The sequence below is a fragment of the Ovis canadensis genome, chromosome 7 (assembly GCF_042477335.2).
Source record: "Ovis canadensis isolate MfBH-ARS-UI-01 breed Bighorn chromosome 7, ARS-UI_OviCan_v2, whole genome shotgun sequence".
In the NCBI taxonomy this organism is placed as follows: Eukaryota; Metazoa; Chordata; class Mammalia; order Artiodactyla; family Bovidae; genus Ovis; species Ovis canadensis.
Genome location: NC_091251.1, coordinates 37184538 through 37326490, shown reverse-complemented (window position 1 = coordinate 37326490; position 141953 = coordinate 37184538). Strand labels below are relative to the sequence as shown.

The 141953-nt window shown below is 43.2% G+C and overlaps 5 protein-coding genes, 2 long non-coding RNA genes and 1 other non-coding gene across 27 annotated transcripts; 2 read left to right on the top strand and 6 right to left on the bottom strand.

Moving 5' to 3' along the window:
• Window positions 1-9805: 9805 nt before the first annotated feature.
• On the bottom strand, window positions 9806-26424 carry TTC5 (tetratricopeptide repeat domain 5). Of its 2 annotated transcripts, XM_069597777.1 has the most exons (10): window positions 26355-26423; window positions 23071-23203; window positions 21948-22159; window positions 21442-21592; window positions 20164-20255; window positions 18042-18098; window positions 17308-17454; window positions 16923-17137; window positions 13447-13591; window positions 9806-10412 (listed from the first exon to the last, which is right to left on the bottom strand). In XM_069597777.1, the coding sequence occupies exons 1-10, from the start codon at window positions 26403-26405 to the stop codon at window positions 10293-10295; spliced, it is 1323 nt and encodes a 440-aa protein (XP_069453878.1). In that variant the 5' UTR covers window positions 26406-26423; the 3' UTR covers window positions 9806-10292. The 2 variants fall into 2 exon arrangements, with proteins under 2 accessions (XP_069453878.1, XP_069453879.1); XM_069597778.1 differs by lacking the exon at window positions 18042-18098 and having other exon boundaries at window positions 26355-26424.
• A 3362-nt stretch (window positions 26425-29786) lies between these two features.
• On the bottom strand, window positions 29787-38413 carry CCNB1IP1 (cyclin B1 interacting protein 1). 4 transcript variants are annotated; one of them, XM_069595839.1, is made up of 5 exons: window positions 37115-38413; window positions 35608-35693; window positions 35174-35506; window positions 32779-33112; window positions 29787-30793 (listed from the first exon to the last, which is right to left on the bottom strand). In XM_069595839.1, the coding sequence occupies exons 3-5, from the start codon at window positions 35468-35470 to the stop codon at window positions 30591-30593; spliced, it is 834 nt and encodes a 277-aa protein (XP_069451940.1). In that variant the 5' UTR covers window positions 35471-35506; window positions 35608-35693; window positions 37115-38413; the 3' UTR covers window positions 29787-30590. The 4 variants fall into 4 exon arrangements, with proteins under 4 accessions (XP_069451940.1, XP_069451937.1, XP_069451939.1 ...); XM_069595836.1 differs by lacking the exon at window positions 35608-35693 and having other exon boundaries at window positions 37115-37226; XM_069595838.1 differs by lacking the exon at window positions 37115-38413 and having other exon boundaries at window positions 35608-36481.
• A 908-nt stretch (window positions 38414-39321) lies between these two features.
• Window positions 39322-51826, bottom strand: LOC138443449 (uncharacterized). The gene is made up of 5 exons (XR_011258161.1): window positions 51767-51826; window positions 46945-47117; window positions 43794-43866; window positions 42495-42605; window positions 39322-40967 (listed from the first exon to the last, which is right to left on the bottom strand). It is a non-coding gene; the product is annotated as an uncharacterized lncRNA (long non-coding RNA).
• LOC138444482 (small nucleolar RNA SNORA79) lies at window positions 41253-41400 on the bottom strand. The gene has a single exon (XR_011258506.1). It is a non-coding gene; the product is annotated as a small nucleolar RNA SNORA79 (small nucleolar RNA).
• Window positions 51827-53888: 2062 nt separating the features above from the next.
• PARP2 (poly(ADP-ribose) polymerase 2) lies at window positions 53889-68836 on the top strand. Its single transcript, XM_069595834.1, has 16 exons — window positions 53889-54066; window positions 54937-55071; window positions 55397-55467; window positions 56001-56051; window positions 62237-62333; window positions 62753-62828; window positions 63844-63946; window positions 65445-65607; window positions 65866-66004; window positions 66759-66822; window positions 66904-67038; window positions 67290-67417; window positions 67580-67679; window positions 67994-68092; window positions 68320-68444; window positions 68562-68836. The coding sequence occupies exons 1-16, from the start codon at window positions 54024-54026 to the stop codon at window positions 68719-68721; spliced, it is 1689 nt and encodes a 562-aa protein (XP_069451935.1). The 5' UTR covers window positions 53889-54023; the 3' UTR covers window positions 68722-68836.
• A 5059-nt stretch (window positions 68837-73895) lies between these two features.
• Window positions 73896-114778, bottom strand: TEP1 (telomerase associated protein 1). Of its 10 annotated transcripts, none has more exons than XR_011258157.1 (55): window positions 114526-114716; window positions 107168-107848; window positions 105902-106084; window positions 105484-105618; window positions 103699-103860; window positions 103155-103316; window positions 102754-102828; window positions 101218-101342; window positions 100880-101037; window positions 98336-98445; window positions 97889-97979; window positions 97476-97662; window positions 95547-95715; window positions 94995-95153; window positions 94745-94822; window positions 93352-93479; window positions 92960-93019; window positions 91903-92061; window positions 90756-90932; window positions 90462-90582; window positions 89775-89899; window positions 89411-89524; window positions 89197-89314; window positions 88854-89048; window positions 88556-88731; window positions 88313-88469; window positions 88024-88203; window positions 87517-87609; window positions 87107-87239; window positions 86816-86966; window positions 86435-86562; window positions 86154-86248; window positions 85763-85877; window positions 84770-85010; window positions 84471-84594; window positions 83434-83558; window positions 83227-83326; window positions 82865-83020; window positions 82508-82720; window positions 82123-82276; window positions 81794-82006; window positions 80920-81080; window positions 80532-80645; window positions 79452-79559; window positions 78938-79174; window positions 78778-78854; window positions 78540-78672; window positions 78259-78395; window positions 77698-77822; window positions 76495-76638; window positions 76249-76345; window positions 74914-75019; window positions 74602-74807; window positions 74369-74473; window positions 73896-74128 (listed from the first exon to the last, which is right to left on the bottom strand). XR_011258157.1 is itself a non-coding variant. In XM_069595833.1 (55 exons), the coding sequence occupies exons 2-55, from the start codon at window positions 107822-107824 to the stop codon at window positions 74006-74008; spliced, it is 7971 nt and encodes a 2656-aa protein (XP_069451934.1). In that variant the 5' UTR covers window positions 107825-107848; window positions 114526-114778; the 3' UTR covers window positions 73896-74005. The 10 variants fall into 10 exon arrangements, 4 of the variants coding, with proteins under 4 accessions (XP_069451934.1, XP_069451930.1, XP_069451933.1 ...); XR_011258159.1 differs by having other exon boundaries at window positions 74602-74785; XR_011258158.1 differs by having other exon boundaries at window positions 78778-78851.
• A 5891-nt stretch (window positions 114779-120669) lies between these two features.
• KLHL33 (kelch like family member 33) lies at window positions 120670-130181 on the bottom strand. Its single transcript, XM_069595828.1, has 5 exons — window positions 130117-130181; window positions 129065-129841; window positions 123580-124504; window positions 123294-123461; window positions 120670-123199 (listed from the first exon to the last, which is right to left on the bottom strand). Exons 2-5 carry the CDS (start codon window positions 129819-129821, stop codon window positions 122647-122649), a joined length of 2403 nt encoding a protein of 800 aa, XP_069451929.1. The 5' UTR covers window positions 129822-129841; window positions 130117-130181; the 3' UTR covers window positions 120670-122646.
• LOC138443446 (uncharacterized) lies at window positions 129597-132246 on the top strand. 7 transcript variants are annotated; one of them, XR_011258150.1, is made up of 7 exons: window positions 129741-129872; window positions 130300-130453; window positions 130807-131006; window positions 131199-131307; window positions 131470-131541; window positions 131632-131715; window positions 131803-132246. It is a non-coding gene; the product is annotated as an uncharacterized lncRNA (long non-coding RNA). The 7 variants fall into 7 exon arrangements; XR_011258149.1 differs by lacking the exon at window positions 131470-131541 and having other exon boundaries at window positions 129788-129872; XR_011258151.1 differs by lacking the exon at window positions 131470-131541 and having other exon boundaries at window positions 129831-129872; window positions 130211-130453; window positions 130907-131006.
• The last annotated feature ends 9707 nt before the right edge of the window (window positions 132247-141953 follow it).

The window sequence follows — 141953 nt, the reverse complement described above, 5'->3', positions numbered from 1 at the left end:
GGGGCAAAATTGCATTTAGAATCAAACCCCATACCTGCCAGAGATGCTCGGAGGGTTCAAACATACCTTGTGCACACCAGGACCCAGAGACCCCACAGAGACTGAGCCAGAACTGCGTTTGAGTGTCTCCTGAGAAGGTACGGGTCAGCAGTGGACTGCTGCAGGGGCAGGAGCTCTGGGTGCAGTAGATCTGGGTATGGCATAAGCCCTCTTGGAGGAGGTGGCCATTAACCCCACCATAGAGCCACCAGAACTTACACAGGACTGGGGAAAGATGCTTGGAGGGCACAAACAAAAGCTTGTGCACACGAGGACCCAGGAGAAAGGAGCAGAGACCCCACAAGAGACTGACCCCAAATTGCCCATGAGAGTCCAGGAGTCTCCAGGGGAGGTGTGGGTCGGCAGTGGCCGGCTGCAGGGCTGGGGGCACTGAGAGCAGCAGTGCATGCATGGGACCTCTTGAAGGAGGTCGCCAATATCATCATCACCTCCACCATAGCTTGGCAGAGGTCAAACAACAGGGAGGGAACACAGCCTCCTCCATCAACAGAACATTGGATTAAAGATTTACTGAGCATGCCCCATCCATTAGAACAGACCTAGTTTCCTCCACAGTCAGTCTCTGCCATCAGGAAGCTTCCATAAGCCTCTTATCCTTCTCCATCAGAGGGCAGACAGAACAAAAACCACAATCATAGAAAACTAACCAATCTGATCACATGGACCACAGCCTTGTCTAACTCAATGAAACTATGAGCCATGCCATGTAGGGCCACCCAAGATGGACAGGTCATGGTGGAGAGTTCTGACAAAATGTGGTCCACTGGAGAAGGGAATGGCAAACCACTTCAGTATTCTTGCCTTGAGAACCCCATGAACGGCGTGAAAAGGAAAAAAGACAGGACACTGAAAGAGGAACTCCCCAGGTCAGTAGGTGCCCAATATGCTACTGGAGATCAGTGGAGAAATAACTCCAGAAAGAATGAAGAGACAGAGCCAAAGCAAAAACAACACCCAGTTGTGGATGTGACTGGTTATGGAAGTAAACTTCAAAGCTGTAAAGAGCAATTGCATAGGAACCTGGAACATTAGGTCCATTAACCAAGGCAAATTGGAAGTGGTCAAACAGGAGATGGCAAGAGTGAACATCAACATTTTAGGAACCAGTGAACTAAAATGGACTGGAATGGGTGAATTTAACTCAGATGACCATTATATCTACTACTGTAGGCAAGAATGCCTTAGGAGAAACGGAGCAGGCATCATAGTCAACAAGAGTCCAAAATGCAGTACTTGGATGCAATCTCAAAAACGACAAAATGATCTCCGTTTGTTTCCAAGGCAAACCATTCAATATTACAGTAATCCAAGTCTATGCTCCAATTAGTAATGCTGAAAAAGCTGAAGTTGAATGGTTCTATGAAGACCTACAAGGCCTAGAACTAACACCCAAAAAGATTTCCTTTTCACTATGGGGGACTGGAATGCAAAAGTGGGAAGTCAAGGAACAGGCATATTTGGCCTTGAAGTACAAAACAAAACAGGGCAGAAGCTAATAGAGTTTTGCCAAGAGAACCCAGTGGTCATAGCAAACACCGTCTTCCAACAACACAAGAGAAGACTCTATACATGGACATCAGCAGATGGTCAATACTGAAATCAGATTGATTATATTCTTTGCACCCAATAATGGAGAAGCTCTATACAGTCAGCAAAAACAAGACCGGGAGCTGACTATGGCTCAGATCATGAACTCCCTATTGCTGAATTCAGATTTAAGTTGAAGAAAGTAGGGAAAACCACTAGACCATTCAGATACGACCTAAATCAAATCCCTTATGATTGTACAACGGAAGTAACAAATAGATTTAAGGATTTATCTATGACAGAGTGCCTGAAGAACTAGGGACAGAGGTTCATGACATTGTACAGGAGGCAGGGATCAAGATCATCCCCAAGAAAAAGAAATGCAAAAAGGCAAAATGGTTGTCTGAGGAGGCCTTACAAACATCTGAGAAAAGAAAAGAAGCAAAAGGCGAAGAAAAAAAGGAAAGAAATGCCCATGTGGATGTAGAGTTCCAAGGTATGGCAAGGAGAGATAAGAAAGACTTCCTCAGTGATCAATGCAAAGAAATAGAGGAAAACAACAGAATGGGAAAGACTAGAGATCTCTTCAAGAAAATGAGAGACACCAAAGGAATATTTCATGCAAAGATGGGCACAATAAAGGACAGATATGGTATGGAACTAACAGAAGCAGAAAATATTAAGAAGAGGTGGCAAGAATACACAGAAGAACTATACAAAAAAAGATCTTCATGAGCCAGATAACCACAATGGTGTGATCACTCACCGAGAGCCAGACATCCTGGAATGAGAAGTCAAGTGGGCTTTAGGAAGCATCACTATGAACAAAGGTAATACAGGTGATGCAATTCCAGTTAAGCTACTTCAAATCCTAAAAGATGATGCTATGAAAGTGCTGCACTCAATATGAGAGCAAATTTGGAAGATATAGCAGTGGCCATAGGACTGGAAACTGTCAGTTTTCGTTGCAATCCCAAAGAATGCTCCAACTATTGCACAACTGCACTCATCTCACACACTAGTAAAGTAATGCTCAAAATTCTCCAAGCCAGGCTTCAACAGTACGTGAACTGTGAACTTCCAGATGTTCAAGCTGGATTTAGGAAAGGCAGAGGAACCAGAGATCAAATTGCCAACATCTGCTGGATCATTGAAAAAGCAAGAGAGTTCCAGAAAAACATCTACTTCTACTTTATTGACTATGCCAAAGCCTTTAACTGTGTGGATCACAACAAACTGGAAAAGTCTTAAAGAGATGGGAATACCATACCTGACCTGCCTCCTGAGAAATCTGTATGTAGGTCAAGAAGCAAGTTAGAACTGGACATGGAACAACAGACTGGTTCCAAATCAGGAAATGAGTACGTCAAGGCTGTATATTGTCACCCTGCTTATTTAACTTATATTCAGAGTACATCATGCAAAATGCCAGGCTGTATGAAGCACAAGGTGGAATCAAGATTGCCAGGAGAAATATCAATAACCTCAGATATGCAGATGACACCACCCTTATGGCAGAAAGTGAAGAACTAAAGAGCCTCTTGATGACAGTGAAAGAGGAGAGTGGAAAAGTTGGCTTAAAACTCAACATTCAGAAAACGAAGATCATGGCATCTGGTCCCATCACTTCATGGCAAATAGATGGGGAAACAGTACAAACAGTGACAGACTTTATTTTGAGGGGCTCCAAAATCACTGTAGATGGGGACCGCAGCCATGAAATTAAAAGATGCTTGCTCCTTGGAAGAAAAGCTATGAGCAACCTAGACAGCATATGAAAAAGCAGAGACATTACTTTGCCAACAAAGGTCTAGCTATTCAAAGCTATGGTTTTTCCAGTAGTCATATATGGATGTGAGAGCTGGACTATAAAGAAAGCTGAGTGCTGAAAAATTGATGCTTTTGAACTGTGGTGTTGGAGAAGACTCTTGAGAGTCCCTTGGACTGCAAGGAGATCCCACCAGTCCATCAAAAGAAAATCAGTCCTGAATATTCACTGGAAGGACTGATGTTGAAGCTGAAACTCCAATATTTGGCCACCTGACGCAAAGAACTGACTCACTGGAAAAGACTCTGATGCTGGGAAAGACTGAAGGCAGAAGAGGATGACAGAGGATGAGATGGTTACATGGCATCACCGACTCGATGGACATGAGTTTGAGTAAGCTCCGGGAGTTGGTTATGGACAGGGAAGCCTGGTGTGCTGCAGTCCATGAGGTCAGAGTTGGAAACAACTGAGCGACTGAACTGATTTTTTAAATGTGAAAAAAATTAGAGAAAGTAAGATTTCAACTATAGGGAAAAAACTACTGCCACAGTCAAGCAAGAAATGCAGAATTACTGAACTAAGACAATATGAACAGAAAGAAAATAAAGACATGTTAAAGAGATATGATCAACACAATACCCATATGACAGGCTGGAAATTACAAAGAATCAGAAGTGACTTCCCAAGTTTCTAGCCTGGATAATTGAATACATGGCGATGTCAGCTGCTCATACAGAGATAACAGGTGGCTGCTAGAGACAATGAGTTCTCCTTTAGATATGTTGGATTTTAAACATCTGTGCACATATTGCCTGGTAATCTGATGTAACTTGATCACTAGTTCTAAGGAAAGAGATCTGGAAATACAGATTTAGGAAAATTAGTAGTTTGGTAAGTGAATAACACATGGGTATGAGTGAAATGGTTCAATGAAAATGTTTTGAGGGAGGTAAGCAGCAAGCCATAAGTAGAACTCTTAAGGCCAGCATCATTTAAAGAGAAGATGAGAAGTGTCCCTAGTAGGTCTCAATAAGATTTTGACTTCACCAGGGCTATGCTCATCGTATCCACAGTTAGAAACAGTTTGTGCTTTGGCACTTACCTGGATTCACTATGTTAACGGTTACCTTCTCAGATTCGACACTCTGGGTGTTTTTCCCTCCAGTTCTTCCCCTAATCACTGTAATTAGGCCTCTTTTCCTCCCCTGTAGAAACTAGTTATTCATCTTCAACTTCTGCTCTATTCTTGGGAGTAGCTTCCTACAAGTCCTACATGCTGGTTTGTACTTTGCCAACCTGCTAAGCTGAACTGCACAAGGTCTTTTTTATATAATAAACATATTATTACATTTGTTGTTCAGTTGCCCAGTAATGTCCAAATCTCTGCGACACTGTGGATGGCAGCAATCCAGGCCTCCTTGCCCCTCACCATCTCCCAAAGTTTACCCAAGTTCATGTTCATTGCATCAGAGATGCCACCCAACCATCTCATTCTCTGACGCCCTCTTCTTCTACCCTCAATCTTTCCCAACATCAGGAACTTCTCCAATGATTTAGCTTTTCACATCAGGTGACCAAAATACTGGCGCTTCAGTTTCAGCATCAGCCCTTCCAGTGAGTATTCAGGGTTTATTACTACATAAAACGTATGTAAAATATTGTTACATAAGACTTTGCATAAGGTCTAATTTACATAATAAACCCCTTGTCCCATAACTCATAAAGGTTCTGCTCCCCTGACTGAACCATAACTGATACATTCCATCCTCCTATTTCCTAATTCTGACCTCCATACCCCTCATTTTCTGATAAAGAATAGCACAATTTCCACTGTCTCTCTGAATGGCTAGAGACCTATGGGAACTACAAGAAGACAATTACCAGAGCAGGAGCCCTGTTTCAAAGGCTCTTCAAGCCAAAAGAATAGTTTCAAAATCATTGTTATTCTGCATACAAGGCATTATCACCCTCTATATTAATCTTATTTGCCTAACCCACCATTAAATCATTATTATTCTGATACAAGGTGTTAACACCCTTTATATTAATCTTATTTGCCTAACCCACCATCCAGTCAGCCAGCCATTTGTTAATGAGTCAGGTAATGTCTAACACTCAGAATTGTATATAGTTATGTCTAGAACTTAAAGGTAAGTGTAAGTTAGTGGCTTTCCTTTTAAAAGTTCAACTCATATAATCAAGAAATCATAATACAATAAAATATGTGCCATATAATTATAGTTTGCACAAAGTGCTATATCATTTCCTAAACATATCTAAAATTTTTTAATACATTTTCTTCAGTCTTGGATGCTCTCTTTTACATTTTATATCAAATTTATAAGTAGCTAACAGTATTTTATTATAAGATGTTCAACATCACAAATAAAGGAATGCAAATTTAAAACAATGAAATGCCATGTTGCCTACTGAATATAAAAACTATATCCCAGCTCATGAATAGGCACTCTTGGGAGAAAAAAGGATATTATGAAGATAAAAATAAAAACTAATGAAACAGAAAAAATATACAAAAAATGACGATAAACAAAATCAAGTTCTTTGAAGACCTGTAAGAGACAAAAGGCTGAAGGAGAAATAAGTTAAAAATAAACAATACCAGTAGAGGAAGAGGAAATAAAATGACAGATACCATGGAGAATAAACAAATAAGGAACATATTACAAATATTTGGGAGAGTAGATTTGGAAACTTAAATAAAATAAACTACTAAAAAATATATCAAGACTAAATCAAGAGAAAGTTTGAATAATTCAAACATTAAAGAATTTAAATCAGAAGCTAATCTTTCCATGAAGAAAATGCCAGGTGCTGATGTCTTTACAGGCAAGCTCTACAAAGAAAAAGATAAACTGATTTTATATAAACTTTTCACATACAGGAGAAATATTCTTTACTCATTACATGAGGCTAGAGTAAATTTCATACCAAAACGAGACTAGAACAGATTAAGAACTAGTGTACTTATAAACTAATAACACTTGTGACCCTAAATATTACCCATGTGAATCCAGCAATGTTAAAAAAAAAAAAAACAACATATCCTTACCAACTAAGGTTTGTACCAAGAAGGCAAGTTTGGTTCATTAATCAAAAGCAGAGAATGCTAATTCACCACACTAAGGGATTAAAAGAAAAAAAATCATTTGCTATCTCAATAAATGCAGAAAAAGTATTAGATAAAATATAATCTGGCATGCTGCAGTCCATGGGGTTGCAGTCAGACACAACTTAGCAACCAAACAGTAATAAAAATATAATACCTTTTCATGATAAAAACTCAAAATGATACCTTTTCATGATAGGCTCGAAATCTAAGATCAAGTATATGTAAAAACCATATAACAAACATTTAATATTGAAATTTTGAAAATATTCCCATTAAGTATAAGACTGCTTGCAATCATCACTTGTATTCAACACAGAGATCCTAACTACTGCAGAAAACGGAACAAAATAAAAGGTAAAGGGACTGAAAAGGAAGACACAAAACAGGTGTTATTTATAGGAAAACCAAAGGAATCAACAAATTATTAGAATGAGAGAGTTCTCATATGTATATGAGAACCACAAACATATGTATATATAATATATATATAATAGTCAATTGTACATCTCTTCTCAAGTACAGTTAGAAAATGTCATTTTACAAATTATACCATTTATAATAGCATAAAAAACTATGAAGTATCTAGGAAAAAAATTCTAATAAAAGATATACAGGGCTTTCCCAGAGAAAGTATATAATTATATTGAAAGACACTGAAGAAGACTTAAATAAATGAACAAAATCATGGAAAAGAAGATTCAGTGTTTAAACATGTCTATTCTTCCTAAATTGATCTATAAATTCAATGCAATCCCAAGCAAAATCCCAGAGGAATTTTTCATGAAAATTTAGATCCTAAAATATAAATAGGCTCATTCGTTAAGGATAACATGGCTGTTACTCTGATTGGATACTGACTTTTCATAAAACTTTAACACAATATGGTACTGGTATAGAAATAAAGAAACAGATCAGAAAAGATAGAAAGAGAAAGCTCAGAAACAGACCTACATGCTATATATGAAACTTTAAGACAGACTGGGCTTTAAAGATCAGTGGGTAAAGGATTGATCTTTAATAAAAGGTGCTGGACCAATCAATTACTCATTGGGAAAAAAATTATATACTTACATCACAACATAAGGAAAGGTCATAATAAAAGAAAGGGACAAAATGTTAAAATTTCATAAAAACAATAGAGAGGAAATGTTTTGATGACTTCAGGATAGGGAAGCACTTATTAAAACACAAATAGCGCTAATCATAAAAGAAAATATTGAGGAATTCAATAATGCTGAAATTAAAAATTCTGTTCAACAAAAGATCCAACATAGACTTAAAAAAAAAAAAAGCTAAAAACTCTTAGATGTTTGCAGCATATTAAATGACAAAAGGTCAGTACAGGAGATAAGTAAATCCTACAAATCAATTTGAAATCCAATGCACAAGTGGGCAAAGACACAAATAGGCATTTTACCTTGAAAAAGTATATGAAAGGATGCTCAAAGCCATTAATAGTGAGAGAAATGCACATTAAGGCCACAGGGAAATATTCAAATTTCCTATATTTGTGAACCCTAAAACATAATGAGGGAGCCAAACAGAAATGGGGATACAGAAGACTCATTAGGAAGACTCATCCACTGATAGCAGAGATATAAACTGGTATATAACCACTCTGAAAACATTTAATATCTCTCAAAAAAGCTGAGTATATGTAACTCCATGACCCAGCAATTCTACCCTTGTGCCAGTACTCTGAAACAATGGTTCTCACATATTGGTATGCATCAGAACTCTTTGAGAACCACCGTTATAAAAGAAAGTCTTGTACTTACTCATCAGGACACATAAAGAATACTAATAATGTACTGCCTTAATAGCAAAAAAAAAAAAGAAATCCAATATCCTTTAACAACAGAATGAATGTATTGTGGCATAATCAAACAATGAGATATTTATCTGTAAAAACAAGATGAGATCATGAGTGGACATTTCTAGTTACTCTTTAAACTGTACATGTATATTTTGTATACTCAACTGTACATATATTTTGTCATTAAATCTTTTAAGTTCCACTGCTATCACCTACTGCCCATCTTTCTATTGTCTGGCCCAACCTTGTCTCAGGACTTGAATAAAAGGGGTAGTTACTGGATCTCCTCTCTTCCCAGATGGCTCAGCAGGTAAAGAATACACCTGCAATGCAGGAGACGCAGGAGACACAGGTTCAATCCTTGGGTCGGGAAGATCCCCTGGAGAAGGAAATGGCAACCCACTCCAGTATTCTTGCCTGGCAGATACCATAGACAGAGGAGCAGAGTGGCTATAGTCCATGGGATCGCAGAAGAGTCAGACACAACCTAGCAACTAAACAACAATTGGATCTCCTCTACTGACTTTAACATACACATCTTACCACCCTCCTCCTTCCCAATCGTTCAACCATTTCTCCAGATATTTTACATTCCCTCAAGTTCCTGATCACTGTTTCATGACTATACACCTCACAATCAACAATCAGAACTGGATACAAGACTTCACATGTGGTCTGCCAGACAATATATTAAAAACTCTCTCTGGCTTGCAGAGAAAGTACAGTATAGCATCGTCTAAATAAAAGTGTTTTGCAACTATATCATACTAGTTACTCCTACTGACTTTATCTTATCTACTAAAATTCTGAGTAATTTTTCATATATGATGTCAAAGATACACCTTAGAAAACTGCCCTTTTGGGACAAAATGAATGGACTTCAAATTTTTATTTTAGATTCAGCCCTTATAACTTCTTTAGAGTGACGTTTATTCTATCATCCATTCTCTAAGGACTTCTCCATATTTTACATTCTTCATAAACTGAATGAGTCATCGACAATATTCAGGAAGCAAGGACAAAGACCAGAGGCACAGCACTAGAAGTCTTCCAAATTAATCTGTATCCATTAATGGGCTCTCTGGATGTAACCATTCAGCTGGTTAATAATCCTCCCACATATTTCCCTATTTTCCCACAAGGATATTAAATAAAACTATTGTAAAACATATCACTAGAACCTAAAGGAACTGAATATCTAACTCTGTATTGTCTTTCAGCCTAATAACACTGTTAGAATAGTACTGCTGTCCTGTTGGACATAAGGACCCCTCCCGAGGATGACATAATAGGGAAATGGAAGAAAGTTGGTTCACAATGACTTCATGGAACTGTCATTCCTGCCCCGAGCTGCTTATTGCCAGATTTCTTTTAACTGAAAGAAAAATAAACTATTTTGAATAAAGAAAAAAGTGGGGGAGGGGTACTGCGCCAATGGATTGACGTGATCCTAAAACCAAGAATTCAAGCCTGGAGAGAATCAAACAAGCCAAACTACACAGTATTTTTCTTCCAAACAAATTTAATTCTGTTCCAGCCCCAAAGAAGGGGAAGAATCTAAATTTTAAAATAAAAATAAAATAAAAATTGCTTAAAAACTAAGTCATTAAAAAATTAAGCCCCCTCCCTTACCAATAAATACTGAAATGATATATACACATGAGGCTCAGGAAGGAGGCATGAAGGGGAACCTTGGGGACTCTATCCCATGGCAAGGTCCCAACCCTTCTACCAATTCCACACTCTTTGCCAAAACATAGAAGAGCAAGCAAAGAGGCAGAAGAGATAGACCACAAACATGTGTGGCCCCAGAGAGAGCTGAAACATAATACAAGACACAAGCGTCTTACAGGGCAGAGGAAGGAAAGCTGTAATCTAAAACATCCTCCCAATTCCAGTTGCATTACTAGAAGTGGCTGATGGCGCTGCCAAGTGCCCTTGAGCTTATCTCCTTGCCTCCACTCTCTCTTCAGCATGCCATCCAAGGAGGGTCATTCACACTGTGGCCTCGATGCCACCGTGGCAGCAGCCTGGCTGCTGGAGCCCTGAGGCTTCCCGTTCACCACCAGCAGGAGGGGCGTCTCCACACGAACACTGGAAAAGGAATAGTCCTGGAAAAGACAGATATACAGAGACTAATTACAGGTCCTAGGATGGAAGAAACTCCTGCACAGGGATATACCATATTGACTTTCTTCCCCTCCTTTCTACCTTCTTCAGTAGATACACCCCTTACCTCCATCTCACATTAAACAAACCTGAGCTTACATAAGGAATGCAATTTTCCCAAAGTTTTCAATCTTCAAAAGGAATATCTGGGGCAGGTAGATTGCCAGTACTGTTATTACAAGAAAGGGACAACTGGATATATGTACATATATAACTGACAACACTTTGCTGTACACCCAAAACTAACATAACATTGTAAATCAACTGTACGCCAATAAAAATTTTTTTTTAAAAAGGGACAATTCTCTAATTCAAAAAGGACAGGATCCTGGCAATGCCCAACAAAAAGAGTCCCACTGGCTCTACAAAATCTGCCCTTCCCACAGTGTTTATCAACAATTATAACTAAATACACACAGTGGGCAATCCAGAGCCAATGGAAAGTCTGAGGAACTCTTAGATCAAGTGTTTGTTAGGCTATAAATTAATCTGCCAAATATAGATTGACTTCCCTGGTGGCTCAGACGGTAAAGTGTCTGTCTACAATGCCGGAGACCAGGGTTCAATCCCTGGTTTGGGAAGATCCCCTGGAGAAGGAAATGGCAATCCACTCCAGTACTATTGCCTGGAAAATCCCATGGACAGAGGAGCCTGGTAGGGTGCAGTCCATGGGGTCGCAAAGAGTCGGACACAACTGAGCGACTTCACTTTCACTTTCTCCTTTTATATAGGGAGGAATTAACAGAAGGTAGGTTTTAAACATTCTCCTAATAACAGAAAATACCAGCTCACTTTATCAGTTCAAATGTACTTTAAGTTGTAAAACATGTTGCTAAAAGATCTTTATCCAAAATATACTGTTCCACTTGGAGTGTAAAGGAGGTTCTTTTTAAGTCAAAGTAAAGAGATTCTCATAAAGCAATTTTTTGAAACATCCTGACAGGAACATGAGTAAGTGACCCCAAAAAAAACAATTATAAAGGATTATAGTCAATAAACATAATTTTCAACCTCACCAATAATCAAGAAACCAAAGCCAAAGAATACTGATGCTATCCTTTTCATGAAAAATCAGCAAATAGTTCAAAGATTTCTACACAGAATTGCAAAGAAATACAACTACATTCACTGTTGGTTAACTGGTAGAACCTTCCAAAAACTAGTTTGGCAGTATATATCAAAAGCCATAGACTGCATAAGCTTAGAAACTAAGATTTTACCTTAGAAACTCACTTTATTTCTTTAGTCAATTAATTAAACTTAAGTAATAATCATGGATATGGGCAGATAAAAATATTTACTACGGAACTTTCAGAATAAAGAAAAATTGTAAATAATCTAGATCTGGGATCAGCAATTGTTTTGTAAAAAGTCAAACAGTAAATATTTTAGGCTTTGTGGGTCATATGGTCTGTCCCAAACCGTTCAACACTGACACTATAGTGTAAAAGCAGCCACATGCATGCTCAGTCGTGTCTGACTCTGTGACCCCTCGGACTGGAGCCAGGCTCCTCTGTCCAAGGGATTTCCCTAGCAAGAATACTGGAGTGGGTTGCCATGCCCTCCTCAAGGGAATCTTCCAAACTCAGGGATCAAACTGAAACTCCTCCACCTCCTGCATTGGCAGGAAAGTTCTTTACCACTGAGACACTTGGGAAACCCCCAAAGTAGCCACAGATAACAGTAAACAAATGAGCATACTTTGTTTCAAAAGAATTTAATTACAAACACTGAAATTTTAATTTCCTGTAATTTTCACATACCATAAATTATTAGTCTTTCCACTGTTTTTATTTAAACATATAGAAACCATTTTGGGCTCACAAGTCATATAGAAACAGGCAACGAGCCAGATTTGGTCAGTCAGCCATAATTTGCTGACCCTAGATCTAAATGGTTTGAAAAAGTGGTTAAACACCTGCTCTTTAGAGTTTTATGAGGATTAAATGAGCCAGTGCCGGCAGTAAAACTCTAAATACAGCGTCTAGAGTCAGTTAAGTGTTCAATAAATTTTTACTATCCTCATCATCATCAGCTCCTCGGTCTTAACTCAAAACAAAGTTGTAGAATATGGAAAGCCAAAGGAAATGTTCACAAACATCTGCATATAATATTCCACTCATAATTTAAAATATACATACAAATGTGTATATATTTTTCTGAAAAGAAGAGACTACAGGTTTACATTTCAAACTGTTAACAGCAATAACATGTGAATGAGAATATTTCAGTCTATTTTTAGAATTTTATTTTTATTGAAATAATTGGCATATAACATTATGTAAGTTGAAGGTATACAATACAATGTGTTTATATGATATATTGATATATTGCAATGTGATTGCCACCACTGTGTTAGCTAACACTTCTATTACATCACATAATTACCATTTCTTTTTTATGGTAGGAACAATTAAGATCTAGTCTCTTGGTAACTTTGAAGTTTATAATGCCATATTGTTGTCTAAAATCACTATGCTGTGCATTAGGTCTCCAGGACTTATTTATCTACTGGTTGCAAGTTTGTATCCTTAAACAAAACCTCCCTAATTCCACCATCTACTGTTTTCACAAGTTCAGTTTTCTTAGATTCCACATGTGATATCACATGTATTTTTCTTTGCTCTGTTCAGTCCATTTTTTAAATTCTCTTTGTTTACCAGTAGTTTTTAGTAAAGAAAAAAACAAAATAATAATCATAATCATCTAGCTTTTAGTAAAAAATAATTATATATATGTGTGTAGATATAGGATATCATACAACACATACACACATATATATGCATTACCTTACATATATACTCCAGGAGTTGGTGATGGACAGGGAGGCCTGGCGTGCTGCGATTCATGGGATCACAAAGAGTTGGACATAACTGAGCAACTGAACTGAACTGAACATATATATTTTTATAAGAGGTAAACTTGGTCCCACTTTGAGAGCCTATGAGCTGAGAAAGAATCCTAGCCATCACTCACCTTTCCCTTGTGCTGAATTCGGTGAAGACGAAGGTTAGGCTCAGGGATGGCTACAGAGTCCCCAATGAGCACTCCCCAGCTCTGCACCATATTATACACCATAACTGCATAGCAAGGTCCATCTGAATCTACCAGGCCAAATGTACTGCCAGGTTAAGAGGGACGGGGGAAAAAAAAGTGAGCAGCAAAGAAAAGCAGAAACAGTGATTTTAATAATACCAGCAAAATAAACAAATGCTTTCATAGTTACTTCCTTATAAATCCTATGGCAGGTACCATCATTCACTATGTACACCTGAGGGCTCATTTGTCTTAGATATGTATCTTTAAAAAACATCCCTAAGACTCATCAATCTCTCACTTTCCCAAGAACCTGGGAAACATGCACACTGAAGCCTTCAATGAATATTAATAATGAATTAGCTCAAAATGTTACAGCAGAACAGTATTCCTGCTCTACCAGTTTAACTATCACAATATCAAACTCTCTAACCATCACTGCCAATTTACTTAATTCCACAAACTTTCACTGAATACCTATCAGGTGTCAGCCACTGTGCAGTGAGACATCAATCCAGCTATGACTGACTTTATTAGTTTAGTGGATGTCAGACAATTAAACCATCACTTACAATACAACTGCAAAAGGTTCCAGACTAGCTCTTTCCTTGTGCTGAATTCAGTGAAGCCAAAGGTTGGGCTGTGGAGGCCCAGAGAAATGTCTAAATCAATGGAAAGCCAGGAAGGCGGCCGTTTAGACAAGACCCGCAAACTGAATCTTAAGGAATGAAAAACTACTTGGGTTAAAACAGGAAAATTAATCCTCAGTGGAAATTAAAAAAACCTCTGCAGGGAAGGGAATAGGGCTTGACAAGAAAGGAACATGAGAAAACTTCCTGAGGTGGTGGTACTGTTCTCTAAAGGCATCTGGGTTATATGAGAATATCCATTTGTCCACTAAGATTTTCACATTTCATTGTATGTAAATTTTACATAAAAAAGAAGAAAACTATGAACAAATACTGAACTCTAGTTAATGATTACATGCTGAATACATACTAATGTCTGCAATTACTTTGAAATGCACCAAAAATAAGAGATCAACAGATGAATAAGGGAATAGACAGATGTGATAAACTAAGTATAATAAAATATGAATAGTAGAATATATAAGTACACAAATTTCACTGTAAAATTCTTTCAATTTTGCTGTACGTTTGAAAAATTTTATAATACAATGTTGGAGGAAAAAATGTAATCTATATCAAGAAGCAGCAAAAAGATTATCCAGGTACAATAATTGTGTGTAAAGACAGGCATGAAAATAGCTGTTCTAAAACCTACAAAATAATCCTAAGGTTGGAATAAAATGTACAAGAGGAAAAATGACAGAAGACAGTAGACAGGGGAAAAATCATAAAGGGCTTTGTGTATTAAACTAAGGAGTTAAAACTTCATCCTAAAAGTTACACAATACCAGTAAGACGTTTTAAATACGAAATAGCAATGGTCAAATCTGTATCTGGGGCATATTTCTTCACACTGTGGAACACTGGAGGAAAAACAGGGAATAAGGAGGCTTGTCTGGAGAAGTGCTGAGGCTGAATTAAATTAGTAGACACAAAGAAGTAGGGACTGAAAGATATATCTATTGATCTTGGTGAATGCTTCAAGGCAAGAGAATGGAGAAGTTAGAACCTAGAAGTCTTAAGTGACTGACTATAGCTGATACCATTGATTGACAAAGAATTCAGGGAGGTGAAGGAAACTGACAAGAGAAAGATGACATAAGTAATTTTGAACATAATGAGTTAGAGATTTTATCAAAGCCCAGAGGCAGCTGAATACAGGAATCCAAAACTTGGAATTGAGGCTTGGGCTGGAGCTAGACCTGTGAGCATACAGGAGGCAGCCAAAGCCTTGGGTTTATATGACATCACCAAATGAGATGACCTACAAATGAGATGGTGAGGAATCAGTGCTCACGCTCACTTGGCACACTCGAATTCACAGCGAACACTGCAATCAAGCACAGCATCCTCTCCTGGTGAAAAAGCCTCAGAATCCTTCTAACCAGTAAGTCATGCAGCCACTGCCAAGTGATCAAAGTTGGCACTTATTTGCCATCCTGGTAGAGAAAGGAACAGAGAAGGCAATGGCACCCCACCCCAGTACTCCTGCCTGGGAAATCCCATGGACGGAGGAGCCTGGTGGGCTGCAGAGTTGGACACAACTGAGCAACTTCACTTTCACTTTTCACTTTCATGAATTGGAGAAGGAAATGGCAACCCAACTCCAGTGTTCTTGCCTGGATAATCTCAGGGACGGGGGCGCCTGGTGGGCTGCTGTCTATGGGGTCACACAGAGTTGGACACAACTGAAGCGACTTAGCAGCAGCAGCAGCAAAGAAAGAAAAGAAACGAAAACAGAATCTACCTCGAACTTAACATTTAGAAATTAGGCAGAAAAAGAGAAACCAAAGAGTAGCAAAATATGTGTTCCGGAGCCCCTAAACCTATCTTTGTTTATACTTCCTCATTCCTCTTAACTCTGAGGTCTGCTCTAGTAACTGAACTTTTCTCAACTGTCTTCCTGTTCTTCAATTCTTCAAATACATACACCACGAAAAAGCCATGGAGGAAAATCAGGTACATAGTAGGAGCTATATTTTAGTTTGAATGAAGCAGAAGGAATTTGAAAGGCAATAGTGAGAGAGAAGTCAGAACGCTGTGGAGCCATGTAGCAGAAGCTACTGGGTCAAACACTGGTGACCCAGAAACAAGAAAGTTTCAACAGAAAAAGGAAACCAGTCAATGAGGGATTGGGAAGTGAGCAAAGGACCAAGGAATGATGGCACTGACTGAACCCTCATTTTTCAAAAGTTAGAATTTTCTAAATGAATATTATTAACTCATTTCCTCTGCTCAACTATTAGAACCGTTCACTTGGGTGTGTTATATTTTTTTTTAACTCCCTACAACACATATAGCAGATGCTCAATGAATATTTGTTGAATAACATCTGAGAGAATCTCTCCAACAGGCCTTAAATTCAAACTCAAAGCTCACCTCCCAGAACTGCTTAGGCATACCTAAGTCCAAACAGGATTTAGAATTCTTTCTCCTTTTACTTCTATGATCATGAAAACACAAAGAGGTAGGAGAATTTTAAGGTTTCCATCTTATAAAAATACTTCCTATCTTATAAAAAAAAAACGTAGCTGTCAAATTTCAGCTTCAGATGTAAGAGTCGACAGAACACCAAACTCAGAGAAAAACTGGGTGGTAACAGAATCTACAGAGAGACTGTCAGACATGACTTAGACAATACAGTGTCTCTTGGGACAGTCACAGGAGGGAAAGAGAACTCACTGATCTCTGACCACTAACAATTATCTTCACGTTTCAGAGAAAGGCCAGCAAATGAGAGCAACTAGTTTAAAAGGATGAAAAAGAGAAAAGGCAAGAGAAACTCACAAGGGGACTTTCTCCTCCGTGGTGAGGCTGAACACCACCTTTCCCAGGACCACAGCTCCACTATTTACACCAGGGTGCAGAGCACTCAGGGGCTTGCGCTCCAGAGACACCTTCTGCCCCGAGGCTGACTGATAGCGCCCATCACCACAAGGGCCCAGGTGGGCTGGGCGCAAGTTTCCCAGCATGCTCTGTAACTTTTTGGCCTTCACCTTTCCCTGCAAAGAAAAAGGAAACAGGTAAGAAGCTGGAAACCAATCACTCTCCTTGAGAGTCTAGTCCTCCCCACCACCTACCCACTTCTGTAGGGTCACTACTACCGAGGCCTACTATTTTATTGACCTACAGCAGAATAAAAAAGCAGGATTCAGTCTTCAGACATCTTTACCTTGCTCTCAAGGAGGCTGGTTAATCTAGTCAGGAAATCCAGGAGCTGTTGCTCTCGTTGCCGGGGCTCTGGCCAGGCAGGGTCCAGTGCTGCAGCCCGAGAGAAGCCCTCCAAAGCCTCACCATAATTCTCCTCATATTTATGTAACTGCACAAGAAGTAACAAAAACCCTCCCAATTAAAGTATGTTTAACACAACCTATGCAGAAGTGAGCTAGCACAGTGGGCTAGGAATCTTGAGAAATAAACTGTTTTCCTATTCCCAATTGTTTTCCTACTCTACAAACATTCCCAGTTTTTTTCCTGTTCTACAAATGAACTGCATGAAGAGCTGGTAATACCTTATATCCTTTTTCCTGGCCAAGGTGATCACAACCTCAAAGGTGAAATCATTTCAAAGAAGCTAACTTCCAAACTCTAAAACAGTTAAGCTGCATATATTGGGTGATTCCATTTTTATGTTTATAATGAAGATTTTAGGAAAGTCTTATAAACTGTGCCCCCATCCTCTATTCACCCTCACACCAACTCAGCCCCCTTTCCTTTCCCTTTGGATACTTTAGTCAAACTAAGCAAGCTTTTCCCAGAAATAATTTAGCTTTCCTCTAGCAGTTAGTACCTAACTTTGTCCCTGTGAGTACTGTTATCCCCACAGGCTAAGACCTAGATAGCTTATGTATTTGACTTTCAGGTGACCACTCCCCAATATAAATGATAATTTCTTTTTGTTTTTACCGTTGCCCTGTTCAGATGAAGATCAGGATTGCTGGAAGCTGTCCTGTCAACCTTCTCCTATAGTGGAATAAGAAGACCATCAGTGGCTCTTGTCTCAGTCTTAAGGATGGCCATATACAACATGTCCTAAACCTCGTCCGTCTCCTTGGAAAAATTTAAGTTTTTGCTTGTCAAATTGTTTCCTGTACCCACACTATTATACAGTAAATGCTTGTATGGAACATATTACACAGTCCCTGAAACCTCAAGGATGTAAGGGCTTTGTATGTACATGGAACTTTGAAATATGATTATAATCTACCCAAGTAATAGTATAAAGATTGAAGTAATATGTGACTAATATCTGATAAAAAATTTTAATTAATGAGATGCTAATATAAATGAAGAAAATCTAGAAAACAAGTGATGCTGATTTAACACATTTCCTCTGCCCCTGAGTCCAGCTTCAGACACAAACGGAATCATGTTACTACATCTAAGCCCCCTTAAAACACACAGAGAGAGCCAAATCTGATTCACTAATTTAAATAGCTGGCCAGGAACCATACAACAGTATAGACAAACATATCTGCAGCTATCTTCGTGGCTATGATCACTTTATTTTTTAATTCTATTCACTGCCTGGCACACTGCAAAAGCACAAACAACATGAATTAAAATTATTTAAATGACTGGCTGAAATATGTTTAAAAACGCAGGTCTGATGAAGAAATTAAGAGTTAAAAGCAATTATTTAGCAGAAGCCAAACATAAAATTTTAAACGAGTACATCATATTATACCTTAAAATGTAAGCAGTTACCAGATTAAGAAATCAGAGTAAAACAAAATACTTCTCCCTAAAAAGTTCCCTGATTGAATAAAAACCAAACCTGCTGACTACACAGGTTGGGTTGAGTTAAATGCCACTGTTAAGGCTACAGTGAGAAGCACAGTGTGTGAGGAAGTCGTCTCTGTCATTTTTTAAAAAGCCATCTTATTACTGCATGTTCCTCTGTCGTGAGTGTGAGTCCTACCAGGTGAGCTGCAGTCATCAGCACAGAGGCAAGAGAAAGAGCCTGGTATACACATCTGTCCCCACAGCTTCGGGGTATGGCTGCACCAGAGTATACCAGGGTAAAGCCAAACAAATAGTATGAGAAATGTACTTTTTAAGAAACTAACTTATTTGAGTTAAGATATGTTTGAAATACAAAAATTGGTTGTATATTTTAAAGCAATAATTCTTGGAGACATTCTGTGATTAAAAATTTGACTGTGCTTATTAAAAATGGTTATCTATGTTTCAGAATTCAGTTTTGTGAAAAATAAAGTTTCTGTGGGATGGTAAAAAAAGAAAAGAAAAAAGAACAGTCCCTAAACTGCAAACATGAATATAAGGTAGCTATATTCCTTATTCTGCCACTCAGAGCAAAATAAATTGAAAAGTGAGTCTCTATGTCAAGAGAAAACAAAAGAAGGTGAATACGAAGTCTAAATAAAAAGTACTCAGGAGGCCAAAGTAAACTTTGTTAACAATGAGCAGCCATGGACTCAAAGCCTGAAGGAAACCCCCCTACAAGTGGATATTAATATAAACAGCCTGAAAACCTAAAGCAAAGCATAAGCTCCAGTGAATTGATCCCTCGGATATAATGTAGAATGGACTACATGCTATTTTCTATTTTAGCCTGTGGGAAATCCAGATTCATACTATTTAATGATTAATCTGGGGATACTGCTTAATTTATACTTAAGTAGCAGAGTTTTAATTTTTTTAAAAACTGTGTACATATATATATATATTAATAAACATTATTTTTAACATATACTTTTTTCCCCATTCAAAAAGATGAACATATTGGGATGGGTTCTGTGATTTGGTTACACAAGCCTATATAAGAACTCTAGACAGCTCAAATAGCTACCTCGCACTGAAGCGCACACTGCAAGCAACTGCTAATACTCAAGTTATAGGAAGAAATACCTCACCTCTGCAGGACTTGCTTCATAAAACCACACCCATCAGATGCCAGCAAACACTCCCCATGCTCCTTGCTAAAACGTTACAAAGAAGACTGAACAACATTTTTGCTTCTGTTGCTGCCTCTACATATCCAGCCTGGGTGACCATAAATACTTACTGCTTGGGCATAAGCACTGAGGGCTTGCTGGGAGATCTTAGGGTTCTGGCCAGTATTGAAGTAAAGAGAAAGGTAGGCATTCCCCAGAATATCTGAAAGAAAAACACAGATTTCTGGTTCTGCATGTAAGGAGCTTAAAGTCACCACTCTATCCTAACAAGTAAAAAGCTGAACAAACTGAAAAATCCACAACTCCTCTTGGATGCATAATAAAGGGGACAATAGGGGTAAACCACTGCTCCAAAATTACACAGACAGAGCTGAATATAGGGAGTTATCACTTAGCAGAAACTCAGGAGCTACCACAGCAACAGTGCTGGGCTAGGAAAACCTAAACTGAAACTGATGAATTCTGGAGCCTCACTGTGGACAAACCTGGGAGTTAAAAACTTCAGGGGTACCAGTCATAAGGGACCCCCAACAATATTGTAAGATTTACCTCCAAGAGCTCAACCAGATTCCCATAGCAAATATCGAAGAATACCCTTGTACTTCTAGCAGAGGGAGGGGACAAAGAAACTTTTTTGAAATATGCCAAAGCACGCCATTCTTGTTGTTTGCGTGGGTTTTTTTGGCCACACTACGTGGCTTGAGGGCTCTCAGTTCCCCAACGAGGGACTGAACCTGGGCTACAGCAGTAAAAGCCTGGGATCCTAACCACTAGGCCACCAGGGAACTCCTGAACATTCCATTCTTAACAAGTACCCCCAGGAGAAACTAGTTAACCAGAGCCTAACCTGCTAAGGTATTATCAGAAGGTAACTGACCTAAGGAAGGGAAATATCCAACTCCAACCAACTCTAGCCATCCTGTGCCTCCTAAGTGGGGGTGGAAGGGCAGAGAAAAAACTAAGAAACACAGTGATGGACCATCTCAGAGCCCAAGTGCTAAGTACAACTATTTTGGTCACCCTCAAAAGTCTGTATGAAAGGCCCCACATCTGAAACAAACCAGTAATGACACTATACTCAGGGTATACCCAAAATTCCTCTGGGATAAAGAGGCAAACATGAACCCAAAGGAAACAACAGGAGACTGCACAAAAGCCCCACTTTGCTTATAGGGAAACATAAGCCTCCTCTCTTCAATGAAAAGGTCCAAGAGGTACTAGAATAGTGGTTCATCAAAATACCTTTTGGGCTCCTTCAAAGCAAAGATGCCCTGGCTTCACACTTAAGAGTCAGACTCAACAGATGGGCTCCAGATGATCCTGGTGTGCAGCCACGGTTGAGAACCACTGCTCTAGAAACCTGCTGGAGATCTTTTGAAAGCACTCACACCAGGAGCGGCCATCAAGGATGTCCATCTGCACAGCCAACTTAGCCTGTCGGACACTGTCCATGACATGGCGAGAATGTTCATCTCCGGAGTCAGTCCGCAGCTGGCGAAGCACCATTGACAGGTTTTGAAGGGAGACTTTGTTCTTGCACTACAAATGGAGAAGCCACATACTTAACCTTCATGGTTCTCTTTCTCCTTTCCAGATCTATTTTATTTCAGGCTTCTAATTTTTCATCTTAACTCTTACTGCCATCTGTATCTAAGACTCCCATCTACAAGGATCAACTTGGTTACTTTTCACTTCTCATCTACCTCTGAACCTGGTCCCATCATCTTCTTCTTCATCCACCTCTGCTCCCCTATCCTTTCTCCCCTCTTCTGATTCTGTTCTCTTAGTTCCCATGCAGTTCTACTCTGGTATTCATGGCCTAGGGAAACTCACAAAACCAGAGAAATCCCATCCTCCCCATCTGTGTTTTCTGGGGGCACAGTGGGCAGCTCACATGGGTGAGGGCTCCTGAGAAGCAGGTGTGGGCAGCTGCAATATCCCCTTTCTTCCAGTACACCTCACCCAGCTGGTTCCAGGCTTCTACCAGCTTGGGCTCCAGCTTCACAGCCTTTGACAGAAGCTCCTCAGCCTTGGGGCTATAGTCAGGAGTCACATTCAGTGCCTTCCCGGTCAGCATCAGAACCTGGGCATTGCCCTGGACAGAACCTAGGAGGAGGGGAAAAGATAAAGGAAACCCAGACAGTTTTACAGGTGAGACCAGGGTACTTTCAAGGAATCATGCTATGCAAGTTCTAGCAATCAAATAATTAAGGAAAATCTTCATGAACAAACAATTTATTGAAAACCTATTATGTTAGAAAACAAGGTAACAAAGAAAGCATTATCTCTACCTTTGAGGGGCTTACAATCTAGTGGAGAGGACAATGTCTATCCATGGAAAATTAAAACACAATGAAAAAGAGCATACCGCATACACCCAATAAATGGACTTTACAAAGTGAAAGGGAGAAAAGACAAGACACTCCAGGGAGAAAAATGATGTAAACAAAGACAAAGTAGCAGAAAGCAGAAATACATGTGGCATGTTCATGGGAGGATGGATGGTTCAACCTGAATGAAACAAAAGGCTCCTCTGTAAGTAGGTAGTCAGACATAAGGGTAGAGGGAAAAAAGTCAGACAATGAAGACTTGAATAACAAAGGGCTGGTTTAGACCTCAACCAGTCAAGAGTAGGAATCTTTGAAAATACTTGAGCAAAGAGGCAGACAAGAGATGAGATTAAATTCATGAAGCAATTATTTAGAAAGATTATGGCCACGGTCATTATTTCAGTAGATTTGAAAGTAAAAGAAATTAAGAGACAGAAAGGTCAGTTAAGAAGATTACTGCAACAGTAATCAAGCAATGAGCATGCTCTTTTTCATTTCACAGCATTTGGAAATGGAGTTTAGGGAACGGAAAGGCTGCCATCCTGCACAGGCACCCTTAGAAGAAACATTCGGTTGTACTAACTTGTAGCAGCCACAAACAGGATACCAAAGAGTCTACAGAGAGAGCAAAGCTCCATCACATTTCAATGAGGAACAGCGGGTTGTGTGTTCTTTTGGGACTCATACCCACTACTTCCTCCATCTGCTGCAGGGTCTTCTCCATCTCTTCCCGCACATCTTGCTGCTTCCTCCCAGCATGCTCAACACTATGTGTCTCAAAATAGCACTCGCGAAATGAATACAGCTGATCCACCAGTTCCTAGGAAGATAAGAATGAGACCATTATAAGAACGGTCTCCATTAAGTGGAGAGGATACCAGACAAGTAAACTTTGAGACTGGCTAGCCATACCAACTTTTGGCCTAGAAATGCTGATCCTCTACCTCACCTAGGAATGACACAAGAGGCAGGTTGCAGACAGGGAAGGAAAGTTGTTCAGCCCCCTCTCACACTGTCCCAAGTCAATCTGTACCATGATGACAGTCTCTCCTCTTAGACCCAGCGGAGCTTCCAGTATGATTAAGCACTTCACATACCTTAGTCAGGAGAGAGGAAATGCTTTGCACCTTGAGATAAAGTTAATAAGATCATCCTATCTAGTACTGGTCCCTAAGTATAAAATTTTGAAATTTACCCTTAAAACTGGACTTCCTAACAATAAAAATCCCTTATCCCTGATATTTCCTATGCCAATATCTGAAAACATGTGACATTTGTGAGTATGACAAACGTGAGAGCCATTCTCTACGACAAACAGGCCAATTTAAGCTTGATAAATTTTGTATTTTTGCAGTTTTGTTTCTTTAGATATTTGTGTTGTTTGTTTGTTTAGTTTTTATCAAGTCATCCTTTGGCTCGCCTGCATTCTTTCCAAGTAAATGTTCTCCTTCCTCTTTAAATATCTCTGTTTGAGTCTTCCTGGGACATCAGTCAAAGCTTTTCCATTATCTATTCTTTCCTAAAACAAAACAGCAGTAGAAAGGTATAATCCAATCCCACCAAGTCTTACCAACTACCTCTGCATCACATCCCAAATCCATCCACCAGTCTCCATGTCACTATAAGGACCCTCAACTAAATCAGCATCGTTACTTGCCTGAACTATTTCAACAGCTTCTTAACTGGTCGCTCTGCTTCTACTCTTTCCCATTCTCCTCATATAGCTGGAGTGGTCTTACAGAAATGTAGGTCATGTCACAAACACTCAGATAGTTTCCCACTGCAGACAGAATAAAATCCAACTCCTTATTATGACCTAGAAGACTGTGAGATCTGACCTCCCACCATTCATCCTGCCACAAACTTCACTTCTTATCACTCTCCTACACTATTCAAGCCACACTGGCTTTCATCCAGGTCCTCAAATCCACTCTCAATCCTGCCTACACACATGCTGTTCCCTCTGCCTGGACGTTCCTTTTCCAGACCTTTGCATGGCTCATTCCTCTTCATTATTTAGGTCTCAGTTCAAACACCAATTTCTCAGAGAGGCTTTCCCTGACTACCCAAACGAAAGTAATTCCTTCCTCCTCCACCCTACTGTTAAATCACACTCCTACTTTTCTTCACAGTATTTGAAATTAAAATTCTACCCAGAATGATGAAATTAGATTATCTCCTTCTATAACAGTGCTTTTTCAAGTTTTATTGTATTATTTCCAGGACCCAGCCTACAGAGATTCTGATGTTAGTGGTTTTAGCAGAACTCAAAATTCTGCATTTTAACAAGCACCCTGCATGACTTTAATAGAAATGACCTGTAAAATACACTTTGAGAAAAATCCTTAATATATTCCTTCTAGCCTAAAATGTCTATAACAATGAAATAAAGTTTACCACCATTCCCATGAATAGCAACATCACCATCCTTTTCCTCTCTCTACTCCATTCTCCCATTCCATCCTTGCGCCTTCCCCACCCACCCCCAAGATACCCCAGTATCCTCTACCTCGCTGCTTAGGGCATCTACCACAAATAAGAGCAGGAAAAGACAACTCTCAGCAAATATTACAACCCATTTCCTTTCATCATGCAGTCAGCAACAGCTACATATTAAGAATTATAGAGAAGGTCTTGGAGAAGGCAGTGGTACCCCACTCCAGTGTTCTTGCCTGGAAAATCCCATGGACAGAGGAGCCTGGTGGGCTGCTGTCTATGGGGTCGCCCAGAGTCGGACACGACTGAAGCAACTTAGCAGCAGAGGTCTTACTGTTTGCTTCTACTTGTAATAGAAAACATACAAGAAATTGTTTGGCTTTGTTGGTTTGTTTTGCTACAGTGAACATTTCTAGTAACTTTTGTCCTGGCAAAAATCAATATATATATGTTGTTAAAATTCAAATAGGTACATGTAAAATAAGCAGGGTAAAAAATTCTTCATGATCATCCCAATAACCCCAGAGATAACCATGGCTTAGTTTACCTTTTCAGGTTTTTTCTATACATATACAAACATACATACACAATGTTTGTAAATACAGTGCTAGATTTGAGAATCTCTGATTTCAGACAGTCACACTAGGGAAAAGAATTACATCCAAGTCAACCGGATGTGAGGTAAAGCTCACACTCTAAAAAGTGTTATTAGTCTAATCTACTAAAGAAACAAAGAAATCTCATCAATGTTTAAACTTTTGCTGTAGAAGCCTTTAAGAAAGTTACAAACCTGTCATAAGTCTAACATTTACGTTTCAGGCTGCCTTAGAATACAAAAAACTCAGTTTCTGATATTTAAGAAAAGTCTTGGATTATTAAAAGAAAAGAGTCAAGCAATTAGTTAGCTCCTATCTACCAAGTACAAGACTGTCCCAGTTACCACAGTCAACTGTGGACTGAGTGCAGTCTGGAGCCTTCTGCATTAGACCCCAAACTGGAATTGTGGAGTACACAAAAAAATCAAAACTGTTAAATTCTAAGGAGAGTAACCAGAATGCAAGCGGTGCAAGCCATTACTGTGATTGTTGCCAATTTGAAAGCATGAAAGTACTGAAGAAGGGGTCTTATCAAAACTACAAGCAATAGGTAATAGCTCCTGCAGATGTGCCAAACTCACGTGTATACTATTTGTTATGGGTGAATCGGGAGGGGGGGGGCGCGGGGGAAGGAATACAACCTCCCAACAATGTACAGGAATAAAGTTAGGAGCAATAAATCCTCTTCCCTACAGGACTGAAATTGACTGCAGTCGGGTCAGCACCACGGGATCCCAACAAACTGGCTGCGCCTGTCGCTTGGCCCCGAGGGGGTCCTCTAGCCCGTTGCGGCTGCACCTTTGGGAGTTGTTATAGTAACCACGGGGACACAAGTAGCGTCGGGTATGTGTCAAGAAATTCGCAGGCAGTGTATAAACTGGGCTCTCTACTTCTTCCCAAGTAACAAAAGCAGATATGTATTTTAATCTATGACCCCACCTGCAATTTCTGCAAGACCTCCTTGACTTCTTCCTCTTCAACAGCCATCATTTCCCAGCTTCTCCGCCCCCGACCTAAAACCACAGAGACGCATACCCGTCCCCAAGATAGAGCCACAGCGACATCTAGAGCTCTGGAGGCTTATGGCACCTGAGTGAAAGAGCTGGTTTTCTAGGAAGCGCGCCGCTCCAAACTTAACTGCTAAGTGGATTTACCTGGTGGCTCAGACTGTAAAGAATCCGCCTGCAATGCCTACAGCCCAGAGAAAACGGTCTGCAATCACTTTCAAATTCATAAATTTGTCTTTTCCAAGTCCTGCAAACAAAATATTCTCAGATTAAGTACCTGCGTATTATTGTTTTGTCTATTCCTATTTGTTTATACCAAGATTATAATACCCCAGGAGAAAAGCACTAAGAAAGTGGGTGCCTGTGTTATAACCTTAAAATTTTGAAGGAAGTGTAGTAGTGGTAAGGTAACTTGCCTGAATGTTTTCCAAACTTTACAGTGATTTTCTATATAGGAGGAATTTTATAATTTTTAAAACACTATCCTAATAAATTGACTACACTTGGAATGGTATTAAGAAAGCCACCACTAATACACTAACAGTGTGTGTGTGCTATGTGCGGGCACACTGGATCCCTGGGTAGAGTGTGTGTGTGTGTTCATGCACGCTGGATCCCTGGGTAGTGTGTGTGTGTGCACATGCGTGTATGAAGAGCCTGGTAGGCTAGTCCAAGGGGTCACAAAGAGTTGGACACAGCACACACACATATGTATCAGTACACTAATAATGTTTATATATTGAAAACTATATCCCAAAGGGTATTTAACAAACAATTGACTGTGTCTGAAGAGGGAAATAGGGGGACTGAGAGCTGTCTAGGAAAATAACTTTCTTCTCATTGTGTACACTGTTGAATGTTTGTCATGTAAATGTATTACTTATTCAAAAACAACATAATTTTTAAAAAAAAAAGGATTTGCTTCCACCAAGACTATCTCTGTTGGAGAAGGAAATAGCAACCCACTCCAGTGTTCTTGCCTGGAGAATCCCAGGGATGGCAGAGCCTGTTGGGCTGCCGTCTATGGGGTCGCACAAAGTCGGCCATGACTGAAGTGACTTAGCAGCAGCAGCAGTAGACTATCCCTGCATGAGAAACAAGACACTACAAGACTAACTGCTTCCAGAAAGGAAAAGTGAGCAGTTCAGGAATAGGAGTGAAAGGCAAGAGTTTTCACTCTATGAATTTTTTGTACCTTTGGAATTTGTACCATGTGAATGTATTAAACTCTTATATTTTTTTAAAAGTAGAATGCAACCCAGCAATCCCACTGGGCATACACACCGAGGAAACCAGAATTGAGAGAGACACGTGTACCCCAATGTTCATAGCAGCACTGTTTATAATAGCCAGGACATGGAAGCAACCTAGATGCCCATCAGCAGACTAATGGATAAGAAACCTGTGGTACATATACACAACGGAGTATTCAGTTCAGTTCAGTCGCTCAGTCGTGTCCGACTCTTTGCGACCCCATGAATCGCAGCAGGCCAGGCCTCCCTGTCCATCACCAACTCCCGGAGTTCACTCAAACTCATGTCCATCGAGTCAGTGATGCCATCCAGCCATCTCATCCTGGGTCGTCCCCTTCTCCTCCTGCCCCCAATCCCTCCCAGCATCAGAGTCTTTTCCAATGAGTCAACTCTTCACAATGGAGTATTACTCAGCCATTAAGAATACATTTGAATCAGTTCTAATGAGGCAGATGAAACTGGAGCCAATTATACAGAGTGAAGTAAGCCAGAAAGAAAAACACCAATACAGTATACTAATGCATATATATGGAATTTAGAAAGATGGTAACGATAACCCTGTATGCAAGACAGCAAAAGAGACACAGATATATACAAGTCTTTTGGACTCTGTGGGAGAGGGAGAGGGTGGGATGATTTGGGAGAAAGGCATTGAAACATGTATAATATCATATAAGAAGCAAATCGCCAGTCCAGGTTCAATGCAGGATACAGGATGCTTGGGGCTGGTGCACTGGGATAACCCAGAGAGATGGTACAGGGAGGGATGAGGAAGGGGGGTTCAGGACGGGGAACATGTGTACACCCATCGGATTCACACTGATGTATGGCAAAACCAATACAATACTGTAAAGTAATTAGCCTCCAATTAAAATAAATAATTTTTTTAAAAAAATAAAGTAGAATGCAATCTTTTAAAAGTAGCATGTAATAGGGAGAAGGCAATGGCACCCCACTCCAGTACTCTTGCCTGGAAAATCCCATGGATGGAGGAGCCTGATAGGCTGCAGTCCATGGGGTCGCTAAGAGTCAGACACGACTGGGCGACTTCACTTTCACTTTTCACTTTCATGCATTGGAGAAGGAAATGGCAACCCATTCCAGTGTTCTTGCCTGGAGAATCCCAGGGATGGGGGAGCCTGGTGGGCTGCCGTCTATGGGGTTGCACCGAGTCAGACACGACTGAAGCGATTTAGCAGCAGCAGCAGCATGTAATAGTCCACCAGAGTTTTTCTTTAGTTTTAATTATAGCTTACTTATACTTCAAATTGATTCTGTGAATCTAACAAAGGAAGCAAAGGTTCAGGACAGAAATCATGAATGTACAAAAATTATTTCTTCACATCACTTTTCAACAAATTTTAAAACTTCATAGGGAAGAAAAAACCCTTCAACCTATAAAATCTGTGTAATTAGCAATGAAATAGAAAGGGGTGTTTTTGAGCTTTTAAGTAAAGATTTTTTCATCCTCTTTCTCAGATACCATTTTAACTTTGGGGTACTATAGTTGGCGATGGACAGGGAGACCTGGCGTGCTGCGATTCATGGGGTCGCAAAGAGTCGGACACGACTGAGCGACTGAACTGAACTATAAAATTTATTTTTTAAGAGATTTGATATTCTATACCCTTAAAGAAGAAAATGTTACTTGGTTGCTATTAAATTAGGTAAAGCAAGGGTATTTACTTGCCTTTCTACAATGACTAAATATAAAATACACTCAAATGATTTTATTATGACTTTTACTACCTAAAAAACAATGGAACTTGGAATTTAGGTAATTCCATGGCAGTTCTTCCCAAGCCAGTAACAATAAATCACAAAATCTAAGAATTAGAAAAGGCTGTAAGGATAATTTAATTCAACCCCTTACATCACAGACATAGAAACAAAGGCACCAAAAGTTTAAACTTAAACTTGTACAACTAATATATGGGGAAAAAAAATAACTAGAACCTTGATGTTCTGGCTCCTCAACCAGTATGATTTCAAGTCTTACCTCTAATAGGATGTAAAGTTACTGAAAGTATCCTAAAATTTCTTTATTGGTTCTATATTTTACTGTGATAGTAGTCATAAATGACCACTATTTAATAAAGAAAAACAAGGAATAAATCATTATAAGTATTTTAATTACTATAATCTTGAGATCAACAACATATTGGCAAGTTTTCTGCAGTAGAAGTGCATTCCTAAATAAGTAGATCCAGGGAAACAGCTAGCAAAAAAGAAGTAATTTTATCTTAAATGCCAAAAAGTTAGCTTTCAACATAGCTTTATCAATGTGAATTACTCTTAAACAGAAATAGGAACTAAACATACATGCATCAAACTGTACCTTCATTCAATGATATGATACCTCCAAACAAGTTCATACATGGGCAAATACATTAAGTATATACAAATAAATGTATGCTCCCAAATAACAAGCTACAGGCTCACTCACTAGTTCCTGAAACCAAAATTTTCACATAAACATACTGTCAAATGTGACAACAACAAAAAAAAATGTAAAGAAACATATATACACCAGAACCCAAACTGACATGTAACATAAAACAGAGGTGCTTATACAGTATACTTAAACATATGGCTCAGCCAGAAATGGCTCAAACATAAACAAACGGTGATCTACAAATACCCCAAAATATTGCAAGCTTTTTGCTACCAGTGAAAACTCAACAGTTCACCCTAAAATTGAGTTTAAAATGCTTATGCCTCAAATAAAAGAAAATGAAAAGGAAACCTGAAGCCACCCCCCACCCACTGCCACTTAATCTCCTGTAAGTTGGAAATGTGAAGACACTTTTGAAGACTCAGTACAAACACAAAAGGCTGGTGACTCCTATATAAAACAAAGATTATTTACTAAGTGAAATCACTGAAAGAGAACAGAGAAAACTGTGTGAGGTCAACTAAATTCTTTTTACTTTAAAGGCCCTGCTAGAGACTGGCTGCTGCTCTAATTCATTATTTGGGGAGGCAAAACTAAAAAAGCTGTTGGCAGGTTCAGGTGCTGTGGGAGAACCCACAAAAAATGGTCTGAACTGAAAATCTCCATCTCCAACACCCCGATTTCGAACTGGTGTACTGTCCAAAGGAAACCTGGAGTTGTTCCCTAGAAGAAAAATACGGGAAGAACTTAAGTATCTATTTCCTTGGATCAAAAAACAAAGTCATTCAATAATATTTTAACAGAACTCAACACTTACGACATGCGTAAAACATAAACCTTGGATAAAGAAAAGATGGCCCCCTCCCCTTACCACAGTATATACACATATAACCTTCTTCTGTGTGCAGTTTCCAGTGATAGCCATTACCTCACCACCAAAAGTAATTTAACACAGTGAAATACTTTTGTCGAGCTAGAATCTACAGTATCATGATTTTATTCATTATCTATTAATCTACATCCAAGAAATAGCATATATATTCATGTGTGTGTGTATGCGTGTGTATGTCTTTTGTCCCAGCTTCTTTAAGAACAAATTTCTTTTTTACAATTTCCGTAAGCACTCTGGAAAATATATGACTACCATGAAAACCTGGCACATATTCATGTCCCAAGATTAATTAGCACACCCTCAAGAAAAATTATACAATAGATCTGATATAATAAACATTTAACAGCTTCCACTGGGGCTTCCCTTGAGGCTTAGCTGGTAAAGAATCCGCCCGCAATGCAGGAGACCTGGATTCAATCCCTGGATTGGGAAGACCCCCTGGAGAAGGGAAAGGCTGGCTACCCACTCCAGTATTCTAGCCTAGATAATTCCATGAACTGTATAGTCCATGGAGTTGCCAAGAGTCGGACACAACTGAGCGACTTTCACTTTCACTGAACCCATCCTTGGCTTTAGTTATATAACTAAAGGAGAATGCTGACTATATCTACTTCAAGCCAACAATGGTGGCAAGAGGTGAAAGGAAAAGATATGTGTGTGCAAAAAAAGGAACAGGTAAGAACTGGTAAAAATGGAAGAAACTGAAATAAATGTGGATAGTCACAAGGAAAAAATAAGAATATATATAATGCCCATATACAATAATATTTTGATTGACTAAATCATATGATTAACTGAAAGCTAAGTTGAAACTTATTTTTGTTTCAGTTCTATCTGATATTCTTCATCTCACTACTTCATGCCTTTTCTAGGATATCATCTTCTCCTCAACAATAAAATTCAAAAAAAAGAGGTTTTATAAAAATCCAGCTCAAATAAAAGTTCATCTCAAGAATTTTCACTTTTTTGTGTGTCAAAAAAGTATATTAATAGCATAGTAAAAACTATTAGATTCTGTCATATCAAGAGTGGTATAAAGGAGAGAACTCAGGAAGAGATTCACTGCCATCTGCCAAGTAGAAAAAGCTAAACTGTATATTTCCAGGAGGCAGAAATCCTATCTGGATAATCCTTACATCCCCATTGCCCAAAATTTTTTCCAGCAGTCTGGCACATGAAACATGCTTGATAAATATTTGATAAATTTATGGATGAATAAACAGAAGAACAACCAATAATAACTTAAGAACTGTGCAATCAGTATTGTCATGTGAAAGAAACTAAAACATGGTCTTCTCACAGGATAGTATATAATTAAAAGAGTATGGCTCTGAAGATAGCTCTGTGACCTTGACCAAATTACTTAACCTCTCTGTTCCTCAGCTTTCTCATCTGTAATATAGGCATGAAAATAAACACCTACCTCATAAAGTTTTATAAATGACACAAATACATGTGAAATTATAATAGTTTCTAATACTTAGTAAGGAATTAATAATTGGCAGCTAATATTATTATTATTACTGCAACTAAATAGCTTTTCATTTGAAGTGGAAATTTGCCAGCTTTAATTTTGGAATTATTTACTCTGTTCAAATAAATTGAAGATGTAAATAAAAATGTAAGCAAATAAAACAGATAAAAGTAAGGATGTGCTAATCGAGACACAGATGAAGAACCTAGAGCCTACCACTAATACTACCACTCTAGGCCTCTGGAGTCTCCACTAACTGCATGGAACTATGCAGGGCACAGTGTGAAACATCACTAATTTAATTTAAAGAACTGATACTGGATATTACATGTCCTTTCTTACCTAATGGGAAGCCAAAAACACCAGACTGTGCAATCATAGATGGTTCAAGAGTACTATCTTGGTTAGCAATAGTAATATTTCGTAGCCTAAGGCTATCATAGAGGCCTTGGAGCTTTTGATACTGGCGATTTCGCTCCATAAGTTTCTCAGAAATGTCACTGAACTTTTTCTTATATTCTTCTAGCACTTTCTTCATGGAGGTGACCTCCCCTTTCATAGAGGTCAATTCTACATCCTTGCTCTGTATTTGCTGAGTATATATCTTCTCCATCTGTTTCAGATGGCCCTCTGCCTTGCTGAAATTGTATTCTTGATAGAGACGCTCCTGGTGTACCTGTCCCAAGAGAGAAAAGATTTAAGGTAATAAATGCAAAGTTGTTTATTTTAACTGTTTACAAACACAGAAAGAAAAGAAAGACACACATACCGGAATATTATTACTTTAAATTTTAGAACCAGATTAAGAAGAAATTAGGATGTACAAAAGAATAATTATGTCACTAAATGCAAAGAAAAAAAACTGGAGGAATACTCTCAAAGCATGACCATTACACCAACAAAAAATGTGAATATTTGTTTAACCTCAACAAGTGACATGTAGACCAAAGGTTTCCAAGAAATCTAACACTATGTTTCAAGTAATCCATAATGTGGAGAACATATTATAAAACAGTCCCCAATTATCCCTGCCTTCTGACACTTATATCCTCCTCTTGATCTAAACAGGACCTGTGACTAGATTACAGGAAAAAGGACAGGATATCGCTTCATCAGTACATTACATAAGAATATAGTTTCTCTTACTAGCATACTCTCTCTCTCTTGCTGGATTTGTGGAAGCAAGAGACCAAGTTGGAAAGCCCAACAGGCAAATGACTAAGAGCAGTCTCTGGGCAACAGCCAGCAAAATACTAAGGTCACAATGACTTTAAGGATAGACTTTACAATAATACCACATGTTCATGTTCAATCAATACTACCCCCCAAACTGGGATCTACTTTAAGATATACTGTCTATTCATTTCAGTCAGTAAGTATTTACTGACACTTAAGACCAATAACTATGATGGCCACTGAGGACCCAAAGATACACAGGAATCAAACATGACCTAAAGAACTCTCCTAACTAGAAAAGATGAGCAAATATATAAGTAATTATAATATAGTATAAATAATACAACAAAGTAAGCATAAGATGATATAGGAGCATATAAAAGGAATATTTTACCTAGAAAAATATAATGAAAATATTTACATGACAGATGACAGACATTCTAGAAGCATTATTATAATTGCATATATAACACTATTATACTCAAGGACCTGATTAAAGTTCTCCACAGATAAGCCTTTCTAAAAAGAAGCCAAAGGCAAAAATCAAAAAAGGAAATAAGGATATGAATTTGAAGATAAGAATGCTCATTATAGCATTTTTTTAAATAACCTACAATTTATGATATAATTCAATCATTAAAATTATGATTTCATCAAACACAAAAATTTTAAACCTCTGTATGTCAAAAAAACTAATGAAGTCTAACAAAAGTGAAAAAAAATTCTCGCAACATCTGAGTTAAGTATATGTATAGAGAGAATTCTTATAAATCAGTGGGGGGAAAACTACAGCAACTGACATAAAACAGACAATAAAAGAAAAATATACTTAAAATACAGGAAAATGTATTCATCTAAAGGTCATCCAACAAATGCATATTTAGAGAGCAATGAGATTCTACTGTAACCATATCTAATTGGCAAGCAGAAAGTATGGTGAACAAGCACTCTCCTCCATTTCTTAAGGGAACACAAACTGACATAATCTAACTGGAAGGCAACTTTTAATACTACAATTTTTAAAACTTTGAAATGTTTCACTTTCAGGTATTTAAAGTTAGCAAAAAATTAGGATATGAATTTAATGAAAATAGTACTCATCCCAGCATTTTAATAACTTGGAAATAAATTATGATACATTATAACCATTAAAATTATGATTATAGAATGGCTAATTTTTAAATATTTAATAAAATAGTCATAACAGGCATAATCTATTGTCAATTTACCTGGCCACAAAAATGGTATCTGTGGTATTATCCTATGTTTGTATAGACAAAAATATATATAAGCATATATTTATACACAGGAAAATCTAGTAATATACAAACAAGTATCAAGAGTGGTTATCTCTGAGTGATGAAATTATGGATTATTTGTATTTTCTTCCTTTTGGATTTTCAACACTAAACATATTACTTTTGCAAAAAAGAAAATTAAAAAGAACATTTTTCCATACATTTATTAAAAAACAAATACAAACACAGTGAAGGAAAAATTTTAGGAGCACTCACATACACCTCAAAACATACTCTCCAGAAAAACTAGCCTAAGCACTAACCTGGTATGTCCAGAAGGCCAGCGCTCGGGAGCTGATGTCCAACACAATCTCTGGTCGAAGTCCCGCTAATACCATGGCTTTATATTCTTCTGATGGACTGAGTTCTGTGCGGACAATATCTAGCTTTCCAGAAAGAGTACTGTTGCAGGCAGGGCAGATAGCTGGTGAACGACTAAACTCACCACTACCATGCTGATCACAGAATATATGAGAGCAGGCAGTGACCCATGCATAACCAGAGAGTTTGACACGACACTTGCGATAATTACAAAGCAGCATGTCTTCACACAAAGACATAATAGATAATAAAGTCTCCAGATACTGAAAATAATCCTAAAAAAGGATAAATGAAAAAGTCAATTTGCAGTAAAATTAAATAAATAAATTAAAATAAACGAAACATGTTTTTATTTTACTAAGGCAAAATAATATACCTTTTATTATGCTTTCGTATTACAATCAATATATAATATTGATTTCAGCCACCCAACAATATTGTGCTCCTTCTTTTTGCAAACCACTGCTAAGGCCATGAAAAAAATTTTTAAGGAAAAAGTTAAAGACAAAGGTAGTTCCACATCTCACTTATAAGTTAAAAATAATATGTTCATGCAAAAAAAAAAAGGTTTAGGAATATTTACAAAGTACAGATAAAAATTAAATTCGTGCTTTTTGCCACTTCTCAATACCTAAACAAAAATCCAAATGTATTACCCTCATAGTTTGCTAGAATATTTTAGTATCACTTCCACACTTGGCAGATATAAAAAGTCCAGGCACTAATTTTAGCCATTTTTTAATGCAAAGTATTTTAAGTTACATTTTTAGGTTTTCATATATTCTGAGATTCCTCAGATTGTTTAACTGTGTTGCCTTGACTAAAAGACTAGTAGTAACCTATACTATTAAATAGAAACTAATTTAATTCATTCAAGTAGTTGACATTATAAAGCCTGAAAAATGTATATAAAAGCAAACTTTATCACCAATTAAACAACTCACCTATTAATGTAAATACTATTCAATGCTATGCTTCTATTCCATTATTTTTCAATATAGTGTCTACTGTCACTGGAGTTTAATCCAAACTAGGCAACAATATCCTGAACACATCAAAATTAGTCATTATTGTATAAAATTGGTCTTCTCTTGTGCCTCAGACAGTAAAGAATCTGCCTGCAATGCAGGAGACCTGCGTTTGACCCTGGGTGGGGAAGATCCCCTGGAAAAGGGAATGGCTACCCACTCCAGCATTCTTGCCTGGGGAATTCCACAGACACAGGAGCCGGGTGGGCTACTGTCCAAGGGGTTGCAGAGTCAGACACGACTGAGCGGCTAACATATAAAATTATAGTGTCACTAATAAAATAACAGTGACACACCAATTACACACCAAGGGAAGATGGTCACATTTAGAAACAGATAAATTCTGTCAAGACAGTTGCCTGGGTCACAGGGGTAGGACAAGGATGCTCCGACACTTTTTACCCCAAATGTCCCTGCTGAAGGAGTCTCCACAGGTACCCGGCGGCCGCAGTTACAAGGCCTGTGTCCCTCCGGCAGGATAGAGTGCAGACGGGAAGCAGAAGAGCTGGGAACAGTTTGGAATCTGAGTCCCTTACCAGGCAGAGCCAATGTTAGTTGCTCAGTCTTGTCCGACTCTTTGCAACCGCCAAGCTCCTCTGTCCACGGGATTTCCCAGACAAGAATACTTGAGTGGGTGGCCATTCCTTTCTCCAGGAGATCTGCACCAGGCAGAGCGGAGAGGTACAGCTAGTTCAAAATTTTCCACAAGGTCGGGGAAAGAGTCAATTTAGTGAGCTGTCCAATTTAGCGAGGACCAAGTTTTGAAGATTAGACTCACGGAAACTTCAAACTAGCAGCGCTCTCAAAAGAAAATACTAACAAGATTAATACAAATTAAAAAAAAAAAAATCTAACCTGAGACTCCCAAGAAAAGCGCGGGAAAACACCGTTGCTTCCTTAACTCCACCACGACGACGACGACGACAAGCGAGGATTCTCCACTGGCGTCGCCACTACGTCTTGGGGCGCATGCGCGGGGTCGCCCCAGAGCCTGCCGGGTGGTGGGCGCCGAGTCACGCGGCTCAGGATCCTGGGACCCGAGGCCTTTGGCACCTAGACTATGGGCGTTGCACCCCCAGGCGCGCGAATCTTTGAGCGAATCTGACTGAGCCTGGTCTAGGTGTCCCACTTGGGAGCCTCGCAGATACTGTCATTGTGTGCCGTTTTCAGCCCTCGACTGGCTCAAGCTGTTAGTTACATGCTAGTCGTGTCTCTTTGTAACCCGCATGGACTGTAGCCCACCAAGCCCGTCTCTCCTAGCTGTCCTCAGCCTAACATTTGAGGTCAGAACAGAGTGGGGACAGTTGAGAAGCTAACAACAGGAGTGAGTCCATGCAGGTGTTTGTCCTGGGAAATTTTAGGGAGTACTGGCTGGTCAACAAGACTTTGTATTTCAGGAAAGTCCCCCAAATTGTGTGATATCTATAATTTGACACCTACCATCTCTGTTATATTTTCTGCCGTTTTTTAATCCGTCTTGAGATAGACATCTTTCCAGTTTTTCACATCCTCTATATAAAGAACTCGATTTAGAATCTGCATATGAAAGTTCATTACAGCTCTTAAGCAATAGGGTTAGGTGTCACAGCTTTTCTGAGATCATCTGCCTGCGTACATTCCTGGGCCTGCTTGGATTATTAATTGTTTAAATGTTTGCACCCATTTTATCCTAATACTTTTACCTATTACATTTTCTCTTCTGTACTTACAGTATGACTTTCTGCTCAATCTATGAGTCTATTAGAATTCATATTAGAAATTAAGCTGAGAGCTCCAGGGGTCCTCAGAATATAAGCCTATTTTGTAGCCACCTTTCCTGAAGATGTGACACTAGTATGAATTAGAAACAAACAATCCAATAATTCAGCAACACAACGAAGACACTAAGCCCTGAAAACCCCTTATAGGTTGTGAATCTAGATACTAAACCTTTCTCCTTCAGACAAAAACCTACCCTGATTAAACAACTTTCTCTAGTTTTTTGTCTATCTGTAACTGGTTCACAGTAATCAAGGTCATCTTGGCCTTTGTATACACTTCCTAAAATGTCTTCTGAGAGTTCAAAATGGAAATTCAATCTAGAGTTACAAAATGGGTTTGAAGAAAATAAGGGCTTCATATGTAAACCATGTAATCCCTAACATGTTTTGGTTATCTGAGCCTTTTGTGCATTTTCTGGTTTTAACTATGCCAAATGTAGAAAATATTAGAGTACAATAAAAAGGTACACTCTCATGTCAAGTTATAAAACACAAAACATTTACATTTGACCAGTACCTAACTTTGTGATTCTAGCCAAGTCACCTTTGTGCTACAATATGATCCCTTCCTGCTTCTTCAGCTTCACTGTTTCCCCAAAGCTTGGTGTAACTCACGCCATTTTTAAAGTCAGTTTCCAATTTCCAACCCATTTGACTAAAAACCTATATGAATTGTGTGTGTGTGTGTATATGTATATATACAGATAGATATACCTACACACACATACATTTGGTGCAGGGGGTCGGGGGCGACAGGGAACAACAGGGATATGTTTTGCCAGATAGGAAAAAGTGGGGGGAGCTACAAAGTCTTAATATAATATCCCACTAGTCTGGAATACCAGGAATTGACTTAACCTGTTTCTTGGTGGATTGCGTCCTGTTCTCTCATGGCATAGAAAAACCCTTCCGTGGCTCATTTCTAAGGTGCTCCTGAGGATGAAACCACTGAAATCAATCAAGGCTAGGATACAGAGACCTAACCACCAAAAAGAGCATTTTAAAATATTGGTTTTTCAAACTTATGGTTCCTGGGAGGAAGGGATAGTTATGGACTTTAGGAAGATCATGCACACAGTGCTACATTTTAAATGGATAACCAACAAAGATCAATTGTATAGCACATGGAACTCTGTTTAATGTTATGTGCCAGTCTGTATGGGAGGGAGTTTGGGGGAGAATGGATACATGTATATTTATGGCTGAGTCCCTTCACTGTTCACCTGAAACTACCACAACATTGTTAATCGGCTGTACCCCAATACAAAATGTTTTTGATGTTAAATGAATAAATAAACAAAATGCTAAAAAAGACAGGTTTTTATTATTAAATATTAAACATAAAAAATGTGGAGAATGACCATCACTCAATCTAATAAACCCAAACTTTTCTCAAGTTTGATGTTTTTTAATGAGGTAACAAGTTAACAGATATTCAATCCATTTTTCTTTTACCTCTCCAGAGGTAAACAAGCCAGGATTTGGGGGTTTATCATTCTCATACAGGTTTTTAACATGTATATATATCAAACTTTGTTTTCATATTCTCAAACTACTAAATCTTACACAATACATATCAGTTGGCCATTTTTAAGTCTTTTTTTTTTTTTAGGTGTAAAGTTAATACACATACCTTATATTAATTCATTTTTAACAGCCAAATTCTACAAACCACAATTTATTTATTCATTCCTCTAATGGACATTGGTTCCAGGCTTTTACAACTAAAAATATTTTACTGCAATAAACTTTCTGTGCCCATTTCCTTGAGTACACATGTCAAGAACTCCTTAAGAATGCCCAAAGATTGGGTATAATCATCTTCCAAAAAAATGATGTTGCCAAACCGTCTCCAAAGTAATAAATTAATTTCACTGCAACCAGCAACTCCAGCCTTGACAACATGTTTAAGTGTCAGAGTTCGTCTGTTCTGTTTCAATTTTTGCCCATCTGATGGCAGTGAAATGGAATCTCAGTGTTGTTTTAATGTACAGTTATTTTATTAGTAGTTAGATTAAGCATCTTTTCATGTGACTACTCAGGGATCCTCATCTATGAATTGCCCATTCATATCCTTTGATCATCTTCTTAATTTAAATGGAGCCTTTGTCAGTTACATGGCATGCAAACAAAGTTTGAATTTTAGTGTATACAAAGTTATCAGTCTTTTCTTTTGCCTTATGGCTAATCCAATGTCACAGTGCCATATTCTTTGCTTTTATATAGGCTTGAAGTTTTGCTTTCAATTTACAGATCTTTAATCCATTCTTCCTAACATAAAAAGTCTGGATAAACTCTGACAGCACAATTTGTGCATTCATTATCATATACCATTTAACTGGAATTTTACCATGAAATTTGATTTTGATCTTGTTTAGATATTATAAGTACTTACTGGCTATATTATATGCCACATTTCTCTAAGAGCTTCAGAAATAATAATCTTCCTATTATGTTTGAATCTAAGACAGCATCATCTACTCTAAATCTAATTTGATATTTATATTTGCTTTAACAGAAGAATAGGTTTCATATTATAGGTTTCTAAAGAATAGGTTTCATATTATAAGAGAAGTTATTATTCAGACTCATTGCTATCCAGGTAGTTTATCAAGTCAAAATTTAAGTCCCAAGTATTCCATGTAGTCTTGTTGAAATGCCATTAAAATGGTTATCATTTCCAGAGATTCAAAAAAAAAAAAAATTCTCCAGAGATTTTCATTAACTTCAAGTATTTCTTGAGTATCTATTCTGGGTCAGGCATTGTAGATAAGCAAGTTATCCTGCTTTCATGGAGTTTACAATCTAGCAAAGAATCAAACAATGATAGAAGAAAATATTTTACTCTTTTACTGCTTGTTAAATTTTTGCAAGTTGATTCTTATAAACCATTTCTGGTGAGAAAAGTCAGTGTCCACGTTTAATTTGAAGAATCATCCACCTTCATGCTGCAGAGAAAAAGATATTTTTAACATTTCCCTGAAAAGTGAATAACTACTCAATAGAAAATTGAGTAAACCACTTAAAATTTAAACATGAATGACTTCAGGTTATGTTTTAATAACTCCTAGAATCAACTAACTAGAGTGCTTCCTCTCATAGTGTTAGATCAGTGCTATTCAAATCTGTTGCAATCAGGGTGTTCTCTATATATTAGATCCTCATGTTTTAGAATTAATGGAGTTTTTTAATCCCAAGTATAATTCTTAATCTAGAGTCACCACCTGCTTCACAATTGTTTGACTCCGCAAAAATCAGAAGGCACTAACGGACAGCCAACCCATCCCCATAGTGCCCTGAGTGAAGACAAGTCAGTTTAGCTATATGATGGACTAAAATCCCACTACTTAAGGCTCCAAGCAGTGAGAGGAACAGCCATCAAAGATTATCTCCAGTCACTTCAATAAATGTTTTAAGAAATATCACTATCACTTCTAAATTTTTTAAGGGTCAGTCGAGAACTATAAGAACCATTAAATATCAACTGGTCCAGCTAGTAGACAGACAAAAAGAGGAATTAGATGATAAATAAATTAGTGTCAAAAAGAAGATTAATTAAGAAAATGCTATTGAAACAATGATATTGGGATATACACTATAGGCCTTATTACCGTACTTTGCCTAACTCTAGAACCAAACTGGAGAAGGCAATGGCAACCCACTCCAGTACTCTCGCCATGGACAGAGGAGCCTGGTAGACTGCAGTTCATGGGGTCGCTAAGAGTGGACACAGCTAAGCGACTTCACTTTCACTTTTCCTTTCATGCATTGGAGAAGGAAATGGCAACCCACTCCAGTGTTCTTGCCTGGAGAATCCCAGGGACGGAGGAGCCTGGTGGGCTGCCGTCTCTGGGGTCGCACAGAGTCGGACACAACTGAAGCGACTTAGTAGTAGTAGTAGTAGTAGCAGAACCAAATTAGACTCTGTGTGCTAAGGATAAAGATAATGAGGCATAGCCCAACTGCCAGAAAGATGCACATAAGCAATAAAAACAAGGAATTGCTCATAACTATTATGCATGTCAGAAATTGCTAGGTAGTACAAAGTCTAATATAAATATACACATGGACTCCAGTGATAAAATAGCTAACATCTATTTAGCACTTAGCATATGTTAATAATGTTCTAAGCCCCACACATTTGTTATCTAATTTAATCTTCTAAGTCAAGTATTATTCCTTTGAGTTAGGTACTATTATTATCACCTTCTAAGATATAAAGACCCTAAGACATTGAAATATTAAGAAACTTGCCAGGGTTACATAGCTGCTTAAGTGATAGAGAGTGGGTTTGTACCAAGTCTGACTTCAGAGGCATGTATAGCTACTATGCTATGCCACCTTTCAACATTTTCAGTTGGCTTTTTAAAAAATAAAATTTGTAGCACCTTAAAAGCTAGCCATGAAGTCACTAAGCTGAGTTTTCACAGATTCATATGTATGTCAAAGCTTCTCAATTTCAACATAAGCCTTACCATAAAACAAAAACACCATTATTATCTACTGTATATCCAGGATTACAGCTCCCAAGAGTTCCGGGCTGGGAAAGAAGTGAGACTCCAGTCTAGTTTCCTGAAATTTCATTTCTACAAAAGATAAAACCGAAAGTTAAAAAGTTATTTCAAGTGCTGATGTTACTTTGAACATTGCTTTTAAATATTTGTATTTCCTATATTTCAAACTCATATGTTGCCCCATTCTCTGTTGAAACTTGCAAGTACAAGAATACAAGCCTGTCCTATCTAGACTGCTTTAAATAACTTAAAATTATAGACGAATGTAATAAAGTCAGAAAATATTGGTTAACAAGATCATCCACAGAACCCAATCTAAAGACAATAATCCCTGGTATTGGAATATATCCTTTCAAATGATTCCTCAAGTAAACATAAGCACATAAAACTGTTTAAACAGAAAAAGGATTATGCATGTTGCTCTGTAACTTGTTTTAAATTAATATATCATAAATACTCTTCCATTTCAAGAAAGATAAACTGGTATCATAATTTTTAGTGATTACATAGTATTGCATTTTATTATCTTGATTTTTAAATTGATTTAACTAACTCTGGGGTTCTCCTAATCTTATGTATAAACTAACAAAATAGTGACTCGTTTAATACTGTCAAGTCAAGTGGTTAACAGAATTATACCAGTCATCAGCGTTTTTTCTGTAGTGTTTGAATTTTTAGATTAAGGATTCTTGACCCAAGTTCTATCTCAAAGAGATACAACAAAAGATCAAAGCTCAACCAGGTATTGTAGTAGCAAACTCATAGTTCAAAGATTTAAGAATTACCTAACATCATGGGCTAGATCCCAGTAAGAATTTCAAGAAATAGAATTCAATTCCAAGTGTTTGCGCTAGCTATAGTCTGCTTAGAGCATGTGTTCAGTCAGGGCAAGCAGGACTTCTCTGCAGGCCAATGGTTAAGCCTCCACTCTACCAATGCAGGCAGCATGGGCTCAACCCCTGGTCTGGGAACTAAGACCCCACATGCCACATGTGCAGTCAAATGAAAAATAAATAAATGAAACAATCAGGGCAGCCAGCTGAAACATAGGCTCAGGATGTGTTTCATCACAGCAAACTGCAAATGACTGACTGCTGAAGAACAAACCATCACCAGGTCCTTATCCCCAAACCAGGGAAACTCTCAGCACTGAGCCCCTTCAACTACCAAATTTCAACCACTAAGAAAACTCAATCTCGAAACTTGCGAGGTGGTTAGAAACTCAAATGAGGTAAAAATGAAGGTTTTGTTTACACTTACTTCTGGTATCATATGAACAGCTTCTCTCTAGGAATCAAGTTGAACTACAGGATCTATCAAGCATCTGGCATCTCTGGAGAATAAAAAATTAAATAATAAACAAATACACAAAGGTTATGACTATAAGACTTGAATGTACACCAGCCTACTCCACACCAAGTCACACCCATAAAGCCTCAAGGAAAATTAACTCAAACAAAGCTATTCATTCTTTATTTGAATCTCCATTCAGCAATATAAATGGACCCATCTACTTGGAGAATGTCGTCAAATGCCCAAACTCATTATCAGACTAGGACAAGACTTCTATACAAGCTCTGCTATTTGTATAAATTTAAAAGTTTGGGTAAAACTATACAGTAAGTCTAACCAATCTCTGAAAGATTACATTAATAAAAGTCAACAGTCTAAACAGAGAATAGGTATGCAAAGAGAAGAAGCTCCTTGATGGCTGCAACCAAAGTATGGCAGCCATGGGAACAAATTCAGGGAGATGGGGCATAAATGGTATGAGTTACTGCCATCTCTCCGAGTTCACAGGGTATGTGATGACGGAAAACACTTGTAACCACAGGGTGACCACAATCATTAAGTTCACAAAATCCTTTAAAGAAAAAATAAATAAATAAATGGAAGGAGCTAAGAACTGATAGGGCTTCCCTGATAGCTCAGTTCGTAAAGAATCCACCTGCAATGCGGGAGACCTGGGTTTGATCCCTGGGTTGGGAAGATCCCCTGGAGAAGGGAAAGGCTACCCATTCCAATATTCTGGCCTGGAAAACTCACAGTCCATGGGGTCGCAGACTCAGACACAACTGACCGACTTTTCACTTTCAAGAACTGGTTAAGTGTCAGATAAATGAGAAGGCAATCTAAAATAGTTTTTTTTTTTTTTCAAAGTATGTTTCACTTTCATTTGAGCCAGTGTCAGTTATATTTAACCTCTACTTCTGTTAAAGTGTTTATCACAATAAACTAAAGAAAACCTTCCCTTGATGTAGCAAAATTGAATTAGCATCATTTGGAGCACAAGTTGGCCAAGAGATGGCAGTATAAGAAAGAAGCTTCAATTTGTTCTTCCAGAGGTTGAGTGTAATCTGAATGTTTAGTTGAAACAGACTAGACACAAAGCTCATCTGGAAAGCAATCTTTATATTATTCCCTACTCTTCACTTAATTACTAAGTAAAATTTCTTTCTATTATATTTAATGATCATATAAAATCATTAACTACAATATTACAATTATATTTTTTTCACGTTCCTTTTCATGAAGCAATGGGGAAATTTAAAACTCCATAATCTCAAATACAACCTAGCTAGAAAGACAACACACGAGAGAATTAATGTCCATGGTAAGTACCAAACAAGTCGGAGAGAGAGCCAAGTTATATTTAGAAGAATCATTGGTCAAGGAAGGCTTCATGAAGAAAAACTAGGTCTTGAATGAGTCTCAAAACTGCACTTAGAAGAGTATTTGCTATGTATCTGAAGGTTGCTAAGAGAGTAATCTTGAAAGTTCTCATTACAAGAAGAAAAAATTTTTAACTAGATGTGATGATGGATCTTAACTAGATGTATTGTAGTAATCATGTCCTAATATCAATATATACAAATACTGAATCATTATGTTATACACCTGAGACTAATATAACACATGAATTATATCTCTAAAAGAATAACTGCATTGTCCAATAGTTAACACCTATTACAGCCTAAACTTAAATTAAACTAAACTAAAAGTTAAATTCCTCAGTTACATTTTAATTGCTCAGTAACCTCATATGGCTGGCTATCGAACTGGACAGTACAAATATTCAACATTCAAGTTCTGTTGAAGAGCAGTGCCTTTAACAGTGGGTATGACTAAAAGTAAGCTGACAAAAAAGGAAGCAGTAGTTATCATTCTTAAAGTCCTACCTATAATCTGTCAAGAACTACTGAAATCATTTCAAACTTTACAACAGAAGTTTTCTCCCATATTTATAAGGAAATTTTGTGGCTCAGAGAAGTTAAATAAGTTTTCTAAGTTCACTTAGCTAATAAGACCCGGGATATGAGCCCAGTTCTGTCAAAATTCCATATTTTCACTTCACTATGCCCCTTACTACCTGAACTAAGAAGCAGAACTGCAAACGACAATTTGCTTTAAAACATATTAAGAATGGCATACTGGGGGGAAAAAAAAGAATGGCATACTGGTTCAGTAGGCCAGAAAGAAACAGACCCACTCATTTTGTTTCCAAAGGCCATAACTTCTTCAAAAAACAAAAGGTACATTTTATATGTGAACAGATGATTCATAAGGCTTGATATAAACCACAAATTTTTAAGTAACTCAGAGATATAATCGAAGTGTTATTTTACTTGTTCTTGCCCTATACTTGAATAGTGCTTTAATTATTCCTAATGTTTTGGATATCAGCAACATGTGAGATTAACTAAGGGAACATAGGAAGCATTCAGACACTGCAAAATTTTACCATTTCTTATTGTAAGAGTTTTAACATTATCCACCTCAAAAGTCCACATCCAAGTACTTCTTATGGGAAAAATAATTATAGATTTAAAGGTATACCTTGCCTATTTGGCTTATCTCACAAAAATAAAACCCAGATTGCAAAGGGCCTGGTCTTTGTTTCCGTGGCACATAGCACAAAGCCTGCCTGGTATAGCACATGATGCCTTTCCCAATGTGTGATGCTCCGTGCAGGATTTTAGTTATGCTTCATAAAGTGTCATTTCACCACATGAAGACCACTGTACATTTACTGAGTTGCTTAGGGAGCTAAAGTAAATATTTTGTAAATATCCCATAGGCAATCAATGACCCACTCATTTTGCTTCCTGTGGAAATAAGTTCTTCAAAGGACAAAAGCTACATTTTACATGTGAACAGATGATTCATGAGGCTGGATACAAAACACAAATTGATCATGCTGATGAGCTGAGGCTTCCATTTTAAGATCATACTATCACTCAGTTTTGCTCAGTCCCATTCCAATTTACTCAGTGCCTGCTGTGTACCCCACACTACGGGATACAATGATAACTCAAGGAACCTCCTGTCTCTTTTGGATAGAAAAGACACTTACACATGTAAAACAGAACACTTTAAGGCGTCATATCTTAGTCAAAGTTCAAGTACTTGCCTCTATGATCCCATTAGCCTTTAACCATTCCTACTAAGAATGTCCAAATCAAAGTCTTCTTCATTTTTAGGGGTCTGCAGATGTTATCGAGGTTTTCACACTGCCACTTCTGGGCTGGCACATGTGGTACTGAAGACCTAGGCTTTCCTTCCTCAGTAGATTCCATCTTCAACCTGAAGCAAAAGGAAAACAATACAAAACTTTGTATATGAAGTAAATGCTAAACTAATTGCTTGGCAGAGTCATCTTTTAGCGACAGCTCTCTAAGGCTGAACAGACCCTCAAGTTTTATTTCCCACTTAGTGTCAGTTATTTTAGCTAAAAATTCCGATTGTTTTAAACTCTCAGGGCGGGAGGAATCTCTAATTTTCCCGAAGAGACCTCTAATCTTTCCCATTCTATTGTTTTCCTCTATTTATTTGCATTCATCACTGAGGAAGGCTTTCTTATCTCTTCTTGCTATTCTTTGGAACTCTGCATTCAGATACATCTATCTTTCCTTTTCTCCTTTGCCTTTGAGCTATTTCAAAACCTAAAAGGTGATGCTGTTAAAGTGCTGCACTCCATATGCCAGCAAATTCGGAAAACTCAGCAGTGGCCACAGGACTGGAAAAGGTCAGTTTTCATTCCAATCCCTAAGAAAGGCAATACCAAAGAATGCTCAAACTATTGTACAATTGCACTCATCTCACACACTAGCAAAGTAATGCTCAAAATTCTCCAAGCCAGGCTTCAACAGTACATGAACTGTGAGCTTCCAGATGTTCAAGCTGGTTTTAGAAAAGGCAGAGGAACCAGAGATCAAATTGCCAACATCCGTTGGATCATCAAATTAGCAAGAGAGTTACAGAAAAATATCTACTTCTGCTTTATTGACTATGCCAAAGCCTTTGACTGTGTGGATCACAACAAACTGGAAAATTCTTAAAAAGATTAGAATACCAGACCACCTGATCTGCCTCCTGACAAATCTGTATGCAAGTCAAGAAGCTACAGTTAGAACTGGACATGGAACAGAGTGGTTCCAAATAGGAAAAGGAGTACATCAAGGCTGTATATTGTAACCCTGCTTATTTAACTTATATGCAGAGTACCTCATGTGAAATGCCAGGCTGGGTGACACACAAGCTGGAATCAAGATTCTCAGGAGAAATATCTATAGCCTCAGATACGCAGATGACAGAAAGAGAGGAAGAACTAAAGGGCCTCTTGATGAAAGTGAAAGAAGAGAGTGAAAAAGTTGGCTTAAACTCAACATTCAGAAAACTAAGATCATGGCATCTGGTCCCATCACTTCATGGCAAATAGATGGGGAAACAGTGGAAACAGTTAGAGACTTTATTTTTTGGGACTCCAAAATCAATGCAGATGGTTACTGCAGCCATGAAATTAAAAGATGCTTGATCCTTGGAAGAAAAGCTATGATCAACCTAGACAACATATTAAAAAGCAGAGACATTACTTTGCCAACAAAGGTCCGTCTAGTTAAAGCTATGGTTTTTCCAGTGTCATGTATGGATGTGGTAGTTTGACTATAAAGAAAGCTGAGCGCCAAAGAACTGATGCTTTTGAACTGTGGTATTGGAGGAGACTCTTGAGAGTCCCTTGGACTTCATGGAGATCCAACCAGTCTGTCCTAAAGGAAATCAGTCCTGAATATTCATTGGAAGGGCTGATACTGAAGCTGAAGCTCCAATACTTTGGCCACCTGATGCGAAGAACTGACTCATTAGAAAAGACCCTGATGCTGGGCAAGATCGAAGGCAGGAGAAAGGGACGACAGAGGATGAGATGGTTGGATGGCATCTCCAATTCGATGGCCAAGAGTTTGAGCAAGCTCTGGGAGTTGGTGATGGATAGGGAAACCTGGCATGCTGCAATCCAGGGGATCACAGAGAGTGGGACACAACTGAGTGACTGAACTGAACTCCAAGAGGAATCCACTCAGAGCATATATGAAATAAAAGTAGGAAGATCAGAAACAGTGAATAATCATGCAGTTCATCCCAAGAGAATACTATTTTACCCAATCCTAGTCCTATCACTGGTGGAGCAAAATAAAAATGAAATTAAAAAATACAGTACCTGAGGGCTTTGGGTCAAAACAGCAGTAAGGAATAACTTCATATTTTATCTATTTCATAATAACTCTGCCTTAAAATTTATAAAGCACTGTCCTTAGAGTAAATCATTTCGCAAGTACTATGTTATCTTTTCCATTTTATAGGTATACAGTTCAGTTCAGTTCAGTTGCTCAGTCATGTCCAACTCTTTGTGACCCCATGAATTGCAGCACGCCAGGCCTCCCTGTCCATCACCAACTCCCGGAGTTCACTCAGACTCATGTCCATTGAGTCGATGATACCACCCAGCCATCTCATCCTCTGTCATCCCCTTCTCCTCCTTCCCTCAATCCCTCCCAGCATCAGAGTCTTTTCCAATGAGTCAACTCTTCACATGAGGTGGCCAAAATACTGGAGTTTCAGCTTTAGCATCATTCCTTTCAAAGAACACCAAGGACTGATCTCCTTTAGGATGGACTGGTTGGATCTCCTTGCAATCCAAGGGACTCTCAGAAAGTCTTCTCCAACACCACAGGTCAAAAGCATTAATTCTCTGACGCTCAGCTTTCTTCACAGTCCAACTCTCACATCCATACATGACTACTGGAAAAACCATAGCCTTGACTAGACAGAACTTTGTTGGCAAAGTAATGTCTCTGCTTTTGAATATGCTATCTAGGTTGGTCATACTTTCCTTTCAAGGAGTAAGCGTTTTTTAATTTCATGGCTGCAATCACCATCTGCAGTGATTTTGGAGCCCAAAAAAGTAAAGTCTGACACTGTTTCCACTGTTTCCCCATCTATTTCCCATGAAGTGATGGGACCAGATGCCATGATCTTCGTTTCCTGAATGTTGAGCTTTAAGCCAACTTTTTCACTCTCTTCTTTCACTTTCATCAAGAGGATTTTTAGTTCCTCTTCACTTTCTGCCATAAGGGTGGTGTCATCTGCATATCTGAGGTTATTGATATTTCTCCCGGCAATCTTGATTCTAGCTTGTGCTTCTGCCAGCCCAGCCTTTCTCATGATGTACTCTGCCTATAAGTTAAATAAGCAGGGTGACAATATGCAGCCTTGACGTACTCCTTTTCCTATTTGGAACCAGTCTGTTGTTCCATGTCCAGTCCTAACTGTTGCTTCCTGACCTGCATATAGGTTTCTCAAGAGGCAGATCAGGTGGTCTGGTATTCCCATCTCTTTCAGAATTTTCCATTGTTTATTATGATCCAAGCAAGGTTTAAATAAGTGGCAGGCAACTTAGCTTAATGGTTAAGATAATGAAGTTGGACAGAGCTAGATTTGACTCCTAGCTCCATTGTTGTGACCTGGGGCAAGTTATGCAGCTTCTCTAAGCTTCAGATTTCCTTTCCTTTCCTTTCCTTAACTCTGTTAAGATTAAATTATGTAAAATAGATATAAAATAAGATAAAGCATATCTCCATAGAAAACTAATTTTTCTCCCTCAACGAAACCTCTAACTGAAAAACTAGTTGTTTCACAAGACACGATCTGGGACTTTTAAGACTTTTTAAAATAAATAGCTTTGGAGGAATTCAGTCTTCCTCTTTTATTTTGCATGTTTACAGTCCCCAGTACATTTCCTTTTTTCCTAACAATGTAAAATACAAGTTTACTTGCTCAACACCCTCTACCTGTAAAGATAACTCATATATTAACGTGTAATACTCAAGGTCACTGGGCAAAACTTTTTAGGAGAAAAATAATACACAAAATATATTTATTGCTTATTTTCTAGAAGGTATGTAACATTTATTATACATCCACTAGTGCTTGGACTTCATATACTTTGATCTTCAAAAGCTAAGCCTCAGAATCGTTCACTGACTCACCTAAGATCACTGGAGGAGTAAACTGTGGTGATGGAATTTCATTTAGGCTTGCACTAAGCTCAGGCCCTCATCTTTTTCAGTACATCCTAAGCTTTTGAGGGTACCATCACCACAGTGCTGACATTAAAACTGGGAGCTCCTCCTGAAGCTTGTTAAAACCATGTGACTTCAGAGTTTGTAGTGTCTTTCCCAACAAGAAAGATGAACTGCTCTGAGCAAAGTGAAGTGAAGTGAAATGAAGTCGCTCAGTCATGTTCGACTCTTTGCAACCCTGTGGACTGTAGCCTACCAGGCTCCTCCATCCATGGGATTCTCCAGGAAAGAATAGTGGAGTGGAACGCCATTTCCTTCTCCAGGGGATCTTCCCAACCCAGGGATCGAACCCAGGTCTCCCGCATTGGAGGCAGACGCTTTAAACTCTGAGCCACCAGGGAAGCAGACCGGGGCAAAAACAACATCCAATGCAGCTCCCACACGCCCAGTAAATACCTGAGCCCTGCAGACCCAGGAGAATTAAAGCTGACTGGTCTAAACTTCTCTTCCAAGATCTACCCTCTCACTAAAAGACACAAGTCAAAACAGCATTGAGAAAATAACAGTACCTTTTCTTCCAAGCAAAATGAATCCAGGTATTTTGCAGAAACACTATGCACATGAAGCAGAGTCTATTGTTCCCAGGTCACCCTGTCTCAGAAAAGGCAGACTGGGTCCTGCAGAGGCCCACGTGGAAAGAAGCCAGGCAGATCATTTCACTGCCTTCCTCCAATTTCCACACAGCCGAAATTAATCTCTTAGTAGCTCACAAACACTCCAAGGCTAGCTGGAAATTAAGGCTGTCACAAGGATACAGTGGCTCAAACTGACGAGAAATTCAAAACAATTAGGAATCAAGATTAAATGCACACTCACCAGCCCACCAACAAAATGAAAAGAGAGAAAGTGGAGAGACGGGAAGTGACTTTGAGAAGTGACCTCAGGGCCTGATTGGCTAATGATGATTCCCTCCCTCCTTTACCTTAAAAGGCTGGAAAGATGCAACCTGCCCCACCCCCACACCCTTCAGGTACCTGTCTCTTTAAGGACCAAAGATGCTACTTTCACTGTTTTTAAACTTTTTAAACCAAGCTTCCTTTTGAGTTAATACACTTAGCACGGACTAATTCAAGGTATTTACACACATTCTAGTTTAGATGGACTACTTCAATTTTCATTCTTTTGGGTTAGTATTCTAGATCTACTCAAGTTAGAACTTACCATCAGGGAAATATTCAAGTTAACAAGCTTAGTAAGAAAGATACCGGAAAAAGACAGTCACCTGCAATCCAAGAAGAAAGGCCTTAGGGAAACCAATGCTGCCATCACCTTTATCTTGGGCTTCTAGCCTTCAAAATTTTGAGGAAATAAATTTTTCTTGTTTGAGGAATCCAGTCTGTAGTTTTTAGTGATGGTAGCCCTAGCAAACCAATACACTGCGACTTTGAATAAATTACTCTTATTTTTCTAGAGTTCAATTTTCTCAACTGTAAAATACAGCCAATAATACCTACCTAACAACAGGGTTGTTGTGAGAATTAAATATGTGTAAAGCTCATAGCATTGTTGATACACGGCCCCGCCCCGCCCCCGCCCCGCCCCCGCCCCGCCATGGACTGTAGCCTACCAGGCTCCTCTTGGCTTTCTGCCATTAGAGTGGTATCTTCTGCATATCTGAGGTTGTTGGTATTTCTCCCAGCAATCTTGATTCCAGGTTGTGAATCATCCAGCCCGACATTTCCTATGATGTACTCTGCATATAAGTTAAATAAGCAAGGTGACAATATAAAGTCCTGAAGTACTACTTTCCAATGGGTTCAACCGCTGGGTGCGGATTCCTTGGAGAAGGGAATTGCAACCCAGTCCAGTATTCTTCAGAGAAGGCGATGGCACCCCACTCCAGTACTCTTGCCTGGAAAATCCCATGGACGGAGGAGCTTGGTAGGGTGCAGTCCATGGGGTCGCGAAGAGTCGAACACGACTGAGCGACTTCACTTTCACTTTTCACTTTCATGCATTGGAGAAGGAAATGGCACCCCACTCCAGTGTTCTTGCCTGGAGAATCCCAAGGACGGGGGAGCCTGGTGGGCTGCCGCCGTCTATGGGGTCGCACAGAGTCGGACACGACTGAAGCGACTTAGCAGCAGCAGCAGCAGCAGCCAGTATTCTTGCCTGGAAAAATCCCATGGACAGAGGAGCCTGGAGGGCTACAGTCCATGGGATAGCAAAGAGTCAGACAGGACTGAGCGACTAACAGCTCACACAACTTCCGTAAATACTGTATACTTCTTATAGCACTGTTGCTGCTTTTGCTTGTGTAATTACTTGATTAATGTCTGTCCTCAAGACATGAAACATGTCTATTTTGGCTGAACTACCATATCCCCAAAACTCGCCACGGTGTCCAATAAATATGTGGATTACAAAAAGGGGGATAAAAATCTGTATGAAAGTCACCAATATTTAGTTGTTGTTAAAAACGCAGAATCCACCCATCCCCCACGGTGGCACCCACCCGTTCTAAAATTCACTTGGCCTCCTTAGTTCATTACCGTTCTCATTTCATTAAAAAAGGACGGGCGGGAGAGTAGTCTGAATTGGGTTATGAGGCCCCCACGCGGGGTGGGGTACCTCACCTCAGCCATTGAACTCACTTCGCTGGCCGTGAGTCTGTTCCAAGCTCCGGCTAAGGAGGCATCCGCCAGGCCCCCCCGCAAGGGCGGGGTCCATAGCATCTCCTGCCCAGTCTGCCCTCGCGCGGAGCCCCGTTCTCTGGGAACTCACCTCCCCGAATCTCAGGGAGGGCCCTGTTAGGGCCGCCCATGGCCCTAGTCTCAGACCTTCCCAAGGGACATCGGATAGAGTGACTAAGCGCACTCAGCTCGTAGCCCCACTGATGAGCTTCCCTCCGCCCTACGGCGAACAACGCGCGCAAACAGCATTTATAATGAGCTCATACCTAAAGCCACTTTACGGTTACGGTGACTTCCCACAAGACATTGCGGCATGCAAATATTTTAGTGCGTCCCGCCCCTGGTAGTTCCACGCCAGGACGCACACGCACTACGGTTCCCGCCTTTAGACTGCGCTGGCGATTCCAGGAGCGGACTGATGACGTCAGCGTTGGGGCTCGATGGCAGCTCGGCGGCGGGGGACTGCCGGCGGCAGAACGCGAGGTTCGGGTTGAACTATGGGGGCCAGAATACTGGGGGCGGGAATTCAGAAAAGGAACTGTGCCCTCTACTACAGCCCTTCCTATTTCCTTCGCTCCCTGAACCAGCGCTTGTTTTGATGCCGAACTTTGAAAATTTCGGTTGTCATAGCTTTTGAGGGTTACAGAATTGTGTCTGACGGCCTGTTGACCTGTTACAACTTAGTGCCACCACGGTTTTACATACCTAATACAAAACAGTTTAAAAAATTAAGTGCAAGGTGCACCATTATTTTATGTACTATTGAGCAAGGAAAAACGCTTCCAGTTAAAACGTGATTCGGAGCTTCCAAGTCATCCCTTGTAAAATGCATCCCAGTTTCAAAAATGCAGCTCTTAAAATTGACTTATGACAGACATATCATACTCTGTGTATTGTGTTCTTAAATGTGTTGTCTTCGTCTAGATTTTTCGGTTAGGGCAACTGAAGTACAAAGAGATGAAATAACTTCTACACTGATTCTCCAGTTAGAAGAGACAGGGCACAGACTCCAGAGCACTCTATTAACCTATTTCATACCACCTTTAGTAGTTTGAGGATAGGTATTTGGAGGGTATCGGGGCACAAGTAAACAGAGAAGATAAGCAGTTTGAGACTGATGCCTGAGTCCATGAACTCACATGATCTGTGAGTTGCTTTCGTTTTGTTTGGCTGGAATAGCAGTTCAGGAACTCAGACTGTTTTCTGAGTGGTATGGCAGTTATTATTCCTTTGTAAATTTACACAACCATCTCAATCTGTTTTAAAAAGATGTTTTTGCATAGTAGCATCACATTCAGTGTGTACTCATTCTTTTGCTTGTTTGCCCATTCTTCTTGCCTACTCTGAATGAAGCTGAAAGAGTTAATAATGGCAGAACAGTTGCAGAAGCCCCTCCTCCTGCAAAGAAAATTCGAAAATGTCACAGGGTGAAAAAGGAGCCTGTGGCTGAAGGAAAGGCAGATAATGACAGGACTGAAGACAAGCAAGGTCAGCCCCAGACATACACCATGGAGAACGTCGACCAGCAAGAGGGTCCCTGGGAGGGCCGAGGGTGGGAGAGTATTTTGTTCTTTCAACTCTTATTTTTTCTTTCGTTGAAGATATAATTAACTTTCTATCTTTGGGGCATACCATAAGACTAACCTAATTTCTCAAAAGCTTTAGTTTCACATATTTTATTACAATAAACTGAGACTTGAGCAGATCAAGCTTGCTTGGGAAGGGCAGAGTGAATCGACAGGTTTCTATCTAACCATGGCAGCTATTTTTGTTTCCCATATGAGTAGATGTATACTTATCTGTCTTCCCTCAGAGTCTGTGAAGACCTTGCTGTTAAAGGGCAAAGCTCCAGTGGACCCAGAGTGCACAGCCAAGGTGGGGAAGGTAAGAGACTCCCACTAATTTCTCAAAGAACCATTGTTCTTATTGGGATTCTTGTCTGGAACATTGCTATTATCTATTTTAGGAATCCTCTCCAAAATTTTCTCCAAGGCTAAGGGATGAACAGCATGGGGTTTGGGAGTACTAATCATGATATTTTCTAGCATGGTTAACTTAGGAGTTGTCATCAGCTTTCCACACCTCTTTCCCAATTAGAAAATTGTATCATTATCAGTGTTCTAATGAGAAACTGTGCACTGGTATGTAAGAATACAGAAGAAAGGCTTCCTCTGGAGCAGGTTTCCTTTACTGAGTTAGACTCATTTGTGTTTCTGTAATTACATAAAAGCAACATGTTTTCATTATAGGATTGACAGGTTATGTTTAGAAGAACATACTTTTGCATTTTTTCCCCTGGAAGATGCATGTTGGTAATGTGGGAGAGTGATAGTTTGGGGCATACAAAATTTAGAACCTCACCTGTGATCTCATCAGGGTTGGGAACGTACAAATGTCAGTTTTTTCTTTCTCTCTAGGCCCATGTGTACTGTGAAGGAAATGATGTCTATGATGTCATGCTAAATCAGGTAAGGGAAGAAACTGAGAATTTCTTCTTGATAATTATTGATGACAGTGTCCCAAAGCCCAGATCTTTAATTCTGAAGTCCCTTATATTAGCCCCATAATCCCAAATACTCAATTCTAGTGCACTCTGCCTAATAGTGGAGTCTCTATAAGAAGCAGATCCTTTAGCAGATTTTTATGTCTTTATTGAACCTGTGAATCCACTGTTCCTATGATTTTGCACATTTCCTGATAAGTTGTTGGTCATTTTTCTTATGGGCTTTGAGGAACTTTATATAATGTGGAGGATAGTCCTTCATCTATCATATAAATTGCTTATATATTTTCTAAATTTTTCATTTTCCTTTTGATTTTCTTTATAGTATACTTTTTGCCCATATTGAAGTTTTAAATTTTTATGTAGTTAAATTTATTTTTTTCTTTTTTAAATTTGTTTTTATTGAGGTAACATTGATTTATTACATTCTATAAGTTTCACATGTAAAACATTAGATTTCTACTATGTAGAAATACCTACTACAGGATGCTCACCACCAAAACTTTAGTTCCCATCCATCATCATACAGTTCTCCATGCCCATCAGAGTTATGGGCCTCTAATTTCCTTTTTGTGTGTTGTCCTTGTCTGGTTGTGGTATCAGGATAATGTGGGCCTTGTAAAATGAGTTAGGAAGTATTCCCTCCTCTTCAATTTTTTGGAAGACTTTGAGGAGAAGTATTGAATCCTCTTTGAATGCTTAATAGAATTCACCTGGGAAGCTGTCTTGCCCTGGGCTTTTGTTTGGGGGAGGTTTTTTATTACTGCTTCAATCTCTTTACTAGAGTTTGGTCTATTCACATTTTCTATTTCTTCATGATTTAGTCTTGGAACATTGTATGATTCTAAGATTTGTCCATTTCTTCTAGGTTGTCCAGTTGTTAGAATATAGATAATTATAATATTCTTTTATAATTCTTTGTGTTTCTCTGGTACCCATTCTTATTTCTCCTCTTTCGTCTCTGCCTATATCAAAGTCTTACCTCTTTTTTTCTGAGACCAACTAAAAGTTTGTCAATTTTATTTATCTTTTCAAACAGCCAGCTCTTAGTTTCATTGATCTTTACTATTATCTTTTTAGTCTAGTTCATTTATTTCTACTCTGATCTTTGTTATTTCCTTCCTCTTACTGACTTCGGGCTGCATTTATTCTTTCCTGGTTCCTTTAGGTGTGAGGTCCGATTATTTATTTGAGATTTTCCTTGTTTCTTGAGGTAGGACTGTATTGCTTTAAACTCCCCTCTTAGTGATTCTTTCCCTGCATCCCGTAGATTGTGGCATGTCGTATTTTCATCTTCAGTATTTTTGATTTCTCCTTTGATTTCTGTGTTGACCTCATAGTTATTCAGTTGCATATTGTTTAGTAGCGCATTGTCACTTTCCACACATTTGTGATTTTTCCAGCTTTCTTCTTGATTTCTCCATCATTGTAGAAGTTTCATGCCATGTTATCAGAAAAGACTTTTGATAAAATTTCAGTCTTCTTAAGTGTATTGAGACTTGTTTTGTATCTCAGCACATTTTTTGAGAAAGTTCCATATGCACTTGAGAAGAATGTTTATTCTGCTGCACTTGGATGAGATGTTCTGTACAAATCTGTGAAACATCTCATCTAACATTTCATTTAAGGCTGCTGTTTCCTTGCTGACTTTCTAGCTGAATGATCTATCCATTGATGTAATTTGGCTGTTAAAAGTCCCCAACTATTATTGTGTTGCTGTCAGTTTCTTCCTTTAGGTCTGTTAATATTTGTTTTATATATTTTGGTGCTCCAAAGTTGCATGTGCATATATTGAAAAATGTCTTCTTAATGATTGTTCCTTTTATCATTATATAATGTCCATCTTCGTCTCTTGTTACCTTTGTTTTTCTTTTTTTTTTTTTTAATTTATTTATTAGGCTGCAGCAGGTCTTAGTTGCAGCACTTCCATCTTCATTGCAGCACATGGGCTCTTTAGTTGTGACATGCCGGATCTAGTTTGCTGACAAGGGAACAAACCCAAGCCTCCTGCATTGAGATCTCGGAGTCTTAGCCGCTGGACCACCAGAAAAGTCCCACTGTTACCTTTTTTTCTTACATCTGTTTTGTCTGGTAGATAAAATAGGCCTTTTAGGGCTTCCCTGATAGCTCAGTTGATAAAGAATCCGCCTGCAATGCAGGAGACCACAGTTTGATTCCTGGGTCGGGAAGATCCACTGGAGAAAGGATAAGCTACCCACTCCAGTATTCTTGGGCTTCCTTTGTGGCTCAGCTGGTAAAGAATCTGCGTGCAGTGCGGAAGACCTGGCCTCAGTCTCTCGGTTGGGAAGATCCCCTGAAGAAGGAAAAGGCTACCCACTCCAGTATTCTGGCCTGGAGAATTCCATGGACTGTATACGTACAGTCTGTGGGGTCACAAAGAGTCGGATGCAACAGAGCGCCTTTCGCTTTCACTTTGTCTGATAGGACTGTTGATTACACTCACTTTCTTTTGGCTGCCATTTACTTGGAGTATCATCTTTCATCCCTTCACTCTGAGCCTATGTTTTTCTTCAGAGCTGAGGTAAGTCTCCTGGAGGCAGCATATAGTTAGATCTTATTTTTTAATCCATCCAGCCACTCTGTGTCTTTTGATTGGTGAACCATTTACATTTAGGATGATTATTGATAGATGAAGACTTATTGTTGCCATTTCATCTTTTGTTTTCTGGTGGTTTGATATCGCTGTTTTTTTCTTTTTCCTTGTGTTTCTATTTTCCAGTTTGGTTTGGTGGTTTTCTGGGACATTTTTCCGTTTCCTTTCTTTTTTTACTGTTTAGTATCTCTGCTCTAGGTGTATGTTTTGTGGTTGCTGTGAGGTTTGTATAAGCATCTCTTGGATAACTAGTCCTTTTTCTGCTGACACCATCTTGCCTTCATTTGCATGTACAGGTTCCATCCTCTTCCCCTCCTATGCTTTTGTTGTCTCAAATTATTCCTTTTTATGTTGTGAGTTTCTTTTTTTTAATTATTTATATTTTAAGTGAAGGATAATTGCTTTACAGAATTTTGTTTGTTTCTGCCAGACATCATTATATTGTGAGTTTCTTACCAAATTGAAGTAGTTATAGTTGTTTTTTCTGTTTTTGTTTCCCCCCTTTAACCTTTATGCTATAATAAACTGTTTAAAATCTATTCTGATAGGGTTGCAGTTTTCTGATTCTGTTTATCACCTTACTCAAAGATTTGTGTACTTTTGCTCTTTTGTTACAGATAGAAGAGCTCCTTTCAACATTTCTTATAAGGCAGGTGTAGTGGTGATGAACTCTCTCAACTTTTGTCTGGGAAAGCTTTTTTCTCTTTCATCTCTGAATGATGACTTTGGTGGATAGAGTATTCTTGGCTGATAGCTTTTATCTTTCAGTATTTTGAGTGTCATTCCAGTCGTTCTTGACCTGTAGAGTTTCTTCTGAGAAATCTGCATATAGCCTAGTGGGGACTTCTTTGTAGGTGAGCATTCTTTTTTTCCCTGGCAGTCTTTAAAATTCCTATTTTATCATTGACTTTTGTCCTGGAGAAGATCTTTTTGTATTGAGGCAATTAGGTGTTCTGGTAGCTTCATAGAGTGGTAGCACCAGTTTTCTTCTCTAGGTTTGGGAAGTTCTCAGCTATTATTTCTGTAGATAAACCCTTTGCTCCCTTCTCCCTCTCTTCTTCTGAAATACCATTACCTAATGTCGCCCTTCCTAAAAGAGTCAGATAGTTCTTATAGAATTTCCTCCTTCTTTTTTTACATCTTAATTCTCTTTCCTAATCTACCTGTGTCTTTTCTAGATTTCTGTATTTGGGCTCACTTATTCTGTCTTTTATATGGTGTTCCCTGTTTCCAATGCTTTCTAACACATTGTCTTGTTTATTGAGTTCTTCAGCTCCAAAATTTCAGCTTGGTTTTTTACAGAGTTTTGATCTCTTCAGTAAACATTCCTTCTGGTCATTAATGTTATTCCTGAACTCACTAAACTGCCTTTCTGAGTTTTCTCGTAGCTCACTGAGTTTCCTCATGACAGCTATTTCGTATTCTGTGTCATTTAGATCACAATATCCCGTGACGTTGTTTCATTTCTGAAAAGTTGTCCTTTTATTTTTGCGGTACACTGTAACTAGGATTATTCCTAGTGTTTGATGAGGTGTTCTTCTTCCAGCACATTTGAAGTAATGAACACCTTTGTTCTTTAGGTAAAGCTTTTTTTTTAATCTTAATTTTTAAGGATTCAATAGGTTAGAAATTAGAGGGCCTTCCTTTGTTTTCCAGTAGGTGGCGCTCTAGCACAAGTTTTTGGTTTCTCTGATCTGATCTGCCCCTAGTGGTATTTGAGCGCACTTTCCACCCTCTGTCAGAGGGATCCCCTGGTGCCGGCCTTATCACAGTTGTGCCTCCAAGGCTGTTGGTGCTTCGCTGCTGCTACTGTCACTGGCATCACCGCCTGGAGCACCAGGGTGGTAGGAGCTTCCATGCATCTGGAATCTCCAAAGTCATAGGCTCCACCTCAGGAGGAAGGGGAGCAAGAAGCCAGGTTGCCTCGCCAGTGCCTCTGGGATCTCTGGTATTGCTGCTTTCAGCCAGGAGCTGCCAGGGAGGGTGAAGGTGAAGGAGCCAGTCATGGGCCCTCCGTGGCTCCCATCACTGCTGCCACTGCAGCCGAGAGGCCAGAGTCGTGTGCGCTGTGACACCTGCTGCTGCCGGGTTCCCTGCCGGGACGGGATTGCAGGCAGCGCCGCCACTCCTCCCCGGTCCCACTTCCTCTGTTCCCGTCCACCCACCTTTAGATGTACAGATGTGTGGAATTTTCTGGTGTATGGGCACCTTTGCTGAGCTGTGGATTTTTTACTTTCATAGACTGAAGGGGAGAGATGAAGGGAGCATTTTTTTCTCCATCATGCCACTGACCTCCATTTTTTTTCTTTTCTGTCTTTTCCTCTTTGCTTATTTTTGTTGTTTTGGATAGATGCATGCTTGGTATTTCCTGAATATGTCTTCATATTTGAATTTATTGATCTATCATATATACTTCTAACAGCTACATTGAATTCCTCTGTTACCATTTTTTTCCTAAAATATCATAAGCAGATAGAAAAGGTCTTAAGGCCTTTTTGTTCTACCATTCAGCGAATTTATAATGTGAGCAGGCAGAACAAGTAACACGCTTAACAAAGCAGAGTGACTGGGTAACCAGGACTCGGCTTTATAGCACAAGCTGCCGTTCCCTATCATGGACTGCTCCCTCTCTTCACTGGAGTAGGTTACTCACAGGATACCTTTTTAGATACTGGTCATATTTCCTCTGAGTGTCTCCTGGTCATGTTAGGTATGGGGTAGGGGTGGCAGTGGTTTCTGCCTATCCTTTTTCCCCTCCTAACATTGTCCTACTCTCAACTCATGGTCAAATTGTTTCAGGTGACAAGCCAAAATTGTAAATAGTACTATTAAAGAATAAGTTGTCTAAACAAACAAGCATGATGCTTACAGATCTTAGGGGCATCAAAATTGTTTTCATTTGAAAAATAATGACTGCAAGTGCATTGGGAGCTGAAAAACACATACGGCCTCTGTAATATCTATGGAGGGAGGTGAGGCAGGAAGAAACAGAAGGAGCCAATCAATATAGGATATTTGAGGTTGGGTAGAGGTTTTAGGCCGGAGAAGGCAATGGCACCCTACTCCAGTACTCTTGCCTGGAAAATTCCATGGACGGAGGAGCCTGGTAGGCTGCAGTCCATGGGGTCGCGAAGAGTCGGACACGACTGAGCGACTTCCCTTTCGCTTTTCACTTTGATGCATTGGAGAAGGAAATGGCAACCAACTCCAGTGTTCTTGCCTGGAGAATCCCAGGGACGGGGGAATCTGGTGGGCTTCCGTCTATGGGGTGGCACAGAGTCGGACACGACTGAAGCGACTTAGCAGCAGCAGCAGAGGTTTTAGAAAGCCAGCCTTTAATTCCTAGGAATTCAAAGTACAATATAGAAACCCTTTTCTTCTTTTATTATATCCTTAATCTTAACTGAACCTGATTTTCTTGTCCCTTGCTGTCCTTTCCTCATGGCAATTACTGTAACCTTTGACCAAGAGTCATTGGTTTATGTGGCTTCCATTTGCAAACCTGTCCTTTTATGTTCATATTTCTCATATCATAGACCAATCTCCAGTTCAACAACAACAAGTATTACCTGATTCAGCTGTTAGAAGATGATGCCCAGAGAAACTTCAGTGTTTGGATGAGATGGGGCCGAGGTAATTGCTTTTATTGTGGATTTTGTGAGTTGTTATTTAGAAAGCCAGAAGCAGTTTAGTGAGTAGTCAAAGGTTTCTCTGGGTTTCAGTAGGTGTAGTGGAGTTTCTATAACCTGAGAGAGGCTTAGGAATCAAATTGTGCTGCTCGAAACTGGGGCATGGCAGGCATCCTCATTAGCACTGGAAAAACTAAGAGCAGCCTGTTACGGCTGAGAACTCTACAGCGATTGGGCTGCAAGTGCTGCTCAGAGGCAACAGGGTCGGTTCCCTAAGCCCTTTCATCTTTTCCTTCTTTCCTTCTTGCCCGTGTGTCAGATGCTAAGTGGAGAGACCTGAGAGATCTGGCTTGTTACTATCAGAGAACTCTTCTTGGGTTGAGGGGGCAGGGAACCACCTTACATGTGGCATTTACTTTGCAGTTGGGAAGACAGGGCAGCACAGCTTGGTGGCTTGTTCCGGGGACCTCAACAAGGCCAAGGAAATCTTTCAAAAGAAGTGAGTGCTAAGAAATGAGTACAGAATAGTATCTTTCATCTTCTTGGATATATCGTCTTTAGGAATTTCATAATAAGTGTGAGTTGGCTTAAATGATAATGTCTTTCCACTGTAACATCTTTCTACTGGAACACCAAACTGATCCTTAGATAGTGATTAAATCACTTGGAACCAGAAATTGATTAAAATCAGAAGCTAACATATTCAGCACATGACCAACAATTTAGGAAGTTTGGGGAGAATGAGATGAGACTATTCAGCTCCAATTTTAAAACATATGGGCCTTCCTTGGTGGTCCAGTGGCTACGACTCCATACTCCCATGCAGGGCGCCCTAATTTGATCCCTGGTCAGGGAACTAGATCCCACATGTCACAACTAAGAGTTTGCATGCCATAACTAAAGGTCCCACATGCATCAACCCAGCACAGCCAAATAAATAATTTTTTTTTAATTGTTTTACTGCTGCTGCTGCTGCTGCTAAGTCGCTTCAGTCGTGTCCGACTCTGTGCCACCCCATAGACGGAAGCCCACCAGATTCCCCCGTCCCTGGGATTCTCCAGGCAAGAACACTGGAGTGGGTTACCATTTCCTTCTCCAATGCATCAAAATGAAAAGTGAAAGGGAAGTCGCTCAGTCGTGTCCGACTCTTCGCGACCCCATGGACTGCAGCCTACCAGGCTCCTCCGTCCATGGGATTCATGAAAAACTTTCTGGAGTCCCTGGGAATGTTTCTTTCAGAGAAAAGGATTGGATAGTAATCTTTTGTCTTAAATCTTAATGACTTTAGTGATGATTGGAGCCTTTGAGAAAAGTTCAGTGACCTTTTTTACCACTTTGTGTTTCCTTTTTCTCTAGAGCTTTTCTGTCGATTCAGGGTCCTAATTTAGAATCCAGATTTATGGAATATTGACGGTGTAAGATATAAAAAGTTTTAGAGATATTCTTAGGAAAAAGCCCATCCCTAGTAGTAGACCCTTATTTGTAAGATTTTCTCATCAACTTAAATTCTACAGATTCCTTGACAAAACAAAAAATAATTGGGAGGATCGTGAGAAGTTTGAGAAGATGCCTGGAAAATATGATATGCTGCAGATGGACTATGCTAGCAGCACACAGGTAAACTCTGTATGTTTAGGGAAAACCCTTTCCTCTTAACCAGAGTGAAGTCTAATAGAGTGGCTTGGATGAGGTCCTAGTCTCTATTATTTACTAAAGTCCTTATAAAATCTTAGGTCCTAAAACAAAAAAAAAAAGTTTTGTTTTTTGTTTATTTTAATTTTGAATGCTGAGGTACAACCAAGATGCTTTCCTAAAAGGATCTTTCCTGAAAACTGTCACAAATTTTTCAAATTTGAAAAATGGAAAAACCAATCTTTTTAAGGTGAGACTTGAGAAGTGAAGAGAAATTGAAAAGCCTCTTGATGAAAGTGAAAGAGGAGAGTGAAAAAGTTGGCTTAAAGCTCAACATTCAGAAAACGAAGATCCTGGCATCTGGTCCCATCACTTCATGGGAAATAGATGGGGAAACAGTGGAAACAGTGTCAGACTTTATTTTTTTGGGCTCCAAAATCACTGCAGATGGTGACTGCAGCCATGAAATTAAAAGACGCTTACTCCTTGGAAGAAAAGTTATGACCAACCTAGATAGCATATTCAAAAGCAGAGACATTACTTTGCCGACTAAGGTCCATCTAGTCAAGGCTGTGGTTTTTCCTGTGGTCATGTATGGATGTGAGAGTTGGACTGTGAAGAAGGCTGAGCACTGTAGAATTGATGCTTTTGAACTGTGGTGTTGGAGAAGACTCTTGAGAGTCCCTTGGACTGCAAGGAGATCCAACCAGTCCATTCTGACGGAGATCAGCCCTGGGATTTCTTTGGAAGGAATGATGCTAAAGCTGAAACTCCAGTACTTCAGCCACCTCATGGGAAGAGTTGACTCATTGGAAAAGACTTTGATGCTGGGAGGGATTGAGGGCAGGAGGAGAAGGGGACGACAGAGGATGAGATGGCCGGATGGCATCACTGACTCGATGGATGTGAATCTGAGTGAACTCCTGGAGTTGGTGATGGACAGGGAGGCCTTGCGTGCTGCAATTCATGGGGTCGCAGAGTCAGACACGACGGAGCGACTGAACTGAACTCAACTGAGCTGTCTTTACAAGCTTAATGTCATCATATTAGGAGGACCTTGTAGACGTATTCTGAGTATTTAACTACGGGAAGCAGAAGTAAGACTAGAAGGTGGAAATCACACTGAGTACTCTGACTAGGTTTATAATGGGATGGGCCTACTTTCTTTGTTTTTTTTAGCTAATCGTTAGCTTTTATATATATGTGTGTGTGTATATATATATATTTTTTTTCACTTTATAATACTGTATTGGTTTTGCCATACATTGACATGAATCCTCCATGGGTGTACAGGAGTTCCCAATCCTGAACCCCTCTCCCACCACCCTCCCCATATCATCTCTCTGGGTCATCCCAGTGCACCAAGTAAAAGCTGGTGTTCTTCTGCCAGGGATATTGTATAGCCAGTCCTTGCAAGGAACATATAATAAATCTTTTCAGAGTCTATGATTTTTTTCCTTTTTTTTTTTCTTTTGAGCTACAGAATGAAGAGGAAACAAAGAAAGAGGAATCTCTTAAATCCCCCTTGAAACTAGAGTCACAGCTAGATCTTCGTGTACAGGAGCTGATAAAGTTGATCTGTAATGTCCAGGCCATGGAAGAGATGATGGTAGAAATGAAATATGATACCAAGAAAGCTCCACTTGGTAGGGCTTCAGATTCTATCCTACATGCTCACTTCATATTCCTAGTTCATTTAACAGGATATTTTATCACCATCATGATTTAAAGCTTGCTGATATTACTGAGTAAAGGAAGAGAGAATTGGGGTGAGAAGTTGTATGGCGGGGAGGGAGAGCAATTTTGAAAGTTGAAAGGTGAGAGTTTGTGTTGGGCAGGTTCACAAATACAGTTTCCAGGATGTACCTGTAGTTGTGGAGTCTGATCTCTCTCTGGGTCTGCAGGGAAGCTGACAGTGGCACAAATCAAGGCAGGTTACCAGTCTCTTAAGAAGATTGAGGATTGTATTCGGGCTGGCCAGCATGGACGAGCTCTCATCGAAGCATGCAATGAATTCTACACCCGAATCCCACATGACTTTGGGTATGCCCTGTGCTGTTACTTCACTTTGGTATTCTGCCCAACAATGTCCCCTACGTCACTCAGCAGGAACTATCGTCTTTTTAATTTGTCATTTCCAAGGAAATGATCATCTTGAATAGATACAGAGCCAATGTAATTTATAAATAACCTATTTAATCAATTTACGAGTATGGGATGCAGTCTCCTGCCTTGACCTACAGCCATATTCTCTGACCAAGCGAGTTACCAACGCTAGGGAGAGTGGGTCTAGCCATCCAACCAGCATGTCAAACACCTCCAGGCATATCGCCCAGTTCTGTAAGGTGACTAACACACCAACGTGTCTGTGAACTCAAATGATGCTAGGTTTATAAAATATATTTCATCTTTGTTGATTCTGCATTCTGTTGCTCCCTTTATTTTTGTTCCTCTGTTGCTTTATAGAGGCCTGTGACCTAGAGATAACCCTGAGTGGTCAACAGGTACATTTCTACCTGTGTATTTCTAGATAGGACTTCATCCAAATTGTTCCTTATTGATGTTGGTACATGTCACAGGTCAAAGTCTATGTAGTTTGTTTTATCCTACTCAGAATATATGCATAATATCTCTTCATGTATTTGAAAGCTAAAAATCTCATACAGATCTCTTTGAAATGGAAAACTGCTGTTCTTATACCTGTTTTCTAAAGGACCTATATTAATCTGTGTTTTTGGTCATAGGCCTTTTGGCCACACCTCAGAGAATTAATTATTGGCTATATCTCTGCCCTTAGACTCCGTACCCCTCCATTAATCCGGACAGAGAAAGAACTGTCAGATAAAGTACAACTACTAGAGGTGAGATACATGTGGATTGGGAAGTATTAAATCCCTTGTCCCAGGTTTCTCCCACATTGATTCTCTGTCTCATCTTGTCAGGCTTTGGGAGACATTGAAATTGCAATTAAGCTGGTGAAGACAGAACTGCAAAGCCCAGAACACCCATTGGACCAACACTATAGAAAACTAAAGTGTGCCTTGCACCCTTTAGACCATGAGAGTTATGAGTTCAAAGTAAGAAAAATGATCATTTATTTTTACCATTAAGATCCACCCTCCCCATGCCACTGTTCTCTGACTGCATTTGGTTAAGAGAAAACTTTAGGGCAGAATTTCTATTTACTAAGAATTGGGAAGGTAAGACTCTTTGTGACAGCCCTTGTGAGGCCACTTAGGCCAGTTTATACAAGAACCCCAAGGTTCTTCAGTTCAGCCTGGTCTCTTACAGAGTCCACGTCAACTTTATCTTTCATTCTTTTTCACAGGTGATTTCCCAGTACCTACAGTCTACCCATGCTCCCACACACAGTGACTATACCATGACCTTGCTGGATGTCTTTGAAGTTGAGAAGGAGGGTGAAAAAGAAGCCTTTAGAGAGGACCTTCATAACAGGTCTCCATTTAACTTTCGGTTTGGGAAAACAGTCCCTTGCCTGAAGTGCAGTTAGGGAACTCATAAAAAAAGATAACCCAGACAGCTGTTGGCTTTTTGATGCTTATGGCCTGTGTCTGTAGGAGAGCAAGAGAGAGTACAGTAATACTGGCTTTTCCTTAGGATGCTACTCTGGCATGGCTCCAGGCTGAGTAACTGGGTAGGAATCCTAAGCCATGGGCTTCGAATTGCCCCACCTGAGGCTCCCATCACAGGTTACATGGTGAGTAGAAATTGGAACCCTTTTTTTTTCTAGATTAGGATTAAGTGGTGACATTCCTGAGAATTAAACCAGCTCACTCACAACCCTGGCATTTACTGTGACCCTCCTTTCTTAAATTCCTAAAGGTATCTCACCTTCCCCCCAGAAAACAGATTTATCGATGCTTCTGCCTCCTCTTGGAACAGAATTGGGAGAGGAAATGGAAAAGGGTCTTTATTGTGTTTAAGATACTAGAACATAGGGTAGTGTCATGAGCCTTTCTTGTAACACACTGGGTTCGGCAGTTGACCTTGTTGTTTATTTATATATTTCAGTTCGGAAAAGGAATCTACTTTGCTGACATGTCTTCCAAGAGTGCCAATTACTGCTTTGCCACTCGCCTAAAGGATACTGGGCTGCTGCTCTTATCAGAGGTAAGGCAGGAACACATCTATGATCTCTAGTTAATTATTAGTTCCTATTTTTCCAGAGAAAGGACTGGCCACAGAACCAAGAGGTTCACCTGGGAGAACTTGAGAGGGAAGCCAAACACAGTTTGCATTGCGTTCGGTGCTTCTGCTGGAATAGGAGAAGGAAATACTGATGGGGTTTCTGTTTGGCTTTAGAGGATGTGGTCACTTAAAGATGTTTCGCTTTGCAGGTAGCTCTGGGTCAGTGTAATGAGCTACTTGGGGCCAATCCAGAGGCAGAAGGATTACTGCAAGGCAAACACAGCACCAAGGGGCTGGGCAAGATGGCTCCCAGTCCTGCGTGCGCCATCACCTTGTAAGTATTCGGAGGCTGAAGGGCAGAAAACTCCTTTTGGCCAGATAAGACTCCACTTTCTCTATTCCAGCCTTTGAACCAGAGGCAGATGTTGACACACTGTCTTCTATTTGGCAGGAATGGGAGTACAGTGCCATTAGGACCAGCAAGTGACACAGGAATTCTGAATCCAGAGGGTTACACCCTCAACTACAATGAATTTATCATCTATAACCCCAACCAGGTCCGTATGCGATACCTTCTAAAGGTTCAGTTTAATTTCCTGCAGCTGTGGTGACTGTTGATATTAAGATATGATAAGCCAGAGAAGATGTGACCTTCAAGCGAGAAACAGGCAATGTTGTACTTTTGATTTTTCTCATATTTTCTGTAATAAAGATTTCACAAATCTATTACTGGCTTCTTGGGGCTTTACTTCTGCAAGCACATGTTTCTTCTGATGTTAGGAGACAGAAAGTATAGCTTCTCTACATATCCTGCAGCTAGCTGCAGGTTACTCAGGATTCTGTTCTTTCACAGAATAGCCTCCTCTGTGCAATGAGGGAGACAAATGGAGATTAAAGCTTTTCCTCATTTAACACAGTTTTTCTGCAAACTAGAGTTTGTTGGGTAATATTATAGGAAGGGTAGAGGCAGCAAAGGCTGATTTGTTTCCCATGCAAATCTTCTCATTTGCCTTTTTCCCCTGTTTACCATCTGCAGACCCGGTCTCCCACCACTTGGCATCCTAGATCTCAGCAGATGTCCAAAATTTGGGAAGTACCTGGGGGACTGTCACTAAGCCTAAATAGATCTCAGGGAGCAAGAGAGAGAAGTAGAATGATTTTGATGTACCCCCCATCTAAGAAGTACCAAAGTCAAATCCACAGGCTTTGTAACTATTTGTAAACACATGTAACACAGATAAACACACACATCTAACATACTTCTGGTAACAGTGAAGGTTATTTAAATGAAAACAGTAGCTTGTAACTTTTTAGAGACCAGATTACCAATATCTATCAAAAATTTTAAATATACACACCCTTTGACCTAAATTACAGATATACAGGTTTACATAGATGATGTTACTGCAGAATTGTTATATACAAAAAGCCATAAAAAAGGAACTGGTTAAATGTATTCTCTCTTTAAGAAAACACGTGGAAATCTTGTGACCTTGGACTAGGCAATAGTTTCTGAAGATAGGACATCAACAGCACAATTAACCAAAGAAAATAATAGTCTTCACCAAAATTTGAAAATTTTATCAATAAATAACAAATATCATTTCTAGGAATATATGTCCCTTCTATGATTTATATTATCATAGTTCCCTTGATTCTGACATACTGTTTCCCCCCAGAGTTGAAGCTTTTGTTAATCAAAGGACAGTGTCAAGAAAGAGAAATGACAACCAAAAATAGGAGAAAATATTGGCAAGTCATAATCTGATGAGGATCTAGTATCCAGAATATATAAAAAACTTAAAATTCAGCAATAAAAAGATAACTCAGTTAAAAATCAGAATTTGAAGAGAAATTTCTCCAAAGAAGAAACAACAAATGCCCAATAATAAACACTTGAAAAGATGCTCAACATTATTAAACATTAAGGAAACAAAACCATGAGATACCACTTGACACACACTAGAAGGGCTACAATTAAAATGACCAACAATAACAAGTAATGGTGGAGATGTGAACCAGTTAGAGCCCTCACATGTTACTGGTGAGAATGTAAAGTAGCACAGCTTCTTTGGAGAATAGTTTGGCAGTTCCTCAAATAGTTAAACATATAGTTACTATGTGATCTACCAGTTCCAATCCTGAGTATATAACTAAGAGAATTAAAAAGAAACATTTATATAGAAACTTGCACATGACTGTTGACAACAACATAGTAATAGCCAAAAAGTGGAAATAACCAGAATGCCTATCCACTGATGAGTGGATGAACACCATATGGTTTATCTATACAATGGAATATTAGTGTGTTATTGCATTTTACTATTATTATAAAATGGAATAAAGTATTGATATATGCTACAAAATGGGTGAACCCTGAAAACATGCTAAATGAAAGAAGCCACATAAAAGGCCACTGTATGCTTCCATTTATATGAGATGTCTTGAATAGGCAAATCCATAGATATAAGAAGTAGATGAGCAGTCGCCAGTAGCTGAAGCAAGGAGTGGAAGGGGAGTGATTGCTAATGGGTACAATGTTTCTTTTGGGGGTGATGAAAATGTTCTGGAATTAGTGGTGATAGTTGCCGTGTTGGAATATACTAGAAAACATTGAATTGCACACTTTAAGGGGGTGAGAATGAATTATACCTCAAAAATGCTGTGCTGAATTTCTGTGATCTATATTTTTCTTTTATAAATAGTGGCCAGAAAAAGTTGCACCGATATATACATACTGTGGTGTTTGAGTAATAAAATACAGCAGGCCCCCCTAGATATTCATGAGTCCAGACTGATATGTGAATGACTCAACCAGTATATAAATAAGTAGGGAAGAAGGCATAAATATTTCTTTCAGAAGAATTTCAATTAATACAGAAGGGGGAAATAGAAAATCATCACTAGAAAATCTCAGTAATAATCGCTCATGGATGAATATTAAACAGTCAGTGAAACAGGATATTTGCATAGTCTAAAAAAAAACTTACCTCAAAATGTATTGATTTTGTGGCAATTATCACATATTCTCTGATACATCTCCCTCTTAGTGGTTTAGTCCCCTTCCCCTTGAGTGTGAGCTAGACTTAATGACTTGCTTCTGACAAACAGATGAAAATGGTACAGTAAGAAAAACCTGGCAAATATCACCTCAGCTTTAAAAATGATCAAAGTTAACGTCACTAGTAATAAATCATGTTGATATGATTGCTTTTGATATGATATAACAAGAAGGGCATATTATCTCTTGTATTCTTCCCTTAAATTCATAATTTTAATCTTTTCATGAGAAAACAGCAAAGCCAAACTGAGAGATTCTACAAAAACACCAGAACTCTCCAAAAATGTCAAGATTATGGGAAGTCTGAGAAAGTGGCACAGTTGCAGGATTACACTAAGGAGCCATGATGACTAAATGCAATGTAGTATTCTGGATTGGACCCTGGAACAAAATCATGATATTAGTGGAAAAATCCAAATCTGTATCCAAATTAATAATATATCAACATTAATTTCTTGGTTATGTAAGATGCTAACAGAGGAAGCCGAGTGAAGAAGGGTATGTGAGAAGATTCTCTGTAAATCTTAAATGATTTTTTTTTAAGGACTACAAGCCATTCTACTGGAAAAAGCATCAGCATGGTTTCTTTGGGGGATAACTGTGTATCTGGTTCCCAGTTCTCCTCCCAGGTGCGTGGTAGGATGATACTTCCCTCCCTTTTGACATTCGGTAGAGCCATGTGACTTGCTTTGCTCATGTATATAAAATATGAGTGGAAGCAATGTTTCGTTTCCAGGTAGAAGATTTAGCACTGACAAGTGGTTTTTTCCTTTTTTAATAAAATACTATCAGTTCCCCATATATATTATTTTTAACTGAAGAATGGAGTCCAGGTTTCATCTGACATTAAATATATACCAATAATCTTGCCTGGGAAATCCCATGGACAGGGGAGCCTGGCAGGCCACAGTCCATGGGGTCAGACATGACCGAAGCAACTTAGCACACACGCAGGAGAAGAGACTGTTCCAATGTGCTGCTATCCTATAATCCAGTGACTGTAATTGCAACTCATCACAATCCTGAAATTCGGTTTAGTGATAAGAACCCAGAAAATATTTAATGTGAGGACTTCCCTGGTGGTCTAGTGGTTGAGACTCTGGCTTTTCACTGCAGGGAGCCCAAGTTCAATCCCTGGTCAGGAAACTAAGGTCCCACAAGGCCAAAATATATAATAATAATTTTTTAATGTCCTCTTTAAAATGATTATTTTTAAAATATTCAGTGTAAAACCTAAGCTGATTTTCCTTTCAACTCCCTTAGGTACATGTTTACTGTTAACTAGAGTCTATTCTTATCTTCACTCACAGCAATTATACTTTGGCCTCACTGTGTATCTTCAAGAAAGAACACACCCTTCATGTGGACCTGGCCAACAAGCCTGAGTCTTAAATGAGCAAGTAGACTTTACTTTCTCCAGCCCCACACCTCCAGATTCAGCTGGGGCACTTTGACAGAATTTTTAGAACTCGGAAGACAGAAGGGCTTCCTCCTGTCCTTGGCTCATGCTTTCAGGGGAACAAAAGGCAAATGAAACCATCGACTTTCTGGATGGTGCTGTGTCACGGTTCTCTGTAGCATTTCTGGATAGTATTACGAATCATAGGTTTCAAATCACCTTAACCTAGACTTCTAGTCACAAGGTGCAAGTGGAACAGTTGGTCTATAAGGCATATTTAGAGCCCTTGCATGAGGCTCATGAGAAATGACAGAAGCATGGCCTATAATTAAGACATCAGCTGTTGGCATTCCTCATGTCTTTATCCTCAGGTGGAGGATGAATACGAGGCATCGATAAAAATAAGATAAAATTCTTCAGGTGATTTCAGACAAAGTAAGAACAAAACTGAGTACCCCTCGAATCCCTAAGTCCTGAAAACCCTACATCAGCATGCAGTGGTATTTCTCTGAAAGAACCCTACAAACCCAGGATAAAATCCTGTAACAGCACTAGCTTATCATTTGCAAGTTCTCAAATTCTTGGACACAGAAGACCCTAAACCCTTCCTTAACCCTTAGAACGAAAGGGCCTCGGGTAACTTCCTCGCCCATAAAATAGATGATAAGAATATAAGGTTGGAGAACTTTTACTTAAGAGGGTCACAGTCCACAGCTAGTCCGTGTGTGTGCACTGTTTCATCTTTCAACTCATTTTAATCTTTGTGCAGTTTGAAAGATAACCCTTTTGTGATCTCTTCCGAGAAGGCAAATTACGATACTGACTAATGCTTGCAGGCCAGTGGCTGCCGCTGGTCCGTTAGTGTCTGAGAAAGCCAGAAGACTCCCTCTGCTCTAGGTATCCTGGCTTCTCACCTTTCACCTGGGCTGTTGGCTCTGAGTAGACGGGCTATTTCTGAGAGGAACCTAGTGATGTCCTGGTTCAGTCCTAGTTCTTTCCCAGTGCCCTAGACAGGAGACAACTGACTCATTCTTCCTTCTCTTCCTCTTTGAACAAGTGAGAGGTCTTCAGATATGTGTTCAGACTAAGTGCTCGTCAACATCATTTTCATACCTCCTCCTGGGAGGAGTTATCCCTTAGGGTTCTGGGGCCAGCAAATGACACAAGAATTCTAAAGCCTAATTTCAAAGAATGTCTACCAAAGATCTGTTCCACTTTCTTACAGTTCTAGTAAGGATTAATGTTAATTCAGAAAAGAAACAAGAACATCCATATTCTTCCCTCTTGGTCCAAATCCACAGGAGAACACAGACAGGACTACACTCTGAGATGTTCTGTCCCTTTATTTATATAATTATATTATGAAAGTAGCCACTGGTGTCTTCAGGCTTTGCCTCTCTAGCACCAGCATTCTCCTTCCCCTGAGTTGTGATCTTCATTCCCAGGAGAGGAAGTAGACACTGCCCTGTGTGTCTCCCACTGCGAGTCGCAGGGTAGAGTCAGGACCCAGCCACGGCTCCAGGCAGCTCACTGCCCCTTCACATTGGAACAGGCCCAGCTACAATGAAACAAAAACGGGAGATGAGGGCTACAAGCCTAGGGCCTCCTTACTAACTTATTTGTCTCCCACACCAATGACTTTTATTTAGAAACGAGTTAGTTACACATTATTGCAAGAAGAAGAGAAGAAAACAATTTTGATCTTCTGACTTTCCTTACCCCAAGTTTGGTCTCTGACATCCCTTTTGTCCTCCTTACACACACACACATACACACACACACACACACACACACTTACCAGCTGCATACTGGGTCTCTCCCACAGTTTAACATCTCTGTCCTTTGAAGCTGTTACCAGCAACTCAGGCAGCACATGGAGGGCTGTGACAGGGCCTGAGTGAATCTTAGAGGAAGAAGAAGAGGTGTGGTGAGTTCTAGAAGGACCCTTCTCAGTCAAGGGAGCAGAGAAGTTTGCTGGATCAGACCTAGAGCCTCCTCCCCAATATCTTGTGACCTTTCCCTCAAACTCACCTTTCTACGTTGCTGCGTCTTTAGCTCTGTGACTGTTGACCAGCTGTAGGTGTCAGTACATATATGTGACTCTGTCTCTGAAGTTTGAGTTGCAGGCATTTCTGCTTTCTTCTGCCAGATATTATCTGTGATCCATTCTCCTTCATCGGTGCATCTGGCTAGGTTCCACAGCATCCCATCAGAGCTGGCACACAAAAATGAGGACTCTGCCATTTCAAGGGCAGAGTTTGAGCCAGGTCTTAGACTTTGAAGAATCCACCATCCTCCCTGAGGCCATCTCTGGATTCCTTGGGCCTTCCCAACACCACTCACCAGATCCAGGTTTGGCCTGGGTTACTGATATGAGGGTATTACTGGGATTCTCTAAATTCAGATCAAATTCCAGGCACTCTTCAAACTCTCCTGATTCCTTTCGCCCCTGTGAAAGGACAGAGCATTTTGTTTAGCCTACTTGTATCACTGCTTCCCAGACAAAGTAACTGTTTTCTGCTCTGAGCTGGTCAAGACTTTTCAAAATTGTATCTGTGATACAGTAAAGTACACAGATCTTAAATGGACATCTTGATAAAATTTTACACATGTATCCATCCATGTAATTACTGCCCAAATCAAGCCATAGTACATTCTACCATCCTGGAAAGTTGCCTCCATGCCCCTTACCCTATCACCACCCCCAGAGTGGACAATATTCTGACTTCTGTCACTATCAATTAGTTTTGCTTGTTCTTGAACTTCATTTAAGTGAAATTATATAATATGTACTCTTTTGTGTCTGGCTTCTTTCACCGGGTATAATGTCTATGAGATATGTCTGTATTGTTCCAGACTACTGCCCATAGTGACAAGAGACATGAAGATAGTGCAATTAAGAAAATGCCTAGGTCGATCACTTCTCAGCCTTTTGGCTAAGATGAAGTGTAGTTTAGGGGCTTCCCAGGTGGTACAGTGGTAAGGAATCCAACTGCCAATGCAGGCTTGATCCCTGGGTCAGGAAGATCCTCTGGAGGAGGAAACAGCAACCAGCTCCAGTATTCTTGCTAGAAAAATTCCATGGACAGAGGAGCTTGGTGGGCTACAGTCCATGGAGTCTCAAAGAGTCAGATACGGCTGAGCTACTGAACACCCACCTAGGTTTATGATTTCCCACGATTCTTTTAAACAATAGAATCCTCTTTTGTATCAGTGAAATCATACAAGGAAACCCAATATAAAACACTCTTCAGTAGAGTTCCAGTTGAAGGAGGAGAAGGGGATTTGGAACCAACTGAGAAGGCAATGGCACCCCACTCCAGTACTCTTGCCTGGAAAATCCCATGGGTGGTGAAGCCCGGTGGGCTGCAGTCCATGGGGTCGCTAAGAGTTGGACAAGGCTGAATGACTTCACTTTCACTTTTCACTTTCAGGCATTGGAGAAAGAAATGGCAGCCCACTCCAGCACTCTTGCCTGGAGAATCCCAGGGATGGATGAGCCTGGTTGGCTTCCATCTATGGTATCACAGAGTCGGACACGACTGAAGCGACTTCGCAGCAGCAGCAGCAGCAGCAGCTTTTCACTTCCTTCCTCTTTTACTCAGTCATGGCCTCAAGACTTTAAAATAGTAGTCCAGAGCAAATGGTTGTTTTAACACACACCCAAACAGAACTTACTGAGAAAGGAAGAACTTGAAGTTTCATGGACTGCAGGACAAACACACCATAGTCCTGGTGGGTGGACAACATCATAGGATCTTCTGAATAACTTTGCCTGGTTTATGAGAAAGGAAGAGGCTAAGCCCAGGAACACCCCTCCATAAGACCCCAATGTTTGTTTCAGTTAGACCCAACCTCAGGGTAACTGCTAACCCACTTTTCCTTTTTCTCCAGCCTAAGAGAAAACAGCACTTGGGGTCTTACCAGATTACAGCAGGCTCCTCACCGGGCTTCATGTGCAACAACTGCAAATCCGCTTTGGCCAAGATGAGGGAGTGAGCATCAGGGGCCAGGCCTACACTTGTCAGGAAACCTAAGTCCTCCTGAAGAACTCGGGTCAGGCAAAGACTGAAGTTCAAACAAGGCACATGGACAAGAAAGAGTCTACTTTAGTCCACGTCTCTCGGGCTCCTCAGTTCCCCATGAATTCCTCAGAAGTATAGTACAAAACAAACTGTATCACCGTCCCTACAAATTGCCTTCTTTCTGCTTCTCTCATATCAGTATTTATCATAGTATCACCTTAATCGCTCTAACGAGGAATCTCTAACATTTTTGTCCTTTCCTTCCCTCCTGACCTGATCGATAAGCACTGCAGAGTCAACTTTCAACATATGCCTAAATCTTTTTTCCATCTCATCCCTGTTGCCCAGATTAGGGCCCATGTTATGTCTTCCTGGGACTATAGCATCATCTGTAAATGTGGTCGCCCTACCTTTAGTATCTCCCTACTACTATCCATCCTCCACATGGCCACTAGAGTTCTCTTTCTACAGTATTGTAAAGTAAAAAAATAAAAAATAAATAAATAAAAATGTTAATCAAAAATAAAATTCAGATAATTATTCTGCTCAAAATTCTTAGCCTGGCCCCAGTGTATTATTTCAACGCAATACCCCACGACCACTCGCACCAGGAACCCAAAGACTTAGTTATACTCAGAAAACATCATGTACTCTCACACCCCTGTGCCTTTTATTAATGCTACCTCCTCTTCCTAAAACACCATTCCCTGCCCTTACTTTAAGCCCAATCTCAAACAGCCACTCTTGTAAACAGTCAATTTCTTAAACTCTGCAATGCCAGGAATTTTATATAATTTATTATAGCAGTGATTACTCCACATATTGTTGGCAGTTTACTTATATTCATATTCCTCTACTGTGAGCTCCCTTAAATACAAATTAATTTCAATCTGGTTCATGCTGCCTGGCCCAGAACTTAGCATACAGTAAAAACTTGATAATTATTTTAATTGACATAATGAGGAGCAGAAAACAATTTCCCAGGGACCTTTTCCCTGCTTACTAACTAATATCCTGTTGACCAAGTTCAGAAAGAAAGAGGAGAGATTTAAGCAAAATCCCAGGTTTAACCACGTCCATTAACCCAGCCGCCTCATTTCACCTGACATTTCTGGGTGTTGAACTCTTCTGCAGTTCCACGTGCCACTCGCTGACTTTTTCATTAGCACTGACAACAATCAAGGTGTTTACTGAGTACCAGAGCAGAGCACTGATGCAGCCCGGTGCCTGGAAAACACAGTTCAGTGCAGTTCAGTCGCTCAGTCGTGTCCGACTCTTTGCAACCCCATGAACCACAGCATGCCAAGCCTCCCTGTCCATCACCACCACCCGGAGTTCACCCCAACCCATGTCCATTGAGTTGGTGATGCCATCCAACCATCTTATCCTCTGTCAGCCCCTACTCCTCCTCCCCTCAGTCTTTCCCAGCATCAGGGTCTTTTCCAATGAGTCAGCTCTTCGCATCAGATGGCCAAAGTTTTGGAGTTTCAGCTTCAACATCAGTCCTTCCACTGAACACCCTTCTGAGGAACCAGGATTAATGTGTCCACACCCACCACCCTCTTCTACACAGAGGCTTCTACACAACCTCTGACCCTAGCACATGCCACCAGATACACAACCAGGGCAGAATTCACATAAAACTGAAGTTTACTCCACTCACCTGTACTGTGACCACAGCCTTAGCTTCCTGCCACAAGGTCAGTTCCCCAGCTTGATTCCCAGACACTGCTGCAGAACCGTCTGGGGCCCAGGCCACAGCAGTGATGGCTGCAGGACTCCTGGGTCTGTATGTGTCATCTGGAGAAGAAAGGAAGTGATTCATTAGGAGCTGGACCGCTGCTGGGGTACAAGAGGAGAGAGCAGGCTACTCTTGAATTTCTTGGTCCCACTTACACACACCACCCCCCTTTCACACCTTGCCTCTCTCCACACCTCACTCACCTGCCTCTTCGGGCACCTGCCAGAGCCGTAGGGAGCCATCCTCTGAGGTGGTCAGCAGGAGGCCTGAGGTCTCTGAAACAGCAGCTGCACTGACTGGGCCACTGTGACCCAGCAGAGTGTGTGTTTGAAACACCTGAAAGAAAAGGATGGAGATAGAAGAGTGAAGAGTTGACACAACAGGAGACTGTCCCACTACCCCCTCCCATGGCCCCCAGCCCAGTCCTTTCAGGGAACTCACCAAGAGTGGATGCCACAACCGTGTGGCCCCATCCAATCCAACAGTGACCACCAGAAGCTCCGACCCCGGCTGACCTGCTGGTAAGATGCAGAGGCTGAGTCAGAAGAAGGGGAGGAGGGAAGAGGCAGCAGGGACTGGAAAGTGGCTGATATCCCAGTACCTGCACGGGGCTCCAGAGCAGCCACACAGTGGCTGATGGGTGCTGAGTGAGCGGGGATGCTGGTCATCTCCACGCCCTGATGGTCCCACACTTTCAAGGTCCCATCTCGGCCCACAGATACCACGTGCTCCTCCTGCCCCAGGAAACAGGATCAGAGAAGAGTCACACTGAGCAGGACGTGGGAATTATGGTTCCCATCACAGAGGTGCGGGCTGAGCATTAAGAGCCTAGAAGCTGCTGTCAAAGAAAGAGGACAACACGGCAGTGGGGCCAGGGGGCTCAGGGCTGCCATCCCGCCGCAAGGCCGTGACACTAGGGTACCGTGTCTTCATGCTCTCCCTCCCCTCACACCGAGCCTCAGCCTCAGCACCCTAACCCTGCCCTCATTCAGGCCCATGCATCTCACTCTTGGTACTTCTTCTGACTTTAGGATTAGATACCCCGTGCATCCAGCCTCCCAAAGTCCCCTTAACCTTCCCAGGGACCCCCCGTGATCTCTCCACCGCCTTCTCACCACGGCCACCACGGCGCTCACAGCATGCTGATGACCCAGGAAGTGACCAAGCTGCTGTCTCGACTCTGGGTCCCACAGGGCCACGGAACCATCGCTGGAGCAAGAGAGCTGCAGAGCCAGAGGGTGGAGGAGCAGATTTAACCAGCACCCCTGAGGCATCTCTCTGTGCTTATAACGTAGGATGCAGGGCAGTAAGCCTTGTGATTAAGAGCAATGGTAATCCTGCGTTCTCATCCTAGTTCCACCATTCATTACTTGGTGACCAGTTCATCTCTCTGGGCCTCAGATTTCTCATCTATTCAACCAAGATAAGGACAGAATACCTAGTGATATGGGGCTGAAGCATCTATATACAGGACTTAATACACTGCCTGGTACATAGTGAGCACTGAATAAATAGTAGCTACTGTCCTTGTTATTAACATAGTGTCAGTCAACAGCTCTGTCGCACCCTGACAAAGGTGAAAAGTCTGCAACACCCAGGAGAGATCTGTGCCTAGAAGGCAGGGGCAGGACAGACTATGACAAGTCTATTCAACTGTTACTCATTTCTTTTTGAGAACAACAGTGATTCTGTGTTGGGAAACTAGGCTTTACCAACCCTGAGTGCATAAATTGAGACTGATTTTTCACTTAAGACCAAAGAAATCATAGCAATACACATCTCCTGCAGGAACAGGGCATCCTAAGCCCTTAGAAAGACAGCTCCGTGTTCCTGTTAGGAGCATGGGCTTTCTTATCATAAAGTTTAGTGGCTCACCTTCTTCATTTACATGACCTTGGAAATGGTCTTTAATCTATCTGAGCTCAATATCCTTGTCTATGAAACAGAAAGAATAGCAGTAACTTCTTTACAGGGTGTTGTAAAGACTACATGAGGCAACACATGCTAAGGCCTTAGTCCAATGTCTGACATATACTAAGTGCTCAAAAAGTGCTCTATTATATTGGGTGTTAGAAAACTATATTAATACTATATTATTATAAATGAGCGTTAGGAATAGGATGAGGTAGAAAGTGTTGACCTCCCTCTCCCAGGAATCCTGCTGAGCCCAATACCATCCCAACCCCTTCACTCACCAGGAGGCTGTCTTTGGTCCAGGCACAGCCAGTGACCCAGTCTCGGTGACAGGCAGAGAAGGAGCAAATCAGAACAGGGGCTTTAGGTGTTCTCACATCCCAGCAGAGCAGACTCTGGACACAGGTATCAAGAGAGGAAGTCGTCAGGATAGTAGGACAGAGGTAGGAATAGCAGGGCCATCTCAGGTAAGAAGTTTCAAGAAAAGAAGGAATAACAAAGGAGGGCGGGTGGGCAGATCCAGTACAGGAGGTTTAGGAAAGCAAAAAGCCAGGGGAAGCAGTAGGAAGAAAGCTGCTAGGGAATCCAGGACCAGAGGGGCTGTGGGCCCCCAAGGGGCTGGAGGTCCATGGGGAGGGGCGTCCAGGGGTGCATCCTCCTGAGACTCACCCGATCCCTGCCCCCGGTGGCCAGCCTGCATCCCTCAGAGCTGAAGCTGCAGCAGCTTACAGGGCCCTCGTGCCCCCGGAGCTCAGTGCCGTGAGGAAAGTCTTCTGTCTTCTGCGGCAGCATCAGCAACTGCCTTGGCCACAATCGCACTGTGAAGTCCTCTGCATTGGAAATGGGCAGAGAGGAAGATTTCTTGAAAAGAGGAAGTGAGACAGGCTGGAAAGCCAAAGACAAAGGTGATCCTGGGGGCTGAGGGTGATGTCTCAAGGCGCAGCTCCAATGGAGGGACTCTGTGAATCACACTGAGACCTGGGACACAGGTCTGTCCCACGGGAGGTCACAGGACAGGAATGGCAGGACACTCAGCTCCAGCCCTGCAGTTCTCTCTAACCACACCTCCACACTCTCCTCTGCTAAAGTGCCCAGTGTCACTCTGACCAAGCCTCCAACCTAGAAAGAACTAAGGCCATCCTGCATTTTCACCTCAACATCTCCTTCTCTTCTCCTAAGGGAAACTCTTCACATGGCAAAATCCCCACTGGGCAGAAACTCACAGGGTTACAGGGTTTACAAACGCATCCAAGAATCAGGGTTAGGGAACAAGAAGAAAACAGCCTAGACTGATTATGCAAGATAAATCCATTTAAAAACACTCTGAACACAGTCAAATATGGTTGAAATGGTATGTTTTATGTTATGTGATTTTTACCATATTAAAAGTAAAGTTTAAAAAATAAGTAAATAAAAGCACTTTGAAAGTTGGGAAAAAACAGTTATACAGGTGTATTTTCACACACACATATATACATATGAATTGAAGAAATGTATTCATATATTTAAAAGAAACAGTGACTCACAACCCTGCCCACTGTACCTGAGGCAACGGCCAAGAGTTCCTGGGAGGTGGCCAGTCCCAGCACAGGCTTCCGGTGTCTGGACAAGAGCCAGAGGGACTGAAGGGAGCCCCCCTGGAGCAGCCAGCCCTGCAGGGCCTCATCTTCGGCACCACTCACCAACAGCTTAGGGCTGAGCCAGGTCAGGGCAGACACTGCCACATCAAGCGCTTGACCCTGAGCCCCCTGGGAAGCTAGAGAATAAGAGACAAGAGAATAAGCCGCTTGCACAGGGGGCCAGAGCTGGGCAGGGGCAGAGGTGGGGGTTTCTTTCCAGGCTCAAAGACTCCAGCCCTCCTCCCTTCGGTACCTGAAGAAATTCTGTAGATCCGAATGCCATCTGCTCGGTACCCAACAGCCACCTGATCACCATCTGGGCTGAGAGCCACGGAGAGGGCAGGAGAGAGGTGTGGGGAACCAAGGCACCCACGGGGCCGACCCAGAGACCCGGACCACACCTGAACCTGCGGGCCGAGAAAGGGGCTTAAAGATAACCCACCCTCTTCTCCGCCCCTATTAAAGTCCTCCCTCCAGAAATTCATCTGGAGAGCTTCTGTGCACACACCCACAGCCCTCTCCATGTAGCTCTCCAGCCAAGCCCCTCTAGACTCCTCGACAAAGGCCCCACCCTCACACAAATATTTCCATTTGCTGCCCCCTCCTCATACCCCACCACCAGCTCTCGGTAACCTGACCTTGCCGTCCTCTCCAGCCGTCAGTAACTGGCACCCAGCTCGCAGGAAAAGGGCGGCAGCAACAAATCCTTGGTGGGCAGGGAAGGCAGCCAGCCGTGCCCCCTCCTGCCAGGCCCACAGCTCTACCATCCCGTCCAGCCGGCCCACAGCCACAACCCGCCCGGGCACACCAAAGGCCAAGGTACGGACAGAGGCTCCAGGGGCCCCCAGTTCCTACACAAAGAGATAGAAACTGGAATGGCAGGGCCTGCTCTCAGCCCAAACCCAGAGTGAGCCAGGATGCCAGTGCCTGCCATTCCCCACCTTCCACTCCACTCTCCCGTGCTTCCCGCCACAGGGCCACCTAGCTCCTCTCACCTTGATGACTCTGAGCCCATCCACATGGAAAAAGCTGAAACTACCATCCCAGCTGCCAACGGCTATCACCTGTCCTTCTGGGTGGAAAGCAACGCAGTTCAGGGGCTTGGGACAGGGGTGCTGGGAGGCCAGCTGCCCTCGGACTACATCCCACAGCTGAAGGAGAGAGAAGGGGAAAAGGACACGGGATGCTGAATAGACGTCTGAGCTGCTGGGTCCCAGAGCTCCAGGGGCCACCTCGTCCACTCCCCAGCCCTCAGCAGGCCAAGCAGTCAGAGCCTCTGCCCCACTGAGAGAGCCACCTCATGGGGCTGACACCACGTTTAGGGCCCTTTTCACCACCACAGGCCCCTGGCTGTTACCTTCAGGCTTCCGCCCAGGCACACGGTGGCCAGCAGCCGGCGGTCTGGGCTCAGGCAGCAGCCAGTGATCTGGTACTGGTGAGCTTGGATCTGGAGCACCCTACCCCAGGGAGATAAGGTCAGAGTCCGCTGGCCACAGCCTCCCTCCTCATTCTGGGCTTCCAACAAACAGGGAGGGCCCTCATGCCGAGCACGGGGACCCCTTACCGACAACCGTGCTGCAGGTCCCAGAGCTCCAGGAGCCCATCAAAGGCAGTTAGAAAGAGGGCGTCATCCGAGAGGAATGAACAAGAGGAAACCCCATCACCGCCACTCACCATCGACCTCTCCTCCTGTGAAAGTGAGCAGAGAAGTCACTCAGGGCACTCCCTTGACCACCCCATGTCCAGCTCCCCCAAGCCCCAACCAGCAACGAGGCAATGGCTAGAAGAGCTGAAGCCCTTGGCTCTCTACAGTCCCTGCTGAGTCTCAAATTATGGCCCTCTGGCCCCACAGCAGGGACACTTGTGAAAAGTGCAAAGCTCTGGGCCCCACTCCAGACCCAGGCCAAGCTCGAACAGGTTCAAGTGGGACCTCATGATCCAAGTGAGGTCACATCGTCTCCCCCATTTCAAACCCCATAAGCATCCCCAAGTCACAGAAGATTCTGACTGGTCTGAGTTGGGAATGACCTTATACACATACATATATTTGGGGGAGAAGGGTTGACACGGGTGGAAGAGGAGAGAATGACTGGCTGGGGGGCCCACCTCTCCAGCCTCATCTACTAGGACCCTCCCTTACCTGCACTCCATTGCAATCACTGCCAGCAGTTTAAGGACACATTCCCCCTGATGTTTGTGCCCAGGCTCCACACTCAACCTGGAACGCCTGCCCTTCTCATCCTGTGTCCTCTAGTACCTACACAGTTCACTTAGCTCTTATCTATGTCACATGGCTACATTCTGGTTCCCTTTTTAACCTTCTATGCCTTAAATTTCAACAAAACTGACCACTTGGTGGGCAAAGACAATGTCCTAAGTCCCGTGTTTCTTTCAGTGCTTAGTACACTGCCTTCAAAGCAAAGTCCAGAGCAAGCATTTGCTGTAGGATTGATTTTTTGACCAAGCCCTTGGGATCTGATGTAAAAGTAAAGTTGCTGAATCAAACAGGGTGATAACAGGTAGGTTTGGCTTGTCTTGGGCTTCAGGGCAGGCCGGGAGGCTTTTCTGAAGGTAAACTCTGCCCCGTCTTGAGTGTCATACCTGCCAGGTTCTCAGGTCCAAAAGGTAAACTGTCCCATTGGCAGTGCCCACGGCTGCTCTTTGCCCGTTAGGGGAGAAGGCCACGGCTGTGGGGGAGGAGGAAACTGCCAGGGACAGGCTGGATCTACAGAAAAAATATCAAGAAAAGGTGGAAATGAGGGACCAGGGGCAGGATGTGCACTTCTCTGCCTGAAGTCCCCTCTCACTGTGACTCCAGTCTGTTCTTTATTCTCTAGTTTCAGAGAGGGCTGCAGCTCGCTCTGGTAGGGCTTGTCAGCATCTGGGATCAAGGGTTTTACCTTTGCTGGTGCCTCAGGGTCTGAGGTTTATTAAGCCAACACAGCACACACTGGAGGTGCTGTCGCTGGGAGAGCCGGGGGGCCTGGCAGCAAAGAGGCGAGTCCAGAGGCTGGTTGGCTACCTGCTGGTGCAGGAGCAGCGGGTACTGGCTGAGGATGGGAGCCTGCTGCCTCAGGAAGGTGTGAAATGCAGCAACATCAGCCTCAGGAAGCTTCTGTTCCTCGCCAGGGACTGAGGAAGCTAGAGAAGAGATGCAGAGAATCACTGCAGAGTCAGCCTTGACTTCCATGAACCCCAGCACCAAGCCAATCATATAATGTGTCCAAAATGCTAAGTCTTAAAGTGTGGCCCTCTGGTTCCAGATCAGGCACATCTGTTAAAACTACAAAGCCGGGCTTCCCTGGTGGCTCAGTAGTAAAGAATCCACCCGCCAACGCGGGAGACACGGGTTCGATCCTTGATCTGGAAAGATCCCACATGCCGCAAAGCAACTAAGCCCGTGCGCCATACTATTGAGCCTGTGCTTTGGAGCCTGGGAGCCTACGCGCCCTAGAGCCTGTGCTCCACAACAAGAGAAGCCGCCGCAGTGAGAAGCCCGTGCACAGCAACCAGAGAGGAGCCCCCTCTCACTGCAGCTAGAGAAAAGCCCAAACAGCGATGAAGACCCAGCACGGTCAAAAATAAACAAGTAAACAAAATTATTTTTTTTTTAAAGTACAAAGCTTTGGGTCTCACTCTAGACCTAGGAAACCAAATCTGAGGACCCAGGTATCAGCAGTTTGAACAAGTTTCCCAAGTAATTTTATGCCCACTAAGATTTAAGAGAGCTGAGTAAAAAGTCTCCTAAGAATCACGTGCTTACCCTCATGGCACTTTTTACCTTGGACTAGAAATCAACTGCTCCTCCATTACAGCTCCCTCTGAGCAGGACCCCACAAACACACCCAGGACCCCACAGCTTGGAGAAGACTCTAGCCCGTAACTCATCTTACTGTAGAGGGCATGGGCCTCCAGGAGCTGAGAGGTCAGACCCTGTTCCAGGTGTGCAGCCACCACATGCAGACTGGTGAGGAACTTGGCAAGAAGGCCACGGTTCCCGCTCTGGAGCTGGAAAGTCAGACTGAATTCATTAGGATTGTGACAAGGCTGGTGAGGAGGGACAGTCTAGTCTTGGACCCTGCCCGTGCAGCTGATACTTAGACTTAGGAGCTGGGACAAAGGACCTGAAGGAGGAGGGCTGGAAAACTGAAAGAAGAGAGGTACAGAGAGTGCGGAAGGCAGGTAACAGCCGTGGGGATGGTGGGGGCAGTTGGGGGAAGAGGGGGCTCAGAACGGCCAAAGCAGGTCCTTGGGAGAAGGTGCCGATGGGCTCTGGGGACTAACCAGGTGGTAAGGCAGGTCTGCCAGGGCTTCTGGAGGGCACCTTCGGAAGGTACCTGAGGCATCAGGGTCACACGTCTTCCAGAGCTGAGCTGCAGGTGTGGGTCACAGGAAGAGACACTGAGATGAGCTCGGCCCTGAAGCATCTCCAAAGATCACATCCCTCAGGCTACAGTGAGAACCATCCTCTCACTGGGGTGGCAGGTGAGGAGGCCAGCCGATGGGGAGCACCAGGCCCCACGCTCAGTGCCCCCGGGGGTTAACCAGGCTGCAGTCACCTGCAGTGAGGAGGTGCGCCGTCTTCTCCGGCTCCGGCCTCTTCCCATAACGACACCTGGCGGCCGTTCTCAGGGGCCCATCCTGGAGGCAGAGCCGGGCTCCAGGGCGCTCCAGGGGTCCCTCCCCTAGCAAGCTGACCCCGTGTGAGGGAAAGAAGGCAAGAAAAGAGGGAGAAGGCCTGTCAGTAAGCAGCGTGGCACAGAGGTGGGCTCCCAGTCCCACCTCAAACAGTGGTAACTTGAGTGACAGCCATGCAGGGTCTGGAGACAAGAGTCAGGGGCTATATATACCAAGAGAGGAAGAGGATGAAGAGAGAGGGTCACAGGGGCCCTGCCTCAAAGACGGGGAGGCACAGGTCAGTGGGAGCTCAGTGAGGGCACTTGTACCTGCGCAGACTCTGGATGAGGTAGGCAAATGGGCCCATGGGGTAGGGGTCCCCGCTGTTACTAGCAGCCACTGCTTCTTCCCAGGTCTTGGTGCCCCTGGGAAGGATCTGCCATGCACTCAACACTCCATGCAACTGGTCCACGGTCAGACCTGAAAACCCAAGGTCACTCAGGCCCTAAACCAGGCAGCATACCCATGCACACCTAATCCCTAATCACTCCCTGCACAGCTTGCTGAGACTCCAACAGAACCAAGGTCATCCAACCCCTGAGCCCACTCCAAGCACTGACCGCTGCGTGTGGCCTCAAGAGTGGCCAAGGCTTGGGAAAGGACGTCGGGGCCATGCTCCTGCTCCAGGGTGCCCAGGACGTGCTGCAGCAGCAGAGGGACGGTGGCTGGCAGTGTCCGGAGCCTCTCGGAAACCTAGGGGAGGACGCGAGGGGCCTCCATCAGCGCAGGGAAGGGGAGAGGCAGCTTCGGTGTGGGTAGGAGATGGGGCAGCAGGGAAGAGCGTGGGAAGGGATGAAAAGGAAACACCGGTGGGAGGGAAGCAGGTTGGGGGTGTGGATGAGGAGTGGCGCCACTCCTCAGGAGGAGGGTGGGAAGGGGTGAGGGATGCGGATGAAGAGGTTGAATGGAGAATGGGAAATGGGGTTAGGATACAGAAGATGAGGAGTGAGGGGTCACATCCTCAACCGACCTGCTCGTAGAGCGTGAAGAGCCTCAGGTGATCGGTGACCAAGCGCAAGTACAGCGGCAGCACAGACCCCCGCTTCACCAGCAGCAGCCGCATCTGACGAGACTCCGAGGGCTCAGCTCTGGACCAGAGAGCCGGCCCCCGGCCACCGCCCTCCACTCGGGCACCAAGCCCAGTGCGGGCAGCCTCTTCTCTGAGAGCCCTCACAGGGGAGAGACCCACCGTGTCGCTCAGGACACAGCCATCTTTGCCCGGCTCTGCTCTGCCCAGCTCACCCCACTCTCCCCCCACACCTGCTGGTTCAGCCCACCCAGATAGATAACCACAGCCATTCACCAGGGGAAAAGGACCAGGTAATATTATCAGCAATCACAGTCCTCTTCCCCTGCACAGACTTCCTGAGAAAATGAAGGAGCTGGTCTGTGCAGGGCAGCTGGTAGCTTCAGCACTCAGATCCTCACAGCTCCCAGATTCAGCCCTCACATCTATCAGCCCCAGCCTAGACCCAACCTGGTTGTTAAACGGTGACTCCTCCAGCCGCTTCCCATACAGGGCCAGTTCTTCTCGCACCAGCCGGGCCCGGGCAGATGGCTCCAGAGGCCCCAGGGCCACCACGTGGGCACCCTGACTCTGCTCAAGGGTCTCCCCCAGGCCAGAATCACTGGACACGCTCAGCACTAGGTGCACCCGCTGTGAGATTTGGACAAAAGGGTAGCGATGAAGAAGGAAAGCGGGGAGAATATTGTTGGAGAAGCCCCTCTCCCTACATCATCCCACCTCGCCTCCTTCTCACACTCACCCGGGGAAGGGTCTTTGGGATCCAATCCGAGATCAGCTGCCCATGCTGGTCCACCAGTCTGTCAGCCCCGTCGACGATCAGCACCAGAGGCTGGCCAGTTTTCAGGGACTCAGCAGACTTGGGCAGTAGCCTCTGCTGCAGCTCCCACACCAGGCCCCTGTGTGCAGAGGGGGGAGGGCCAGCGTCAGCGGGGGTGGTATCAGGGGCTATCAGCAGGCCGGTCTAGGTGGGGGAGAAACACACCGGTAGGTGCTGGGGAGGGCACTTGGCTCCTCCAGTTGGCTATGGAGATAGGCACAGAGGCGTCTGAGCAGGGTGAGGGCAAGACTGTGGTCAGGGCGGGCCCCTGAAAAGTGGAAGAAGACTAAGGGGGCCACTGTGGCCCCATCCAGAGCCTGCAGGGCTGACACAAGGGATGCCTGAGGGGGAAGAGAACAGAAAACATGGTCACATACGCCAACCTCCGGTGCCCCACCTCCTTAGCCCTCCTGAGCACACGCAGTCCTCCCTCCCTCCCGTCCAGGCCTCTGGGACCCTGTACCAGGAAGGCGGTCTTGCCCTGTCCCGACTGCCCGGTCACCAGGCTCAGCCTCCCCTGGTGCTGCGTGAGCTGCCGCACTGTGTCCTGAAGAAGGCGTGGCCGGGCAGGACTCGACGGCTTCTTTAGCTGCTGAAAGGTGGCCTGGACCAAGTCATCATCTGGGATGGGCACTGGCTGCTCCGGCTGGGCTCCAGGCTGAGGGCACGTGGGGCAGTGACTGTCTATGTTTCCACACTCTTCAGGACCCCAGGCCTAAAACTTACAGCACCCCCACCAAGTCACTTCCCACCCAGGACCACCCTACCCCCTTTCCAACCCCCGGGCCACCAGCACTCCTGCTGACCTGGAGGTAAAGCTTCTGGATCATATTCCACACATCCTGCAGAACCAGCTGCCCAAACTCCTCCAGCCCCCCGACATAGGGCCGGCCAGCTGCCACACCGCCCCACTCACAGCGGTATCTGTGGGCAGAGCGAGCACAAGCAGGGTCAGAGCAGGCCTGGCCCACCCCTCATCGCAGCTCTCCAGGCAGGTGCTCCCTACCTCTCCCAGCTCACCTGCGACAGGTGATCCCTTCCTGTCTGCTCAGATAGCTCTTCAGTTCTGAGATCCGATGGGCAGCCTCTTCAGACTCAGAAATGAAGTCCGATTTCCAGGCATCTGGCACAGAGCTGACCACCAAAGACACCCCAAGAGTGGGGCTGGATTCAGACCAAAGCACCGCTCCTCCGCCGGCCACCAGACCTGGCTGTGGTTCCCTGAAACCCCTCAAGAAACTGTTCCAATGGAGATCTCCCACCTTCAGCTGCAAAGCAAGCTCCCTGATTCCTGCTTCTCCATCCTAGGCACCCTCTCTTGTACTCTGAACATTAGGAAGAGAAGACACCCCCACTGAGCCCATCTGGCCTTCTGTGAAGGTACCTGAGGAAGCTAGAATCCCGGAAGTAGAGGAGAGGCTGGGCAGAAGGCTGCAGGCGGAGGCCCCGATTCAGGAACTGCATCACCTCCATCTCTGTCACAGAACGACCTGCAGGGTACTGCTGGGCCTGCAGGGAGAGGGCAGGGAGCAGGCGGGTTCAGTCCTGGTCACACTATCCCCTCCAGTGAGACCTGCCATGACCTGGGGCACTTCACCTCGGTAACGTTCCCCTCTCTCTCCAGACACTAGCCAGTAAAAATAGAGCTAATAGCTAACGTTTATTGAATGCCTCTCACAGGTTGGACATTTTTTTGAGCCTTCTTGAAATAGATTTCTGATTCTCATAATAACCCTGCAATGTAGACATCACTGCTTCTCCTTAATATAGGAAGAAGCTGAGTCTAGATTAGTATAAACCATTTTCCATTAAGCCTCACAATGACAGAAGAGTGATCAGAACCCAGCTCTGTCAGATGGCAAAGCCTAATCAGACCGACCGCCTACCTCTCGCATCCTGTGGCCAACCCAGAGGTATTTCCCAAAGGAATTCCCTCACCTAGGACTTGGTCACTCACAGAACCTTCTGCCTGTGTTTCACTTCAAGTCTCAAGGATCTGCCTGTGCAGAGTCCCAGGGTTCTTGACACACTGTGACTTCTCCCACCTCTGCCCCAACCGTGTCTGTCTTACCCAGCGGAAGTGAGGATGGTCAGGGAGGCTGTAGTTGGAGGGAACATAGCCATAGCGGGAGCCCAGGATCCCCACAAACAGCTGCGAGTTCTCCACCTCCCCGAGGCACACTTCCAGCTGTCTGCAGGAAGGTTATGGGAGCACCGTGTCAGGGAGACTGGGCCTGGCTCACATCCCATAGCATCCAAAGAGCACCTCTGGCCCACAGCCCTCAGCCATCCTTGCAGCCCCAGCCCTGCCGTCACTCAAGCCCCTCATCTCCAACCCAGCCCCTCTTCTCAGCAGCCCCCACACCTGTTCCGACGGGTCTCCTCCTCAGTGATGCCCCAGCGCAGGTCAATGGCATGAAGGCTGATGCGGTAGGGGGCGGCTCGGGCCTGCAGTGCTGGCAGCAGGGACCTCAGCAGCAGGTCCCGCTCCCCATGCATGTCCCGGAAAGTGGAGGAAATGAAAAGCCGGATGCTTCGCCACCTGCGGGTAAACCAGGGGTCAGCCCCACAGCCCATAGACAGGCCTGTGACCAACCCTCACCCTGCTGAGCCAGGTACAACAGATGGCAGCGGGTATCCAACTGGCCTCCAGTGAATAACAGGCTTGTAACCTCAAATGCAGAGCCTGGAAATTAAATCCCACTGGCTATTTCTCGTGTACCCCTCCTGTGTCAGCAATGATTATTATGCATCTACTCTCCTGCCCATGAAATGGGCCCGAGTTGCACTGTGAGGTAAGCACAATCATTCTCTCTGATTTGCTGATCAAGAAACTACAGCTTGAACTTCCCTGGTGGCCTCGTGGTTAAAAATCTGCCTGCCAGTGCAGGGGACACAGGTTCAGTCTCTGGTCCGGGATGATTCCACATGTCATGGGGCAACTAAGCTTGCGTGCCGCAACTACTAAGCCCATGCTCTAGAGCCCATAAGCCACAGCTACCGGGCCCACACACCACAACCACTAACGCACGTGTGCCTCAAGTCCGTGCTCCACAACAGGAGAAGCCACCACAATGAGAAGCCTGCATACAGCCACTAGAGAATGGCCCACTAGCCACAGCTAGAGAAAGCCCACGCCCAGCAATGAAAAAGCCCAGTGCAACCAAAAATAAATAAACGAAAGAAACTGCAGCTTAAGACATCAAGCAACTAGCCCAAACTTCAGCTACTATTCGGCAAAGCTAGGATGAGAAAGCCACGGCCCATGCCAAGAAGGCCTCTGTCTGAGCCCTGGTGCCCAGTGCCTGCCTCACCTTCTAGCCCCCTCTCCCTAGTACAGTAAGGGACATGCTCACCATCTGTGTTAGACAAACCCCTGCCTGGGAAGGAGAAATGTTCCTCAGCAAATAGAGCAAGCAGCATCTCAACAGCCAGAATTTCAGTCACTTGAGTTTCTCTAGGTTTCGACTAAAGCCCCTCCCAGTTCACAAAGGCATCAAAAACAGACTGACCCAAGCTGGGAAACGGCAGCCAAGGGGCTTGGCATATTCTCTTCCAGTGGCCGGAGAGACTGGACCCCTGTCTTCCCTGGGGGTGGTGGAATCTTGAATATTTTGTCCATTTGGCCTACATGTTCTAGAAGCCGGGAGGCCCCACGCTCTGCAATGAACCTGAAATAAAGAGTGACAAAATAAATGAGAACAAAATAGCAGAGTGAGAGGAAATCAGGAAGGTCTTCCGAGGAGGCAAGGGACAAAGATATGGCTAAATTAGGTCAACCAGTTAATTGGAGTTTCTTTGGAAGATTACCATAAACATAGATTTAAAATAAGGAAGGAAGAAGAGCCAGAGGAATGAGGGAATCGAGAAGAAACCCAGGCATAGCCCCTTCTGTGTGCATGGTTATCACAGGCTTTCTGTTGGACCAGGGGCAATTGGGCTGAATGAAGATGCAAAGATTAAGGTTGATCAGCTCTGGGCTTGATTAGCTCTGTACCAGCCATGAAAGCTCCCTGGGAAGGGAGGAGCATGAGGCTTCCTAACATCAGGCAATGGGTGGCATCCAAAGGAAATGGAAGAGGAGAAAACGAATAAGTGGGAAGCCTAATAGTGGAGAAAAAAACGAAGAACAAAGATTTCTGTAGATCAGGCATAAATAAATAAAGTTAACATGGTATTTCCTCTGAAATGGAATGGAACAAAGGCCTCAGAGAATGAATAGAAATGATGGGACCAACTCCTGAGTTGTACCCTTAAAAGCAAACAGTAAAATCTCCTATGTTCCCTTTTCTCCTTTCCCACTAGATTAATACAAAAATGATGGCTGGAGCTGTAGCAGCCAACTTGAACTATAAAGTAGAAGCAGAGTATTTGAAAATGGTGGAGCAACAGATAGAAGATGACCAGGTACCTGTAATATCGTGTTGCTGCCATGCCTAGACAGCTGTAAAAGCAGAATAATCTTTTATCTTGCTTAAAAATGGAGTGGTTAGAGCAGAAGCCACAGATAGTCTCTAAAAGATGTTCTAACAAAGCCCCCAACCTCTCCAGTGTCCGTGCTATACTCACTTCAGTATCCCATCAGTACAGCCTGAGAGTGTCACGTCATTGGGATTCAAATCGGTACATCTGGCAAAGAAAGAAGAAATCACTAGCAGTCAGGAACAGTGCCAAGGACAGGGAGTCACTGCCCCCAGCACCCTAGGATGGACCACCACCCAGACCTCTGCACCTTCAATAGGGTTCTGTGCTAGACTAGAACTGGGGTGGACCGTCACAAAGGGGTACGGGGCCAGGCTGAAGACTTCAGAGAAGGTTCCAGCACTAGAAGCGCAACAGAGGTAGGAGGCAGAAATGGGGAGGGGCCTAGAGAGTGGGAGATTCCCAAGCTTTAGTAGGGACAGACAGGAAATACGGATCACTATCTGCTGGGACTGAGCAAGGACCATGAGCGCCCTTACAGGTAACTTGCCCTTAGGAGAACACCAACAAAGAGGCACTTGGGATTCACATGCTGCCAGAAGAGCTGTTTGGCTGCATTTATCAGTTTCTCGTTTGTAGTTTGGCCAAAGACAATGACCCTGTCCACCTGTAAGATGAAAGGGGAAGGGCTGAGACCAGGGAGGTGCCAAAGAGCTCAGCATATCAAGAGACAGGATCTCTGAGGGCAGAGGAACAAGGAGAACTCTGAGGTGGGTGTAAATGGCCTTTCTGGAGCATACTTAGGGTGCAAAAAGTCATTTCACCCTGACTTGAAGAGCATCAAAGTGGATTAGGGGTTGCCAAGATATGAAAGTAACCTAAGTGTCCATCAACAGATGAATGGATAAAGAAGATGTCACACACACACACACACACACACACACACACACAAAATGGAATACTACTCAGCCATTAAAAAAGAAGGAAATTTTGCCATTTGCATCAATATGGGTAGACCTGGAGTACATTGTGCTAAACGAAATAAGTCAGACAGGACAAAGACAAACACTATATGGTATCACTTATGTGTGGAATCTGAAAAAAACAACAAACTAGAGAATAAAACCAAAAAGAAGCAAACTCACACATACAGAGAACAAACAAGTGGTTACTGGTGGTGGGCAATATGGGGGTGGGGGTGGGAGACAGAAATTACTGGGTGTAAGATAGGCTCAAGGATGTATTGTACAACATGGGGACTATATTCAATATTTTATAAAAACTGTACTTGGAATGTAACCTTTAAAAATTATATTAAATTTTTAACAAAAATAAAAAATAAAGTGGAGTTTGGGGTAGGGGCGGTGTGTAGCTGGCACATTTAGGCTCACAAAAGCTGACTGCCAAACTTATAGGAACTCTGTGAGCCAGCTGTTAAATATGGCCACCATTAAATATTAAATTGTATAAGCTCACAGTCAAATAAATTACATTAAAAACAAAGGTAATAAATACTAAAACATCATCACTACCTAATTATTTTACCACATTTCACCATTAAATGCTCTTGACCTTATTTACATCCATGTTATATATATTATAGAATTGCTATAGAAAGGTGTGCTACTGAGCAACTCTTTCTAACTCTGTGGTCAATGAAGCATGTGGATAGTTTGAAATCAGTCATGGAAGAAGTATTTATACCATGGAAATTAGCAAAAGCTATTAACTAAGATGATTTTTTCAGATTGCTATTTGAGGCAAATATCTACCAGCATAAAAAATATATTTACCAGCATACCACTGAGTAGGGGGTTGCAGTCAGCAGGGTATTGTGCACAGGTTACAAAGAAGCTTTGAAAAATGAGATACATCCATGTGGAGGAAAACGTGGAGGAAGGGAGAGTTTCTCAGGGAAGGAGCAGTACTCACAGGGACCCTTTGGGTAGCCAGAGACAGCAAGTGCTTCCCCAAAGTAGTCAGGGACTGTTCACAGTTTTCATCTGACTTCTGAAGGAAAGAAACTCATGTCATGCAGTTGCACAGGAGATGGTCAGTAAACAACAAATACTGTAGTCTGCTAATCTTCAGAACTGAGTAGATCCGAGCCTTTCCTGAAGTTAGCTGTTCCCAGGCATCTGTCTAGTTATGCAGTTTTGCAAGGTAGGGGTGAGTATCTGACCTGAACTTGAGCTTGGAGTTCGGCGGCAGTTTTCAGGATGCCTTCCTCTGCCTTAATCACAGCAGTCTTCACAATGCCCCCTCCACACAGCAAAAGCTCCACCTGCTCCGTCCGTACCATCATCATCGCAATCAACAGCAGCACATAGTTCAGAGGGGGCTGATTGGACAAGCATCAAGGTGAAATCGGCTCCCCTATTTTAGAATCCACTTTGCCCACCCAAATCTGGAGACCAAATGTCTCCACTGGTTAGGGAAAAGTGGACAAAGTCCCCAACTGAAATAGTTTCAAAAACTTCTCTGGTGATGGACTCCATGCTCCCAATTCAGGGGATCCAGATTCAATCCACGGTCAGGGAAGTAGATCCCACATGCCACAACTAAAGATCCTGCATGCCACAACTAAGGCCTGGCACAGCCACACAAGTAAATAAACAAATCCTCCCCCCACAAAAGTAGAAGGGCTTCGCAGGTGACTCCGTGGTAAAGAATCCGCCTGCTGAGCAGGTGACTCCGTGGTAAAGAATCCGCCTGCCGAACAGGAGCGTCTTACCCCTTGTGGGTTGCTCTTGGGAAGGATTCTGTCTGCACTGGCATCTGTCAGATAGACCAGGAGGGTACGGCCTGGCAGTGGGGGCAGGCTGTGTCTGACGGAGAGGTTCACAGCTGTCTCCAGGGCCTGTCGATACCGAGCCAGCATCTCACGGTCACATTTCCACTGTCTGCAGGCAGGAAAGAAACAGACGGAGGGCTCAGGGGCTTCTCTGTTTGCCACTTGGACGCAGACGGGAAGATGAGAACTTGCCACTCAAGTATCAAGTTTCCACCCATCCACAGCCCGTCTCCAGTGTCAGTAGAAAAAATAGGGACAGAACTTCCCTCGGCCCCATTCTACAGGACTCTGCTAATCCATCCCATGGAGTAGACCCACTCTCAGACACTGCTTGCCATGCTTACCACATCAATCCATATTTACTTCATGAGGCAAGATTTAACTGCAACTTTTTTGTGGGGTGGGGGCTGTGCAGGGCAGCTTCGGATATATGAGCTGCCTAACCAGGGACAAAACTGGCCCCAGTAGTCAGAGTACCAGGAAATTTCCAACTGCTGCTTATTTTTAAATTGCAATTTGAAGAACAAACACTAACTTCTTACTCTGAAAAATGGCAATTAAAGGAAAAAGAAACATTCATCCCACCTTTCCAAGACAATCTCTATTTCAGAGTAACTAAATAGCTTTAGTTCACAGAGGGTGGTTCTTTTCAGAGCTCCAGCTAGTAAATATGGGGAATGATAGAAAATGTATCATATTATTTGGCATTTGTTTTTAAAAACATTTTCAAAAAAAGAAAAGAGAGGGATCAGGAAACGAAGGCTGGTAAAATCTTGATTTTTCACTGAATGGGAGTCCATTATGTTATTCTCATTACCTGTGTACATGTTTAATTTTTTTCATCATTTTTTTAATCTAGAGAAGCCAGCAGTCTCTACCATTGCCTATCCAGTAGAAATAAATTACAATTAATGAAATGAAATTGAAATTATACATGTAATGTAAGTTTTTCTAGTAGCCATATTTTAAAAAGTAAAAAGAAACAGGAAAGATTAATATCACATTTAATTTAGTCTAATGTATATATGTATTTTTCACTTCAACATGTTAATACAAAAATTAAAAATAAGATATTTTGCATCCTTCTTTACACTGCCCTCAAAATCCAGCACATCTCAGTTCCCACTAGTCACATTTCAAGTGCTCAAGAGCCACATGTAGCTGGTGGCTACCAAACTGACCAGCAAAGACACACTGTTAGGACTACACCCTCAGCTTAATTCTTTAACGGCCCTGTGTTCAGCCACTGATCCACTGACGCAGGCAAGTCCTGGCCACTGAGTCCTATTAGAAGGTTAGATGAGACCTGCATTTGTCTGGAATGAAAATGAATGAAGAAGTATCTAAAAGGACAACATACTGGGAATTCATCAAGCTTACTGAACCAGTTTTACACCTATCTTTGAGTCTGCTTGAGGATAACAATCTTTATATGTATCAAAAGAGAAAGGAAAGTGAATGGGTCAGAAAATTCACAGAAGAGCGAAACAAAAAGAAAAAGAAACAGATAAGACAGAGAAGAAAAAGAAAGAAGAGTATGAACCAGAGCACAGGTGGAGAGGCACTATCGTGGACAAAGGGAAATGCTACATAGGCTGACAGAGTCCACAGAAGCCAACAAGGCAACCACAGATAACAGAGTGAGGCCAAACACTGGTTTTGTTTCACGATCTCTCTGCAGGACCAAGTTAAAGACTAGGTTTTCTATGCAAAAGACGATTGGGAAACAGTCAAGTTTCAGCGACTGGGATGACTGACAAGCATGTTTTCACAGAATAAAAGCTAGGTTTCCAGATGACTTCCAAGCCCTTTTAGGGTGCCTCTCACGCCCACCCTTTGCTCCCAGATAGCACATAATCACGCACACACCTGGCCTTGTGTATTTTCAGCTTCTTCCGCTTGAGCTGTTCATATATCACAGGGATCATCATTGCTGTCCGAAGTTCCCGACGGCTTGGTTGGCGAAACTGCCAGGAATAGGCATGCTTCTTGCCATATTTTGTGTTTTTAATTATTATCTGCTTTATCAGTTGTGTGTTGGAAGGAAATGGCAACTCTGGGTGGCAACAGGTAAGTATCTGAGTTAGGCAGCTTCTATTCCCTCCTCTTATCTTCCCATCAATGCTGTCTTGAGTCCTGACTCCTGAAGCTGGCCAGTGTCTGACCTCTGCCCACCCCGTACACTGTGAGTGGAAAGTAAGAGGCTGAAAATACCAGTGCTGCTATCTCATCTGTTCTCAGACATGAGAGATAAACAGGAGTTGGAAGAAGAGCTATATTACCTTTCTTTTCGAGTTGAGCCTCAAGGTCATTGATGGAATCATGAGCATTAAGGAATCTGAATGGAAACTGCCGACTGTGGATCACCGTCTTCTGCAAAGCAAGAGAGGGGTCATGAGCAGAGGACCAAGAAGGATGGGGAGCATCACAGGCTTCAGGTGCCAGGAAAATGAGATAACCCCTCTATTAGACCTGTGGGAAGGTGGGAAAGGACAAAATAGATATTAGACAAAGGTAGAAAAGAATAGATGTCCTGAGAGACGATGAGGAAAGAAAAAAGGAGAGGAAGTAACAGAAAGTTCCGTTTCTTTTATATCAGACTCCCTCCTAAGTGAGCTAAATCACAGAAATGATCTCAGAAGATAAAAAGGAACGTTCTCAAACAGCATAGTGGCTTTGACCTTCCCCAGCCACTCGGAGAAGCCTGGCTCCCCGCCCCTCACACGTACAGCATGCTGGAGTCTCTGCAGCACAAGCTCGTGGTGACGGGCGCTGATTCCAACCCGCAGCAGGTTGCACAGGTTCCGAAGCATGGCCATGAAGGGAAGCTTCCCACTGTCTGCCGAAGGTAGACCCAGGGTGACAAAAGCAAACAAAGGATGAATGAGAGAGGTCAGAGGTCAGAGCAAGATGATCAGAGGCTGGGTAGAATATTCACGTTAGAGGAAATGAGGTACTAATAAGTGATCTATTGTCCACAAAGTGTTTTAAAGGCCTGGAAGATAAAAATTGGGTTGCCTGGTCTTGGAGCAAAATCTGTACGTTTATGGAATTAGCTATTTCAACAAACAACTTAGGTCATCACTTTGTTGGCTCCAGTCCTGAGACTGGGCTCAACTGGCAAAATACATTCTCTACAGTAATGATTTCCACACTTTTTAGATGGCTAAAAGAGAAATTTCCAAGTGTAATCTTATAAATTATATACATGGAGTACTAGCAACCATGTAACATGGACTAAGTGATTACAGGGGTTCAATCTGTTTAGTAAATATTGGAAACACTCTTTCGATAAAGGTAGACATAAACAGGAGGTGTGATATTTTTCCTGGGTACCCCCCCAAAACACACTCAGACCACATTACAGCTCTGGCCTATGAGGCCCCAACCCACATCCCAGTCACTAGGCCTACCATCAACAGCTTTCATTAGGAAAGTGGTGGTACCTTTTTCAAGGTTACATAAGTCTCATTTGAATTATAGCTAGAAAGCTTTCAGCCTCCTGGAAGTCCTGGGGTTCTCCAGTCATCAGTCTTCTGAGTTAGATTGTGTAAAACAGTTAAGTTGTATACACAGTGTAAATGGTATGTGACAAGTCATGGCCTATTGCATCCTTTGTCAACTCATAAGTTTTGCTCAAATGTTGCTGTATATGAAAAATATACCAGATCCATTTGATACAAAATTAAATTCAATATCATATTCTTTGATACACTAGAAAATAAAATGAATACTCATTCTATAGATGAAGTAGTTCACTGATTTCATTCTAAAAAGTTTGTTAATGAATTACTAATGAGTCTCTGAGGACCAAAGAGGGATCTGTATATCTAATTATATTTTATCTTATATTGTATACTTTATTTTTTACATTTATCTTCATAGCTATATTTATATAAGTTATGTAGTTCCTAAAGTACATCATTTATTAGTACACATATAAAATTTTTAAAAATACATGTACATATATTCTGGTGTATCCCCAAAATTATCTCTGCAATATATAATCCAGTGGGCTGGGGACCACTGGATTAGATTATGGGCATTTGTCTCAACCAAGATAAATGGCACAGTTTTAATTTTCAGGGTCAGAGGGAGGAAGTGGAGATGATGCATACTAGAATCACTAAAACATGCTAGCTGCCATCCAGGTCTCTTTATACCACTCTACCCAAGTTGTACCAAATGTTGGGGAGAAGGTTGTCAAGCCTGTGTGTATGTGTGTGTGTGATTCTGATATATACACCGTCAGTGACAATTACAAAGTGAGAGGGATGATAAGCGGCTGAGCTATTTGGTCTGCCCTGAGTACAATCTCTAAGTGAGAGCTCACAGAGTAAGAAAAGCTAGCTTGGGTTTCTGAAGCTCCAAAATATGAAGTCCATAAAACTCAAACAGCTAGGACTTTCTCGTGGTCCTTTCTGCTTGTCCAGTGGATGGATAAGAGTCCACCTTGCAATGCAGGGGACTCGGGTTCAGTCCCTGGTCAGGGAACTAAGATCTCACATGCTGTGGAGCTACTGAGCCTGCATACAACTAGAGAGTCGGTGCAACACAATGAAAGATTCCACGGGTGCAAGGAAGAGCCCACTCACCGTAACTAATACCTGACTCAGTCAACTAAAAACCAAACAAACGAAAACAAAACAAACAAACACAAGACACCCGCAAGCAGTCAAAAAGTCTACAGTCTGATATTTTTCAACAGAAAGAAGCTGATTTTAAACTTTCAAAGATGAAGGAGGAAGTAAAAGAAAACATGGAGTAAAAAGGGCCTTCTATAGTTAAAAATAAACTAGCCAGACAACAGACTGAGAGTAAGTTGGTCCTCCCCACTGAATTCTTTTTACTCATGTGGTCATATGACCTGGAACATCTGTGTCCTAAAAACGGGCTTTGATGGAGATTTCGGTGCGCCATGTCCCAGTCCTACTTTGTCTGGAAGAGTGACACAGGCATCGACACAACTGATGTCAGAGAGAAGGTAATGCTTTCGTCATGTATTGATAAAGGCTTGTATTATATCACCTGACATATCACCTAGTCACGTCTGAAATTATGACCTACCTACGATGTCAGTGCTATTCAAAGCAGAGGCCACTGGCCACTTTGGTGTGGTCAATGGCAGACCTGTTAAATCCAATCATTTCCAGTGATGGAACTACCAAGTGAGAAACTGTACCATGCCATGGAAACTTCTCTTTCAGGGGCCAAAATGTAGAGGCATGAGCGAGGAAGACAGGAAGGGAGCGTGATAGTCAAGGCCACTCTACCGATGAGTTCCTCCCAGACGGTGGCCTTGTTTCCCCGTGAGCTCAGCTCCCGCTCCCAGGTCTCCGGGCGAGCGAGCTTCATCCGCTTCCCGGCTCTGCTAGAATCCCAGGGCCCTGGGAGGTGGCTTCGAGAAAAGGCCTGTAGGTTGGAGGGGTATCTGAAACAGACAAAGAAAAACATCATTTCAAAGGAATCTGAAAATAACTCGGAAAGGAGCAGTGAGTCAGTCAAAGCCAGTAAGTCCTGGTTAAGGCCAGGTCTGCTCAAACTATAAGGACGGGGGCTATGGGTGTTGAAGGTTCAGGGGGTTATCCAGATGGAGTGTGCATCTTCTCACCTGCAGCCCAGCAGGGCCTGGACAAGCTGTGCAGGCTCATGGATGTGCAGTCTCTGCACCAGCTTCTTCAGGGTGAACCTTTGCTCACTCTTTTTCTCTGACACGGAACTGTAGGTTGTCTCAAACTGTGGAAATATTCCCAAGTCCCACAGGGGTCATTCAATCTATGACATGGTCATTTTCTTCAGAAAACAAGACCACCCTACACCTAGATTTGACAAAGAATAGGACTAAAGCGTAAAACGGTTCAGCAGCAGGAGCTTCTGAGTAGCTGTGTGGGATCACTGTGTTTCACCTATACAAGTTGGACTATCAATGGTTAACAATGGATGAATGGCTTGTCAAAAGCAAGATGGGGATTGACTAAACAGAGAACAGCCGGTTCTTAGAGGCAGAGAGAGGGAAAGCAGCTCTTATTTAAATCATTGATGGGCTTCCCTGGTGGTCCAGTGGTTAAGACTCCAGGCTTCCACTGCAGGAGACATGGGTTCAATCCCTGGTTGGGGAACAAATGTCTGACACTTGGAACATGCAACTGGAGCACAATGTAAGCTGTGAGGAGTTTAAAAATGAAAGAAGCTGGCTTTCAGAATCTTCTGTCTCAGAAGAGCTAAGTTTGGGATATATTAATAGGATGAAAAGACCAGTGGACCAACTGAAGATGTGTTTTCTTGTAATACTAATATATTTCCCTAATAATCTTATTTTAATGACGATGATATCATCATTCAGATCCAGGTATTGCTAGAAATCCTTACTGATTTAGTTAGTCCTCACAAAAAACCCAATGAAGTAGGTCCTGCTATTATTCGATTCATTTTATATGTGAGGAAAATGAGGCAAGAGAAGGTAAGTCATTTGACCAAGGTTGCAGAGCCAGCAAGTAAGGAGTGGGGACAGGGTGGGATTCAAAACTAAGTGGTCTGGATCCAGATTCTATGCTCTTAACCACTAAGCGTGTGTATGTGCACATGCTAAGTCACTTCAGTCATGTCTGACCCTTTGCGACCCTATGGCAACCGTAACCCACCAGGCTCCTCTGTCCATGGGATTCTCCAGGCAAAACTACTGGAGCGGGTTGCCATGCCCTCCCCCAGGGGATCTTCCCAGCCCCATGACTGCACCTGCATCTCTTGTGTCTCCTACGTTGGCAGGTGGCTTTTTACTACTAGAGCCACCTGGGAAGCCCTAACCACTAAGACTAGTGTTATTAAAGTAAAAAAGAAAATAAAAAATTTTTATTTGGCTTATTTTTTTAAATTTGTGGAAGGTGGAGATTTCATGTTTTTAACTCACTTATCCAGCTGGACATGACATCTGTCAGTAAAGAATGATACCAAGGAGAGCAAAATGGAAACGAAAGGAGCCTTTCCCAGTGTTCTCAAAGCCCCAAAATCACAGCTGAGAATTCCAAGGACACTGGCATGTGCCTACTACACACACCTCTAGTATTTCTACACCAAATGGAATTCCATTCTAAGTATTAATTGAGAAAAGATTGTACATGTACATTTAGAACCCCAGAAAAGCACTCACCATCCTCTGTTCACCTCGAATAGGCCAAATGAACCTTGGCAAATAGGTCTGTGTCTCAGAAAATGTATGTTCCTTCTGTAAGGACAGAAGAAACCATTTCGAAAAGGGAGGCGATGGTTGTCCCTAGAGAGACCCATTCCAACAGCCCATCTCTATCCAAAGGAAGCGGCTGGGAAAGAGGAGGGCCCCGCTCTCTGCTGCCTGAGCGCTACTCAGCTCCTCTGCATTTCTCTGACTCCCTCTGTTCCTGGTAGTAGAAACATGTCAGATGTTCAGAGGAGGTTGGGGCGGCGGGGGGGAAATCAGTGTGTTGCCTCACCTTGCTCCCCCTCCCCCACCGCCAACTTTCTGGGGAAAAGGGGGCCAGGCTGTGAATGACCAGGGTTGAGGCAGGGACTGACTGGAGGGCGGGGTGGCCGTCGGGGGCGCCGCTTGGCCCGGTGCTTCCGAGGGTTGTACTTAGCCAGCTGGTACTCATCAAACTGGGAAAATTTGTCCCTCATCGCAGCACGCAGGCAGGCAGGCAGGGGAGCAAGACAGTCTTCCCGTTCTCCACACAGGAGCTGTCAAAGAGATGAAAAACCATCAAGGGTGAGACCACTTCATGGGGTTCAGTGACAGCACAGGATACCAAGTCCCCATCCCCAGCTCGACAACGACAATTTCTGTGGTCCTGGACCTGTCAGCAGACTTCTCAGAGTCTCCTTCTCCTCACTGTAAACACGAGGTCCAGAGTAACACCAATTTTTCTCAAACTCTGCCCAGCCCTTCTCAATCACGCCCTCCCTGTTGGGCAACCCAGCCTGGTACTGCAAGAAACTGTCCTGTCTGGGCACCGGGCTTGAGACAGCAGGTCAAAGTGTCTGAGAGTTTTCTCCAGGGATGCAGTGAGCAAAGGAAAGGGAACCAAGTGAGAATCCAAGCTCGGGAAACTGAATGCCGTACCTGGTAGAACCTGGCTACCTGGATCCAATCGGAAGGCAACTGGACGATGGCACAGAAGTACCGTCGCAGGTAGGGGTGGCAGAGTGGCAGGAAGGCAGCAATAGCCAAGACTTTGTTGGCCACGTCCCGGACATTCAGCTGCTGCCTGGCGTACAGAGATGCCTAGGGAACAGGGTAGGTAGCGCTGGCCTCTCAGCCACCTCTTCATAGCATCGTGCCATAAACTAACTTCCTTATCTAACCTGCCTGCATAAAACCTTTCCTGAGCCCTCCATATTGTCTATAAAGTCCAAGCTTCTTGGTTTGGCATTCTACATGCTCCATAATCTAGCCCTTATTCACCAGTCTTCTCCTAAGTCTCCATACCCCCTACTTAAGGGCCTTTAACCCTTTCCCTGTTTGGAGGGCTTTTCTGGCAGTTGAGACAGTAAAGAAACTGCCTGCAATGCAGGAGACTCAAGTTCGAGCCCTGGGTTGGGAAGATACCCTGGAGAAGGGAATGGCAACCTACTCCAGTATTCTTGCCTGGAGAATTCCATGGACAGAGGAGACTGGAGGTCACAAACATTGGACATGACTGAGTGACTAATACTTTCACTTTCCCTCTTTGGAAGACCCCTCTCACTTTTCAGACTGCTGATGTATCCTGCCATCTTCCAAAGTCTAATAGGAAATATTTTCCCCCTCTTCTCTGCTTCTGAGATATTTGCTATCTACTACTCCATTTGCATTTACATAATATCTGGGATTACTTTTGTTTCCCTAACAATACCACACATGCCCTAAGAGCCAGATCCAAGTATCATTATATCTTTTGGTATAGCCCTCAAGGCATTGTGTATTTAGCCTGTGAGGCTTCCCTAGTGGCTCAGAGATTAAAGCGTCTGCCTGGAATGCAGGAGACCCGGGTTCGATCCCTGGGTCGGGAAGATCCCCTGGAGAAGGAAATGGCAACCCATTCTTGCCTGGAGAATCTCATGGAGGGAGGAGCCTGATAGGCTACAGTCCATGCAGTCACAAGGAGTCGGACACGACTGAGTGACTTCACTTTCACTTATTAAAAAGCAGATATATTACTTTGCTGACTAAGGTCCGTCTAGTCAAGGTTATGGTTTTTCCAGTGGTCATGTATGGATGTGAGAGTTGGACTGTGAAGAAGGCTGAGTGCTGAAGAATTGATGCTTTTGAACTGTGGTGTTGGAGAAGACTCTTGAGAGTCCCATGAACTGCAAGGAGGTCCAACCAGTCCATTCTGAAGGAGATCAGCCCTGGGTGTTCTTTGGAAGGAATGATGCTAAAGCTGAAACTCCAGTACTTTGGCCACCTCATGAGAAGAGTTGACTCATTGGAAAAGACCCTGATGCTGGGAGGGATTGGGGGCAGGAGGAGAAGAGGACGACAGAGGATGAGATGGCTGGATGGCATCACCAACTCGATGGACATGGGTTTGAGTGAACTCTGGGAGTTAGTGATGGACAGGGAGGCCTGGTGTGCTGCAGTCCATGGGGTTGCAAAGAGTCAGACATGACTGAGCGACTGAACTGAACTGAACTGAACTTACTAAATAAACAAACTCTAGTATACTCTTTCTCAATCCTCTCTTCCCCTCCTACTCAGAGAACCCAAGGGACTAGGCCTCAGGCTCACCCAGAGATCCTACTGTCTTCCTAAGTAAAGCTCCTCCCACCCCTAATACGAAGCTGCCCACCATCCCCCTCATACACCATAACCAAATTCCCTTCCTCCTAGCTTCCCACTCCCATCCCTTCCTTCACGTCACAATACCTTGAGGATAAATTCAGGCTCAAAGCGGGCAACTTCGCTACAGACTTTGAGGAGGAAAGCCTGGGTAGAGTCCGCTGCGTCATCTGTGTTTACATTTGCCACCAGCGAAGAACATAGAAAACTCATGAGAACCATCTGGGAATTGAGAAAGAGAGGGAAGAAAGAGGGGAAAGGGGTCAGAAGGACCAACTTAAGCATCCACTCAGACCAACTTACAAAGGCAAAGACAGACAGAAAGAACCCAGATTCAGGAAGATGGCTAAGAGGTTCAAAAGACGATTAGCAAGTGAAACACCAGAGCTCCTGCCCTCTCTTTCCACTGAGGGGATCTGGATCAGCCTTTGGTGATCATTCTTCTAATCTTCCTCATGCCCTCCCCTCCACCACCACCAACCTCTCCCAGCTCCGGAACTTTTACCTTCACTTCCTGAAGGACTTGTTCAGTAGGCTCAGGATGAGATTCAGAGTCCCCAGGGGTGAGCTCCAGGGCCAGCTCCTCCATCTCTTCCTCCTCTCCCAAGCTTAGGCTATAAAAAGGCATTTGAGCCTCTGTCCATTCCTTCTCTTCTGGCTTTTTCTCTCGTGAAGATGACCACTGACCCTGGGGATAGTGGCAGTTATTAATCCCAGCATACACCAGAAGCCCCTCAAACAGACAGAGAGCTGAAAGCAACATCCAGGGCTAGGAAGAGTCCACATCTACCTTCTAGCACCTAAACTCCTCTCCCTTCAACCCTAGCATGGATCTTTCCTGTCTGATGGAGTGAGACACACACACCCTTTTCCAAATCAACATTCTGAGTATTTGCTCAGATGATTCATGATCTGCTTTCATCTTCTTATTGATTTCATAGCCTAGAAACCTGGGGCCCCTCACAACACATCTTCTAATTGATATTAAGGTACTATGGAGTTAGAAGAAAAAAAGACCAAGTCCCAGATTAATCCCCCAGCAATCGTGATCTTACTCTCTGAGCCTCAGCTTCCTCATCCTCTGCCACCTACTTGTTGGGGCTTTTAGAAGATTAAATAGGATGTGTATATGACTCTTTGCAAATTGCAAAGCCCTAAATAAACGTAAGGTGGCAGTAGCTGTAATCCTGACAATGACCCTATGAGGTGGACTTTCACTGACTTCATCTTAAAGGTGAGGAAATTAAAGCTTCAAAGGGTTAAGAGTCTTGCCCAAGATTGAGTGGCTTGTAATAACAGGCAGAGAAGGGGGAAGGCTCAGATTCACCTTTCCCTCAGTCCAAATCTCAAGTCTCCACAGAAGGAATGTGTATCTGTCTATCGATCCTGACCTGTATACCAAGGGTGTTTATACAGATGTGTAAGTGGACGTGTGCTTGCACATGCACACACAGTGAAGCGATCCAGGGTATTACAGCTGTGTCTCTGACTGACTCTGCTACTGCAATATAATGCCAGCTCTCCTCCCATGCAGAGGCTTTCTAAGAACAAAATCTACTTTTGCTCTATTTTCAGAACCTCTGAACTATATATGCAATAAGAGTATTGATGCTGATGAAGAGAGCCTTTGGGTAAAGGGCACCGCAGGAAGAGATTGTGAGGAAAGAGGGTACACAGATGCAGAACAGAGGGACACTGTGGCACTGAAAGCTAGTGACTAGGGCATCTAACACATACGGCTGCAGTGAACACAACTGCCTGGAGCCATTACCAGAACTGCTTCCTGAACTCTCTCTGGGGCAGAGATGGTTTTCGAGACCCTGGAGCAGGTCAGAAGGCCTCGTCCGTCAGAGAGGCACTGCGCCCTCGAGGCTGGAGGCTCAGAGAGCAGGTGGTTGCTGCTGTGCAGGCTGCACAGATCAGCTTGAGCCAAGGGAGATATGTGGAGATTCTGGACCAAGGGGCTGATAGACACAGTGCTCTTTAAAATGGTGAGTGTGGCCAGGCACCGGTTCTCCAAGGAGAGGATGTCTGAGTGAGCAGACACATGCCCGGGTGGTTTCTCCAAGGTCTTCAGGTCAGGAAGGGTGGCCAGGCACCGGTTCTCCAAAGAGAGGATGTCTGAGTGGGCAGACACATGCCCAGGTGGTTTCTCCAAGGTCTTCAGGTCAGGAAGGGTGGCCAGGCACCGGTTCTCCAAAGAGAGGATGTCTGAGTGGGCAGACACATGCCCAGGTGGTTTCTCCAAGGTCTTCAGGTCAGGAAGGGTGGCCAGGCACCGGTTCTCCAAGGAGAGGATGTCTGAGTGAGTAGACACATGCCCAAGCGGTTTCTCCGACATCTTTGGGTAAAGAAATGTGGCCAGGCACTGGTTCTTCAAGGAAAGGATGTCCATGTGGGTAGATGCACACCCATGGCATTTCTCCATGACTGGGGCCCAACCTGTATATAGCTAGAAGGAGAGAAAGACAGATGATGAGCAGCTGGCTGTACTGGGAATGCATGTGTACTGCAACTAAATATTTCCCATAGTCCTCCTGGTAATGCCAGCGACCTGAAGGTAGAGAACAACCATTATTTGTTTTTCTAGGACTGGGTTCATTCCAAGGATATATTCAGGGAGTATTCAATCCAGAGTATACAGGGAGTATTCTAAGGAGGAGGAACAGGGAAAAGATAAGGCAGAAGTTTGAGAGTAAGGAAGTCTTAAAAAAAGAAAAGAAAAAGCAAGGGCTTGACAGGAAAGGAACATGTCTTCACATGAAGGGGTAAGGAAAACTCTAGAGCTATCAGTATGATCCCAACTTAGCACAGGAGCCATACTGGTCATCTGGACTGGATTCTTGGTGAAAGAGAAACAAACATCTTGATCAGGTATCAATACTCACCACCTCTATTGCTTTTTTCTCCAAAACTCCAGATGTGTTTTTAATGAGCTGCTGCTGCTGCTAAGTCACTTCAGTCGTGTCCGACACTGTGCGACCCCATGGACGGCACCTCCATGGATGACCCCATGGACGGCTCCTCTGTCCCTGGGATTCTCCAGGCAAGAACACTGGAGTGAGTTGCCATTTCCTTCTCCAATGTATGAAAGTGAAAAGTGAAAGTGAAGTTGCTCAGTCATGTCTGACTCTTCGTGACCCCATGGACTGCAGCCCACCAGGTTCCTCAGTCCATGGAGTTTTCCAGGCAAGAGTACTGGAGTGGGGTGCCATTGCCTTCTCCATTTTAATGAGCAGCCATGTTTAAAAACCAGACTATATGATGATCTTTTACTTTTATCTAGTTTCACTTTTTCTATTTCATATTCAGTGCTTCATTTCGTTTATGTTATCCAATTTTTTTGTCTCTTCATTTTTTAAATTTTTTTAATGTTCTTGCTCAAGCTTTTATCAAGCATAGTAGAAAAGGCTTTGTATACATATATATATATATAGTATGTATAATGTATATTTTAGAGAACATGAATTTTTGCCTAGCTAAAAAAATTATGACATTTTGATTCTACTTGTTTGACTCAGTATGAATAGAATGTTAGGATTCTATTTTTTTTTAATAGATACAAACAAGCAAAGGTTTACTGTATAGCACAAGGAACTATAGTTAATATCTTGTAATAACCTATGATGGAAAATAATCTGAAAAATAATATATGTATAACTAATCACCTTGCTGAGCACCTGAAACATTGTAAGTCAATTATACTTCAATAAAATACATAAAATTTTTTAAAAAGCAATTTTAAGCAGAAAAAAAAAATACCACATCAACTTCTTGCCTCTTACTCACTCTTTAACCAACTACGTAGGATTCTATCCCCATAGTTCTCCAAGGCTATCCTCTTAGATAACTAATAAAATTCTGGTTACTACAAGAATAGACATATCTTGGCCTTTATTTACTTTATCTCTCAAGTATACTATGACACTGTGATCACTCTCTCACTGAAACTCTCCCTTTGGCTTCCATGATGCCATCCAGGTTTTCCTCTTAAAACCCTGACTGCACCTCTTGGGGATTCTTCTCTGCCATTCCTTGAATATTGATACTCCTTAGAATTCTTTTCTAACCCTTCTATATACTACTTTTTCAAGATGGTCTCACCTACTCTGTTGCTCCAAATAACTGCTACGTTGGCAACTCACATATTTACTCCATGACCCAGGTCTTATCTGAGCTTCATACTCATTTATCCATTCCCTTGTTGGACATCACCACTTGGATGACCCAAAGGTACCCAATACTCCAGAGATCCCAAAGGCATCATTTTACTACGTCTTCCCCAAAATCCACTTCCCCTCATTGCCCCCTCTGCTTACAGGGGTTTGAATAAAATAGGCTTGAGTTTGAATCCCGATGAGACCTTGGACTCGTTCCTTAAACTCTGTGCCACAGTTTCCTCATCAACAAACCTGAAATAAATTCCTACCTCATAAAATTGTACAGGAATAAAGAAGAAAAAAATATATGAAGCACTTAGAGTAGTGCCTGGAGCTTAAATGCAAGTTGTCATTTATTATTATTATCATCCAATAAACTACTAAATCCTATTGATTCTACTCCTTCAATATCTCCCAAATCTAATTCTGTTTTGCCTGTCACCATCTTTGCTGAAACGCTCCAGTCCACATGGCACACAGTACATAGCTCTACCTAAAGGAGCTCCCAATACGTACCCCAGAGAAGCAATGGCAGCCCACTCCAGTACTCTTGCCTGGAAAATCTCATGGACGGAGGAGCCTGGTAGGCTGCAGTCCATGGGGTCCCAAAGAGTCGGACACGACTGAGCAACTTCACTTTCACTTTTCACTTTCATGCATTGGAGAAGGAAATGGCAACCCATACCAGTGTTCTTGCCTGGAGAATCCCAAGGACGGAGGAGCCTGGTGGGCTGCCGTCTATGGGGTCGTACAGAGTCAGACACGACTGAAGTGACTTAGCAGCAGCAGCAATACATACCGAAGACCCCATTTACTGCATCACTTTACTTCATCAAGATAAAAATTTATCTTGTTAGGTTATCTGCCTCCTTGTTCACCATTTCTCCTTAATAAGATAAACTTCCCTGAGGGTCAGGGCTCCTTTGTCTGGTTCACCTCTGTATGCCCAGCATCACACACATAACCTGGCTTCTAATCTCCCAGTCTCATTTCTTCCTGCTACTCCCATCTAACTTTATGCTTGAACCATACAAACTCTTTTTTCAGCTTATGAATTGCCGAGGTATCTCTTGACTCTCGATCTTCGCACAGGCAGAGGCCTGGAACACTCATCCTTCTACTGAGACCACCCCTCTTCCCCAGCCTCTTCTTTACTAGGCCAAATTCTACTTCCTTCTCACTCTGAAGGCCTCAGTTTAATAGTCGGAGCCTCGGGTGAAACCCAGCCCCCAGCCTGGTACAGGTGGTCCTTCTATGTTCCCACGCTGTACTTCCTCAAGCAGAGAACACACCTTTGTATTGTAATTGTCTGTTCATTTGTCTTTCATCCTCCTAGACTATGAATTCCTGAGGACAAAGACCCTTCAGCCTTGCTCACCATTGGTGGAACAGTGCCTAGTCCATGGGATTCAGAAGTTTTTGAAAACCTGGTGAAAGCTATGGAGCTTTTTCACATGAGTATATACTAGTTTGCATTCAGTTTTTAGGAAGTCCACCCATGTATCTCCTAGAATCTCCATTAACTGCCAATTAAGAACTTCCATTGGACAGAATGCTTGAATTAATATTATTAGGAATGTATATACTCTCTTTTCACTTTCCTGCATTGGAGAAGGAAATGGCAACCCACTCCAGTGTTCTTGCCTGGAGAATCCCAGGGACGGGGGAGCCTGGTGGGCTGCCGTCTATGGGGTCGCACAGAGTCGGACACAACTGAAGCGACTTAGCAGCAGCAGCAGCACATACTCTCTTATTTGGACAAATGCTTATCTCCTATTTACATTTAAGTATTTTAGGAAAAAAGTATGTTGTTAGGATTAAGTCAGTCACTTAATCCTTAATAAGTAAGCGTTTCTGTACTGAAATATAGAATACTTCCAAGAAAACTTGAATGGACTGACAATCCAGAACCAGAAAGGACAATGGATATCTCACGGGACATCAGTGTGGGCAAATGGGATGAAGAATGATGGCCTGGATGTCCCTGGTGACTCAGTGGTAAAGAATCTGCCTGCCAACATAGGAAACACAGGTTCAATCCCCAGTCAGGGAAGATCCCACATGCCATGGAGCAGCTAAGCCTGTGCGCCACAACAATTGAGCCTGGGCTCTAGAGTCCAGGAGCCGCGATGACTGAGACCACACACCACAAATCCTGAAGGCCACAAGCCTTAGAGCCCGCGCTCCGCAACAAGAGAAACTACCGCAGTGAGAAGTCCCCACTCACCACAAACAGAGAAAAGCCCTCACAAAGTAATGAAGACCCAGCACAGCCAAAATTTAATTAATTTACAAAAAGAACAATGGCCTGACTTGCAGCAACAAGGATGTAACTAAAGATCATCATAGTAAATGAAGTAAGTCAGAAAGAGAAAGACAAATACCATATATCACTAATACATGGAATCTAAGATATGGCACAAATGAACCCATCTACAAAACAGGAACTGACTCACAGACATAAAGAACAGATTTGTGGTTGCCAAGGGGAAGGAAGGGAGGCAGAGGGATGGACTGGGATTGGTACATACAAGCTATTGGGGTTGGTAGAAACAAACTATTACATTTAAAATGAATAAGCAAGGTCCTAATATATAGAACGGGGAACTGTATTCAATATCCTGTGAAAAACCATAATCGAAAAGAATATTCTAAAAAATGTATATGTGTATATCACTGAGTCACTTTGCTGTAAAGCAGAGATTGGCACAACACTGTAAATCAACTATACTTCAATCTTTAAAAAAAAAAAAACTAACAACAACAAAAAGAATGACAGCCTGTATGCTTTGTACATTTCCCTCATGTCTTTGTGCTATATAAGCCCCCAGCAAAAGGAGTGGGGAATCTCAGAACTGACTCAAGATTTTAAAAAGAAGTCCCATAATAAAGTTACATGTTTTTCTCACCCTGGTGTTCGTGAAGGAGATTCAACTGACCTACAAATGAAAAGTAAAAATCCCCATTTCGAAGTCCATTCTCCAGGGACAACCACTGCCAAGTTTTATATGAAGTTTCAGAAACTTTCTATACATATACAAGTACATGTAGGGTCTATGCTTCTTCTTCTCCCATATCCACCACCCCCTCCTTTCTTTTGCTTTACACAAAGAGGATTCTTTGATGGTTTGATGTCAGCACCTTCTATCATTGTGAAGCAGAATTCATCGAGTCACTGGACTGTAATCTGGGGGCTTCCCAGATGGCTCAGCGGTAAGGAATTCACCTGACAATGCTGGAGACAAAGGTTTGATCCCAGGGTCAGGAAGATCCCCTCAAAAAGGAAATGGCAACCCAATCCAGTACTCTTGCCTAGGAAATCCCATGGACAGATGAGCCTGGCAGGCTATAGTGCATGGGGTCATAAAGAGTGATTCCGTTCAGTTCAGTTCAGTCACTCAGTCATGTCTGACTCTGTGACCCCATGGACTGCAGCACGCCAGGCCTCCCTGTCCATCACCAACTCCTGGAATTTATCCATATTCATGTCTATTGAGTCGGTGATGCCATCCAACCATCTTATCCTCTGTCGTCCCCTTCTCCTCTCGACTTCAATCTTTCCCAGCATCAGGGTCTTTTCAAACGACTCAGTTCTTTGCATCAGATGGCCAAAGTATTGGAGTTTCAGCTTCAACATCAGTCCTTCAAAAGAACACTCAAGACTGATCTCCTTTAGGATGGACTGGTTGGATCTCCTTGCAGTCCAAGGGACTCTCAAGAGTCTTCTCCAACACCACAGTTCAAAAGCATCAATTCTTCGGCCCTCAGCTTTCTTTACATTCCAACTCTCACATCTATACATGACTACTGGAAAAACCATAGCCTTGACCAGACAGAACTTTGTTGGCAAAGTAATGTCTCTGCTTTTCAATATGCTATCTAGGTTGGTCATAACTTTCCTTCCAAGAAGTAAGCATCTTTTAATTTCATGGCTACAGTCACCATCTGCAGTGATTTTGGAGCCCAAAAAAATAAAGTCTGACACTGTTTCCACTGTTTTCCTATCTATTTCCCATGAAGTGATGGGACTGGATGCCATGATCTTAGTTTTCTGAAATTTGAGCTTTAAGGCAACTTTTTCACTCCCCTCTTTCACTTTCATCAAGAGGCTCTTTAGCTCTTCTTCACTTTCTGCCATAAGGGTGGTGTTGATTCCAGCTTGTGCTTCCTCCAGCCCAGCATTTCTCATGATGTACTCTGCATACAAGTTAAATAAGCAGGGTGACAATATGCTGCCTTGACGTACTCCTTTTCCTATTTGGAACCAGTGCGTTGTTCCATGTCCAGTTCCAACTGTTGCTTCCTGACCTGCATACAGATTTCTCAAGAGGCAGGTCAGGTGGTCTGGTATACCCGTCTCTTTCAGAATTCTCCACAGTTTATTGTGATCCACACAGGCAAAGGCTTTGGCATAAACAACACTAAAGAGAATCATACTTTAGAAGCCGTAGTGTTAGGTTGTTTCAGTCCTTTCGGATTCTTTGCACCCCCGTGGACTGTAGCTCACCAGGCCCCTCTGTCCATGAGATTCTCCAAGCAAAAATACTGGAGAGAGTTGCCAAGGAGAGATGCCTTGGAGAGTTGCCTCCTCCAAGGCATCTTCCCAACCCTGGGATCGAACTGGCATTTCTTATGTCCCCTGCGTTGGCAAGCGGATTCTTTACCACTAGTGCCACTTGGGAAGCACGTTAATAGCCACCACACCTTTAAGTTGACTGTGTGACACTCTACCCTGCTTAAGCACAGCCCAGGTTCCCTTCCAAGGAGTATACAGAACAAGGAAGAGGACCCATTCTCATTTGGCCTCTTCCTCCCTCCTCCAGTGTCCCTCCCATCCCCGGGCCCTCCCGTTCCTTCAGCCTTCTCGCTCCCTCTTTCACACTCCACCTCCGCTCCCAGAGGTGTCCGAGTAGCCCGGCCGAGGCACCCCAGGTGGCGCCCGCCCTGCCGCGTCCGGGGAGGTCACTACCTGGCCGCGCTAGGCCCTTCCCGCTGGCCCCGGCGGCCGAGCCCACGCAGAGATCCAGGCCGGGGCGAGTGTTGCCGGCGCTCGATCCTCCCGGGAGACACCCGGGCCTGGAGCAGCCAGCTGCCACGCGGGACGCTCGGTTCCGGGCAGCAGAAATAGGATCCGGCTCTGGGCTCCACTGGTAGGAAGAGTGGAAACCCGAGGCGGAGCCGGGCGGGGAGAGACTGGGCGGAGACTGTGCAGGACTAGGCGCGGCCCGCGGGGCGGAGAGACGAGCGGCTGACGACGAGGATTGAGCGAGCACTTTGCAGCTTTTTCTGGGGCTTGCGGTTAGTGCCACTCTCAAGCCGCACTTTATTTTCCCCTTCCTCGCCCTCTCTTTTCCTGTCCCTCAGGTTTCCCCTGCTACCAAATTCTCTTATTTTGCGAAATTTCCTCTTTTGTCTTCCAATGTTCGCTGCTGATCTGGACACATTTTGTTCTGGTATCAAATATAGTGAGACTGTTAATTCAGGAGCAAGTTACTTGGTAAAAATAGAAGTAAAAGGAAAGGGAAGGTCTAAAGCAATGGCCTATAACAGGATGTAAATATCAAATGATCAAGCCTGAGTGAACTAAGAGCATGCCTATGTCCATCTGGGAGAGGTCCTTGGATTACAAAAAAAATTTTGGAGCCATTCTGAATGAGTGATGCAGAACTGTTTCCCAAAAGGTGGTACCAGACTCAGGAAAGAGACAAGTGACCTTTACGATGGTAATGCTAGTGCTGTTTCATAAAGAGCAGAGCCAAACAGATTCCAGCAGGAGAAAAATGCTTACCTCATATAAAACAGATTATGATTATCTGTCTCCAGTAAAATATCCCCTTCCTAAGGGAAGAAAAGTTATGACCAACCTAGATAGTATATTCAAAAGCAGAGACATTACTTTGCCAACTAAGGTCCGTCTAGTCAAGGCTATGGTTTTTCCAGTGGTCATGTATGGATGTGAGATTTGGACTGTGAAGAAGGCTGAGCGCTGTAGAATTGATGCTTTTGAACTGTGGTGTTGGAGAAGACTCTTGAGAGTCCCTTGGACTGCAAGGAGATCCAACCAGTCCATTCTGAAGGAGATCAGCCCTGGGATTTCTTTGGAAGGAATGATGCTGAAGCTGAAACTCCAGTACTTTGGCCACCTCATGTGAAGAGTTGACTCACTGGAAAAGACTCTGATGCTGGGAGGGATTGGGGGCAGGAGGAGAAGGGGACGACCCAGGATGAGATGGCTGGATGTCATCACTGACTCGATGGACATGAGTCTGAGTGAACTCCGGGAGATGGTGATGGACAGGGAGGCCTGGTGTGCTGCGATTCATGGGGTCGCAAAGAGTCGGACACGACTGAGCAACTGAACTGAACTGAACTAAAGGGTAGGCTTCCCTAGTGGCTCGTCGGTAAAGAGTCTGCCCGCAATGCGGGTGACCTGGGTTTGATCCCTGGGTCAGGAAGATCTGCTGGAGAAGGAAATGGCAACCCACTCCAGAATTCTTGCCTGGAGAATTCCATGGACAGAGGAGCCTGATGGGCTACAATCCATGGGGTCACAAAGAGTCGGACAAAACTGAATGACTAACTTCACTTTTCCTAAGGATGGGGAGTGGGGGTCCCAGGTTGCTCAGTAGTAAAGAGTCCGCCTGCCAAGCAGGAGAGAGGGGTTCAGTCCCCAGGTGGGGAATATCCCTTGGTGGAGAAAGTAGCAATCCACTAAAGTATTCTTTCCTAGGAAATTCTGTGGACAGAGGAGCCTGGTGGACTACAATTTATGGTCTTGAAAGAGTCAGACACAGCTGAGCATGCATACAAGCCTGGGAGGGCGCTTGCATTCTCAGGTGACAACTGAGCTTCATCTCAGAATCGAGGGCACCAGATCCCACCTAACTTCCTTGGTTGCCTCTCTTACCACCTATCCCATTAGTCCCAACACTCTTTTTATAAGAAATATTTTTATATTCCCTGTTTGATCCTGAGCTATAAATTATAAATAGTGTGCTTTAGCTAGATACACAGTCCAAAAGTTTATAAAATGTCTAAAGAGATATTAAAAAACAGTAGAGAGAAGGTAATTTATTATAAAATTATGTATATACGTGTTTGTATACATAAGTAGTTGGACACGATAAGAAGACACAATGAGATACTTAGATGTATACATCTCTCTATGAAATCACCTTGAATTTAACAGTTACAGATGCAGCATGATACGGGGATGTTCAATGGTGATTCAGATATCACAAACAGAATTGCTGATGTAGCATGATTTTCCAGAATAATTTTTAGCAAATTTTTGAATGAAACAAGGTATAGTCATCCCACGTTGTTCATGGTAGTGGCATTCCTAGAAATTTTAGTGTATATTAAACTATGCATAAAATGCCTTATGTTTCTATTTGAAATAACATTAGAGCCTAATTGTGTGTGTGTATGCTCAGTTGCTCAGTTGTGTCTGACTCTTTTGGATCCCATTGACTATAGCCTGCCAGGCTCCTCTGTAGATGGGACTTCCCAGGCAAGAATACTGGGGTGGGTTGCATTTCCTTCTCCAGGGGATCTTCCCCACCCAGGGATGGAAGCTGCCTATTCTGCATTGTGGGTGGATTCTTTATGGCTAGCTACCAGAGAAGCTTCTATTCAATCTATGCAAGTCTATGCAAGTCCACTTGCACTGGACAAGTGGTTTATGAACAAGCACCTATTTGAGAGCACTTGCTATCAACCAGGGATTGAACCTAGGCCACAGCAGCAAAAGCGCTGAGTCTTAACCATGGGACTGCCAGGGAATTTCGCCAGATTCTTTTCCATTATAGATTGCTAGAAGATATTGATAACCTTTAACTGTTTCCACTTTTAGAGTCCACGTAAGAGTTTCATCAATAAGTTTCATCCATGGAGGTGAATCTACACTGGAGACGTGGTATGATAAAGAAAGCAGGCTCAAAGTCCTTCTACTTGTGTTTAAATAATGCTCAGCATTTATAAACTCTATGACCTTGGGTGCATAAATTCATGCCTCTGAGTTTCAGTTTCCCTATCTGTAAAATGAGGGTAATAATAACATCAACTTTTTATGGGTTTTATTGGCATTTAAATGAGATAATGCATGTAAAGCACTTAACACACTGCCTGGCACATAGCAAACATTTAAACTAGTTCTTTCTCTGTTATGAGAGTTGACGTTCATCAGTAAGTTGTTTGAAAAGTATGTAATGCATTGGGGCTCAGATTACCTGTCTGCTGATGAGTCAAACTGATATATAACTAGAAGACCTCTAGCCCCCTAAGTGCCTTACCCTCAGCTGGAGTCCAGATGAATCCATATCCCTATCGCAGGAGCAATGTTAGTCTGCATTAGCTGGGCATAAACCTGTAACCCTCTGTATGGCACTCGTGGTCTCAGGGGGTGCTGCAGCACACTGGCCCCTTTTTTTGGCATCATCTAGCTCACTAATCTAAAAGGATGTAACCTGGAAACTGAATTTACAAACTATCAGCTAAATTCTTTTCAAGATGTGCATAGAGGTCCTTAGGACTATCCCAAGTTCTGTAGCTTGTGACTATAATAACCCTATGATGTTCATATATAGGTGTTATCCCTGTTTTATGGATTAAGATACTGGCATTCAAAGTGATTAAGGGATCTACTCATGATAACCAAAACAGCAATTGATTTGGAGCTTGAGCTCAAGTTACTATTTCTAATTCAGTTCACCCTCAAGCTGTACTTTTTTCACTGTTCTGATGAGAAATACAAATGATTGTATTTTGAATCATCTATAAACGTCTATCAGAGGAAATAAAGACTATAAAAGACAATAATCTCACCGCTAATGACATACACCTGTATTCATGCTTGTATATATGCATATGTATATATATATGTATTTTTTTTGTAGTTGTATTAGCAGGAGTTGTGATAAATTCACACTTTTCCAGCTATGATCCTTTGATCCCAAGAGTTAGCTCAGATTTGGAATGTAGTTTGTGGCCCTAAAAGAGTAATTATGACTGTCCTGCATATAAACCTAACCTGTGATGCTTGTCCCAGCCAGTCTCTGGGTCCCCATGTTATGTCACTTGGAGATTGCACTCACTGAAAATGTTCCTCTTCATTATCCAGACTGTGCCACCTGCCTTGGCTTCTTACACTGTGTAAAGGAATTACACTCTCTCCAAAATCTCTTCATTCCATGTACTACTGAACAATCTTTCTATGTAGTTTTTCACTCTTTAGAGTTGGATATTGTTGCCTCTATATCCTGGACTGTCAGTCTAGATAAATAATGGCACTTAGTTTTGCAGTAGGATATTTTTTTTTTTTGGATGCGCTGGAGGGCTTTTGGGATCTTAGTTCCCCAACCAGGGATTGAACCCTGACCCACAGCAGTGAAAGGGCCAAGTCCTAACCACTGAACTGTCAGGGAGTTTCCTGAAGTAGGATTTTTATGTGATATTTACTCTTTTGTATATATTTTTCCTTTGTTTTTTAAACTTCTCTGCTATCAGATTTCCAGATGCCCAGGACAGTATATTTGACAGGGAAAATACTGGGAGAAGGAATCAGTAAAGTTCCTGTTTCAGTAGTACAGAATTCCATGATGAGTCGAGTGAAAATAAGAGGAGAACAAGCTCAAGGTGATATGAAACAAGCTCTAAGAAAAATGATAGCACCAACAAAGCATGATTGAGTCCGAAATGATGATAGTGGTAAATCCAAGTGGAGGTGAGGGCTGCTAAAAAACAGAAAAATTTAACCAGAACCCAAGTGAGTCATTAAGGCCTAGGATAGAGGAGAAGTGAGCTTTCTGAAGAGCACTATGAAGCAAGGTAAGAGAGGAACATGGACAACCCAGAATTAGGTGTGTGTGTGTGTTAGTCGCTCAGTCCAACTCTTTGTGACCCCATGGACTGTAGCCCACCAGGCTCCACTGTCCATGAATTAGGCATAGGAGACTCTTATAGTCTAACAGACTTAACGGTACTGAAACTGCACACTTCCTAGTCCTATCCAGTATCAACCTGGAAAAGATGAGAGCAAGTGTGCAAATTCTACCCTCATCCAGAAAGGAGTCTGAAGGAAGACTGTGGAGGCAGCAAGTAGGGGAGGATATACAACACTTTGGCTCATTATCTGATTTACCAAAATAAGAATCCTGCACCTCTAGGAATTCACCAAACTGTTGCCTAATTCCTGGATTGCCATGATTGCCCACTCTATAGGAATGATTTCTGTCCTAATTCCTGATTCTCACTCCACTTCCCTTCTGGAGGCGAAATATTGCCCTGAATCTCAGTGCACTTGCCCAAGGCCCCATCTTGTTACCTGGCTTAATCCAGAACCCTCTCACTGAAGAGAGGACCATTGGCCAGGGTCCCCCTTCACATCAGAAACCTTTTCCTCTCTTCTCATTCCAACCGCCGTTTCAAAACTAAGGCTAGCAGACTTCCCTCGTGGTGCAGTAGATAAGAATCTACTGCCAAGGCAGAGGGCACGTGTTCAATCCCTGGTGTGGGAAGATTCCACATGTTGCGGAGCAACTAATGCCTGCATCACAACTACTGAGTCTAAGTGCTGCAAATTCTGAGGCCCATGCACCCAGAGCCTGTGCTCCGCAATAAGAGCAGTTACTGCAGTGAGAAGCCTGCACAACGCAACTAGAGACAGCCTTTGCAAGGCAACAAAGACCCAACGCAGCCAGAAATAAAATTAATGAAAAATTTAAAAGCCTAGTGATAGAGCCTTCTGCAACCATCTCCCCCCATCTACATGCTTTTGGACTATCAGCTCCACCTGGGATGGCACCATACCCTCTTGGACACCATGATTTGACTTTCTGCAGCCTCTTTGGATCGGAGAAATAAGAATAGGAGAGTGCACCATCTCTGGAGACAGGGAAAGAGAAATTTTTAGTTTTCAAAAGCCAGTTTTCAAGCCAGCCAGTTCCTACAGAAAGATGAAAGAGAATGAGGATGGCCTTAGGTTGTTTAATTTGGTGGGAAATAGGTCATAGTGACATGAGGGAGAATGGTTTGGGTAGTACAGTGGAGACAAAAACCAAATTACAAAGGATATGGAATGTTTTTTAAAAATGGAAAACACAGACAAGAATGATTCAGTCATGGCAAAACCTTTATTTAAGTCTGTCTTTGCATACAAATCACCAAGAACTTGATCACAGAAGTTCACCCTAAAAACTCAATCCTTGTAGTTTCTCAGTGCTTCCAATTTCCTTCTTCCCTGTCCTGTTTAATCTTTCTTCTCTGTTCTGTTATATATTCTACATATCCCTCCTCATTTTCAACTATGTTCCTAAACAGAGATACAGAAAAAAAAAACCCTTAGCAAAATAATGAAATTTCAAAACAAACAAAAACACGTCAAGATGAAGAAAGAAGCAAAGGAAGCTCCCTCGTCTTGACCTTAGCAGAGTAAGAATCTTAATAAGCAGCGGTAAGAGAAAACTGACCTGTACAAAGAACTGGCCCTCGTTCGCCCTAAGCGGCTCAGGGGTCAGAAGTGGAAACACCAGACAGGAAAGATGTAGGGGAGTTGTGGAGGAAGGGAACACACAATTGTTAACTGAAAGCCCCTGTCTTCAGAAAGCTTTCAGGGAAGAGAGTAGGCTGGAATAGCAGCAGAATTCCCTGAAGAACCCCTGGAATACTGACTTCCCCTTTGCTGTGGAGACACAGGGCACCATACATCCCATTTGCCTCTTTCTTCTGACTGGAATGCCTCCTTCCTCAGACTGATGAGTTTCTAGGGAACCTTCAAGATCCAATCTATACCCATCAAATGATGCCTTCCCTCAAAGAAGGCTTCCCTGGACAGAGTTCCCTCTCTGTCCTCTGGGCTTTCATACCTTCAACTGTGAGGCTTGTGGAGTGTGAGGCTCTTGTGAGAACTATGAGGCAAGTGTCCATACCTCTAAGTCCACTGTAAAACTTGTATTTGCTTACAAGTCTGTGTTCTGGTCAAAATCCCTGACCTTGGGGTCCTTAGTGCCTCACAGTGTACCTGGCACACAGTAGATAATTTCTAACTGTGAGGGAGACAGGAGAAAAGATAGAGAAGGGGAAAGGGGATGGAAAAGCAGGATTGAGGAAGAGAGAGAGGAAACATCTGACTCAGCTTTCCCTGGCCAGGAGAAAGGGAAATGGATTCAAAAAACTCTGGAAGAAAGGAACAGAAAAATAAACCACTTTTCTGGGTCTTCTCTGCCTCTCTCCTCTCTGCCGCTTCCTCTCACAACTTAGGACCACACACCACAACTGTATCGTTTTCCATCCTGATCCCTCGATTCATCCCAAAGGGGAGGAAAGAAGCCAGTCAGCCCCTGACCTCTCCCACCCCATGCCCTCAAATCCTTCATCCCTTTCCACATGGACACCTCCCTCTTTCTCCTCATCTTCCCCACCTGCAGCCTTCCTGCCTGGTTGCCCTGGCATCTCAGGCCCCTGTGCTATGCCGGGTCCGGAAGGGAAATTCATCCTCAGATTAAAATCCAAGAGGCTCTTAGGGGCAGCCTGCAGTGTGTGGCTGCACAAACGCTAGACTGGGTCTACCAGCTACCTGAGAAAGAACATCATCAAGAGGGTTTGGGTGTCCCAGGAATTGGAGAGTAAAAAGAAGCAGCAGTTACAGTCCTCACAACATACTCCTCAACTCTTTTCACAGATGACCTTTCCTCATTTTTCTCCTTCATCCATTGGTCAGAATCATAATTTTCCTGACTGTTCTCTCATGGCCCCTACACCTTTGCTACCAATGCTTCATGACTGTCTTCCTAATTAGATGCACTTTCCCCACCAAGAATCGAGCCAGGGTCCCTAAACCTTGTAGAGTTGCCCCTAGGTCTCTTCTCCTTACCTAGATATTCAACTGCCTCTCCTTCCCCCATACTCTCCCTAGGAATTCCAGAACCACCTTTTCCTCAATGCAGATCATATATACAAAAGTGATTTATGAGTTGTAAAGCACTGCGCTAGAATGAAATGCTGTGATGAAAAAAGCCTTCTCTTTCTCCCTGCACTCATCATCTCTGTCCTCTCTTATCCCTTCCTCCCTCCATCCACCACTGCTTCCCTCTCACCCAGCAGGTTTAGTTTGATGCCGTGTAGGAACCAAAGCCACGTGCTGCACAGCGGGCAGAGTCAGGATGCAGGCAGGCATCTCAGCCCGAGGCCTCGGCAGAGTTCCCAGGCACAGCCATCGGCCCAGGCCAGGACAATAGGCATGGATAAGGTGCGAGGGGGCATAAGTACGGTGGCTGTAGCCCCCCAGCACCAGCAACTCCCCCTGCAGCACGGCACCTGCAGCCCCGACATGGGGGAAGGGCAAGGGGGTCAGGTGAGTCCAGCTGCCAGTACTTGGATCATAGGCCTCGAAGCTCAGCAGATCCCCAGTCTGACCTAGCCCACCTGCTACATACAGCCGCCCACCCAGAGCAGCCATGACGTGGCCAGCCCGAGGCACCCCCATAGGGCTCAGAAGTGTCACCGGCTTCTCAACTTTGGGATCGTAGTGCAGCAACGAGGCCTGGTACTGGCCAGTCTCACTGCAGCCACCGCTCATGTACAGCTGGCCCTCCAAAACAGCAGCTGCATGGGCAAAGCGTGGCTCGGGAAGAGGAGGTGCTGGCCTGTGGAGAACAGAGCACGTGGTCAGGCATCAGTCATCTTCAGCTTTCCTCTGCCAAGACCCCTGATGCCTGAAACACCACCTTCCCTGCTCACCTCCAGACATTGAGCTCAGGATTATAAGTCTCCACAGACCTGAGGGCAATACCACTGTCTCGTCCACCCAGGGCATAAAGCAGTCCATCCAGCGCCACGAGGGGGAAAAGGCTCCGAGGCTGGCACAAAGGTGCCATCTCTTCCCAGTCCTCTTGACTGGGGTCCCACCTGGAGACAGTGGGACAAGAGATGGGCAGAGTGACCCTGGGAGTCTGCTGTTGGCTGGCCCACAAACTCCCTCAGCTGCCCACCTTGGGACCTGCCACTCTCTGGAGCCCATCCATACCTGAGAGTCGAAGCCAGGGTGTTAGAGTGGCTGTAGAAATCCTGTCCCCCACACACGTAGAGCACACTTCCTGCTAGGCTCGCAGCCCCGTGCCGGAAGCGCCCGGGGGCAGGCAGGGCAGGCAGCTGCCCCCACTCCACAGTTCGAACCAGTCCTATGCCGCAGCGAAAGGCCCGGGCCCACCACACTCCTCGGGATGGCTGTCTGGCGGCCATGTCTGATCTGAGCCCGTCCCCGCCAATCACCACCAGTGCCTGGTCAGGCTCCCTCCGTCTCTCTTGTCCTGGAACCTCAGCCTCCACCATCAGCTGATGCAGCAAGTCGGGGCTCAAGGGTGGAGGCAGCCCAGCTGCCCTTACCCTCCGCAGCTCCCTGGTGGACATACGGCCAAAGCGGACGCATCGAAGCAGGGCCTTGGCCTCTGACTCCTCAGTGTCAGGGTTGGCAGCTAGCCAACGCCGTGCAGCCACGAAGGCCTCGAACTCCTCCTGCAAGTGTAGCTCATCACTGTCCAGGAGCTCAGCCAGGCAGGCTGCCGGCAAAGTAGGGAAAGTGGAGCACAAAGCCACAGCCGGCAGGTGCGTGAGGAGGTAGTGACGGGCTTTGCTCCAGAGCCTCTCCAACCCTGGGGCTTCTGCCATGGGGATCAGGGCCAGGCAACGGGCAGGGCTGAGGCCTCGTGCCAAGGCTTTCTGGCACAGAGCCAGGCAGGAGGAGCTCTGGTACTGCAGAGCAGCCTGGGCAGCTCTCAGTAGTCCTGGCCACTTTGCCCGCACAACCCCAGAGTAGGCAAAAGAGACGAGGAGTCGCAGGTCCTGGGCAGAGATGGTGTGCAGAGACACCTCTGTGCCCTGGGATTCCCTCATCCCACTCAGGAGCATGGCCCCAAAGAACTCACTGCCACAGGCGAGGGCTGCTCGGTGCACTGCAAGAGGGAGAAGCAGAGGGGAATCCAGAGTGTGGCAAACCACTAGGCACTCTCTCAATTTCACAACCCCCACTTTGCGTTAACCACCCAAGACCACAGGCTAAACTGATATGCGCACCAGAACACCACTAGGTGCTTGTTAAAATTAAATTTTCACAGACCCACCCCCAGAGATTTTGACCCAGTAGCTCCAGAGGGAGATCCTACGAATTTTTGTTTTAACATTTTCAAGCACCCTGCATGATTCTCACGTTAGTGACCTGAAGACACTTTGAAAAACATTGTGTGCATGTGGTCCGTCGTGTCCAACTCTTTGCAATCCCATGGACTGTCGTCTGCCAGGCTCCTCTGTCTATGAGATTTTTCATGCAAGAAATCTGGAACGGGTTGCCGTTTCCTCCTCCAGGGGATCTTCCCCACCCAGGGTTCAATCCTGTGTTTCCTTGTCTCCTGCATTATTAGCAGGCAGATTCGTTACCACTGAGCCACCCGGGAAGCCCCTTGAAAAACATTGCCTTAGTTTTTTTGATGCAGGCCAATTAGAAAAAGGGTCTTGACTGATTATGTGGAGAAGAGGCTATAAAGAACATTTGATAAAAGGGGGTAAAAAATAAACTGCAAAGACCAATGTGCAACTTATATAGGTCTTTCCATACTGTGCACAGAATAAAGTTCTTTCCTCTACAGTTAGAAGAGCCACTGACATCAGCCATTCTGTTAGTCAGATTTTACTTAGAAAATGGTACCACACTCAGGAATGGCTATGATTCAACCTCACCTAACTGTCATCTTCTCTTACCCAAGATTTAGTGCTTAATACTTCCCACGTGTTATAGTTTTTCTTCGCATATCCACCTCCTTGACAGAGTTATGGAATCACGACACTGTAAACTGGAGGCCTTCAAAACCATCTAGTTCAAATGCTCATTTTAAGATAAGGAAACTGAGTCCTAGTGAAAGGGAGTGACTTATTTTTTGTCTCCATGTAGTAGCTATCTGGGCAGAGTGTCATGCACTATGACTGTTGCCAGGCTGCACTGAGGATACTTGCGTTATCAGTTCCCTGCTTATGTGCATGGCCCTCATGACACTGAAAATGTCCTATTAAAAATTAAAAATAAATAAATTATTTAAAATGTTGTTAGGGGACTTTCTTAGTGGTCCAGTGGTTAAGAATCCATCTTCTAGTGCAGGGGATGTGAGTTTGATCCCTGGTCAGGGAACTAACATCCCACGTACCACAGAGCAACTAAGCCCATGTTCTTTCGAGCCTGCACACCACAACTAGAAAGCCCTCGTGTAGCAGCGAAGACCTAATACAGCCAAATAAATATGTTTTTAAATGTTGTTAAATAACTAGAACTCATATGCTTGAAGGCAAAAGGAGAGGGGACAGCAGAAGATGAGATGGTTAGATAGCATCACTGACTCAACAGACATGAATCTAAACTCCAGGAGTTAATGAAGGACAGGGGAGCCTTGCATGCAGCAGTCCATGGGGTGGCAAAGAGTCAGACACAACTTAGCGAACAACAACATATGCTTCCTAATGTGACTCAATCTGAGGCAATTGGCATCAAGTATGAAGTATTCTGACCAAGATATTTAACTTTAATCTAACCTTTAGATTAACTTCAAGTTTATCTAGGAAATTGAAAGGATAAAAGAACAAGTTAAAAACAAAACACAGAAGGAAAATGCATACAAATCTAGAAATTGGAGCTTTCTATGGGAAAACTAATCTTGTTTCTTCAATAAGTCAAATCATTAAAAAAAAAAAAAGGGAGGAAAAAGAAAGGGAAAGAGGACTGGACAAGAGTAAAGGAAGTTTCAGAGACATCTGAGTTCAGTGTAAATCTTGACTGGCTCCTGAATTGAGCAGAACAGCTCTAACAGACACTATTTTGGACAAGTGAGAACATTTCAGTGTGGATAAGGTGATATTGAGAAAAGGGCTTCCCTGGTGGCTCAGAAAGTAAAGAGTCTGCCTGCAATGCAGGAGACCCGGGTTCAGTCCCTGGGTCAGGAAAGATCTCCTGGAGAAGGGAATGGCAACCTACTCCAGTATTCTTGTCTGGAGAATTCCATGGACAGTGAAGCCTGGTGGGCAACAGTCCATGTGGTTGCATACGCATAGAGTTGGACATGACCGAGTGACTAACACATTAATTTTGTTAGATAGTGTGGTTATATGAGAAATGTCTCCTTTTAGAGATACACATACCCAAGTATTTATGAGTGAAATACTTTAAACTTCACCAAAAAATAAATAGATGAAACAAATATGGTGGTTTAGTTGCTAAGTTGTGTCTGACTCTTGCAACTCCATGGACCAGGCTCCTCTGTCCATGGGGTCCTCCAGACAAGAATACTGGAGTGGGTTGCCATTTCCTTTTCCAGAAAGAAATATAGTAAAATGTTAATTGTTAAGTCTGGGTGATGAGTGTTTTAGTGGTCATCTTAATTCTCTCTTTTCTTTGCTGTGTTTGAAATGCTTCATTACAGAAAAGCGGGAAAATGCTGCTAGAAGTCCTCTGAGGCAGGTCACACAGACCCAAGCTCCCAGTGAGGTTTATGAACCTCAGGCTACTTTGACCAGCTGCAGCATGTCCACCTCTCTCAAAGGGCAAGTGATGTCAGCATGGCTCTCCATTGTCTTTTTAAGCAGTAGGTAGTAGCTCGGTGCTTCCCAAGCAGTAAACATTAGTGACAGCTTTCACATATATATTGCCCTGAGAAAATCTGCATTCCTCAAGTAAACCATCTCCTCTTCCACACCATCAATCAGCCTATAGCTCAGCCAACTGTCAAAGGAGTTACAACCACTTGTATTTTGTGCCCCTTCTTACTTATCATTATTCTCCAGAATTTTAAGTGACATATTCCCACCATTAAGTTGGAATGTTTCTTAAGGAAGTGAAAGCATCAATATAAGTATGTTTAAATTCCAAATCCTAGTGAAAACTTTATAACTATGAAATTTTAAATCCCCCGTCCATCTAGCGCTATCAGAAATTATAACAAATACTTCAAAATCTGTTATGGACTAAACATTTGGGCCCCTCCCAAATTTATATGTTGAAGCCTTAATCCCCAACATAATGGTATCTGAAGGTGGAGCCTTTGGGAGGTAATTAAGTATGAGGGGTGGAACTCGTGAATGGGATTAGTGCTCTTATAAGAGGAGACATGAGATCATCAATCTCCCTGTGTCTCTCTCCGCCATGTGAAGATACAGTGAGAACATAGCCATCTACAAACTGGAAAGGAGGCCCTAACCAGAACCTGACCATTCTGGCACCCTGATCCAGTCTCCAGAACCGAGAGAAATAAACTTCCGTTGTTAAAACACCCAGTCTCTGGTATTTTTGTTATAGCAACTCAAGTTGACTAAGATAGGATGCTTTTCCTTTGGGGAATCCCAGAAGCACTTTGGGTCCTAGTCATTTTCTAATGGGTAGTAGCTATGTGACTTTGGACATGTCTTAAAGTCTGATTTCCTTATCAGTAAGGTGTAAGCACTGAACTAGATAATATCTAAACTAATCCTTTTTAATTTTAAAGTTTTATATGTCTACACTGTGGCTCCATTTGCCAGGTGCTATGTGCCTTTGGTTTGGCTGCAGAAGAAGCAATGTATGGACTAGTGAGAGCAGACTGGGCTAATGGATGTGGGCTTCTATCCTGATTTTCACCAGCCAGCATCTCTGAATTTAATATTCTTTATCTGCAGCTAGAAATACCTGAGATTAAAAGAGATGGCATGTGCAAAAAAAAAAAAAATTCTGTTACCCAGTACCTCACTAAATGTTAATAGAATCTGAATAATTCTCAACTTATTCAATCCTCTTTAGCTTTCCTTGGGGCTTCCCTTGTAAAGAATCTGCCTGGTATGTGGGAGACCTGGGTTCGATCCCTGGGTTGGGAAGATCCCCTGGAGAAGGGAAAGGCTACCCACTCCAGTATTCTCGCCTGGAGAATTCCACAAACACTACTGAGCGACTTTCACTTTAGCTTTCCTAGTGATGAGCAGAGTTAACTTCCAAATGCCACAACCTGGTAGCCTTAGATTCTGGGAAAACAGTACCAGACCTTGCTCATGAGCTGTAGGGTCCTTGTCTGCCATGGTGTCAAGCTCACTTAGGCAGAAGGACACACTATAACTTTTTCCACCATGTTCCTCCAGCTTTTCCTATGTCTTAAATAGAAGATGCCAAGAAGGGCCTTATGGTTAATCTCTGTTTGAGTCAATCACCTTCTGCTTGTTCTGCTGGCATGGACTATATCTTAGCGCCTGCCAGCTGAATGGAAGTTTCTTGTTTCTGGGCACAGGAAAAGCCACAGCATAAATCTGTCAGTGCGCCTAGGAAAACAACTCAACTGCGCATGCCCCATTCTCAGTGGGTCAAGAGAGGCGCCAAGGCCACGCCCCGGGAAATTCTGATTTCAGCAGGGATCAAAAGCACTATGCTAGGGATCGAATCAGCTACTGCTTGCACACACCATTCCAGGTGGCATATGCACCTGCCTCAATGCAGTGCCCCCCCAGGCCCTCACCCCGCAGCCGGCAGCCGCCTGCCTCCAGCTCCAGGTCGCACCCGATGCCTTCTTGGTACAGAAGCTCAATGCTGCGCAGGTTTTCTCTCAGTTCCTCTGCCTGGCTGGGCTGCTTTTCATCTTCCCATCCACTTCCAGTCCCCTGGCGTCCCCACTGGGCCGCAGCCTTTACCCGGGGGGCTCCCAGGGCTTCCGCGGCGACCAGCACATCCTCCCGTGAGGCGGATCCCAGCACCCCCTCGTAGGCAAAGGTCAGCACGGCCTCCCAGGCCGCCGGGGTTACGTCCAGGCTGAGGGGGGGTTGCGGACCTCTGCCGCCCAGCAGCCTGCCTCTGAAGAGGCTGCTAACTGAGGCTAGGATCACCCGATGCACCCCATACGCTCTCCCCGCGACTGACACCTCTTCGTCCAGCAGCAACCCCTGCTCTCGCAGCCGCTGTGCCTCCGCGAAAAACTGGCTGGGATGCTCCTCGCTGCACAGCCCCTCGGGCTCCGCAGAGTCTTCTCCACCCTCCTCATCTTCCTCCTCCTCTTCTTCCTCCAGGGACAAGGGTGGAGAAGGGAGGCTCCCTGGGGTCATGGGCCTGGGGCCAGGCTCTTCCAGAGGAAAAGGGGGCAAACCAGGATCTTCATCCGGGGACGGAGGCCAGGAGGAGGTTCTGTGGGTGGGCAAAGGGAGGTCAAGGTCGTCCTTCTGGACCAGAAGAGAGACTTCCTCTGCCGCAGAGGGATGACGTGTGGAGTCCGAGAGGCTCATGGCCCAAGTTCGCTGGATTGCTACAGACAGAAAGAGGAAAGAGAAGAGAGGGTAAGAGCTGGACCCACAGAGGCCAGAGGAAGCCCTGCCTCCAGCCTCCTTTCCTACTTCAACCGTCTCCCCCTATCCCAAGGCTCTAGCATCTAGGCTACACCAGGCAACTACAAAGTGCACTGGGGGTGCAAAGACCAAAACAATGAGTAAAGATCCAGTGCCTGCAGCTGTACCCCACCCGTCTCCCCGCCATCCCTGCAGTCACCCTCCTAAGACACCAGCGTCCCACTTATCCTCTCACTTGGGCCTGCTCTACTTCTGACCGAGTGGCAGAGGGAATGCAACCCTGTCCCTGTCAGTGGCGGCACCTGGCTAATTATAGCCATTGCTGGCAGGCGAGGGGCTGGTCTCCGGGTGCCCAAACTCCAACACCCAATCCCCTGGGCCTGGCCTGAGATTACCTCCTCGCCTCTTCCACTTGGAGGTCACGTCCTGGTGCTGAGCAAAGCAAACTCGGAAGCCAAGGAGGATGAGGGGATGTGGTGGAGTGAGCCAGCCCAGTGTCCACTGGGCTAGGCTGGAGAAGCGGGTGAAGAAAGTCTGGACTGATACGGGGGAAAGTTGGGAGAGAGTGAAGGGTGAGTCTAGGGGTCAGTGCTGGCCTTTGTTGATTTTTCTGTGCATGCTAAAGCTGAGACCCTGGGGCGAACAGTACAGGGGTGAATCTCAGGTATAACCCACCGGTCCAAGAAGGGCAGAGGGGTGGGGGAGGTGAAGGGGTATGGGTCAGGGCTACCAACTGTGACCTACCCTTAGTGAGGGATTTCCTTGTCCTGAGGTGGAGTCAGTGGTGAGAAAGCCAAACGCAACCCTGGGGCTGCTCTCCACCAGATGGTTCAACAGAGAGGCACCCTCTGATTGTTCTGGCCTGTGAAATGGGTGATAGTGACTAACCTCCACATGGATCCTCTTATGGCCTCCCCTTCACAAGACAAGGTGGCCAACACCTTGAGCCCCTACCAGGAAGAGGAGGAAGTGCTACCCAGCAGAGACAAACCCCAGGTCAGCCTCTTCCCTCCCCTGCCAACAAGGACAAGGACACTGGACCCTGAGTTCTCTGCCAACCCCATGGTCCTGGGACAGCTCCACCACAGCCACATGTTTCAGGAAGCTCTGCTCAGCTCTGCCATGGTGAGACTCATAGCTCACAGTGAATCCACAAAGGTTGGATGAAAACTGCTCTTCTGGGCGATCCATCCTCCATTAAACTCCTTGGGACTGACCTCCCTCCGTAGCACCTCCAGGTCTTGTTGCTGACATGCTGGCTGGGGAGGGGTCTTGGCATCTCATTCAAGGGACATTATTTTTTCCACCTCTACTCAGGAGCCCCATGTGTAACCATGCTCCTAAGGAGATCATCTGGAGAATTCGGGACTGACAAGTCCAGACCTGGCAAGTCCCAGTTTGTGTTAGCTGGACCATGGAAGTCACGGTAACAGATTGGTGCTCAGGATTCTCAAAGGTTGAATGCCTGAGATGGGGGAGGCATGCATGAAAAGAGGGTCTTGCTCCAGAGGAGAGTCTCAAGGGTAGCTCTGAGGGTGAGAGGGCTGAGGATGACCTTGACTCCTCCCTCCCTACCCCGCTTCCTCAGATCTATTGCATGCTGGATATCCGGGGCATTAGTCTCTACCTGCTGCTGCCTTGGCTCACTGCTCAGGCACAGGTATGGGCTCATCACTCTGTGGGACAGTAGGAAGGGCTTTAGGACTCGGCCTGGGTGAATTAAAGGAGACCCATTCCTATCCCACTCCAGGGCTCAGATGGCTCATTATGATACTTCTGTCAGCTTTAGCAGCTAATATCACCAGCCTGTGTATCTCAGTCACCCCCACCAGTGGTAAGTCTCTTGTGACTCCATGATCTCTCAGGGCCCCCAGTCCCGTCGAGAGTTGCTGAGACTGACTGACTCTTCTCTGCTCTCTAGTGGCACCTACTTCCATGTCTGGCACAGCCCGCGTTCTGAGTTTAGCAGTTTCACGGAAGCAACTTTGCTTTCTCCAATGCAGTAGCCATGGCTGTGTTTATGGTAGGCTACCTGAAGACCCTTTGGACCTGTTCTGGATAAAGCGCATCTCCTTCCTTGGTGCGCCCTTTGCTCAAGTCCACTGACCATCCAGCTTATACTTTTGTGGCTTCAGCCAGGGCAAGTCAATTTTTTTTTTTAATTGAGAATAATTGCTTTACAATGTTGTGTCGATTTCTGCCATACAATGATGCGAATCAGTATATAAATACCCCCTCTCTTTGTAGCCTCCCTCCCACCCACTCCTTATCCCACCCCTCTAGGTCATCACAGTGCCCTGGGCAATTCATTTTAAGAATTAGATGGAGGCATCAAATCAGCCAATAAAGTCTCTGTGACCCCCAACCTCTGTGTTCTGCCCTTCCAGGAGCATGGAGCACAGCTACTAAACATGGATCCTGTAAATGAGTTTTGGGTGGTGGGCCTGGTGACTGTGACTATCCTTCTGGGTGTGGCACTGGCAGGCATGGAGTGGGAGTCCAAGGCAGGTGAAGGGGAATTGAGTTGGGGGTGAAAAGACTAAGGGGATAGCAGTGAGAGCTAGACAGATCAGGAACAGACTGGATGTGGGGAGGTGTGTGTGTGTGTGTGTGTGTGTTGTGTGTGTCTGTGTCTGTGTGTGTGTGTGTGTGTGTGTGTGGTTGACAGAACTGATTTCCAGGGACACAAGCCTGAAACTAGCCAGTTCTGCAAGGAGAGACTCCCCATGCCAGTTCTTGAAGGGGAAAGTAAAGAGTTCTCCTTCTAAGGATCTGTTGGGATGAGCCCTAGACATGATTACCAGGTGAGAGGTGCCCTGTTTCATGCTCCCAGATAATTATAATCTTCAGATTCACCTCTAGCATGGGAAGGGATGCTTTGCAGTTTGAGGCAAGAAGGAAAAGGACAACCATTCAGCCACAGTCCTTTATGGAAAGAGGCTGGCAGGAAAGGGAACAAGAGGTTGGAGAGAACAGTGAAGATGAGATGCAGAGAGGGAGGAGGAAGAGTTATTCCTTCTCTCCCATCACCTCTCTCTCTCTCTATCTCCCTGGGGGACTGAGGCGTGGGGGATGGCACCCATCAGGTTCCAGGTGCAGATTATCTTCTGCCTCATCTTCCTCTCCTTTATCAACTACCTCCTGGGGACACTTCTCCCCACAAACCTCAGCCAACAAGTCACTGGCTTCTTTGGGTGTCAAGGGGAGACAGTGGGAAATTGACCGAGAAATGTGTACCCTCCTCAGAAAAGACCCTTTGACTTCTGATTCTCTATGTCACTCACAAGTTGGCCAGCAGACCATTCAGAGTCCTTGTTAAGTCCCTGGGCCAAAATTCCCTTATGCTTCCCAGCCTAATTTAAGTCACCAACACTCAACTGAGTAGAGGGGTAATACTTTGGGCTGAATGAAAGAAACCAGGAGGAGCTCCTCAAAACCTCATATCTTCTCTCTGTTCCTTTACACAGGAAGCATTTTCTTAGAAAATAGGGTTCCACAGTGGTGAGTGTGGTCTAGAGGGCAGTGTCCTTGGTGTGTTTTCCATCTTCTTCTCAGCCACTGGGGTACTCACCAGGACCAGAACCTCTGGGGATCCCAGGGTGAGAAGGATGTCCAGGTCTGGAGCACACTCTATTGCCCCTCTTCTCTCCACTAATGGGTAAACTTTTGTTAATATTACCCTACTACAGGTATCCCCGCATGAACTGTCCTTGCCATCTCATGGACCACACTTTCCTACCTGAGCATTTGTGCCACAATTGGTAGGTCCTCCACTTCTGCCTTCAGTGTACAATGACCTAGAACCCTGGTTTCTGCTTCTCTGAAGGTTTAGGTGATGAAATGAGCAAGAGGAATTCATCAATTATATTAAAAGTAGTTTGTATGCTAGTAGGCCCCCAGTACTTGGATGCCATCTCAAAAACAACAGAACGATCTCTGTTCATTTCCAAGGCAAACTATTCAATATCACAGTAATGATGAAGAAGCTGAAGCTGACCTGTAATGATGAAGAAGCTGAAGTTGAACAGTTCTATGAAGACCTACAAGACCTAGGACTAACACCAAAAAAAAAAAAAAAAAAGATGTCCTTTTTATTACAGGGGACTGGAATGCAAAAGTAGGAAGTCAAGAGATGCCTGGAGTAACAGGCAGATTTGTCCTTGGAGTACAAAACGAAGCAGGTCAAAGGCTAACAGAATTTTGCCAAGAGAATGCACTGGTCATAGCAAATACTCTCTTCCAACAACACAAGAGAAGACTCTACACATGGACATCTCCAGATGGTCAACACTGAAATCAGACTGATTATATTCATTGTAGCCAAAGATGGAGAAGCTCTGCACAGTCAGCAAAAACAAGACTGGGAGCTGACTCAGATCAGCTGGCTCAGATCATGAACTCCTTATTGCCAAATTCAGATTTAAATTGAAGAAAGTAGGGAAAACCACTAGACCATTCAGGTATGACCTAAATCAAATCCCTTATGATTATACAGTGGAAGTGACAAATAGATTCAAGGGATTAGATCTGATAGACAGACTGCCGGAAGAACTATGGACAGAGGTTCGTGACACTTGTACAGGAGGCAGTGATCAAGACCATCCCCAAGAAAAAGAAATGCAAAAAGGCAAAATGGTTGTGTGAGGAGGCCTTACAAATAGCTGAGAAAAGAGAAGCTAAAGGCAAGAGAGAAAAGGAAAGATACACCTATTTGAATGCAGAGTTCCAAAGAACATCTGTAAAGCATCTGCCTACAATGAGGGAGAGATAAGAAAGCCTTCCTCAGTGATCAATGCACAGAAATAGAGGAAAACAATAGAATGGGAAAGACTAGAGATCTCTTCAAGAAAATTAGAGTTACCAAGGGATCATTTCATGCAAAGATGGGTATAATAAAGGACAGAAATGGTATGGATCTAACAGAAGCAGAGATATTAAGAAGAGGTGGCAAGAATAGACAGAAGAACTATACAAAAAAAAAATATTCATGACCCAGATAACCACGATGGTGTGATCACTTACCTGGAGCCAGATATCCTGGAATGTGAAGTCAAGTGGGCCTTAGGAAGCATCACTATGGACAAAGCAAGTGGAGGTGATGGAATTCTAGTTGAGCTATTTCAAATCCTAAAAAATGATGCTGTGAAAGTGCCACACTCAATATGCCAGCAAATTTGGAAAACTCAGCAGTGGCCACAGGACTAGAAAAGGTCAGTTTTCATTCCAACCCCAAAGACAGGCAGTGCCAAAGAATGTTCAAACTACTGCACAATTGCGCTCATCTCACATGCTAGCAAAGTAATGCTCAAAATTCTCCAAGCCAGGCTTCAACAGTACGTGAACCATGAACTTCCAGATGTTCAAGCAGGTTTTAGAAAAGGCAGAGGAACCAGAGAGCAAGTTGCCAACATTCACTGGACCATCAGAAAAGCAAGAAAGTTCCAGAAAACCATCTACTATTGACTATGCGAAAGCCTTTGACTGTGTGGATCACAACAAACTGTGGAAAATTCTTAAAGGGAAGGGAATACCACCTGTCCTGCCTCTTAAGAAATCTATATGCAGGTCAAGAAGCAACAGTTAGAACTGGACATGGACCAAAACTGGTTCCAAATCTGGAAAGGTGTACTTCAAGGCTGTATATTGTTACCCTGCCTATTTAAATTATATGCAGAGTACATCATGAGAAATGCCAGGCTGGATGAAGCACAAACTGGAATCAAGATTGCTGGGAGAAATATCAATAACCTCAGATATGCAGATGACACCACCCTCATGTCAAAAAGTGAAGAGGAACTAAGGAGCCTCTTGATGAAAGTGAAAGAGGAGAGTGAAAAAGTTGGCTTAAAGCTCAACATTCAGAAAATGAAGATCATGGCATCCGGTCCCATCATTTCATGGCAAATAGATGGGGAAACAATGGAAACAGTGACAGATTTTATTTTGAGGGGCTCCAAAATCACTGCAGATGGTGACTGCAACCATGAAATTAAAAGACGCTTGCTCCTTGGAAGAAAAGCTATGACCAACCTAGACAGCATGTGAAAAAGCAGAGACATACTTTGCCAACAAAGGTCCATGTAGTTAAAGCTATGGTCCAGTAGTCATGTATGGATGTGAGAGTTGGACTATAAAGAAAGCTGAGTGCCGAAGAATTAATGCTTTTGAACCGTGGTGTTGGAGAAGACTCTTAAGAGTCCCTTGGATTGCAAGGAGATTGAACCAGTCAATTGTAAAGGAAATCAGTCCTGAATGTTCATTGGAAGGACTGATGCTGAAGCTGAAATTCCAACACTTTGGCCACCTGATGCAAAGAACTGACTCCAAAAACTGAACTTGGAGAAGACCCTGATGCTGGGAAAGATTGAAGACGGTAGGAGAAGGGGACAACAGAGGATGAGATGGTTGGATGGCATCACCAACTCGATGGACATGAGTTTGAGCAAGCTCCGGGAGTTGGTGATAGACAGGGAGGACTGGCATTCTGCAGTCCATGGGGCTGCAAAGAGTCAGACTCAACTGACCAACTGAACTGAAGGCCCCTATCCCCCTTTTCGGCAGTTCTCTCCATCCTTCATTTCACTGATGAATTGTGTGGTGTACTTTGATTACTGAATTTGGTCCTCCCCCAACTCTATTCCTCTTTAGCACTGGTGGTACCCAGACAGTCCTGCTGCTTTGGGTTGGGGGTTCTCTCCCCATGAAGGGATGTGTGTCCTAAATCTCATTTCCAGGTTCCTGCATGATTTGAGATGCTGGGCCTTTTTTTTTTTTTTTCCCACTTTGTCTATACCAGGTCTTAGTCGTGGCATGTGAGATCTTTTTAGTTACAGCATGTGGGATATAGTTCCCTGACCAAGGGCTGAACTCATACCCCCTGTGGTGGGAATGTGGAGTCTTAGCCACTGGACCAGCAGGGAAGTCCTTGAGATGTTTGAGGAAATAGGACTGACGTAGGTGTACAGAGTGGGTGCTGCCTAGTGTCAGATCACCAGTATGGCTGGTGTTTTGGCAGATATTGAGAGTCACAGTCTTGCCTCTGTGGGCTCTCTGATTATGACCAGGTGAGTGAACCAGAGGGGAAGATTAGAGAGAAAAATCTTACCTAACCCATTTCCCAGCATAGAGTAGATGCCCAAAAATCAGTAATGACTTAAGTGGATTCAGGGAGGAGGAGCCAAAATCTGACAAAAGAGGGATTTCTGTGATGGTGGGTACTGGCCATGGGGAGAGTGGCTCGAGTCTCCAGCTAAGTATGTCTGAACAGGCTTATGGTTACCAGTTTGGAAGAAATGCCAACAAAACAGAAAAAACTAAAGAGTAAAGAAGCCCTTTATATCTAAATTCCCAAGGACAGAAATTTCAGGGGACACACTCTCTGTTCCCTGTCGAATCTGGGGTTTACTGTCTCTGTAGCCAAAAGGCCTTTGAAGACTTGGTGGCCTTCTACAGAGTGCAGAAGCCATACCAAAGGGGGACCCGACATCTACCTCTCTCAACACTCCTGTTCCTTCAGGCTATACCTCTCATCAGGACCTGTGGACAAACCCAAAGCAGGTGGGTATACAGGAACTGCCCCGTTAAAGTGGGGCAGCTGTCTCCGAGTACAGACTGACAATGGTGCTTACCCTGGTCCTGCTTGCTTTTCCTAACCATGCAGTCAGAGCGGCACATGTGCCTTCATGAAGTCCTATGGCTGCTCTCACAGACATGAGTCTGGGAAGATTCCAAGCTACAGGGTCACAGACCTCAGGGGTTGGACTAGTTCAGTGGTAGAGAAGCCGAGCAACAGGTTCTCTTCTCACAGAGCCTTCTGTAACAGGAGCCTACCTGTCATCCCAACGGCCTGCCCTGGGGTGCTATACCTGAGCTGGCTGAAGATGCTGTCCAGGGGCCTCATGTTCCTATTGCCTTCATCTGTGAAAATCAGCAGGACACTCTGATCCTTTACTGTTAGTAAGAGGCTCAGGAAGTGAGACAGCTAGGAGTTCATAATTTAGGACTCAAGGAGCCATTTTAATCTCCTGGTTCCACAAACTTCGGGTCTACTCTTGTGTAGCCCAAAGCTTTGGACGTACAAGGGTTTTGTTATTATTTTTGGTTGTGCTGGGTCATCGTTGCTACACACTAGTTTTCTCTAGTTGCTGCAAGTGGGAGCTACTCTCTAGTCGCAGTGTGCAGCCTTCTCGTTGCAGTGGCTTCTTGTTACCAAACATGAGCTCTAGAGCATGTGAGCTTCAGTAGCTGTGGAACATGGGCCTGAGTTGCCCCATGGCAGTGGGGTCTTCCCAGACCAGGGATGGGTCCTGTGTCCCTGCATTGGCAGGTGGACTCTCAACCTCTGGACCACCAGGGAAGCCCCATACAAGGGTTTTACAACAGCCCAGTTTCCTGGTGGCTCAGATGGTAAAGCGTCTGCCTACAATGTGAGAGACCTGGGTTTGATCCCTGGGTCGGGAAGATCCCCAGGAGAAGGAAATGGCAACCCACATCAGTCCTCTTGCCTGGAAAATCCCATGGATGGAGGAGCCTGGTAGGCTACAGTCCATAGGGTTGCAAAGAGTCGGACACGACTGAGCGACTTCATTTTCACTTTAAAGTTTCCTAAGGAGAGAACCCCTCCTCCACTGAACAATACGAACTGCAGCTACAGTGCCAAAGACAGCCCTTCTCCAAAATCCATTCCACCTCATGATATTAATAAAAATTTACAAATAAATACCTGAGGCTAAGGTGTAATAACAAACTTGAAAACTCCCTGAGCCTAGAGAAACAGATCATTCCTGTTCTCAAATATAAGAATTCATCTTCTATCTTCCATCTCAAAGCTTCCACTTTAGACCTCTACCCCTAAATGCATTTCAACCCATTTATGTCTATCCTTTGTAAAAAACAGCAAGAATATTTATCATCATTTCCTACGTAATAAGTAATCAGAAACTGTCTCCAAGCTCATGTGATCTCAATTTTTAAAAAATTTTTGCCCAAGTCGTATTTTATAGTCCTTTATTTCTTTGGTTTAGTTTCCCATAAATTTATTCATTTATTCTGCAAATACTAATTGTAGTCAAATTCTCCACCATTGAGCTACGCATGAGTGCATGCTAAGTCACTTCAGTCAAGTCCAACTCTTTGCAACCCCACGGACTGTAGCCCGCCAGGCTCCTCTGTCCATGAGTTTCTCCAGGCAAGAATACTGGACTGCCATGATTGAACCTGTGTCTCTTACGTCTCCTGCATTGGCAAGCGGCTTCTTTACCACTAGCACCACCTGGGAAGCCCACCATGGAGCTATACCTGCTAGCAAATACTAATTCAATGTCCACTATGTGCCAGACCCTATTTTAAGTACTGTGAGATGATATGTCAATGAATAAAACAAGATACTCCTCCTCTCAGGGAGTTTATATTCCAACAAGAGGACAAAGAACATAATAAATACAACCATTAGATTACAAGGTGATTAGTGCTATGCAGAGAAATAAAACAGGAGAGTAGGCTAGAAAGCACAAGAGGAGTACAATTTAAAGTAGGGTTGTCAAAAAGACCTCACTAAACTAAGTTGAGCCAAGAGCTCTGGGAAGAGCCTCCCAGGCAGAGGGGGCAAGACCTTAGGGGAGATAGACCTGCTGTGTTTAAGGAAGAAAAGACAGAGGAGGCTGGAGCAGAGTGAATGACAAGTGGCAGGAAATAAGGTCAAAGCAGTAGAGGGGGAAGGGTGGGGCAGACCATGGATGTTCTCGCAGGCCTTGAAAGGACTCTGGATTTTATTCTGAGGTAGGAACACATGGGAGGATTTTGAGAAGAGTGACATAATCTGGCTTCCACATTAATACTATTCACTCTGAATGACTGCCGATGAGAACTGACTATAAGAGGGAAATGGTGGAAACATGTAGACCAGCTCCTCCAATAATCTTGGAGATAGATAATTCTGGCTTGGGCTAGGATGGCAGCAGTGAAGTCCAGCAGTAGATTCTGGATAGATTGTGAAGGTAAAGTCAACGTGATCTGATGAACTGGAGATGAGAGAGGTGTCAGGGGTAATACCAAGGCACTTTGACATGAACAACTATAAGGATGGAGTTGTCACTGACTGAAATAGCGAAGACTGCAGCAGTCAGCTGGGACAAGCTCAATTTTGTGTATGTTAGCTTTGAGATGCCTATTAAGCATCCAAGCATTTTAGAAATGCTGAGGGCAACTAGATATTCAGGATATAAGTCCAGATTGGAGCTAAAAAATGGGGAGCCCACCACAATGAAATGGCTTTAATGTGTAAGACTGGATGACATCACTCGAAGTATGTATGTAAATAGGAAATAGTCCAAGGACTGACCTCTCAAGAGCTATGGAGATTGGGAGAAACCAGCAAAGGCAACTGAGGCAAACCAGAGATTATGTCCTAAAGCCAAGTAAAGACAATGTTTCTAAGAGGGTGTGCCAAATCCTGCTGACAGCCTGTGTAAGATGAAGCAGAAGATGCCATTGGATTTGGTTCATGCATGTCCTGGTGATCATGGTAACAGTTGGGTGCAGTCAACTTAATAGGAAACTGGTGGAGAGGAAGTGCAGATGACTCTTAAGATATTCTGCTATAAAAAAAAAAAAAGATATTCTGCTATAAAACAGAGCAGAATGAATAAACTATAAAGATGTATTAGTACAGCACAGGGAATATAGTGTTTTATAATAACTTTAAGTGGAGTATCATCTATAAAACTACTGAATCACTGTTATACATCTGAAACATAATACTGTAAATCAACTATACCTGAATTTTAAAAATAACTCGTGTTTTTAAAAAATTGAACAGGAAAATTGGAAGCAATTGGAAGGGGAGATGGGGTCAAGAGAGATTTGGGTCTTTGTTAAGATGAGAAAAATGACAGCGTGATTTGCATGCTCCAGCATATAGGATGCTCCAAGAAAGGAAAATACTGACCCTACAGGAAAGATGAGAGATGTCCTTGAAAGAGCTTGGGACCAGCTATCCAAGGATTTGGAAGGGAGCCTGGGCAGTTTGTTTAGAGCAACGCTTCTCAACCTTGACACAAATGACACTTCACCCCAGGTAATTCTGTTGGGGGAAGCTGTTCTGTGTACTGTAAACTACACTGCAGCAGCCTTGGCCTCCACCCAGAGCACCACCTCTCGGTTACAACCCAATGCCCTCTGGGAGCAAACTCAGCCCCAGATGAGAACCACTGGTATGTAGCAACAGTAGAGAAAAATATAAACAACAGCAAAAATAATGAGGAAAAAAAAAGATACAGTAACAGGAGAGAAAGCAGAGCATATGGGTATAAATGCTGGAAGTTATGGTAAGTGTAGTGGTAGAAGCTTGTGAACCTATTCACTGTCTCTATTTTCTACCAAAAACAATGAAGGGGATGTTGGAGATGTGAGGGATCAGAAGGAATAAAGCAGGATCAGAAAAGTGGTAAGTAGAGAATTCCCAACTTTGATGCTGCAAGCAACACAGAGTTCCATCCCACCCCCCCAAAAAGGAGGGCAAGTGAAAAGACTAGCAAATACTACTTTTAGCATAACGGACCCACTGAAGTTTCTTGGTAATGAATTTAAAGTCAACGTGGCTGTTTTTCCCTAGCCCTTTCAGCTGAATGGGTGTAGGCATAAAGTCAGTCAAGAGTTGAGTGTGACAAAAGCAAGAGAAGCAAAAGATTAGTTGTTTGCAATGAGGTGCTCATGACTGGCACTTAGTTGCAGGACAGAAGTGAAGACACGTGGAGTCAATTGGAAAAATAGGAAGTAACGGTGGGAGAGTGGGATGTTTGAGACTGAGATATGGATTAGCAGTAGGGCTGGAATACGACCAGAGGAAGGAGTAGCTGAAGTGGGACTATAGGAAAAGATCAGTGGAGGTGCAAAGAACTGAGACCAGTTCAGTGTTAGCAAGATAATCTATATGGGTATTTAAAGCACCAAGATTTATGACAGATATTGTTTTAAAGCTGAGGCATGTTAGAGATGAGAGTAGTCTAATAGCAGCATGAGGAAAAATGCGGCCTCCCACACTGCCTCCAGGCCGGCCTAGAGCTACAGTGGGTG

Bases quoted from the DNA above. Each gene is read 5' to 3' on its own strand.
- TTC5 (XM_069597777.1), bottom strand. From the start codon at position 26,405: ATGATGGCTGTTGAAGAGGAAGAAGTCAAGGAGGTCTTGCAGAAATTG. The intron at 17,138-17,307 runs GTAAAGATGTCT...TTTTCTTTGCAG, and splicing joins CCAGCCTCCTTGAGAGCAAG to GGAAAGGTGAAGGCCAAAAA. The intron at 13,592-16,922 runs GTGAGTTTCTCT...TTAACCTGGCAG, and splicing joins ACGGAGGAGAAAGTCCCCTT to TACATTTGGCCTGGTAGATT.
- CCNB1IP1 (XM_069595839.1), bottom strand. From the start codon at position 35,470: ATGTCTTTGTGTGAAGACATGCTGCTTTGTAATTATCGCAAGTGTCGT. The intron at 33,113-35,173 runs GTTAGTGCTTAG...CTCTTGGGACAG, and splicing joins TGGCCTTCTGGACATACCAG to GTACACCAGGAGCGTCTCTA. The intron at 30,794-32,778 runs GTAAGAAAGGAC...TTTTTCTTCTAG, and splicing joins TGTTTTTGGCTTCCCATTAG to GGAACAACTCCAGGTTTCCT.
- PARP2 (XM_069595834.1), top strand. From the start codon at position 54,024: ATGGCAGCTCGGCGGCGGGGGACTGCCGGCGGCAGAACGCGAG. The intron at 66,823-66,903 runs GTGAGATACATG...TCATCTTGTCAG, and splicing joins ATAAAGTACAACTACTAGAG to GCTTTGGGAGACATTGAAAT. The intron at 67,680-67,993 runs GTGAGTAGAAAT...TATATATTTCAG, and splicing joins CTCCCATCACAGGTTACATG to TTCGGAAAAGGAATCTACTT.
- TEP1 (XM_069595833.1), bottom strand. From the start codon at position 107,824: ATGGAGAAATGCCATGGGTGTGCATCTACCCACATGGACATCCTTTCC. The intron at 89,525-89,774 runs GTACCTTCACAG...TTTGGTGGTCAG, and splicing joins CGGGATTCTAGCTTCCTCAG to CTCTGTGCCAGATGCCTGGA. The intron at 76,639-77,697 runs GTGAAATGAGGC...TTTGAACTTCAG, and splicing joins TCAACACCCAGAAATGTCAG to TCTTTGCCTGACCCGAGTTC.
- KLHL33 (XM_069595828.1), bottom strand. From the start codon at position 129,821: ATGAGCCTCTCGGACTCCACACGTCATCCCTCTGCGGCAGAGGAAGTC. The intron at 123,462-123,579 runs GTATGGATGGGC...CACTGTCTCCAG, and splicing joins ACCCTGGCTTCGACTCTCAG to GTGGGACCCCAGTCAAGAGG. The intron at 123,200-123,293 runs GTGAGCAGGGAA...TGTTCTCCACAG, and splicing joins CCTGAGCTCAATGTCTGGAG to GCCAGCACCTCCTCTTCCCG.